We start from the raw sequence: 144,179 nt of genomic DNA on the forward strand, positions 1-144,179 counted from the left end.
TAGGTCTCATTGTTGCCACTCAAGGATCCATGAGTTGTATGTCATAGACCAGCAGATAATTTTTTAACACTGGGAACAGATATAGGTTTGCCAATTTTTTAACTTGTCAAGTTAAGACACTAAAGATTCAACTACTATTATTTAATTAAGGAAAGGAAATCTTAACAAAAATTAGGAAGGGCACAAATTTAAGAATAAAAGGTGAGTTCACTATGGTGTATTTATTTTTCTCATGCTTCTGTAGATCAGAGAAAACCACTACAGACTGATGCAAACTTAAGCACTGATGTGATCTGACTGCTGTCCATGCACATGGTCAGGGCTTTTCTTCGTGGGCAGCGTTAGGTACATTTGACTAGTTTTGTTCATTAGCTAACATTCTACACTGGCTACCCCTCTCTCGCCATGGCGTTTCTGAGGAGGTATTAACTGTAACGATGAAGTTATGGGTAGCTTCTGCTTCAAGGCTTGAAAATGTTCTGTTTCCTCCAATTACAGAATATGTTGATTTAATTAACTTAGCTCTGCCTAGACACCTTAGAGCTTCTGGAATGGGTACAGCACATGTACCCCCACATAACTGCTTACTGGGGACAGTTACGCAGTACCCCCTTGTTTTGCTAGTGGACAATGATGGCCGTTGCTCTAAATCCAGTGGAGAACTAATTGGGAAGCCAGAGAGTCGGTGATGAATTTTTATTCAGTTGTGTCACATTCCATGAAAAAGAATTAAACCTAATTTTGAGCACCTCTTTGGAATCTTGTGTTTGCCCTGTCCTGTGACCATGGTTTATGTGCCTGCCTCCTTCCCTGAAAGGACACTGGTATTCTTGAATTGGTCCTATGCCTAGCTGTCGATCTTCAACAAGACAGCCTCTGGCAATTACTAAAAATGGGTAGCTATGCTAAGAAGTCCAAAGTTCCCCTCAAAGTTCTATTAACCTAGAGACTCATTATGTCTCTAGGTGTAGAATCTTCATTGATTAATTTCTCCTAAGCTACCATGCTTAAACGTGGATTGAGAGACTATAAGCTAACATAAACAGATGTTTTTGACTAAGTGGGAAAATTCCATCTGCAGATGTCGGTGTTCCCCAAACACCTAAGACGTATAACAGATGATGGGCCACTCTACCCTGTTACTTCCAGCCCAACCCAACCCAACTGAAGAGCTGCTCATCTCTTCCAGGACAAGGGCTGGATCTGAATCCAGCTCCCCAACTCTCTTGGGCAAGTTGTCTGCCGATTCTGAGCCTCGGTTTCTTTATCTATGATGTGGGCATATCATTGTGATCTTCCTTGTCACTTTATGGGGTAATCATGAGAATTAGGTAATTTAGGTAAGACATTTGGCAAGGTATCAGACATACTACATTCTAACTGAAAGTTCACTTTGTAAGTTAAAGCCTAGCACACTAATGTGGCATAAATAGACATTCATTAAACACACACGCACACACATAAATGCATACTGTGTCTGTTTGCAGAAATAGGAATCTCACTGGAAATGCAGAGTTAAAAATCTGTCCCTGAATTCTGAACTTTAGTTTTCAGATCTTGACAATTTAACCAAAGTCACTTTGTGACTTAATCTTGCTCAACCCTTTGCCTCTTGTCTCCCTGACCAATTACCTCTGCTGGGACCTTTGCTTTTCAGTGATGAATTCTCAGTGCCTTCCATCTGACCACAGTCTATTATTTCCACAACAATGCCTCTGTCTTCTTTCAGATTCTGATATTTCCAGAACCACTGTAGATGCAGAACTACACTCCCTTGTCAACTTCTTAAAGGAAAACACTTAGAAATCTAGACATTTGCATCTGCATCTCCGTATTTCTGTGTGCCAGGAAAAAAAAATTCTCCGTCAACACACTGGTTCTAAATAATTGATCCAGGAGAAAAGGAGTTAGGAGTCCCAGTGGTCTGTCTATGGTGCTTTAGATCCAAGCAGAAACCAATTCAGTACAATATTTTATTCTGCTACAAAGAACATTTTTCAAAATCAATTAAGTGCCAGTATATTTGTGTGTGTACATATATATATTTATATGTATATATACATACATATGTATAAAAATGTGTGTGTGTATTTATATATTCTTCATACCTCTAATGAAACTCCTCTTCTACTCCCACCTAAAACAAAAACAAAGATAAATGAACTTCTTAAGTAGCTGATCATTTACCAAGGGAGCCAAGCCTGTTTCTGAAAGTTTCAACTCACCCAATCAGACAGTAAGCAGAGAAAAGGCGAGGCATTTATCAGGTTACACAGAGGACTCCATCTGATACCTTAGACCTCTGTTACCAGGGGATAGAAGAGCAGATATTTGCAGGCACTTTGAAAGAGTTTTATTCTCTAGGTTCTTAGTCCTAAGATTTCAAACTAGAAGCAGCAGAGAAAAGCAGGAAGACAGTCAAGCAAGCACGATGAAGCCGCCTCCACCCTGGGATTCTGACATTTAACCTGGCGAGAGATGCCGTCCGTGGTGAAGTTGCCGCTCCAGTTGGGATCTGTCTGTTCGGCTTCTCTAATAAACACAGTCCAAGAGGCAGTCATTTCTCCTTGGTCACACAGGTCTGGGTTCTGAACCTCACCCTCATAAGACCGTTTCACATCATGCCAAACCAGCAGAAGAAAGTCATTTTCTGCACGGCCGGGACGTTAAGCTTTGTGTGTGCCCTCGGAGCTGTTGCGGCCCTGGGGACGCCTTTGTGGATCGAAGCCACCTTTCTCTGCAAAACTGGGGCCCAGCTCGTCAACGCGTCGGGGCCGGAGCTGGGCAAGTTCACGGGGGAGATTCAGTACGGGCTCTTCCATGGAGAGGGCGTGAGGCAGTGTGGCCTGGGGAAGAGGCCCTTTCGCTTCTCATGTAAGTAACTGTTCCATTTGAATTCTTTAACAGTGTAGGCACGCTCTTCCAAGTGTTGCAAGAAATTATTTTTAAGAACCTTGCCCTGTTTATTTCAGGACTTGTTGAAGAGGTATGAACCATCTGAAATGCAGAGATCTCTTCTGAGCAGCTGCTTCTTTCTAGTTTTTGTTATTTCACTCTTTCTATTTTTCTTATGACAACTTACAGTTAATGAGTTACCAGGGAATTGAACTTTTGGTAAAGATAAGCATTCTTAAATATTAATATTTATGTAAGAAATTATGGGCTCCTTTTTAAAAGAGGGGAGCTTGGAGAAATAGGAGAGCTGCAAGAGAAGATCTTTGTTTTGTTCTTTAAAAAAGAACCCATGTCATGTACACGTGTGGCTGAGTCCCTTCACTGTTCAGCGGAAACTATCACAACATTGTTAATTGGCTATTTCCCAATACAAAATAAAAAGTTTAAAGGAAAAAAAAAAAAAAAAGAACCAGGGTCATGGACTCCTTAGCCAACTCTAGCTGTTTTTACTCCTTGCAAACATAACTTTGTTTTCTGTCTATACCCCTATTTTCCCTGCTAGGAACTTTACTGTTGATAAATATTCTTTCTTTTTTCCTTACCTAGTTTGGATCACCTGACTATAGAAATTTAAAATAATGTGCCATGCTACCTGAGAAAGAATTAGATGCCTATTTAGGATAGAAAACTTGCTGCTGACTGACCTTTGAATTACATAGAGCATAAGAGACAGATTTTCCTATTGCGATATTTGTGAAATGGAAGTGTTACCCACAATATTTACTACCTGTGTGTCTTAAGAAGAGAATTTTAAAAAAATTACCATGTGAATAGGCAACTCATTAAATGAAAATTAATAAGAAGTCATTTGTTATATCTCTCCCAGCACACATTCAGAAATTATTATTATTTCAAAAGGGCTGGTTTGGAACAATCTTATGAAGACACAGCCAGTAAATTACTGCATAAATCAGTCTTCAGGAAAGGAGGTTACCAATTGAGGCATTTAAAATGAATTATTATTTTGCCTGGGTATTTTTTTTTTTCCTAGCATAGGTGGAAAGCTAAATTAATTGAATTTATTATTAACATATGCAGTGTCTAATTAAATTTCAGTGCTGGCCTATTTATATTTCCACAACATTCCTTACCACTTCCTAGCACCATTGGACACCAACTTTCAACTCACATAGGCTATTAAGTGACAGGAGTTTTCACAGGGCTCCAGAAAATCCCCAAGAATTAGTCTTCAGCTTTTTAAGAAATCATCATTGACTAGATTGGATGAAGTGGATCCCCACCCTTTTTATTGAATGGCTTCATTTCATTAAGGTAAGGGGGCTGTTAGAGTTGCTTAGCTTCCCAAGGGGTGCGAGGTAAGAACAAAGCAGAATGTCACATGAATTGAAACTGCATTAAAAGACAAAAAAGGAAAAAAGATGAGTGAAATGATTTAACCATGAGTCACTGGCAAGCTAAAGTGTGAGTACAGCTTCTTATAAATGAATTTAGACAAAAGCAGAGATCCTACAGGGGTTTTCTGGAGTCTCTGCATTTTCCACGGTGAAATGAAGATAAACTTTACTCATAGCACAGGATATGTTCCAAAACGATAATATGTTTTCTAAATACGCACTTGACAGTAAGCCCTATGCATATTTTGTCTCATTTAATCCTCCCAGGGCCACATTCCTCTGTAGTTCAGTGAAGCAGTTTTTCATGGCTGTGTCCTCGGCCGGCTCTATCTGTGATGAAGTTGTTCTCATTGGGGGCCCCTTTGCTTTCTGTGAAGTTTCAGAGCTGGTGGGGTTTAAATAATACCCCCGCCTACCTCACACCATTGCATTAGTCCCTGTGATTATCTGAATGTTTTCCCCAGCCTAATGAAGACAATTTTGCATTGGACAAATTTAGTTGGAGATTTATTCTGAATGCATTGGACGTTGTCAGTGTCCATATTCTAAATGAGCTTTTGTTTGGTTCTGCTATACAAGTTCATGTGTACCATTTGTATGTGCAACGGATGTGTCACTTTTAAAACCCAGATATATAATATAACATGAGGATGAAGAATGAACCAGAAAAATAGTTAGGCAATGTTGTCATGTTTACTCCTATTAAATATTCCCTGTTGACCACTCTATCTCTTTTAATTATAACAAAAATCTCCCCTGGGAGCCTGTACAATTATGCTGGGAGAACTTCTGCCTCGTTTACTCTGGCTGATTCTCACCCACTTACGGGTCAGCGGTTCATCTTCTCGAGATCCCTAGCATTCATACGGAGCACACAATCTCATTCATTATAATGAAGGACTGTTTTCCTTTCAAGGCAGCACAACTGGTCGGCTTAATTTTTCCTGAAATGTCACCTGTGAAATTTTAATGATGGTGTTTAAACTTTAAAAGTAGCCATAAAGACAAAAAGTATCAGTTTTGAGCTCAGGGTGTGTGGGTGGTTTTGTTTTGGTTTGAAACACTGCAGAACATTATCAAAATATGATCCTCAAGAATCATATGGCATTAATCATTCCTAGATGTGCTGATCTCTTCATTGCCAAGACAGTTCAATGAGCTGGGGAAAACATATGGGATAATTTTTTTTTTTTAAATCAGAAAAACAAAATTTAACCAATCACAGAATTTCATAGCTTGCAACTTGAGTCATACTTTTTAAAGCATCTTAATTTGGACCTTATGATTGAAAATCTGTAAAAAGCTTAACAGAAGTTTAGCTTACTTCATATTTTAGAGAAGCAGAGCTTCTCGACCAATTGAGGCATATGACCCAGATTGCAGAGGGAGCGTTGAAACTACTTCTGTGAGCAAGAAGGTAGCTTCTCAAACATATTTTGGGGTAGAACAGTTGGGATTCTGGATTTCTGTGACCATCACTGAGGGTTGGCACTCTATCCTTGTGGTCTCCTGCTGATCCCAGCTGTTCCGGGTGATCTACTGGTCACCATTCTGTATGTCCTGCATCTTTCCCATCACTCTGCCTACACGTGGTGGGGCTGCAAACATGTTTGACGTTCCTCCTCCTGCTAACACTGCCTGTCCCTCCCCTCTTGCGTAGCGTACTGCCACGGGGAAGCAGGCCCAGTGGGGCTAGGAGGGACGCCTACTGTGTGCAGGGAAGACTACCTGGTGGGAGGGAGGTGGGTAGGATGCACTTGTACTGTTTCACTGAGCCTGCAGGGCCCCTCTGGCCTCTTAGCTTAGGTGCCCTATTGTGTAGCCTCACTCACCCATCAGAACAGTTCAGCCAACAGAGAGGTGGTTTTCCTCCCATTGAGGAAAAAAGTGATTAGAAGATAGTAATGTTCTATCTATCTTCACTAACGCAAAGAGGAGAGCCAACTTCTCACGGCCAAATAACTGCTTCTTCCTCTCTCCTTCGCAGACCTTGATGCTCGCTCTGTTATTTCTCATCGCCTGTATTAAAAGTTCTTGCAAAGTGTATTTCTCTGCAAGGGGATCCTGAGCCCTAAGAAGGCAGGGGCTATTATGCATCCTGGTGCTCCCTTATACCAGGACCTGGTATAATGCATGTCACAAAGGGATGCTTCATCAGTGTTTGGTAAACTGACGCTATCAAGAATAAGCAATTTGGGATGGGGGCAGCACTCTGCCACTCGCTGGAGATTAGACTTTAAGCAAATTATGTCACTTCATTGGCTTTCAGTGCTTGCATCTATCAAACGGGAGGTGAAACTAGGTGATTTCTAACATCTCTTCCAGTTCAAACACTCTATGATCTGTATAACAAGAGGCTGGCTGTTCTATACAAGGTCCCTTCAGCTTTAAATTTGCATGACCCTTCTAGTTTCAAATGCTCACAGCTTCCACTGGCAGATGTTAGCCACCATCATTAGAAGTGGCGAGTTTTGTGTGCCTTTGCTCTCTCATGCTTAAAGCACCTGATGTTTGAAGTATTCTGAAATACCTACCGTTTATTAGGACCCAGATGAATTTCATTATCAAAGTCAGTGCTTCTTTTTTAAATCCCTGTCATAACCTTTCACTTTTTGTGTAGAAAATTGCAGGTTAAAGAAGGAGAAAATGAAAAATGGGATGTTTTGGAATTCTAGGGAGAGGGGTTAGTGGGTTCCAAAGAGCAGGAGCAGCCATAAACCCTCAAGGAATTAAGAGAGAATCATTGAGAAAGCAAAAAATGGAGATCTAAAGGCAGGGAGAAGCTGTCCAACCTCCTTCTATTTTTTCTCTTCATTTCCCCTAGAAACTCCTCTTCCATCTTCACTGCAAAACTCCTCTTTCCTGAATCTGATTTTATTAACTGGTAATGTCAAGAAATGAAGAATGACTAGTATATTTAACACTCCAAGGATGTTCTTTACCCAAAGGCAGAACTTAAGAAGAAATCATCCTCAGATTAGTGAGAAATACAGGAAAGATGATTTTGAGAGAAGGAACTTCTGGTTCTCTTTGGCTAGTCCGGGACAAGAACATTTATCTCTGCCTCCTTCCTAACAACTCCATCTAATATCCTTATCGGAAAAAACAATCCACAAAATCAGCCTTGTTTGACAATTACAGTCTTGCTTATATGTATAAACAGGCTTCCATGTTGGCTCAGTGGTAAAGAATCCACTGCCAATGCAGAAAACACAGGTTTAATCCCTGGGTCAGGAAGATCCTCTGGAGGAAGAAATGGTAACCCACTCCAGTATTCTTGTCTAGAGAATCCCACTGACAGAGGAGCCTGGTGGGCTATAGTCCAAGGAGTCGCAAAATAATCAGACCCGACTTGGTGACTGATCAACAGCAGCAAAATATGTATAAACACACACACACACACACCCACCCCCACCCCACCCCCCCCACCCCCCGCCTTCCCTTTAAATTACCCTCCATCCTGACAGCGAGTAATGTCACTGACCTATGCTTTCTTGGGAGAGGAAGTCTAGGTGGATGGGGCTGTTTCTGAAACTGTGTGTGGCAGGTTCTCAGGGGAACTTTCGGAACTTAACCCTGGTGTGTGAACTTCACCTGTTGGAAGATGTCTCCTAAATTGTTCTTATAATTTTCTGCTCTGCTTTCTCGTTTATTTTTTTCATCCTTAGAAGAAAGCTTGTTTAAAAAACTGGAGTATAATTGCTTTACAATGTTGTGTTAGTTTATGCTGTGCAACAAATTGAATCAGCTGTAATTTTACGTACACCCCCTCCCTCTAGAGCCTCCCTCCCCCCCGACCCCATCCTGCTTTCTCTTCTCATCTCGGAGGGTGACTCATCTTCCCCAAGGACTTCCAGACAGCCCAGGAGAAAATAATACTAGCTTCAGCTGCCCATTTACTAGGTTGTCTCACGGGTGCCAGGCATTTTGCATATATGATCTCCAGTCTTTAGACGGAGGCGTTATGATCCTGCTTCTCTTGAACAGATACAAGTGGAAGAAGTGGAAACTCAGGGAGGTCACAGAAATTTCCCAAAGCCACAGACCTACTAAGTGCAGACCTAGGATTGAAATTCTCCATCTACTCATTCCTCTCCCACCTTCTGTCTCCACACATTACGCAAAGAGATGAGCAAAATGTACAAGCAGGACTTAGTTTCACCACTTACTTAAAAGACTATGCTAGGCTGCTGAGGATGTGGAAGGGACGGAAACACTATGGACTGTCGGTGGGAATGTAAGTTGGTAACCACTACGGAAAACTATACGGAGGTTCCTCAGAAAATTAAAAATAGAACGACCACACAACCTGGCAATTCCACACCTAGATACTTATCCAAAGAAAGCAAAAACACTAATTCAAAAAGATATATGTAAGCCTATGTTCTTAAGCAACATCATTTAGGATAGCCAAGATATAGAAACTGTGTCCGTCGACAGATGAATAGATAAAAAAAGATATGTTTTACATATACAATGGGATATTAGTCATAAAAAGAGTGAACTCTTGCCATTTGTGACAATGTGGATTGACCTGGAGGGTGTTATACTTAGTAAAATAAGTCACACAGAGAAAGACAAATACCATATGTTTTCAATTATATGTGGGATCTGAAATAAAAAGTGAACAAATAAAACAGAAAAAGGCTCACAGATACAGAAAACAAACTAGTGGTTATCAGAGGGGAGATAGGTGGTGGAGGCAAAGTAGGTGAAGAGGATTAAGAGTTACCCATTACCAGTAAGATACAACATAGGAAATGTAGTCAATATTTTATAATAACTTTGCATGAAGTATAACCTATACAAAGATAAAACTACTATGCTATACATTTAAAACTAATATAATATTGTAAGTTGACTTTACTTCAGTTTATTTTAAAAGAAAGAAAAAAACTCACAGATGAAAAACCATGTTAGTATTTCACAAGACCTAGTTCTCATATAATCAAGTGATGGTAGTTGGCCTTAAGATTTGAATTCATTCACTGCCTCTTTATTTCACATTTCAGTGGCCCTGATATTTCAGCCCCAATTTTGACCTTTAGAAAATAAAATAGTTAAGCTGAGCCTGTTTAAGAATCTAGGTTGAGCAGGTCACATGCTTGTGGCTAATCTTTGGGTTATGTAATTATATTACCTTGATGTTGATAGTTAACACTGAAGGCAGAGATACCTGATTTTAACTGTGGTTAGCTCATTTAAAAATCTCTGCCGATGAAAACCTTTATGGTAAGATCTTCAAAGTTAGTTACTTGTGTGAGTACATGTTCTCAGTCATGTATGACTTTTTGTCACTCCGTGGATTATAGCTCACCAGGCTCCTCTATCCATGGAATTTTCCAGGCAAAAATACTGGAGTGGGTTGACACTTCCTTCTCCAAGGGATCTTCCCGACCCAGGGGTCAAACCCATGCCACCTGGGAAGCCCTACTTAGCTACTTGCACTACAATAATTATTTAACCTCAGCAATGATGAAAATGGCAGGCTCCTTCCTGAGGTGACATGAACAGGTTTCAAAACAGAAGCAGGAATAAAAAAAAAAATGCAGGTACATTTGATTCACTACAAAAACTGATATGAGGAGTCAATGGGATAGAATTAGAGTATAAATCAAGATCTCTTTTCTCAAAAGACGAAAAATAAAAGCTCATTTTAATCTCTGAACTGTATTAGGGATTTCATAAAGCTAAAAGCGGTAGATTTTAAAAAAAACTGACTTAAATGAAACAATGTCAGATTTGCCTTTCATCCAGTCATGTAGCTAAACAGCCAGAGTGGCTGTGGTATGATCCCCTTTTATTACAGGTCTGATAGCACTGACTAATAGCTAATGGTACCTGGCAGACTAATTTATGCAGGATTCGTATTTCACTCCCTCTCAGCATGTTATAACTGTGGCAAAGCCATTCTTGGGAGTTATTACCCCAACATAATCATACCCTGTGGATTCGGAGCAGTTAAATAGGTTCTGTTATCGGAGACACATATGCACCAAAGCATCTGCCGTCCCTCAGCCGCTGTGGGTGATTAAGACTCACTGATGGGGCTGCTTCACATAGGCTGGAGTCAGATAGGTAGAGTTCAGCTGAGAGAAATTCAGGCGAGGTACTGAGAAAACTCCATTTTAAGTGGTTCTATCATATCATCAAGTCTCATCCTTTTAAGTGCTGGGGTCATGGATTTCATACTCCCTGACCATGGAGCCATCAGAAGCTTGGCTCGATACCTGGGTGTGAGATCTGGGGTGATATTAAAGGAGATGAATGCATTGAGTTTATGTCAGGGAATGTCTTTTACTGGATTTTCATAATGACAGGCTGCAGACGGGCTGAGGCGAAAAGTCATATAAAGAGCATTTCTGTAAGAAGAAAGAAATCTTCCCCCTTAGTCTCTTTCAAGAAAATGAATAGCTGAGCACCAAGGGGCCACATACAACTTCTTTTTGAAACATCCCTTTCATGTGAAGGACAAGTCAAGAAGAAAAACAGGACCTCTGAAGCTACCACCACGGCTTTAATCTAGGAAGAAGAGGCGGCACCATTGCTAACGTGATTGTCAGAGGCTGCCTTCGTTTTGAGAGCTTCACAGATGGTGTCACCTGCAATTTACATCTGGCCAGATGAAGACAGATAGGGTCGATGAGACCTAAACCATTAGATCAGTGGTCTGTAACCCTGCTGTGCTTTAGAATCACCCAGGGAGTCCTGAAAACTACCGATGCCAAGGCCCCATCCCCGAGCAGCTGGATCGGGAATTCCGGAGGTGGGGCCTGAGCACTGGGTGGCTTAGATGCTCCCAAAGTGAGTCTAATGTGTAGCCAAGGTTGAGAAGTAATGCGGCGGATGACAGCCGAGACTGGCGGAATCGGGTGAGGCGGAAGAGTCAGGAGCCCTCCGTGTTAGGGTGAGGTCACCAGAAGGAGGGCGGGCGGAGAAGTCATGTACAGTATTATTCCCAAACAGTTGGGAGGTTTTCTGCTCAAGTTCAAGCTGGAACGCTTGCCTCCCATTCCCTTAGCGGGCGTATTTCTAGGAAGGGTCTCACACTTCATCCACACCCATCTGGGCTCGGAGGGAACAACAGATCTGAGTGGTGGGCTTACAGTAAGAAACTGAGCAAGCTTGGCTCCCAGCCTCAGTGGCTTCAAAGGCATTTGGTCTTTCCAAATCTGCCCACCAGTTACAGGAGTCTGCTCTTCTCCTGGCCAGAGTCAGGGTGCCAGGTCTGCCCTGGGGAAGAAAGGCTTCTGCTGACAGGTGAGGGCAGAGGTTGGGGTGTGAGGCCAACCAATTCAATGGAACTGGGTGGACAATCTAAACCACCTTCTCCAGCACTTTATCAAGATAAAGCTAGTGTCTTGGCCTCCATCTCCCTGTCTCCTGAAGACTATCAGGGCCCCTCTTGAGAGGTGTGCCATCAGAGAATGTGCAAGGAATTCCACAAGGGACACAGAAGCAAGAATGGGACAGTAGATCGGGTCCTGAGGGGAGTGTGTGACAAGCAGCAAATAAGTGATCGCATTTGAAGTTCTTGGATTAGGTACAGCAGTAGTCACCTGTCAGGTCAGGGGGAAAAAACAAACAAACAAATCCGCTGAGCTGCAAGACAGATCGTCTGAATGCCATGAAATCTCTGGGCTGCTCGGGAGGATATTAGGTCCTCAAGGGCAGATATGGCTCCACCTATGGGCTGGATAACTCCCACCAGTCCCAGGAATCAATCCTCAGACTTGAAAACGCAGGTGTTCTCACATGGCACTGGGCTCTTGAATCTCCCACTCTTTTTCCAAAAAATACTTATTTATTGGCCGCACTGGATCTCAGTTGTGGCATACAGGATCTTCAATCTTTGCTGTGGCATTCAGGATCTTTTTTTTTTAGTTTCTACATGTGGGATCTGTTTTCTTGACCAGGGATCGAACCCGGGCCCCCTGCATTAGGAGAGCAGAGTCTTAGCTGCTGGACCATGAGGGAAGTCCCTTAAGTATCTCACTCTTGGTGAAAATACAACTCTTCTGCCATTTTCGTTATGTTAAAAAAATGCTTAAGTGGTTATGTAAAATTTATAGAACTTCCATATAAATGATCTCATTGTGTTGCTCAAAAGTTATGCAACTTATTTCTATTACCATCCACATTTACAGACAAGGAGCTGAAGCATCATGAGCGGTAAATGGCAAACCAGATTTAATCTCAAACTTGGGCTTCCCTAGTGCTTCAGATGGTAAAGAATCTGCCTGAAATGCAGGAAACCTGGGTTCAATCCCTGGGTTGGGAAGATCCCCTGCAGGAAGGCATGGCAACCCACTGCAATATTCTTGCCTGGAGAATTCCATGGCCAGAGAGAGGAGCCGGGCGGGCTACAGTCCGTGGGATCACAAAGAGTCAGACACGACTGAGCAACACTTTCACTTTTCTGATTGCAAAAGCTACTCTTGTCCCAGCCTGTCATCTTGTGATTAATGTCTAACTATTTTTCTCTCTTCCCATCAGCTCCCCGCTCTTCTTCCTTTGGTCATGTGTGATATTCTATCCACCTCATACCCTTGATTAGTGCCTAAACATAGGCTTAGACCAGGTTTACTGAGTCCTGTTTTAAGAATTGCAGGATGAAAGATGTGACTGTTAGACTAGAATCAGTAAGAGATAAACAGAGAACAAGGTTTCAGGATAAAATACAGCAGAAGAACCCAGGAGACAGAAATGAAATAAATTTTAAGGCAACTGAAATGAAAGCCATACATTTAGAGACATCAAATAAAACATGGATTAATGGCAAGTAATAAAAGAATATACTTAGCAGTTAGTAAAAACAAACAGCTTTTTAAAAAATCTTATTCTTATTACTTTCCAATGGTCTATTGAAAACAATGTCACTTCATATGTAAAATACAAATTCTTTGTAAGTTAGAGTATGCATGCCCTAACCACCCCCTAAAAAGATCATCCTTGCTTATGTGCTCCAGAGCACTTCTAGACCCTGAGGACACAAGGGGAATGAGAGAGTACTTGTTCCTAAACACCTAAGAATCCAGCAGAAGTATTTTTAAATAACTGACCACTTGTAAGAGCTATATGTACAGTTTTCTCAGTCAAGACGGGCGAGGCTATGTTTTAATAATAAAGCCCACATATTATAGGTTTAAATCAACAAAAGACTTAGAATTCCATGATGGCCTAGGATTCTGGGTCTTCACTGCTGTGGACCAGTTTCAATTTCTGGTTGAGAGATCCTGCAAGCCATTCAGGGCAGCCAAAAAAAAAAAAAAAAAATTAACATAGATTGATTTCTTGCTCACAGTACATATTCATCGGAGATTAGCTGTAGTTCCATTCCAGGATTCAGTCACCATCTGTAATATTACCAGTTATTGTAACAAAGAGCGCTCACCCAGGCAACTAAATTCTCTGACCTGGAACTGACGCACACCAAGGATGTTACATGACGGGGCCCTCAAAGGAGCCAGAATAGGAAATCCAGCCCAGAATGGGGAAGAGCCAGAACTATGGACGGTGTAATCGTGCCCATGATCATTATCATCAACACGATCAGTTTTGTTTATAAAGTTCCAGGAAACCGAACTACTGTCTGTCAGGGCAAGGCGCAGAGAGATGAGAGGAAAGTAAGGATGAGAGTGGGATGTCACTAGATGGCATTGAGCAAGCCATTCTGAGCAAATGAACAGCATGAACCGAGGCGGGAAGAGCCTACTGTGGCCACAGCGCAGAGGATGCGTGAGAGGCAAGAGGAGGAGGAGGGCAGGCTGGAGAGGAAGAAGAGAAGAGAATGTGAGCGGCCTCACTGGCTCACTTTATCTTGTAGGCATCACGATACCATTTAAGGATGCTGAGCAGGTTTGTGTCAGGACAGAAGACAGGCGAGAAGACTGAAAGAGAGGCAGGGAGATAAGCAGAAGGTTTCTCCAAGATGTGGAGGCCCAAACTGAAGCGTTGTCAGAAGGCTGGAAAGGGAGGCAAATATTCCCAAAATAATCAGAAGCAAATATCAGCAGAACTTGGTGATAGAGGGTGAACCCCAGACTTCCACTGGCTAGATGGTTGGGATCACTTGCCAGGATAAATAGAGAAGGGGCCAGTTTAGAGTGGAGGTGAAACGGCTTTTGGCCACGTTTAATGAGTTCACAATGGGTTAGCAACAGGAGACGTCCATCAGTTATACAGATGTGGAGGTCACGAGCGAGGCTGGGCGAAGGCAGAGAGGTGGGATCCTGCAGACTGGAGGTGGTAATTGGAGCTACAACTCCAAGAAGAGGAGGCTTCTCAGGGGGAATCAAATGAGAAGGCGAAAGATGTGTTCTAGAAAGCACTGATATTTCCAGGTAGAAGAGGAGGGACATGATAAAGGAGAGGAGAGGAGATGGTCAGTGACCTGGGAGGGAGCCGGCTGGGGAGGCCACGGGAGCAGCAATGGTCAACCGGGGGGCGGCGGTCCTGACCACCACAGAGGAGTCAGTGAGAGACGGTGAAAACAGTGCTTTGAACCTTATACCAGAAGGTCATGGGGACCTTTGCTAGAGCAGTCTTGATGGAGTGGTGCTCCTGTAGGAAGGGGGGAAGGGGGAGGTAAGGACTCTGTGGGAGCTGAGGAGGGAAGGAGAGGTAAGGACCCAGAGAAGACTGAGGGAGAGTCCTAAGGCCAGGCTAGGGCGTGTGTGTGTGTGTTTGTGTGTGTGTGTAGGTGTCCACGTGGGGGTGTGTGTGCATTTGTGTGTGTGTGTGTGGGTGGGTGTCCACGTGTGTGTGTGTGTGTGCATTTGTGTGTGTGTGTGTGTGTAGGCGTCCACGTGTGTGTGTGTGTGCATTTGTGTGTGTGTAGGCGTCCACGTGTGTGTGTGTGTGCATTTGTGTGTGTGTGTGTAGGCGTCCACGTGTGTGTGTGTGTGTTTGTGTGTGTGTGTAGGTGTCCACGTGGGGGTGTGTGTGCATTTGTGTGTGTGTGTGTGTGTAGGCGTCCACGTGTGTGTGGGTGTGTGTGCATTTGTGTGTGTGTGTAGGTGTCCACGTGTGGGTGTGTGTGCATTTGTGTGTGGGTGTGTGTGCATTTGTGTGTGTGTGTGTGTGTAGGTTGTCCACGGGTGCGGTGTGTGTGCATTGTGTGTGTGTGTGTAGGTGTCCCATGTGTGTGTGTGTGTGTGCATTTGTGTGTGTGCGTAGGTGTCCACGTGGTGGGTGGTGTGTGTGCATTTGTGTGTGTTGTGTGCGTCTAGGGTGTCCAGTGTGGGTGTGTGTGCATTTGTGGTGTGTGTGTGTGGTATGGTGTCCACGGTGGGGGTCGGATTTGTGTGCATTTGTGTGTGGGTGTGTGTAGGTGTCACGTGGGGGGTGGTGTGCATTTGTTGTGGTGTTGTATCGAGTGTCCACGGTTGGAGGGTGTGTGGCTGTGGTAGGTGTCCGTGTGTGTGGGTGTGTGTGCATTTGTGTGTGTGTGTGTGTAGGTGTCCACGTGTGGGTGTGTGTGCATTTGTGTGTGTGTGTGTAGGTGTCCACGTGTGGGTGTGTGTGCATTTGTGTGTGTGTGTGTAGGTGTCCACGTGTGGGTGTGTGTGCATTTGTGTGTGTGTGTGTGTAGGTGTCCACGTGTGGGTGTGTGTGCATTTGTGTGTGTGTGTGTAGGTGTCCACGTGTGGGTGTGTGTGCATTTGTGTGTGTGTGTAGGTGTCCACGTGGGGGTGTGTGTGCATTTGTGTGTGTGTGTGTGTGTGTGTAGGTGTCCACGTGGGGGTGTGTGTGCATTTGTGTGTGTGTGTAGGTGTCCACGTGTGGGTGTGTGTGCATTTGTGTGTGTGTGTGTGTGTGTAGGTGTCCACGTGTGGGTGTGTGTGCATTTGTGTGTGTGTGTGTGTAGGTGTCCACGTGTGGGTGTGTGTGCATTTGTGTGTGTGTGTGTGTAGGTGTCCACGTGGGGGTGTGTGTGCATTTGTGTGTGTGTGTGTAGGTGTCCACGTGGGGGGGTGTGTGCATTTGTGTGTGTGTGTGTAGGTGTCCACGTGGGGGTGTGTGTGTGTAGGCGTCCACGTGTGTGTGGGTGTGTGTGCATTTGTGTGTGTGTAGGTGTCCACGTGGGGGTGTGTGTGTGTAGGCATCCACGTGTGTGTGGGTGTGTGTGCATTTGTGTGTGTGTGTGTAGGTGTCCACGTGTGGGTGTGTGTGCATTTGTGTGTGTGTGTGTAGGTGTCCACGTGTGTGTGTGTGTGTGTGCATTTGTGTGTGTGTGTGTGTGTGTGTGTGGGTGTGTAGGTGTCCACGTGTGGGTGTGTGTGCATTTGTGTGTGTGTGTGTGTAGGCATCCACGTGTGTGTGGGTGTGTGTGCATTTGTGTGTGTGTGTGTGTGTGGGTGTCCATGTGTGGGTGTGTGTGCATTTGTGTGTGTGTGTGTGTGTGTGGGTGTCCACGTGTGGGTGTGTGTGCATTTGTGTGTGTGTGTGTGTGGGTGTCCACGTGTGGGTGTGTGTGCATTTGTGTGTGTGTGTGTGTAGGTGTCCACGTGTGGGTGTGTGTGTGTGTGTAGGTGTCCACGTGTGTGTGTGTATAGGTGTCCACGTGTGGGTGTGTGTGCATTTGTGTGTGTGTGTGTGGGTGGGTGTCCACGTGTGGGTGTGTGTGCATTTGTGTGTGTGTGTGTGTGGGTGTACACATGTGGGTGTGTGTGCATTTGTGTGTCTGTGTGTGGGTGTACACGTGTGGGTGTGTGTGCATTTGTGTGTGTGTGTGTACATACGTACATATAGTGGGAGGGTATTGACTGCAAGTCTACGCCGAGGGGATACAGCGCAGGAGGAGAAGGCCGCAGACAGATGGGACAGGCAGATGATTAATGGATTCAGAAAGGACAGTGAGGAAAGTGTCTGAGAGCGCCGGGAGCAGGCCTAGACGTGGGACATCTTCTGAGGGCCTCTGTTTCCGCTCTGAAACAGAAGAGTTCAGTTCGTGAGATATCTTCGAGCCTTTTGTAAGCCAGATAAGACTGAGGGAAACGGAGTTGGAGTGGGGCAGGTGCTTAAGAGCTGGGGAATCTGGAATACCCAAAAAGGGACAGAAGGGGGAGAGGCTGGGAAAGGCTTTGCAGAGATGGGGGGACCACAGTTCAGGGGCTCAAGGAGAGGGGGGGTCCAGAGACAAGACAGACAACTTGAGGAACAGAGCCTCCCACCGAAAGACGGCAGGACAGTAAACTTCCTCCAGAGAGCATCACCTGTGACTGTGTTTTCACTCCCAGCCATTAACGGAGGAGTGACTCGGCTGTTTCATGAGCGCAGACTGTAGTCACGAGGGTCCCACAGGCTTTCTGTGTGCTCAGCCATGCGGGTTCCCTTCCCCTCCTGTGACTTGTATGTGCAGGGATGCATGTGTTAGCTGCTCAGTCATGTCTGACTCTGTGCAACCCCACAGACTGTAGTCTGCCAGGCTTCTCTGTTCATCTAATTCTCCAGGTAAGAATACTGGAGTGGTTGAAGCCATTCCCTTCTCCAGGGGATCTTCCCAACCCAGAGATCAAACGCTGGTCTCCCCGCATTACAGGCAGATTCTTTACCGCCTGAGCCACCAGGGAAGCCCTCCTACAACCTGGACGCCTTCTACTCTATTAGGAGAGACAACCCAACATCTAGTTCCTTCCAGCACTGTTTCTAACTTGATATCTTGTCTGAAATCTCTGCTTTCCAGACTTCCCAAAGAGGAACTGAGCTTTGAACCAGGAGTTTAACATGAGTGTTACAGAACATAACTCACCGTCTTTAGATTCCCTTGTATCTACATATCTAGATGGTGTTCTCTTAGTAGTCTGGCCCAAGTCATTCTGTTCCTGGGAATGCCTCCAAAAAGGTTAATCCTGAATATCACCCACCCTTATAATGAGAAAGAAAAAGGTATATACTTGAAAATGTTCATGGGAAGCAGTGACCATAATGCTGAAATAATGGAAGTCAGCCTAATGGACATCAGGGCATCAGTTTGATGGAAAATCCATGCAGTTCTCTCAATGGTCGTTATAAAGACAATCTGCGTGACATGGGGAGTGCTTATATCCTGAATAAAAAGAACAGAATGTGACCTCAGAACTTCATTATGATTACAGTAATATATTTGAAAGGAACAAAAAACAAAGGAAAGGCTTGCTTTTTATGTTGATGGGATTGCAGGTGAAATTCACATCTTAATTTCCATTTCAATGTCACAACATTTTTCAGTTATAAGGTCCCTCCATAAAGAGCAGGAATGTTAGACAACTAATAGAAACGCAGCGAGAGCAAGTCCGTTTTCCCCCGTTCTCCCACCCTGGCAACAAAAAAGAGCTGTGTCATATTCACATTTGAGGTGGATTCTTTCACAGATTCCAAACTTTAAACTTTATTATTAAACAGCAGTCAGTTTCCATCTAACATGTTGACAATCCCCCAAGTATGTTGGATTAAAATTTTTCTTTTAATAAAGAGATTTCAAATTCCATTCCAGTTGCCAGCCAGGTCTTTCAACTTCTTAAAAAAAAAAACAAACCCACACTAGCTCCTCTCACCCCTTTGGCAACTATTCTATTTCCACATTGTCCCAGATTCTCTCCAAAAGCTCTTTCAACTCAGCTTCGATTACCACCTACCCCAGAAACAGCTTCTATTAAGGTCACCAGTAACTGCCTGACTCAAAGGACAAATTCTGGTTCTCAACCAGAAACTCCCAACACACTTAAAACTGCCAATCTGCTTCTTCATCTCCTTTGCCCTGGGGTCTCTGGATGGACTGACTTCTTCCCCTCCTCACACATGCTGCACTAACGCCCTCCCATCAGAATCACTGGTTTCCACCTAGAAACCCCAGACCTGCTAACCAGGCTCTGCCCCTACATCCTCCTTGGAGCGAGACATATCCATCCAACACACGTGTGTCCAGCAGCTGCATCGGGCATTCTCCACAGCAGCAGAAACCCCCTAAGGAGGTGAAAATTAGTTCTTCAGGGCAAGCAAAAACCCCTACTCCTTCAAAAAGTGTATATTATATGGTAGACAGTACACATACAAATATAATACAGAAACTAATATATAGTATATCTGTGGTATTAAAATTTCATGAGTGGAGGGCGATTAGGAGAAATGTCTAAAAAGACTCCTGGGGTGAGAAGCAATAGTGAAAAAAAATGTTGGGAAATACTGTTCGGCCAGCATCCTTAGGTGCCAGGAAGACAGCAGTGGATAAAACAGACCCAGGCACGTGTCCTCATGTTATGGGGGAAACATACAAAGAAGTGAAAATACAGAATTTATCAGACGGTGATCACCGCCGTGGAGAAAAATAAAAGGAAAGAAAGGCGTTGGCAGTTCGGGGGGTGGGTAGCTGGGCAGGGGGCTGCGACTTTAAGATTCACGTTGACGTATGGCAGGGACCAACACAATATAGCAAGGCAGCTATTCTTCAATTAAACATAAATGAAGTTTAAAAAAGAAGGTGCCCCTGAGAAAGTGGCATCTAAGTGCAGACCTGGAGCTGAAGGGACAGGCTGTGAGGATATCGAGGGGACATACAGGCAGAAGGGACAGGGCAAGGAAAGGCGCGGGGGTGCGAGTGTTTGGGGCACGTCTGAAGCACAGGCGTGAGACCAGGGGCGCGGCGCACCAAGCCAGGGAACCGGGGGCAGATGGAGTCAGAGGTTTGACAAGAAGTCCAGTCTCGTGCGCGTGCGACCTAGGAGGCCATCGTAATGATCTGGCTTATGCTCAGTGAGATAATCCACCACAAGGGCTTCAGTGGGGAACTGAAACAACCCAACTCACTTTTGAAAGATCCCACCGGCCACGGGGTTGAGCGCGCAGTGCGGGATGGAGGGGGGCGGCAGGGAGAGTGGTGAGGAATCCCTTGGCTGTCCTCCAGGTGAGAGATGCTGGCGGCTCAGACCAGCAGGAGCGGTGGGGACAGGGAGACGCCGCCAGGCTCTGAAGGCAGAACCAGCAGGTTTTCCTGATGGGTTCACCGTGGAGCGTGAGAGTCAGAGAGGAATTGAGGACGAGGCCAAGGACGAATGGGACTGCCGGCAACCGAAAGGAAGAAAGCTAAAGGAAGCGAGAGTGAGAAGAGGAGATTCTGAGCTCACTTTGGGACGCACGGACATGCCTGCTCAACATCCCAGTCAAGATGCTCAGTAGGTAATTGGAGGACATACAAGTGTGGGTTCAGGAAGAAGTCTGGGCTGGAAACATCTGTTTGAGGGGATTTCTGGCCAAAGCTATGATGCCGTATAGAGCACCAGGGGAGAGAGTGAAGGAGAGGAGGGCAGGTCACAGGACTGAGCTGTCCTCTGGCTGACTCAGGAGGTGAATTAACAAAGAAGATCAAGATGGTGGCCAGGGAGGAAACAAACCCAGGAGACGGCAGTGTCTGGAAGCCAGGAGAAGAAAGTGTTTCCAGGAGTGGGGCGGATGGAGCCGCTGTGCCAGACGTAGCCGGCTAAGATGAGGAGAAAGACGGACCCCTGGGTTTGACGGCCTGGAGCTCTTTGGTGCCCTGGGAAATGTGTTAATAACATTCGTGCAGTAGGTTCGAGAGAGAAGGTGGAGAGGAGATGCTGAGAATGTAGGCAACTCCCTGAGAGCTTTTGCTGTGAGGGAAACGGAGGAAGGGGGCACGAGCTGGAGGAGGACTTACGTGAGATTTTCTTTTTAAGATGAGAAAAATGAGAGCATGTTTGTGTGCTCATGGGACTGATCCAACAGACGGGGAAGCTGATTCTGTGGCAGAGAGAGGAGACCAGTGTCTTTGAGGTGGTGGGGAGGGATGGATGGTGGGGAAATTGGCCTAAGACAGGGGTGCACCATAGCAGACCTCTCCCGAGCACTGCTCACACACTAGGGTCTCCTTCCATGATGTCATCAAATCCTCACAGATGTGAGCGGAAGATGGGATTGGTCTTATTATTATTACTGTTTTTAATTGGCTGTGCCATGCAGCCTGTGGGATCCTAGTTCCCCGAACAGGCATCAAATAAAGGTCCCCACAGTGGAAGTGCCAAGTCCTAACCACTGGACCACCAGGGAATCCCCTTAGTCTTATTTTTTCCCCAAAGAAATCAAGGTTTAGGGAGTTCAGAGAGTTAGAAAAGAAGCTGAAACTGAATTTCTTTTGTCTAATTTCAAATGCCTGGTCCATCCCCGGGCTGCTCCATGGAGACCCTTATTTTACAGAGAGAAAGAGGACCCATTAACCTGCTCACAGTCCCAGAGTGGACCCGAACCTGAGTGCCCGACTCCTGGCCCAGTGCTGCTTTTCTCATCTCTAACCAAGCCCTTCCTCCCTCCATGCCAAAAGGTCACCTTTGCCGAGGCTGTCACTCACATCTGGAAGGCAGCACTCACTTTACACCTTGTTCCTCCTGCTTTTCTTTGTTTTTGGTGAGGTTCACTGCCATTGTTACTCAGATGCTCAGTCGTGGCTGACTCTGAGCCCCATGGACTGCAGCACGCCACGCTTGCCTGTCCTTCACTTTCTCCTGGAGTTTGCTCAAACTCAGGTCCACTGAGTCAGTGACGTTATCCAACCATCTCAGCTATAACTACACACTGTACATTTCATCCTTTTCATTTCATGTACAGATCTATGAATTCTGACTGATGCATAGAGGCATGTTAATACCACCACAATCAAGATCTAGAACATTTCCATTACCCGCCACGTTTCCCTTATGCCCCTTTGTGGTCAGTCTCCTCCCCTACCCCTAACCCTGGGTAACCAATGATCCTTATAATTTCTGTCCTTCTCATTTTGCTTTTTCCAGAATGTCATCTATATGGAATCATACAATATGCAGCCTTTCGAATTCACTTACTTTCTGTTAGCATAACGCATTCATCAGATCCACACATGCCATCATGTACAACAATATTCCGTTCCTTTGTATTACTACGGAGAAATAAATGGCACCCACTCCAGTATTCTTGCCTGGGAAATCCCATGGACAGAGGAGCCTGGCAGGCTGTAGTCCATGGGGTCGCTTATTTATGGACAGGCCACAGCTTGTTTGTCCATTCACCAGCTGATGAATATTAAAATGTTCCCAGTTTTTAGCAAATATAAATAAAGCCATTGTAAACATTTAGGAATAGGATTGCTGGGTCATATGTTAAGTCTATGGTCAGCTTTTAAAGTCTTGAAACACTAGGTACTCATATGTAAAAAAATTTAACCTTGGCCTTACACAAAAAATAATTCAAAATGAATCATAGACTTAACTGTAAACCTAAAACTAAAAAATTTCTAGAAGGAAAACATAGGGGAAATTATTTGTGACCTTGCATTGGGTAAAGACTTCTTAGATCTGACATCTTAAACATGATACATAAAAGAAAAAAAATGATAACTTGGAATTCTTAAAAATAAGGACTGCTCTTCAAAAGACACCGATAAGAGAATGAAAAGACAAACCACAAACTCAGAGAAAATATTTGTGAATTACTTATCTGATAAACGCCTTGTATCCAGCACGCAGAAAGAATTCTTGAAACTCAATAATAATAGTAATAAACAATTCAGTAAAAAATGCACCAAAGATATGAACAGACACTTCAACAACAAAAAAGATATATGGAAGGCAAATAAACTCACAAAAGGATGCTCAACCTCATCAGTCATTTGGCAAACGCTAATTAAAGCTACAAGATAAACTACGCTTCTATTAAATGACTACCATTTTAAAAAACCTGCCAAGTGTCAGCAAGAAAGGAGAACAACTGGGACTCTCATACATGGCAGGCAGGGAAGAAATGGTACAGCCACTCCAGAAAACACTGGGCCGTTTCTTATAAAGTCACACATTCAGGAGATTTGTACGGAGGATGGGTTGACTACAAAGGGGAAACAGGAAGTTTGGGGAAATGTGGAATAGTTCTGTTAAGATAAATTGATTGTGGAGGTGGTTACATGATTGCAAGCATTTGTCAAAATGCACAAAACTACATTAAAAAGAGAGAATTTTTTTTTGCTGTATTAATTTTACTTTAATCTTGACAATAGAGGGCAAAGTAAAAGCAAAGGCAGTGAGACCACTGTGTGACTTTATACAACTTACTTAACTTCTCTGTGCCTTCTTTATTTTTAATCTATACACGGAGCATATAATAGCACTTTCTTTATATTGCTGTATTAAGTGTGCTGATTTATGCAATATACCTAAAGCATGTGGCACACAGCAAATGCCATATAATTATTTAACTGTTATTTTTATTTGTATTTTTATTACTCATATATTTCTCTTTGAAGAAGTCTGGGGAAAACAAGAAGGGTAATTAGGGGTTTGGGTGGTTGAAGGATGAGGAGACCCAGACACACGGGGTCACAGACAGATGGAGGAAATCAGTGATGAGGGAATGAAAGAGAGGGAGCGTGATGCTGAACCCACAGACCAAGCCTGTGCCATTAATACGGCATCGGCTGCCGTTTTCATAAATAACTCCCTTTCACGTGTCAACAGCTAATCAAGTAATTTCTCGAGGCCAGAAGTGACTCGCTGGATTAATGACAGACCCTCCGGAGATCAACATGTTCTAATCCTTCTTCTGTGTTGTAATCCTACACCTCAAAGAATGGAAAGAGGAACAAATCTACCTCCTAGACACAAAATATCCAATATCATTAAAGCGACAACTTCCAATTTTTATTGGAACGGTCTGCTCTCATCTTCAGCAAAGGAAAAGTCAGATTAGTGTTGGTTGGAAAATGGAGGGTTGTTATCAGAGTTCTGATTGGTCATTATAGACCTCAGGGAATTTTTATCAAAGAAAGAAACTTGATAAGATGTAAGCATAATAAGCAGGGATTAGTGCCCTCCTGGGTAACTTTCTCACAACTGTAGGAATTTTAAGAGACTCCGTAAGAATTAACTTGCTCCCCGTGATATTGACTTTAGCTTCTGGCTTTTCTTTCCAGGAGGCTAATCAGTACAATTTCTTCTGCCTTTGTTTCGATTTGGTAACAACCCTCCATTTTCAGACAGGTTTCTGCCCCATCAGATGTGAAGAGGTTGCCGCCTATTCTTCAGGTGCAGAGATAGAAGGAACCAAGGTTTTTGATAACTGCTAGTCAAAACCAAAGCAACCGCTGACCAAAGTGTAAGAATAGCAGGTCAGATTGATTGAGATGTCTCAGAAGCTGGAATCTTTGGAGGGCAGGTGATCACAGACCTGCTGGTTCACTCTGTACCCTCAGAACGCAGGGCATAAGGGACCAATACAATCACTAACAACCCAGGCTCAGCATTTCAACACCCCATGTGCCTCCATCTTCCAAAAAAGCAGAGGCACTTTCTTATTTTATTTTTATCTATCCATCCATCCATCCAATTTCTAATTAATAAGGACTTTTCAAAACACAATCACAACACCTTTAACATAACCAACAACATCAATAACAGTTATGTAATATCTAAAACTCAGTCCGCGGTCAATTTTCCTTGGTTATTTCAAAAATGTCTTTTATAAAGTGTTGTTCAAATCACAAACAATACCGACACATTGCATTTGGTCAGCATATCTCCTAAAGCCTCTTTTAATCTAGAACAGTCATGGGAACTTTCTGTCTTCATTTATCCTTTTGTGTTGTTTTTAATATTCATGTATTTATTGAATAGATAATGCATGCAGCGTGGTAATTTTTTCCCTCAAACTGTACTAAAAGGAATAGAATGGGGACTTCGCAGGTGGTGCAGTGGTGAAGAATCCACCTGCCAATTCAGGAGACGTGGGTCTGACCCCTGAACTGGGCAGATCCCACATGCCTTGGAGCAAGTAAGCTGGTGTGATGCAAGCCCAGAGCTTGTGCTCCAGAGCCAGGAACCACGACTGCTGAGCTTTGAGCCACAGCTGCTGAAGCTGGCAGGCCCTGCAGCCGCCGCTCCCAAGCCAGAGGAGCCCCGGCGGCCCCCCGCTCCCCAGCCAGGGGAGCCCCTGCGGCCCCACTCCCCAGAGAGGAGCCCCTGCGGCCCCACTCCCCAGCCAGAGGAGCCCCAGCACCCCCGCTCCCCAGCCAGGGGAGCCCCGGCGGCCCCCGCTCCCCAGCCGGAGGAGCCCCGGCGCCCCCCCGCTCCCCAGCCAGGGGAGCCCCTGCGGCCCCGCTCCCCAGCCAGAGGAGCCCCAGCACCCCCGCTCCCCAGCCAGAGGAGCCCCTGCGGCCCGCTCCCCAGCCGGAGGAGCCCCGGCGCCCCCTGCTCCCCAGCCAGGGGAGCCCCTGCGGCCCCACTCCCCAGCCAGGGGAGCCCCTGCAGCCCCCGCTCCCCAGAGAGGAGCCCCAGCACCCCCGCTCCCCAGCCAGAGGAGCCCCTGCGGCCCCGCTCCCCAGCCAGAGGAGCCCCAGCACCCCCGCTCCCCAGCCAGGGGAGCCCCTGCGGCCCCACTCCCCAGCCAGAGGAGCCCCAGCACCCCCGCCCCCCAGCCAGGGGAGCCCCTGCAGCGAGAAGCCCACACACCGCAACCACAGAGTAGCCCCCACCCTCCGCAACCAGAGAAAAGCCCTCAGAGCAGCGAAGACCCTCCCCAGCCAAAAATAAATAAGTAAAGAGAAGTTATGTTTTTAAAAGGTACACAATGAAAAGTCCCTCAGTCTTCTTCCCCAGAAGCAATGTTACCACTTTCATGTGTTATCTTTTAGAAATAGTCTCTGCCTAGACAAGCATGCCTGTGCCCACGGCTCTAGCCTGGTGAATAAGAGGGGACATGAGTTCAAGTCTCTGCAATTCACTAAATAAAAACCTTGGGCACGTTATATCTGAGTCCCAGATGTTTCCTCTGGTAAAGAAAGGAAACTATTTGCCAGAGGAAAAAAAAAACTAATAATGGTACCTATATCATGGCATTGTTGAGAGAATTAAATCAGACATGTGAAATACTTAAATTATTATTTGTTTCTATATACATCCTCCTTTGGCTTTTCCCCAAATGATAGAATCAGGCACTTTCTCCTCTGGTGTGTTTTTTTCATCAAACATCACATTTTAATGATAAGTCCATACCTGTTCTTAAAGATTCGCTTCATTGTTTGAAATCATTGACTTACATTCCATTGTGTGGATGTCTGTGGATAGACATGTAAATAATTTCCCACCTTTTGCTTTTACAAAAAAATGCTGCCATGATATGTATACCTATGGCTGATTCATGTTGATGTTTGAAAGAAAACAACAAAATTCTGTAAAGCAATTATCCTTCAATTAAAAATAAACAAATTTTTTTAAATGCTGCCATGAATATCCTTGTGATATTCTATTGAATTCATGCGCAAAGCACCCATAGGATAAACTCCTGAGCGAAGGATACATGCATTTTAATGCTTTAGTCACGTAAAGCCCCAGAGGAAGCCGTACCAATTTATACTCCTAAGAAAAGTACAGGAAGGTCTCCATTTCCCTACGCCTTAACTAACACAGGCTATTGCTATATGTTTTCATCTTTGTAAATATGATTCGTGGAAAGTGGTATCTCACAGGTTTAATGTGCGTTTCTCTTATTATGGGGCTTCCTGGGTGGCTCAGATGGTAAAGAATCTGCCTGTGATACAGGAGACACAGGTTGGATCCCTTGATCAGGAAGATACTTGGGAGAAGGGAATGGCTATCCACTCCAGTGGTCTTGCCTGGGAAATCCCGTGAACAGTGGAGCCTGGCGGGCTTATAGTCCATGGGGTTGCAAAGAGTCAGACATGACTAAGCAACTAACATTTTCACTTTTTTTCCTCTTATTATGAGACTGTAAAGGAAATATGGAGTAAGAAAACCTCTGTTCAAATGACCTGCCTATGTCTGCTGAGTGAGGACTCTGAGAACCCTGGGAGTGTACAATTTTGGACGAATAGGAAGTAGCAGGGATGATATAGAGAGTACTATCACTTCAGGTTTCCTTCACCTACTTTCCCCAGATACATTTATTCTTACTGATACACTGAGGAGTCGGTTCACAGTGACTGAATTTCCAAAGATACTTAAAAACGAACTTTTTTTGTTTCGAGTGACAAATGAACATGAGCATCTTTCAGGATAAGTACTCTCTCCTTTGTGTGTGAGTGTTTTTCAGTTACAGAGCAATTACTTAAATTCTATGGTAAAGCAATGTTTACAGGCCAGTCTATTCTTGGGGTTTTACATTATGGCATTTCAGAATCTGCTTCATTTTTACATAAAAGGCAGTAGAAGTGTTAAATCACTCAGTCATGTCTGACTGTGACCCTATGGACCACAGCCCTCCAGGCTTCTCTGTCCACGGAATTTTCCAGGCAAGGCTACTAGAGCGGGTTGCTACTTCCTTCTTTAGGGGATCTTTCCAACCCAGGGATCAAACCCAGGTCTCCTGCACTGCAGGCAGATTCTTTACCTCCTGAACAACCAAGGAAGCCCGTAAGTAAAAGGTAGATTTTTATACTTAAAAGAATGACCTTGTCTGTGCTCGTGAAGAGGATGCTCCCTCTCCAATAGCACTAAGCGTGTTTCATGCATGTCCGTATGTTGTGAGTTGTATCTTACAAGTGCTGAGGGGGTTGTTCTGAAATAGTGCACCTCCTTCCCTGGTCGCTTTTGGACACACGGCCAGGAGCACAGCGCTGTGGCCGCAGGACATGTATTTGCTCAGCTGACCACTTCCCCCTTGAGACAGCTTCTTCCCTTGGCTTCCCTGCTGTTCAATCTGTGAATTTGCTCCTAACTCACAAGCACTCTTCCTCTCCTGAGCCCATCTTTCCTCTAGCTATAGCTTCTGCACAAGTGATAGCCATTCCCCTGGCTTTAGTGACCAGGGCCAGGACTAGGGTGAGGCCGCTGAGACACCTCGGTCGCAGAAGTTAAGGAGACATCTATCCTTGGCTTCTGCAAATGCAGGGTTGGCCCCAGAGTGTCACTGGCTCCTTCAGCTTCCCTTTTTGCTCTAGACACCTTGCTTTCCTCATCCTAGTTTCACCTCCTTCAATATTTCTGCCTGCTTCCTAGACCTCCAGATACATACGACCTATTTGTCTTCTCTACTGAGGATAGCTTAAATGCAACTCAAACTTCAAATATCTAAAATAGAACTCTTGCATCACTGCCCACCCCCATGGCCAAACCTGCTCCTTCTACTTGTCTATCCCACTTAATAGCATCACCATTTATTCAGTTACTCTAGGAGTGATCCTCAGTTTCTTTCTTTCAACAAGTTCTATCTTCCATCTCCAAAATACAATACAAATCTGACAACCTCTCACGGCCTCTGCCACTATGCCTTGGGCCAGGCCTCCATCTCTTATCACTGTAAACACCCATCCCCCTAAATCCATCCTCAGGGTCCCAGCTTCCACATGTACCCTCCCCCCTTCCCTCTCTCCCTGAGACTCATGACTCTGCAAGCCAGAGAAATCTTCTTTTTTAAGAAATTTGTTTTTCCGGTTTGGGCTGTGCTGGGTCTTCCTTGCTGCAGGCAGCCTTCTCTCTAACTGCGGCAAGCAGGGGCTTTTTTCCAGTGGCACTGCTTGGGCTTCTCATTGCAGTGGCTTCTCACGTTGCAGAGCGTGGGCCCTAGGCGCCCGGGTTTCATTACTGGCGGCCCCCAGGCCCTAGAGCTCAGACTCGCTTTGTGGCACATGGGCTTAATTGCTCCGCAGCATGTGGGGTCACCCTATGCCAGGGATTGAACTGGTGTCCCCTCTATTGCAGTGGACCACCAGGGAAGCCCCAGAGCTATCGTCTTACATCCAGGAGTATATTATGTCATTCTCCTACTTAAAACCCTCCAATGGCTTCCAAATGAATTTAGCATAAAGGACAGACCACCCCCCAACCCCCTGCTCCCTTACCATGGTCAACAGATGAGGATCTAGCAGGTGTAACAATCTGATCCCAGCCTAGCAACCCCACTTCTGCCTCCACCTCATTTACCAGAAGCCTGGACTGGCTCCCTCCCGCTTCAGCTGTGTTCCTTTCCCCTGGAATGCTCTTCCCCAGATCTCTATATAGCCACCTGCCTCTCAGCATTCAGGTGTCAGCTCTGATGTCACTTTCCTGACCACCCCCACCCACTCATCCATTACTCAAAGTCCCATCGCCCCCTTTTATTTCTCCGTGGCATTATCACCATCTGAAAGTGTCTTGTTAGTGAATAATAGCTGCTCAAAGCTCAGGGGCCCAAAACAGAAATGTACAAGTCCAGCTGGGACAGGTCTTGATCGGGTCTCCACCTGCTGCGGTTGGTCAGCAGCTGAGGTTGGAGTCGCCTGGAGGCTTTTCTGGGCTGGATGCATAAGACACCTCCTGTGTCTGCTGCCCCGGTGCTCCTCTGGGTGGCCTCTTTTCCCAGCAGAGAACTGGACTTCCTGCCCAGCAGCTCAAGCCTCCAAAAGAAAAGAAGTAGAAATGGCTGGTCCTCTTATATAGACCAGGCCTGAAAGTGGCATGATGTACTTCTGGGTGTGTGCTAAGTCGCTTTAGTTGTGTCTGACTGTTGGCGACCCCATGGACTGTAGCCCACCAGGCTCTTCTGTCCATGGAATCCTCCAGGCGAGAATACTGGAGTGGGTTGCCGTTTCCTTCTGCAGGAAATCTTCCTGACCCAGAGATTGAACCCATGTCTCTATGTCCCCCGCATGGGCAGGCGAGTTCTTTACCACTAGTGCTACCTGGGAAGCTCTGCCATATTCAAATGGTCATAGAGCAGTCATCAGTTCAGTTCAGTTCAGTTCAGTCGCTCAGTCGTGTCCGACTCTTTGCGACCCCATGAATCACAGCACGCCAGGCCTCCCTGTCCATCACCAACTCCCGGAGTTTACTAAAACTCATGCCCATCGAGTCGGTGATGCCATCCAGCCATCTCATCCTCTGTCGTCCTCTTCTCCTCCTGCCTCCAATCTCTCCCAGCATCAGGGTCCATTCCAATGAGTCAACTCTTCACATGAGGTGGCCAAAGTATTGGAGTTTCAGCTTCAGCATCAGTCCTTCCAATGAACACCCAGGACTGATCTCCTTTAGGATGGACTGGTTGGATCTCCTTGCAGTCCAAGGACTCTCAAGAGTCTTCTCCAACACCACAATTCAAAAGCATCAATTTTTCGGCACTCAGCTTTCTTTATAGTCCAACTCTCACATCCATACATGACCACTGGAAAAACCATAGCCTTGACCAGACAGACCTTTGTTGGCAAAGTAATGTCTCTGCTTTTTATTATGCTATCTAGACCAGCCCAGGTTCAAGGGGACTGAGGAATAAATTCTACCTCTAATAGGGGAAGTAACATATATGTAAAAAGAGGCAAGGAATTGATGGGGGCCTTCTTTGGCAATAAACTTTCACATTCATTTATTTATCTGTTATTTAGCTATCAACTCCTGTTAGGTTATAAACTCCACAAGACAACAGGGACCTTGTCTTATTTTATGGCCCTATTTCCAGCACCTAGAACAACGTTTGGCACACAGTAGGTGTTCAATAAATCAAATTTGTAGACCAAACTAAACTTATCCAGATTGGTTTTGCCTGGTTTGCTGATGCTAAGCAATCTGATGCCTTACCAGATAAGACAAATGCTACATTTATAAAGTATTTCATTTCCTCTGCAAACAAGAAAAACTTGCCCTGAACACAAAATCTAGAAATAGATTTGGCATGTTTTCTAAATGGAAAATATTTCTTGTATCACCAGAAATTATTTTCCCACAGTTTGTGCTACATCAAAATATTGAAGTCGACTGAAAATACCCCATTCTTTAATCTTGGTGTGGACTAGATTTTCTTTTTTTTTGTAGCAAAGGAAGTATAAAAATCTCCTGATGGTTGAACTCTCCCAGTTCTGAAAATGTCATTACAAGTTTAGATTGATTTAAAAAAAAAAAAGGCTACTGAGAAATGTCCTTAAAAGTTTGGTCATCAAAATGTATAGCTTTTGGTTATGAGACTAGCATTTGTTTATTTAAGTCATTACATATGACCAAGGGCAAAAAAAATCCCTCAAATTTTCCCCATTGCTAGTTTTTACTGGTGAGTTCTATAAAATAATACCATGTTTAAGCCTTTTTGTAAATCCCTTGTAAATGAGTAAGTGAGGATGTATTCATCTGAAGGATTTTAGTGATTGTTGTAGTGAAAAAAGAGGGATTTAATCTTTTAAACTACACTTGCGGATGACCACTGATGAAATTTCTCCCAATCTCTGTTTTGTCTTCAGTTTTCCCAGATTTGCTCAAAGCTATCCCAGTCAGTATTCACGTCAATGTCATTCTCTTCTCCACGATCCTTATCGTTTTAACCCTGGTGGGGACAGCCTTCTTCATGTACAATGCCTTTGGTAAGCCCTTTGAAACTCTGCATGGTCCACTGGGGTTGTATCTCTTGAGCTTCATTTCAGGTGAGTACAAAATTCTACCTCTGAAGACAAATGGGCTTGTCAGTGTACAAAACATATACCTACCCAAATGTAAATGACAGTACATATATGTGGACATTCACTGTGGCAGTATTTATGAGAGCAAAAGGTGGAGAAAAGTATAATTATCCAACAAGAGGGGAGACAACAAATTCCTTACGGTAGTCTATCCTACTAGCTGGCATCAAATTGTTTTGAAGAAGACGTAATCAAAAGAACAAATGCTCATATCAAAAAGTGGAAAAAGCAGTATATAAGATTTTATAAAGATAAACTTAATTTGATTTCCTATATAAATATAGAGAATGTATACATATATTATATATAGACTCTCCATATATATAGCCCCGCCCCCTACATATATATATAGAGAAAGAGACAGTCTATTCTGTTGGTGGTAATCTCTGAGCAGTAAAATTATGAGTGGTTTTCATTTTTCTCATACTTTTTAATATTTCCAAATGTTCGGTAATGTGCATGTATCTATTCATAACCAGAAAAATAAATACAAGCCATAAAAAAAGAGTAAAGAGCCAGTGTACCCCCCACACGAGTTGCCTATTCAGGCCTATAGGGACTTTGTGTAGCCTAAGTAGGTGCATCTGAACAAGTAAAACTCTAAACTCAGAAATTAGTTCATCAATAAACATCCTACTCAATAACCAAGGCTGATGGGAGACAATATAAAACCAGTTCATGCCTCAGGGTGCTTCCAATATATTTACAAGGAAGAGAAAGATAGAGATGAGAAAATCAAAAGAGTCTAGCTCATATGCACCGCTCTTCTATGGGAGGTCTCTGACTTCACTCCACTCCGAAGTCGCAGAAACTCAGTGTTTGTCCCGTCTCCAGGAAGCGAGTAATTTTATTAGTAATTTTATTAGTGACTTCACAGAGAGACAAGAGAGAAGACAGCTCACACTAGCGAGCGCAGTACTGAAGATCCATATTAGACTCGTTCCTTCTCTGCAGCCTGCCCTTTGGCTGCCAGCTCCCCCTCCCAGCCCCCAGCCCCAGGCCCCCGGGCCCCTTCTCTCTCCTGACACCACCCCCTTCTCCCCGCACAATTCAACTCTGGTCACCCACTTGCACAGCTCCTTCTCGATCAGACAAGCCCGTGCAGTTAACCGACGCGCACTCCCCTTAGAAAGCAGGACCCCAGCCTCTGTCCATGATAAGCTGAGCATAGTTTGCCACTGCCCTGGACCCTTGGGCTTTTTAATCAATAGAAATTGCTCAGAGGCCAGAGGAGGTATCCAGGCAAGGCTTTATGGGGACTTGTGCTGAAGCATGCGGGAGTAAAGAGATGTAACAGATGCCCTGGCTTTCTCCCTGAGTTTACGGGGCGCTGGCTCCTTAAATGGGATGAGGATTGGGCGGGGGTGGGGGGGGGTGGGGGCGCGGATCTGTGGGTCAGGCTGGAGAGGTGGTCTCAGTGCTCTTCCCACCCCCTCGGGGGGCTGTGTGCAGCAGGAGTGCCCTGCTTTTGTTCCCGGCAACTCAGAAGCGGCAGCTGAGCTTTGGCCTTTTTGTACCTTACTGTTCATAATTTGCCGCAACTGCCCATGCATGCAGTGATTTTTAGTCCCTTAGAGTTTCTCCACATCCTGTCTCTCAAAGAGGTATTTGTCCCGGTGCAAACACTCTAATAAAATGTCCTAGGTCTCACCTGTCTCAACTTCTTGGGGTCTTAACCCCTTTCAACATGAGTGCGTGTCTATTCCTCAGGTAAGAACACCAGAGTGGGTTGCCAGGGGATCTTCTCAATCCAGGGATCAAGCTCAGGTCCCTTGCACTCCAGGCAGATTCTTTACCACTGAGCCACGTGGGAAGTCCTTTACCCCCTCTACCTCTTGCTAATCAGATTATTTACCCAACGGAAGTAGTTCTCTCTCTAGTGAGGGTTCCACTAAGATAGCTCCCATTTTTTTCACAAGTAAACAATACAGTTTCAATTGGGCAGCAATGATTACCCTACGACAGCGATGTCTAAGTCCTTCCCACCTTTAGTACCCTCATGAAAGCCTCCAGCATGGGACTCTGCACACAGTAAGCAATTCAGTACATATCCACAGACTTGGCAAAAGCAAGTCCAGAACGAGATGTGAAGCTGGTCAAGTACACAGCACAGGTCAGAGACATCAGAATTCGAATGGGACAGAGTTAGCGGAGGAGGCCCATAGAGGTGGCGGGACAGGCTCTGGAGAGAGAGGACAGGACCATGCAAAGGGAAGCCAAGGCCTCTGCAATCAGGGCTGGGGAGCAATCAGGGCGGGGGAGCACAAGGTCAAGGTGCAGACAGACAGACAAAGACAGTGATTCATCCCAAGGGAAGGCCAGGTTAAAGGCGGATATTGCGGTTACTTCACCCCCGCCCAACACAGCAAACCAAACTGGCAGATCTGGATGGTGAGCTATTTTAGTGGAACTTCTTGCATCAGACAAGGGCCAACTAGACCACAGGATATATACTACCTCATCGGAGGGAATATAACGTTCGGCAGTGGTTCTTCAAGTGGAGGCCCTAGGCTAGCACCAGCTGCATCACCTGGGAACTTGATAGAAGAGCAAACTGTCTGACTTCACCCCAGACCTCCTGAATCAGACACTCTGGAGTGGAGCCCAGCAATCTGTGTTTTAGCAAGCCCTCCAGGTGACTCGCAACTTCCCAGGTGGCACAGTGGTAAAGAATCTGCCTGCCCTTGCAGGAGACACAAAAGACTGGGTTTGATCCCTGAGTCGGGAAGATCCCCTGGATTGTAGAGATGGCAACCTGCGCCAGTATTCTTGCTATGGACAGAGGAGCCTGGCGGGCTACAGTCCATGGAGTGCCAAAGAGTTGGACATGACTGAGCATGCATGCCAGATGAGTCTGCTGAAAGCTCAGGTTTGAGAACCAGGGCTATAGGGAGTTGATTACGCAGACGTTGCAGGCCTAACAAAAGGGGGGCCCAGAGGTAACTCAGAGGCGGCGATGTCAGAAAGCAGCGGCCATCCCGCGGGCACAGAGAGCCCAGGGAAGAGTTGAGGGTCACCATAACCTTGAGGCTGGAGGAGAGGCCCCAGGGCGCTGGGTCTCAGCCCTCTGAGGAGGTGGCACTGTCCCTTGAGGAGACGGCACTCTCATGCAACACCAGGGTGCGGCTCTGGGAGTGTGGAAAGAGCTGGGGAACTCCCCAGTTGCTGCCTGGAAAAGCGCTAGCCCATGACAAGAGCAGCCAGAGCTCACTTCCCTGCCTGCTGGCCTCCGCTGTGGGCAGGACAGGAGGCAGTCAACAAGGCAGAGCCCGAGTGTGGGGAGTCTGGACCCAGCATCACAGCGGAGGGGAAAGAACAGTCGGTCTGATGCCGAGACACAACAGCTTATTAGGTGGCGCGGCTATCTCACACCCCAGCTTCTGAATGAAACCTGAGAACAGCCCATTCGGAAGACAACTTATTTGACAGTTCTAACAGGCAACCGAACTAACGGTATTTGAAAAGCAGGATGAGTCAGAAGGATGCAGAATTTAATCCGAGTCCCAGTTCTTATCTCGGCTTTTGGCCAAGTCCAACCCAAAGAAAGCCTAAGCACAGAAATATATGCGGGAACACAGGCCCTGTGCTTATACTGTATCGGGTTTATCCTTGAGCTTATTGCAAAAGCAGGTGCTCAATGAAGTTTTGTGGATGAGGGAAGGAAGAAGGGGAGAAAGGAATGAACCAGCCACAGACCGGCCTCTGGCAGGGGATAAAGGCCCTGTGTTGCCAGATTATCTGTTTTCTTAAAGTCACAAATTCTTATTTTTCAATGGGATTTATTTTTTTATTTACATTTTGGCCCAACCATGAGGCATGTGGGATCTTAGTTCCCAGAACAGGGATTGAAGCCATGCCCCCTGCATTGGAAATGCAGAGTCTTATTAATCATTGGACCACCAGGGAAGTCCCCAATTTCTTATTCTGAAATGCGAAAATTTTCAACAATTTTTAAAAAACTGTGCATGACAACAAAACATGTGTGACGGTCAGATGGACTGACACTGTGACCTCTAGAGGTAACAGGCCATTCTTGAATCACAGACTAACTATTCTATTCTGTTTGGTCTACCTAGAGTACCCGGAAGTCCCGGGAGGCTTGGAAAAGTTTCTCTAAAGCGATAACAGTCTCAGCGACTCCCAGGCTTAACCCCCACTTGTGGACAGATGGGGATTTCACAGCCCTAATCACACTCAGAATGTGAGCCAATGGATACACTCAGAGGCGGGAGCCTGTCCTGGGGGAGGGATCCCTGATGCCTAGGGTGCAGGGGTGGGGGTGGGGTGGTGGGGGTCACACATCAATAGAGACCCCTCCCCCGGGAGCTCCCTTTTGCTGAGTGTCTGCTGAGTCTCTGCCCAAGTGGCATCCCTCACAGCGAGCAGAGAAAAGCTCCTTCCTCCCCTTTTTTCTTCTCCTCTCGCTCACCCTGGCTTCCCCAGGATCCCCCCCTTCCCTGCGCTATGTCACGCCAGGGCTGTTTCTTCAGCTGTCCACCTCCCTGCTGGGTGGGAACCCCAGACTTGGCATCCTGAGGTGTGAAGACAGGAGAAGGGGAGGCGAAAGAGCTCTTCCTGCCTGTCTGTCTGGGACCTTGCATGCTGCCTGGAGTAACAACGCTCTGAGCATCTCCTGGTGTGTCCCGAGGTGCTGCATGCAGACGCTCTGGGGAGAGAAGGAGAGGGAGCCCAGCTCTGGGAGAGGCCAGCAATGGTGCAGTCACCACAGCTTGCTTGTCTTTACGGCCCAGTATCCCGTTGCCATCCTGGACCAGAAGCGCCTCCCACTGCTCACGGCCTCGTGTGGCTCACGATCCTCGGTCTCCTATTATCATTCTCTCACGAAGCCACCCAAGTCAGTTAATCTGCTTTTTCTCATCTTGTCAATTATAACCTGGATCTGAGATATAACACCAGGTCTCCTAATGGTCTCCCATGGTGCATTTTGGGGCTTCCCAGGAAGGGCCAGTGGTAAAGAACCAACCTGCCAATGCAGGAGATGGAAGAGACACAGGTTAGATCCCTGGGTCGGGAAGATCCCCTGGAGGAGGGCACGGCAACCCACTCCAGTATCCTTGCCTGGAGATTCTCATGGACAGAGGGGCCTGGCAGGCTACAGTCCATAGGGTCGCAAAGGGTCAGACATGACTGAAGCGATTTAACACACATGCATAGTGCATTTGGGACAGTGATTCGCTTCCTGAATGGTGTATTAGAATCGCCAGAAGAAAGTTCTAAACATACTGGGACTTCCCTGGTGGTCCAGTGGTTAAGACTCCACCTTCCAATAAAGCAGATGCAGGTTTGATCTCTGGTTGGCAACTAAGAACCCACATGCCTCAGGGCCAACAAGAGAAGCCCACATCCTGCAACTACTGAACCTGTGAACCCATGCTCCGCAACGAGAGGAGCCCACACATGGCTGTGAGAAGCCCTTTCACCACAACCTGAGAAAGTCTGCGTGCCACAATGAAGGCTCAGAGCAACCAAAATTAAAAAAAAGAAAAGTTCTAAATAAACGGATGCTGGATCCAACACCACACTAATTAAATTGGAATCTCTAGGGGTGGAGCCTGGGCACTGGTCTTTTTAAAGGTTTCTAAAGCAAAGACATTACTTTACAACAAAGGTCCATCTAGTCAAAGCTATGGTTTTTCCAGGTGTCATGTATGGATGTGAGAACTGGACTGTAAAGAAAGCTGAGCACCAAAGAATTGATGCTTTTGAGCTGTGGTGTTGGCGAAGACTCTTGAGAGTCCCTTGGACTGCAAGGAGATCAAACCAGTCAATCGTAAAAGAAATCAGTCCTGAATACTGGGATGCTGAAGCTGAAAGTCCAATACTTTGGCCACCTAATGCAAAGAACTGATTCACTGGAAAAGACCCTGATGCTGGGGAAGATTGAAGGTGGGAGGAGAAGGGGATGACAGAGGATGGGATGGTTGGATGGCATCACTGACTTGATGGACATGAGTTTGAGCAAGCTCCAGGAGTTGGTGATGGACAGGGAAGCCTGGTACACCGCAGTCCACGGGGTCGCAAAGAGTTGGACATGACTGAGTGACGGAACTGAACTGAACAGGTGATTCTAATGTGTGACCAGTGTCAAGAACCACTGATACAGGTGCACATGTTTCATTTATTCAACAAACCCTGACTGGGTGCTGCCATGAACCAGCCATTATGAGTGGGTGCTGGTGTTACCACAATTCACAGGCATACCGTCCTGCCCTCGTGGAGCCAACCATCTAGAGGGAGGTTCAACAGAAGTGTACACAGGGAATTAAAGGTCACAATAATCACCATAGAGGTGATAAACAGACTGCCATGATGGAGAATGAAGGGGAGGGGAGATGAACTCTTTACATGGTGGCTGGCAAAGGCTTCTCCAGGTAGCTGAGTTCTAAAGATACAAAGCTGAGAACCCTCAGAGAATTTCCTAAGGAGAGGGGAAAACACACAGGAGGAGACGCGAGCGAAAGAGGCCAGCTTGCTCTAGGCACCGAAAGAAGGCCCATGCGGCTGGAGGGTAGGCAGTGAGGGGAAAATGGCCAAAAAAAAGAGAAAGAAAATTAGAGAGATCAGCTAACATCAGTTAATGTCAGACCTCAAAAGCCACCGTACGTCTTTTAGAATTGATTCTAATTGCACAGAGAAGCTTTTTTGAAAGGCCTTAAGAAGCAATCTGATAGCTGATTTACCGTTTAAGAAATGTCTGGTGAAAGACTAGGCTATTGCATTAGAGATGGAGAGAGATGAATGGATTCTAAAAACATTTTGAAAGTAGATCCAAAATGTTTTGCAGGCAGCTTAAGCAATTAGTAGACAGTGGTGGCATTAACGAAGATGAATAAGTTGGGGGAGGAACAGGCTTAGAGTTCAGGGCAAAAAGGTGGTGGGGAGAGGAACTTAGCATTAGAAATCAAGAGTTCTATTTAGGTCCCATCAAGTTGGAGATCCTATGAGATGCTCAAGAGGACACGTCAAGTAGACCATCAGATATATGAGTCTGAAACTCAGAAAAGAGGTCTAGACAAAAGACATAAATTTAGGAGTTGTCAGGATATACATATGATTCAAAGCAATGAAAATGGATGAGATCATCTAGAAAGAGAATGTAGATACAGAAAACTTGGCCTAGGGCCAATCCCATCAGTAAATTTTGGGGCTGAGAAGAAGGAGGAGCCAGGAAAGGACACTGACCAGGTGTGTCTGGAGAGGAAGGAAAACCAGGAGATGTGGCATCCTGGAGGCTACGAGATGGGAAAGTTTCAAGGGTACAGGTCAACAACAGAAAACCAACACACAGTCACCAAATCAGGAAGGTAGGAGGGGGGAGGGATAGATAAGGAGTCATGATGAGCAGATACTAAGCATGTATAAAATAGACAAACTATTAAATATAAAACTATATATATAAAACCATATATAAAATAGATAAACAGCAAGGTCCTACTGTATAGTACAGGGAACTATAGTCAAAATCCTGTAATAATCATAATGGGGAAGAATATGAAAAAGACTATATATGAATACACACACACACACACACACACACACACGCATAACTGAATTACTTTGCTATACACTAGGAACTGACACTGGCTCAGACAGTAAGGAATTGGCCTGCGATGTGGGAGACCCGGGTTGGGAAGACTCCCTGGAGGAGAACACGGCAACCCACTCCGGTATTCTTGCCTGGAGAATCCCCGTGGACAAAGGAGCATGGTGGGCTGCAGTCCACGGGTCACAAAGAGTTGGACACGACCGAGTGACTAAGCACAGACAGGAACTAACACAACGTTGTAAATCAACTATACTTTAATTAAAAGTTAAAAAAAGAAAACAATACAGGTCACCAGTGAGCTTTGTGAAAAGGAGGCCACCTACAAGAGTCGATGAGAGGGAGGTGAGTGTGGCCAGGGAAGGCAGAATGGGGAAAACAAGGTGCAAAAAAGCTTCCCGCAAGGTTCATAATATAGTAGGAAAGAGAGAAATGTACTCAAATAAAGGAGATAGAGAAATAGAGGGAACCCAAACAGAAGCAGTGGCATGTGGAAGCAACTAGACCCATAGCTTCACACTGGAGAACTGACTATATGAGTCTGTATGCCTTTTCTACATTCCATTCAAGAAATTTTCCAACTGATGATAGAGAGTCTCATTCCCATGTGCATGTGAGAAAGCAGGTTACATGGAAGACTTTCCAAGGACCCACGGTAGAATATCCTAGGCAGTTCAGTGAATATTCTCTGAGGATGGTATAAAATGCATTGATTCGTGCCTTTAAGAGGTGATGAAAACCACCAAAATGTGGATTTACCGCAAATTGTACTTATTGTATCTTCTCTTATATGCAGCGTCATGTTTGAGTTACACCAAGCAAGGTAAACAACGAAAATACTGCTTTCAGTATAGGGGATGCTCCTAATATGGGGGTAATTAATTAGGATAATTGTAACCATGGCATGGAACATTAATAAGCACAGTCATATATAAAATATGAAGACAGGAAAATAAAGAACAGTACAGAAATAGAAAGATGCTTATGTCATAGATCAGTTTCAGGATTAATAATATCCGGGCCTCTCTGACAAATCTGTGTGTGCACATGTGTGTGTGTGTGTGTGTGTGTGTTTGGGTGTGTGCATGCCAACTCAGTTGCTCAGTTGTGTCTGACTCTTTGTGACCCTATGAACTGTAGCCTGCCAGGCCCCTCTGTTCATGAATTTTCCAGGCAAGAATATTGGAGTGGGTTGCCATTTCCCACTCCGGGGGATCTTCCCAACTCAGGGATTGAACCCAAATCTCCTGCAACTCCTGCATTGGCAGGCGGATTCTTTACCACTAACGCCACATGGGAAGCCCTGTAATAAGTCTAGGGCATATTATTCTGCAACTGTTAGTTCAAAAACCAACTGCAACTTATTTCCACATCAATCCTTATGGAGGAGCTGTTGTTCAGGGTCTGAGAAATAAATCAAGGATGTCCACGCATCAGAGCTACAGAGCCTGAGGAAGGAAAGGATTGGTTGTAAGAAAAGTCAGCAACAAAAATACTCCACTAGTTTCTCAGCATAAACTTTGGAAGGAGACCACAGGAGGGAGAGAAGTAATATTAGCCAGCCTGTCATGGCAATGGGCAAGGAGTTTTGTTTAGATGTGCAGGGTACCATCTGAAGGGCCAGAATCATAGTGAAGGGACTGCATTCTAGGTCATTCATGGAAAGGATGCAGTAGAAAGACTGTTTAGATCACTTAGCACAGGGCCTGGCTATGTGTGATCTCCCGCAAGGAGACCCTCAATCTTGTCCTATCACAATTACTAAAAGACTCCTGTCTGTTCAGAATGGTCACTTGTGTCTTCCCCCTGTTTCATTTGTGTTTAAGTGTTTTATTTTGGCTGCACTGGATCTTCGTTGCAGTGTGTGGGCTCTTCACCGCAGTACAGAGGTTGCGGCATATGGACTTAGTTGTCCCAAGGCAGGTGAGATCTTAGTTCCCCGACTGGGGATCGAACCCGTGTCCACTGCACTGGAAGGCAGATTCTTAACCACTGGACCACCAGGGAAGCCCCACCCTCTCTTTCATTTAGAGCCAAAACCTAAGTCCTTCCTACGACGTTCAAAGCAGCGCTTGCTCTGCCCACCGCAGAAACCCCACACATGCCTCATGTCTTACTCCTCTCTGCCTGGTCCTCTTCCAAAGCCACCTGGTTCCTCTGCGCTCACTGCTCCTTCTGTTTGAAATGCTCCTCCCCTCAAATACCTGTCTTCTCACTCCCCAGCTTCATCAAGAGGCACTGACATGTCATCTTCTCTCTGAGACCTCCCCTGGCCATCTCTCTTCCCTGCTTTATTTTATTTTCCTTGGTACACACCACACTCAGAAACTATAGGATGGACTTACTTATTTTGTCATTGCCTCTCTCTCCATTCTCACCACCACTAAGACACATATTCCATCAAGATAGGAATTTTCATCTGCTTTTGTGGGAGTCGGGATACTAAGATATAGAAGACAGTATCTTATTTATTTTTTGGCCATGCCACGTGACATGTGGGATCTCCGTTCTGTGACCAAGGACCAAACCCAGGTCCCCTGCATTGGAAGTGCAGAGTCTTAACCATTGGACCACCAGGGAAGTTCCTCATCTGCTTTTTCAGTGTTGTATCCCCAGTACCTAGAATAGTTCAGTAAGCATCCAGTAAGTATTTGTTGAATAAATGAATAAAACAGAAGCAGATCTAAGCATCTTTTAGTAACAAATGACCATCTCCTGTTCTGAAAATCGATTTAGATTAGACAAACATGGTGTTTTAAGATGATTTCTTCTTTGCATGAATCATTCTCATTCACGTGACATTTGCAAAACTTCAGCTAGATATGGGCTCTGCAACTCTCTATGACAGAAAACATACATTACAGAAGAAGGGGGAAAGCTGAAATGCACTGGTATTATGAGCACTGAAGAACTGATGCTTTTGAACTGTGGAGCTGGGGAAGACTCTAGAGAGTCTCTTGGACTTCAAGGAGATCAAACCAGTCAATCCTAAAGGAAATCAACTCTGAATATTCATTGGAAGGACTGATGCTGAGGCTGAAGCCCCAATACTTTGGCCACCTATTGCAAAGAGCCAAGTCATTGGAAAAGACTCTGATGCTGGGGAACATTGAAGGCAGGAGGAGAAGGGGGTGACAGAGGATGAGATGGTTGCATGGCCTCACCGACTCAATGGATGTGAGTTTGAGCAACCCTTGGGAGATAGTGAAGGACAGAGAAGCCTGGTGGGCTTCAGTCCATGGGGTTGCAAAGAGTCGGACATGACTGAGCAACGGAACAGCAGCAACTGGTATTATAACTTCATCCACACCTGCTATTTGGAAACACATGACCAAATGGTAACCTCAATCTATTCTTAGGGATTAGCTTGCCTTACTAGTCTAGATGGCAGCCATTGGTCTCTAAAGTGGTCTGGAACTGGAGCAGTTTCCTTTTGGGGAAGAAATCATGGCCAGAGATCTCACCAATAACACTGATTTTCTAGTGAAATCACATAATTTCACGGAAAATTATCACTGACACCTGAAAAGTTGTGGTTTTCCTACCACCACGTATCATCTCTTAAGTCTCCTTAAAGAAGGAAATTTTCAATTTATCATGCTGTAGAGGAAATGGAATGCCTCTAAGAGTTGCCATTCCTGGGACGGAAAACTTTTCTCCCTTCCCTTCCAGGTTCTTTGCCTGGCCTCATAATTAAATTGATAAAGGCAGATTAACAAGAAGAGACCAAATTTAATTTCATACTGGAGCTCATAAAACATGAGACTCGAAGAACTGACCCAAGCAGGCAGCCTTCACACCTTTCAGACAAAGAAACAATAAGTTTGTGAAAAATTAACAAGACCAAGTGGCTGGGGCTTGGGGTAGTAAATTGGTGAAGGACTTACAAGTTTGGTTCAGACAGCCATCTTGGCCCTGAATTCTCTATCTCTGGTGATAAGGGTGCCTTCTACCCTCCAGGTACAGAGGGGGTACCCTTCAAGTGCGCAATTTATTTCCTGATTTCAGGGAGACAGAGGAGGGTCAGAGTGTCTTTCTTGTACTAGCTGTTTCTTATGTAACTTAGATTCAAAATAGTCAATATGTCTCTTGAAGTGGGATAATTTAGGGTGGCAAATCCTGACCCCAATTATCATCTCTAAAAGCATTTAAAGATGACGTGTTAGTTTTTTGGAAATCTTGGTCGTTGCTTTAAATGAATTGAAATTCTAATTTACTATTTCCCAAACGCAATCTTAGTGATAATAGAATGTTTCAGAATTGGGGTTTTGTTTTATTTTTTCACCTTTGAGGGAACATTTCCACCAGACTCCCATGGATCCTGGCAGGATGTTCCCACCCCTGAGAGCACAGTCAACCTTAGGGGTCACCAAGGGATGAAGAAGCAGTGTTCCTGTGGGCTGTGACCTTCATTCCCTACATTGCAAGGACTGGAGGAGAGAGAGATGTCCAATCCTGCAGCCCCAGACAGCTGCCAGAGGGGAGCCCTGAGTGTGCAGTGTCTAGTACATGACACATGTTTGTTAATTGACTGATAATTCATGGTGTGACGGCCTTATAACTCGGCTATCCTATTCAGTCAGAAATTAACCGAGTAATCAAAGTTATTAAAAGGAGAAGGGGGGAAAAAACCCCACTATGGTACCAGCCAGATGGTGGGGAAATAAAACATGTGAAAGGAAGATGGCTTGTCTTTGAGTAAGACCCTGGCAGAAAAACCTCAGTCCTACGCCTGGTTATAGTCTAAATCCTAGCTTGGGCAAGGCATGTCGGATTTTCCTATATCTGTTGTACTCTAATCTTGTGAGCAGGGGCAGTGTTGGTCAGATAGACAGAGAGACAGCAGTGTTGGGGTGGGAACTGAAATGGCCCCAGCTGGGTCTGGGCTCTTGGGGGGGACACACAAGTAACTGGGCAAAGAAAGAAGGAAGCGTGCAGGCATGATCCTAACCTCTGCGAGGCTGTGGGCAAGAGCATGAATGAAAGTCCACACACCACATGTCTAAACAGTTCAAAGTTGTAAGCTAAACTATTCAGTCAAACATTGTATCCTTCTCCCTTGACAAATAAGGTCCTGGAAGCAAGATTCAAATTAGAATACTCTTTTAAAAAAAATAATATTCTCTCATAATTTAAAAAAAAAATTTATTTATTTATTTATTTGGCTGTGCCTGGTCTTAGCTGCAGCATGTCGGGTCTAGTTCCCTGACCAGGGATTGAACCCAGGCTCCCCGCATTGGGAGTGTGGAGTCTTAGCTACTGGATCACCAGGGAAGTCCCAAATTTAGATTTCTTGAGCTCTGGAAATTCTGCACCTGAATGTGGCGAGGGGAGGCGTGCCATCCCGTCTCTTCGCTTCTCTTCCCGTGACTGATTCCATCCACATTGTAAAGGGCTTCAAGCCAGCACATGTGAACACTCTGCCATGTATCCAACCTCTGACCATGCCTGCCAAACAGCTGTTCCTTTTCTTGGCCACTCTCAGGCCTCGGAGCTGTACAGTACCTGCCACAAAATCCACCCCTGGGGAGATGGACCCTGGGAAGACACTCATGCCAGCTCAGGAAGCGTGCTCAGGGCTGTATGCGGAGAAAATTCTTGAGTCCCAGGAGTACCGTCTTCAAGGCAAGTAGATGGGGAAACAATGGAAAGTGACAGACTTTATTTTCTTGGGCTCCAAAATCACTGAAGATGGTGACTGCAGCCATGAAATTAAAAGACGCTTGTTCCTTGGAAGGAAAGTTATGACAAACCTAGACAGCATATTAAAAAGCAGAGACATCACTTTGCCAACAAAGATCTGTATAGTCAAAGCTATGCTTTTTCCAGCAGTCATGTACGGATGTGAGAGTTGGACCATAAAGAAGGCTGAGCACCGAAGAATTGATGCTTCTGAACTGTGGAGTTGGAGAAGATTCTTGAGAGTCCCTTGGACTGCGAGGAGATCAAACCAGTCAATCCTAAAGGAAACTAGCCTTGAATATTCATTGGAAGGACTGATGCTGAAGCTCCAATACTTGGGCCACCTGATGCAAAGAGTCAGCTCATTAGAAAAGATCCTGAAGCTAGGAAAGATTGGAGGCAGGAAGAGAAGGGCCTGACAGATGATGAGATGGTTGGATGACATCATCAACTCAATGGACGTGAGTTTGAGCAAACTCTGAGAGATAGTGAAGGACGGGAAAGCCTGGCACGCTGCAGTCCATGGGGTCACAAAGAGTCGGACATGACTTAATGACTGAACAACAGCAGGAGTATAGTCTAGAATGCAGGCAAGGACTCTAGACGGACCCATTCCATTGACATCAAGGATTCCTCCCCTTATGGGAGAGAGATATCAACAGGAGAGAGAGAGCAGGACCCTCTAAATATGGCGCCCATAGCAGGAACCCCCTTATTGGAGTGTAAGGGCCAAACTGGAAACATGCTGAACCCTATTCTTGTCATCACTCACACCTATTCTTGTCCCTTACACTCCTCTCTCCATGTCCCCAGCAGCCACGCCAAAAAGAGAAACACTTCTTGGGTATCTTCTGTTCCATAAGCCATAAATAGGTATCAGTGGCCCCATATTTCTTTTAGAGCCGGGGAAAGAGAAGCAAAAATGTCCCAAGTTCACACTGAGTGGTTTCCCTCCGTGTGTCTTAGCATCACTGAGGTGTTGGCAGAGACTCAGGCTGGGTTTCCATGCTCTGACTCTGAAATGACCAAGTCTACTTCACGGATAACTCCTGAATCCAGAGCGAAATCATAGACCATCCTTTTAACCACTACAACATGTTCTCGGAGCTTGCAGGCTTGAAGTACTAGCTCCAGCAAAGGGCTATTGGTTTTAAGATACCCCAGCAACTTTGACTTTAAGAATTTGAAATGTGGTCTCACTATGATGCACCTTTAAAATATTTAACAACTTGAAAAAGGAAACCGAGCTTGAATTTTTCTTTCAAGCACTAAGGATATACAGTGTTTCACTTCTATCTGAAATTCACCATCTCCTCACACAAAGAAGGTTCTCATGGTAAAAGCAATGGCATTTTCTCCACAATTTTCAAATAAAAGATAAAGAGAAAACAGCATCGCAGCCTCTTTGTTAGCTTGAACAATAAAGGAATAATACAGTTTTGCCAGTGGGGAGCTCTGGTTTTAAGCTCAGAATACAAAAGTAGGCTGACGATTTTTACAAAGGAATATTCCCCGAGGCTCGTGGGAAGTGAAGTTTCTAGAAAATTATATCATTTGGTTATTTGGGGGTGTATGATGACGAGGACCAAGCTGGTGGGGCCAGTCCTCAGTGAAATTCTAACAGAAGAAATGGAATTTCACTTTTCCGGTTCACTCCTGCCCCCACCCCCACTCTACTAACCCAAACCCAGCCTTTGGAAAAGGAATGGGGGCAACATTTGCATGTTAGCACCTCATGTCTGGAACGTTCTCCCCACACAGTCCAGCTCCCTTTGCTAACTTTTCCTACAGCTACTTCCAAAGAACCTTCTAGGAAGCTGCCCACCTTCTCAGGTATAGACACCCTCACCTCCCTTACTATAACGCTCACTGCGATAGGTTTAGAATTGTTTTATCTGAGTTCCCTGCCCAATTATACTCTCTGTTAGAGCAGAAACCACCATATGCCTTTTCTTTAATGTTGAAAGCTCCACCACTATTCCCATGCTTGGCCCATCAATAAGTCTCACTGAATAATGGATTGAGTGAATTAATGAATGGGAATTTAAGCCACTATGTTGCTGCTACTGGGACATCTGAATTAACTGTCATTGAAGGCAAAAGCACTTACTCCTCTTCAAGGAGTCACCAATCTAATTCGATAGCGTGTGGAAGAACCAGGCACTATAATACACTCTCCAGGGTAGCCTAACTGATGGAGTCAGGGGGTTTTGGTGTGTGGTAGAGCGCAGTACAGAGAAGGAACTGGCATCACTCCAGCACTCTTGCCTGGAGAATCCCATGGACGGAGGAGCCTGGTAGGCTGCAGTCCGTGAGGTCGCTAGGAGTCGGACACGACTGAGCGACTTCCCTTTCACTTTTCACTTTCATGCACTGGAGAAGGAAGTGGTAACCTACTCCAGTGTTCTTGCCTAGAGAACCCCAGGGACAGGGGAGCCTGGTGGGCTGCCATCTATGGGGTTGCACAGAGTCGGACACGACTGACGCGACTTAGCAGCAGTAGAGTGCAGTAAGGGATGATGGTTAAGACTTGCAAGACAAAAAGAATACATAAACACCGGAGGAATAGCGACCAGTTAGCAAGTATTTCTCTGTGACAAGTCTAAGATCAAACGTTAATCTTGAGTCACCTATCTTACCCACATCTTACAGACAAGGAGGTGGAGACTGGGAGGTTAAAACTGACTTTGGGACTTCTCTGGTGGCCCAGTGGTTAAGACTCTGAACTTCCGCTGCAGGGGTGCAGGTTTAGTCCCTGATCAGGGAACTAAGATCCCACATGCAGCACAGAGTGACCAGATAAATAAAATGTAAAATGGACTACTTCCATATAACAAAAGGGAGATTCAGAGTGTGAAACCAAATTGTTTTAATCAAAGTCAGAAAACCATTTCAGCAAGTCTGCTCTTACCTAGCAACCTGTCATGACAACCTGGGGTCATACGGGGGGCATCTGTAGCTGTGGCTCTCCATGGTGTCCCTGACTTTGCCCCCCTGTGCCACCCACCCCTCTGGGGGGCTCCCTTCCTCCATCCTCAGGCGAGAGGGCCTGAGTCTTCAGGCACCACTCAATATGATGTGCCCCTGTCCTGTAGAGAGCTCCAGGCCATAGTCACACCGTTTAAAAGGAGATTAGGCTACCAATGAGTAATAAATGAGAGGAAAATAACAATAATGGATTAAACAAAATAAATACCTATTATTCTCTCCTGTAAAAACCTAGAAGTTGAAGTCCAGGGCTGGTCTGGTGACTCCCGGTATCTGATATCCAAGATTTCTCCTTTCCTATTTTTCCATAACACATGGCTTCCATTTCTAAGGCCACATTGCCCAAAATGGTGCTCCAGCCATTGCATACCTATTTCAGCTACAGGAAGGACAACCGGGAAAGAAAGAGCAGGCCTCTAATGCTGCACACTTCAAGGAAACTTTTCTAGCCCCACATTCCAGCCTCCCTCAACCAATGCAGTCTTTGTTCAAGGCAGCCACGTGCCTAGGTAAGAATCCTGAGTTCCGTTACCAACAAGGAGAATAGACAGTGTCCACCTCAACATGTTAGACAAGGCTGCCTTTGTGCGGGGACACCTCTGGGCAGCTGTGGCCAGGTGGGAGCCGGAGGAGGGGAAGGAGAAAGCTTTTAGCCCTTTCACAAGGGGGCTAGATGACAACTATTTCTCGTATGTGGCCTGTGAATTACAGAGAAATGTGTCCTCTTCAAGTCACACCATCGCAGTGGTTGCGGTGCAGCCTGATCCCACCGCTGTGCTTTTACGGTGCCCAGCGACTCAGCCTCTCCTCATGCAAAGTGGAACGTCTCCTAGTTTTTCTAAGACTGGCTCGGTTCTACCCTGCAACAAGTCTCCTCACTCAGAGCCATAACCCAGGTGCTACCACCCGTTGTTGGAGAATCAGGCTCATGATTACAAATTTGAAGTATGTTTTTTCAGAAGGCAAATGAGATGGTGGGAAAGGCTTTCTTTAGTTTGCATGTAAACCCTCTTCCTTGTCCCTTACAATCAGGAAATATTTGTCCCAGCACGTTGTTTGTTCTTTCTCTTGCAGGCTCCTGTGGCTGTCTTGTCATGATATTGTTTGCTTCTGAAGTGAAAATCCACCACCTCTCAGAAAAAATTGCAAATTATAAGGAAGGGACGTACGCCTACAAAACACAAAGTGAAAAATATACCACCTCCTTCTGGGTGGTTTTCATTTGCTTTTTTGTTCATTTTCTGAATGGGCTTCTAATACGACTTGCTGGATTTCAGTTCCCTTTTGCGAAATCTAAAGACACGGAAACAACTAATGTAGCCTCAGACCTAATGTACTGATAGGCAAACATGTCTGTCATGCTCACAGTGAGAGAGCGGGCTAGCTCTGGTCACTTGGCTGTGGTTAATTTTGCTCAACCTTTTAGATGCACAGATTAAAGCACCAAAGCCTATGTGATAATATATACAAACCGGGTGCTAAGGACACAGGCCAGAAATGAAGAGGAAGAAAAGCTTCAGAAGGTTGTTTAACCTGGTGGAAATTGCTTCCCCTGGCTAGTTGTGACAGTTGACTAGAATGAACAAACCATTATTCCACATCCACACCAGAGTGCAAAATGCCTGCTCTGTCAGGAAGAAATCAAGAGGCATGAGGAATTTTAAAACAAACAAATACTATTTCTGATGATATCCACACATTTGTTGCCACAGATACCAGAAGACAGAGCTGGAATCGCTTTCCTAAAATGATACTGCATTAATTGAGCAATGCTAAGTATAGCGGGCACTTTTTAAAAAGTCATTCAAAGCACTGTCTTATTTTCATGCCTGTTAATCAAAATGTGTAAAAGTCTAAAAGGGAAAAAGAAGAAACACAGTACTTTCAACAGACATAATTGCTGGGACCACTGGGGAATCATGAAAAATTATTCTTCCTAGTAAATTCATTGCAAAATGGCTCATTGGAGCTGTTGCTTCCAACTTTTTAGTGTCTTAAGCCCTAAGTCCCACTTAACGAAAATCATATTACGTTCAGAATTATGACGGGGTGACTGTCATCTCGGGCTGCGGTCTGTCACAAAGCATGACCCAAGCTGACTTTTCCCCTTAGTTACCCATGAAGTTGGTCTGTTGCTGACCAGAGGCCACGGCTGAACCTAGAACTGACCGTTCGCCTGTCTTCCGACAGCTGCCCTGGAGAAGGCCCTCGGGAAGAAGCAGGGGATGGCAGAGGGCAGACCACCCGGCCCTCGGCCACAACTGCTCAGGACTCAGCCCCCACACAAGACGGTCTGAAAGGGCTCGTTCTTAAAAGTCCTTTTATTCGGGGGGAACAATTTACAAGAAACAATGACTGACTGTGCACCTGACTATATACTTGCTCTGATGGTGATCCGCAGCCCACAGGCTAACGTCAGAACACTCACTTCGTGTACACAGGTTAGTCTCTCTACCTTCATTCAGGAAAGATAACCTGGAGAGTTTCTAGAAGACCATGAGTCCATCTAGTGAGAAAGAGGCTGCTTATTTCAGTAATGGGCCGGGGGCACCCAGTTCTGGAAGCCTTCAGGAAACACTTACATCCCGAAGCATCTCGTGGTCCCATCTGCTCCTTCAAAGCAGCTGCCCCAGGCGTGGGCAGGACAGCTCAAGGGACTCCACAGACCAGGCAGCTGGCCTGCGGTCCCGAGAGGCCCCACAGTCCCGTCTGATCCTTTTTCTTCCTCGCTTTTGAAACACGTCTGACACCAAGCTTTCTTCTTTAGAACCTCCCTGACTGTTCTCTGTTCCATAAGCAGTGAAAACTCAGAGCAGCTGCTGAAGATCCAGGGGCAGCCTTCACAGGCAAACGGATGGTCTTCCCGGATGAGAACGATCACTCCCCGAGGAAGGGAGGCAGGGCTGCTGGTCCCTGCAGAGTGGGTTGCACCCCAAAATACAACAAGATACCAACCAGGCCCTCAGAGGACACCCCGTAGGCTGGCTCCCTCTCTTCTCTCAGAGGAAACCTCTGTGCCATGTGGCCGGTGAGGAAAGCTTTCCAAGGCGACTGTGGCCGGGTCGATCTCTGAGGGGCCCTCTGGGAGAATCCGAGCCCAGGGATGACAGTCCTCGCGCTGTGTCTGACCTCCCGCCCCCGGGGGCAGCCTCGGTCTCACACTCACGGGGATGCGGGGCCCCCCGCGGGCCCCGGGGCAGCAAACAGGGGCACAGCAGGGCGCCCCTTTCCCGATGTCCACGCACCATCGGCATCCGTGCCCATTACCCTGTAGGAAGCAAGGAGTGGAAAACCGGGGCAGAGCCGGCAGGGACGTCCGCAATAAGCTCCCTGGAGCAGCGGGAGGCTGCAGAAGCGAACTCAGGCGTATGGGGCCGGGGAGGCGGCGGCGGCGGAGGGCGCCTTCCCTCCGCGCGCGCGGTGCCCATTACAAAGGTCCTTTGCTCTGGAGGCTCCTTCAGAGCAGCGGCGGTCACAGCTCTTGACACGCCCTCACGGCCAGTGCAAAATGAGGACGGTGCCCGCACACGCGGAGGGGCCCCGTCTGACCCGTATCCTTGCCGCCAGAGGCTGCATAGACTCGCGCGCGCTGCCACACAGGCGCCCCCTCCCCCGACTGGCCCTCTGTAGTGGGTGATGTTTGGCATTCCCCATCAGCTTCCTCTCGGGCCCACAGCTAAGCCACGGGTCCCAGCTCCTTTGCAGCTGGGGCCGCGGGAGTGAGTCTGTGTCGATGAGATGGATGTAGGCTGGAGGTGACCTGAGCTACTCTCAGGCTTGGCCCTGAAGACCCCCACTTGCGATCCTCCACCTCTGCCCTCCCTGGCACTACAGCCTGGGAAGTCATGGGATCCAGGAGGTGAGGTAAGGAGACAGAGGCGGGCTTTGTGACCTGCCTCAGAGTGTGACAAGAGTGGTAAATAAACTTTCCGAAAAGCCGCTGAGTCGGGGAGGTTATTTTTCAGTACCCAAGCCTCGCCAACAAAGCCTTGCTCTCCAGGAAAGCTCTGCTTCATGCCAAGGAGACACTCTCCAAGCCCCTCGAGCCTCAGGCCAGGGGCACCCTCCAACACACCCACTGAGTGACTGTCTGTACCACTGACTTTCTTGCAGCCCTAGCCTTCTAGCCATATTACTCATCCCCTTATCCCAAAAATGAAGGCCAGAGAGTGAATTTTCTGCATAAATATCTCAAGAGTAAATGAATACTATAACTTATGCTGGTATCCTTCAGCATGCTTTCCAAATGCTGGCTAGTAAATCCCTTTTCATTCATTCAAATCTTTCATCTACAGTGGATCTAGCTGTGTGTAAGGCATTGAAGATGGGGGAGGAAATGTACAGTCAGGAAAATGTTTTTTCAGTTTTTAACAAACATTTTTTCTTGATCTTTGGTTGAGAGCCAAGGAAAATATCTTTCAATTGCCTTGGAGAAAAGTGAGTGTTAGTCGCTCAGTCGTGTCTTAACTCTTTGCGACCCCATGGACTGTAGCCTGCCAGGCTCCTCTGTCCATGGAATTCTCCTGGCAAGAATACTGGAGAGTGTTGCCATTCCCTTCTCCAGGGGATCTTACCAACCCAGGCATCAAACCCAGGTTTCCTACATTGCAGGCAGATTCCTTACCATCTGAGCCACTAGGGAAGTCCTTTCAATATCCTTATTTCTTTTTAAAGCTTCAATTTATTATTAAAGACAGAGCTTATTTGCAGTAAAAACTCCAACTAAGCAGTTGAGACTCCTTAACTACATAAATTCTGCACCCCCCAATCAACAAGTATCCTAGAGTTCCGATTTTCACAAGATGTTGTAAGAACTCTACACTTAATAAGACCAAGTAAAGGGTTTTTTTTTTTTTTTAATGTGTCTGAAAGAGTCAGGAGAGAGGGGGAGGGAGCCTTCCACAACCACCCAGGTTCGTGGTGTCAGCGGGGTGACACCCAGCGGCCTCAGGCGGCCACTGTGACTCCCAGAGCCCCACTTGCCCTCACTTCCCCTTCTGAGGCGTCATGGCATTGAGAGGAGGAATCTTCCAGACACGTCCTAAGCCCAGTCTCGGGGCCATGAGTGGCGTCCTTCCCACAAGGCCACCGACAAGACCCTCATTCTCTGCCGTCAACTGGGGCTTCACCTGGACGGCAGCAGCGATGACCCCTGGGCGCTGCCTCAGTTTCCCCCGTGTTCTCTGGTGCTGGAGAAGGCGACCCTCACTCCAGCAGAGATTTCACGTATAATCTAGTGCACCTCCTCCCCTTTTCCTGCCCCTCCTGGCCCTGGGGACTTTTTAGCTAGTTTGGAGAAAAAGGGGCTTCCCTGGTGGCTCAGATGGTAAAGAATCTGCCTGCAATGCAGGGGACCTGGGTTCGATCCCTGGGTTGGGAGACTCCCCTGGAGAAGTGCATTGCAGCCCACCCCAGTACTCTTGCCTGGAGAATCCCACGGACAGAGGAGCCTGGTGGGCTACAGTCCACGGGGTCGCAAAGTGGCGGACATGACTGAGCGAATCACACTATCACTTCTTGGAGAAAAAAGCAAGCTTCTTCTGCAAGAATGTATCTGACTCGGTTTCACTCCTAAATTAGTGACCATTGAACTCGATATCACTTTTTACGTTCACCACAGTCACACCCCTTCTGTCCAAATTGCTTATGTAGCTACCTGGACTGCGCAGAGGTGTTTGGGGTACAGGAGCGGGAGTGAGCAGGCACAGAGGAGCGGAAAAGCAAACAGAACCAGTGAAACATCGCCCCACCCTGCAAACACACATTAACATCGAACTGGCAACAAGGACACGCTATACAGCACCGGAAACTATGCACAATAGTTTGTAACAACCTATAATGGAAAAGAATCTGTAAAAGAGTATGTATACACACATACATATGTGTATATACACACACACACATATATATAATGTACAGCTGAATCCTTGTGCTGCATGCCTGAAACCAATACAACATTGTAAATCAATGACAAAGAAACGTGACACTGGGAACTCTGCTTCACTTTTTTTTCAGTTTTTAGCAAATTTCACAGCCGCCCTTCCACCCGCACAAATACACTATTTCCTTTTTTAAAGTTCATAAATATACAAAAACATAGAATATATTTATGCCATATCCATTAATCCTCTATTGCTCACCTCAAAAGAAAGAAAACGTCCTATTTTACTTAGTATATTGGTCAGGAAACATTTAACTTAGAAACAAAGACCCACTTAGAACATCTTAAGCAAGAAAGGAGTGAGAGAAAGAGTGCGTGGGAGAGGGATTCACTCGAAAGACACAAGGCGTCTTCATCTCACGGGTACCCAGGGTGCTGTGTGCGCTCAGCCCATGGACAGGCAAGTTTGTCGGCAAGTCCAGGACAGGCAAGTTTGTCGGCAAGTCCAGTGAGAGCAAGGTTGCCCTCCCCTTCCTTTCTTGTCTCTCCTACCCCTCCTCTGAGTGTGTGGATCTAAGGCCACAGGCCTCTAGCCCCTGTTTTCTCCCTAAGCCTTTAATTCACTTTCCTCTCTCTCTCTGCCCACCAGCTTTCTTTGTTTTTTCAAAGCATGAGAGGAGAAACTCCATCTCTACATTGTCTACAGGATCTCACTATCCGCTAAGATCCAGGACCATTGAGTGAGAGGCAGTGGGGGGGGTGGGGGAGGGAGTGGGAGAGAGAGAGTGACCATCAGAATGAAGCAGCCGGCCTCTGGACCAGATGCCCTTGGGCAGGTGCCCACCCTTGTCCCACAGAAGCAAAGAGGGATGAGTCACAGCTGCAGGGAGGGGCTGGGGGCAGAGAGAGAGAGAGAGTGTGTGCGTGCGTGTGTGCATGCGTGGGTGTGCACGCATGTGCGTGCTTGCGTGTGCCTGTGCGTGTGCTCATCCCAGAAAAGGATGTCAGTTGGGCAAGCTCCCCAAAACTACCCTTCATGGTTGGTTATGTGAGTCTGTATCCTGCACATTAATCTTTCCTACTCATTGTCTTTTAGTGTCATTTCTTGCCTTCTAATGATGGACCAAACTTCCTTCACCATTTCTTACCCATTCTATTGTTTTCTAAAATCGGAGAGAAGAGACACGGAGTTACATTGAGAGAAAGACATAGAGATGCAGCTTCACCTTTTCTGTGCATCGCATTCACAGATATCCTGGCCGACTGAACACTGGGTACTTCCTTTTAAAAGGGCAGGAGAGCACTCTGGATGATTCCTATAGAACAGGCAAAGCAGTTTCACTCCAGCTTTATTCTTTCTATTCTAACAAAACGTGACGGCCTGTTTCCATCCTTTCTCTGGCCTTCCTCACCCATCGGAGAGCACACCTATGGGCCAAACCCACTTGTCCATAACAAGCTGGGTGAGTGAAACGGCCCGAGTGGAGATGGTTCTGATCGTGTTTACAAGCACACATCTCTCTGCAGGAAGCTCACTTCTAGCCTTCTTATCTCCCTCTTGCCTTGCTTCTAGCGATTCTGCGAATCACATTAAAGTTCTTTATCTCATGAAACACATGCAGGATCAATAGCCATGCTTTCCCGTGTTGTTAATGTCTGCCAAAGAATGCTGCAGGGACTGACTCACTAGAAGCATGCCTCCCCTCTGTTGGGGAAGATGCCACGTGAACCCACGGAGACCCAGCCACTGGATTCAAGGTGAGAGCTCCCCCCGCCTCATCCGAGTGGTGTTTGGTTTCTGATATAGGCCTTTAGCATATTCACAGAGTGTCCTGCTCTTTGGAGGATTCCTAAATTTCCTCCTCCTCTTGGTATTAGGATTTGTTCTTCTTCTTCCAAAGACCATGATTGGTTGGCTGTTTCAGTGGTGGTATCATCTCCCCCCACCCCCACCATTGTTTAGTCACTGAAATGCCTATAGCCCCATCTGTGGCTCACCTGTGGTGTCTAGCATTTCAAGGATACATGTGTCTTAGTAACAAGCCTCACTCTGGGCTGGGTCTGGATTCCAACGATTTTTAAATTTTTGAAATGTATTTACCTATTGCTTCTACTGGAGAAGGCAATGGCACCCCACTCCAGTACTCTTGCCTGGAAAACCCCATGGACGGAGGAGCCTGGTAGGCTGCAGTCCATGGGGTCGCCAGGAGTCGGACACGACAGAGCAACGTCACTTTCATTTTCACTTTCATGCATTGGAGAAGGAACTGGCAACCCACTCCAGTGTTCTTGCCTGGAGAATCCCAGGGATGGGGGAGCCTGGTGGGCTGCCGTCTGTGGGGTCGCACAGAGGCGGACACGACTGAAGTGACTTAGCAGCAGTAGCATTGCTTCTCCTTCTATTTTATAATCTCATCATTAATTGCACACTACTTTAGAAGTTGCTTTAAGTTTTTTTGAACAAGGAGGATATAAATTTTACAAATCCAAGTCTTTCCATCATCTTTGGATGACAAGAGCATAAGGAGAGATGTAAATAAAATATAACCCAATTCTCCAAATGCTTTCACTGTAAATCAATTCTGTTTTGTCCACTCAGCAGTGGTCCCCAGAATCCCCGATCCCTAGAACAATACCTGACACGTGCTAAGCCCTTGGTAAATCTCTGTTGAATGATGATGGTCAACTTTCAACTGTTCTTTCTGTTCCAGAGATCTGACTGCTTCTAATATTTACTGAAGTCTCTATACTCAGGCTCCTTCCTACCATCTTGCATGTACCCTTCCCCTTGGTTTCTGTCTAACCATGAAGCTACCAGAGCTTTCACTTCTTCATTTTGGAGGGGGTGGCAATGTTAGATATAAGGTCTATTGCTTAGCTACATCTTCCCAATCCTTTGCCAGTGAACATCCTGCAACATTCAAGAGAGGATACTGATGCTGGTTCTAGTGAATAAAATGACTCACGAGACATTGATTGAACTTCAAACACACACCCTACAGGAAAGATGTACAAGGCATTGGCCCCTTCTCTTAGAACTTAAATCAGTTTCCTAAAATCACTGAAACTATGCTGCCACTAAAACATAGACTATTTTATCAGTAAGTGAACTCCAATGAATCAGCTTGCTAAAGTGGGAAAGCGACTTGGTTTAAGCCCAAACTCTTGCTCTCACCAGTTCTGTAATGTTGGGGCAAAAGTTAACTTTTCCTGACTTTTCTTTACCCATCTGAAACCAATCTAAATATCCTCAGACTTCCCCAGTAGATGAACATAGATAACAGTCATACTAGACTTAATTTCCAAATTTCATGGCTCTTAATAGCCTCCAGCCATAAAGAGAACCAAGGCATTGATCCCTACCCCTGCCCTTTCACCCATGTCCCTCTTCAGTTCAGTTCAGTTGCTCAGTCGTGTCTGACTCTTTGCAACCCCATGGACTGCAGCATACCAGGCTTCCCTGCCCATCACCAACTCCCGGAGCCTGCTCAAACTCATGTCCATCGAGTCAGTGACACCATCCAGCCATTTCATCCTCTGTCGTCCCCTTCTCCTCCCACCTTCAATCTTTCCCAGCATCAGGGTCTTTTCAAAGGAGTCAGCTCTTCGCATCAGGTGGCCAAAGTATTGGGGTTTCAGCTTCAGCATCAGTCCTTCCAATGAATATTCAGGACTGATTTCCTTTAGGATTGACGGTGGATCTCCTTGCCATCCAAGAGACTCTCAAGAGTCTTCTCCAATACCGCAGTTCAAAAGCATCAATACTTTGGTGCTCAGCTTTCTTTATAGTCCAACTGTCACATCCATACATGAATACTAGAAAAACCACAGCTTTGCCTAGATGGATCTTCGTTAGCAAAGTAATGTCTCTGCTTTTTAATATGCTGTCTAGGTTGGTCATAGCTTTTCTTCCAAGGAGCAAGTGTCTTTAAATTTCATGGCTGCAGTCACCATCTGCAGTGATTTTGGAGCCCCCAGAAATAAAGTCTGTCACTGTTTTCATTGTATCCCCATCTATTTGCCATGAAGTGATGGGACCAGATGCCATGATCTTAGTTTTTTGAATGTTGAGCTTTAAGCCAACTTCTTCACTCTCCTCTTTCACTTTGATCAAGAGGCTTTTTAGTTCCTCTTCACTTTCTGCCACAAGGGTGGTGTCATCTGCATATCTGAGGTTATTGATATTTCTCCCGGCAATCTTGATTCCAGCTTGTGCTTCTTCCAGCCCATTGTTTCTTATGATGTACTCTACATATAAGTTAAATAAGCAGGGTGACAATATACAGCCTTGATGTACTCCTTTTCCTATTTGGAACCAGTCTGTTGCTCCATGTCCAGTTCTAACTGTTGCTTCCTGACTTGCATACCGGTTTCTCAGGAGGCAGGTCAGGTGGTCTGGTATTCCCATCTCTTTAAGACTTTTCCACACTTTATTGTGATCCACACAGTCAAAGGCTTTGGTGCAGTCAATAAAGCAGAAGTAGATATTTCTCTGGAACTCTCTTGCTTTTCCCATGATCCAGTGGAGGTTGGCAATTTGATCTCTGGTTCCTCTGCCTTTTCTAAATCCAGCTTGAACATCTGGAAGTTCACGGGTCATGTACTGTTGAAGCCTGCCTTGGGAATTTTGAGCATTACTTTGCTAGCATGTGAGTTGAGTGCATTTGTGCGGTAGTTTGAATATTCTTTGGCATTGCCTTTCTTTGGGATTGGAATGAAAATAGACCTTTTCCAGTCCTGTGGCCACTGCTGAGTTTTCCACATTTGCTGGCATGTTGAGGGCAGCGTGTTCACAGCATCATCTTCCAGGGTTTGAAGCAGCCCCTTTCCTTCGTTCTGAAAGTCTCTAAGTCTCCTGTTTCCTCAGGGTCACGTCTGCCGCCTCAGCCGACACCGTGGCAGCTCACAGCCCGCCTGACTCTGAGGCTTCTGTGGGAAGATCGCTTTCCCAAGGCCAAAGAAGAGTGCCCCAGGGATGCTTTGCACCCCTAGGGTTCGAGAATGCATGGAGTCTGTGATAGGGTGAGGGTGTGGCGGAGAAGAGCAGACCCTGTCATCCGTGCGTAGTGCTTCAGTGTTACATGGAGGTGGAGAAAGCTGAAAGCTCTTCCTTTTCTTCAGAAAGTCTACCTTGTCATTTCTGTCTTAACACAGAAAATTCTTTCATTGTAAGTGGAATTAAGCCTCATTTGATCACCCTGGGAGAGGTATGTGTATATGTGTGTTTACATGCACTGTGTTCAGTCATGCCTGACTCTTTGTGACCCCATGGACTATAGCCTGCCAGGCTCCTCTGTCCACAGAATTTTCCAGGGAAGAATACTGGAACAGGTTGTCATTTCCTTCTCCAGGCATATATATACACATATATATATGTACATACATACAGACACACACACATAAATCCACATTTTTTACAGCATTAATAATTGTTGTCAGAGCCTCTTCTAATGCCCAGTTTTGATTGGGAAAGATCATGAAAACACAAAAAACCACCATTTACCTTTCACTTTGAGAGGGTGAAAAGCCACAGATTTATCAGATGAGAGCACCAAATGTTACACTCTGCCAAATTTGCCAATAATAAGAGTTTCTTAGTTGAGGTTCTTGTAAGGAAAAGGAACCACTCTAACAAAGCAAAGAACAGAAATGGAATATGTTGAAGGAATAAGGCATCTCAGAATACAAAGACTTGCTGAACTCCAAGGATCCCAGGGTTTGTAATTGGTTCCTACAGACCTCAACCACTAACAGGATTCTCTAACCATCATATGACTCTCCAGTCCAAATGCATATTCCCCAAATAAACAGCCAAGCCTGTTGGGGCCAAGATTCTATGTCTGAACCAGCTATGATTGGGATAAGGTCACATGCAGATGCATGGCTCCCAGCAGCTCATTCCGTGAGAAGAGCAGGATGATCAGATTTCAGGAAGGTACAGCATACCTGGGCTCCGTCCATGCATTACTTCCCAGGCATGTGGCTCTTCACCCTCTATAAAGTCCCACCCTCTATAAAGTCCAAGCAGTTCCCTCCGGCTATTCTCATCCTCACAGGTATCTCACGAGTAGGCTAAGCAGGGACTCTTTCAGATGCAATGATGCCTTCTTCCAGGTGAGGAAAACAAGGCTTACAAAGCTTAGTGGATTTAACCCAAGATCACAGACAGACTAGGAGAGGAAGTAGGACTTAAACCTATGTCTCTCAAGCTGCAAAACCAAACTTTGCGTGTGAGTGTTGGGGAGACAAATGACTACACGGGTAGAAATGCATGAATAATAGGTGAGTGGCCGTCTGGATCGGAGCCACGAAAACTGAAGGAGCGTAATCACTTGCACTCTCAAACTAAGCTATTTAACAAGACGGCAAGGAAAGGGGAGGAGGGACCGGAAGACAGATGGAGGAAAGAGAAAAGCAAGAAATAGATTCAGATCAAGAGGGAGACTTCTGGAATCTGTACATCTATCTATTAATATAAGGTATCAGTGGAAGAGGCTATTCATTGTCCCCCCCAGCAGCCTCTCTCCCCTTACAACACAGTAAAAACATTCTTAGTAGAATGAATGGTTGCCCAGCTAGGGGTTTCATTTCCAATCTCCTTTCCTAGGCGTGGCCAGATGATTCTAGCCTTTAGGACATGAGCAAAAGTGACATGTGTAATGCCACATCATGCTCTTGAAGGGCCTGTCCTTTCTTCCTTCCCCTTTCTACACTCTGGAACACAGAGGTGATGGCAGTAGGTGAAGCAGCCATATTGGACCATGAGGTACAAGCTAAATATGAGGATGACAGAGACACCAATGGATAAAGCCTGGGTTCCCAATGATGAAGAAGCCACTATACCAATCACTGCCAACCCAGACTTGTTTTCAAGCCCAAGAAATAATTTTATTACAGCTATATTGTAAAAAATAATATAAGACCATCCATCATCCAGTAGGCACTGGTAAATGCTAAATATTTATATGATTAATATGCAAGCTTAATAAAAGTTGGTACATTTGGCTAGGGCATTAGTAGCAAGTTCTATGCTTTCTTTTTCCATTTACTGTAAGATTTTAAATAATTATATATCAATAGCAAAATTATTAATAAACTATATTTCAGCAATTGAAATTTTTTAATGCTTGCAGGTTTAAAACAGTTATTCCTCTTCAAGAAACTTTTTTTTCTCATAGAGAATTTTTTTTACCAGAAACTTCTATCAAAGACACAATAACTAAAATTATATACTTTTGGCTCTTCTATAAGGTTTTTTGGACTATAAATTCCTTTAAAAATATAAATTTTAAATTACTGGTTATGAACACAGATATTTTTAACTTTTTATTATGGAAAATTTCAAATATACACATGATTAAAGAAAGTAATATAATGAAGCCCTGTTTACCTATTACCTGTCTTCAACTGCTAACTCTGGACCAACTTTGTTTCATCTATATGGACTCCTCCACTTCAGATCCTGCTCAAGTGGATTATTTTGAGGCATATCCCAGACATCACATCATTTCACCCATAAATATTTTAGTATATGTCTTAGAATAAGGACTCTTCTTAAAAAACATGATCATATCATTCTTTGTTATTATGATCAAACATACAGGATTTATTCATTTTTTAAAACATATAGTATTTAATTTCCTCCATAAACTTTTTTGTAGGCGCCAAATAAATTCCTGAAATTGCAATCAGTTGATATATCTCTTTTAGTATATAGGTTACCTGGAGTTTTATGGGAAAGACCAACGATCTTCTGGCTTGTTTAAGCCACATACTTGGAGTCTATCAAGGCAAGGACATCCTAACACCTTTATCTCTCCTCTAGACCTCCAGGGGCTTTGCCCAGAATCACTGCAGGTCACAGCTGCCAGAGCAGGCATGTGACTCTACTCTGGTCCCCAGGCCTGGGCCAACCCAGACAAGGGCAGGACCAGAGTCCAGCACCCGATCCTGTCCTGGGTTGAGATATTTCTAGTCCTTATCAGCCCATTCATCAGCCAGAGCTGTAGTTAGGACTTGTTGAAAGCACTAGACAGCCCAGGTCTGTTTCACCTAAAGCCTGAAATTCTTTCCCAGGTAAGTAAGGTTCTGTGCTAAGACTTAGTAAATTTGTATAGTGACTAAGACACAGCAGTCCCCCACCTTTTTGGCACCAGGGACCAGTTTTGTGGAAGACAATTTTTCCATGGCCAGGGGGATGGTGGTGGGGAAGGTTTCAGGATGATTCAAGAGCATTACATTTATTATGCACTTAGTTTCTATTATTATTACATAAACTCAGATCACCAGGCATTAGATCCCAGAGGTTCGGGACCCCTGGTAAAAGACCACCTAGGTCAGGGATCGGTGAACTTTTTCCTTAAAGGGCCAAATAGTAATTATTTTAAGCTTGGAAGGCCATACGATCTCTGTCACAACTATTCAACTATGCTGCTGAGTCTGAAAGCAGACATAGCAGCAAAAAAAAAACCAAAACCAAAAACAAATAAGGGTGGCTGTATTCCAAATAAACTTTATTTCTGGACACAAACTGGGATTTCATCTAATTTTCACAAATACTATTGTGTACATTACACATTATAATTGTGCACTATTAAATAGTAAAATATTTTCTGTCATGAAATATTATTCTTTTAATTCACTTTCAATCATTTTAAAACATAAAAACCCTTCTAAGCTTGCTGGCCACACATAAACATATGGCAAACCAGATTTGTTGGTCTGCGGGCTGTCATTTGTGAAGCCCTGATCTAGCCGAACCTTCTCATCTCTTTTACTGAGAATTTAACTGAGGATCAGAGATGTGAATTAATTCAGCCAAAGTCACACAGCAAGTTTGATGACAGAGGCCACATTAGAACCCCCAAGGTACCAAAGAGTAGAATAATATGCAAGAACAGTGCACTCAAGAACCACTTGAAAGACCCAGGACAGAGAACCAGAGCTTATACTGGATGCCATATGGATACATAATGACAATAGACAGCCTGACTACAGTGCCCGTTTCCTAGTAACCACAGCTTCTCTGATGAAAGATTGCTCCCACTTGTTATTTATAACTTATTTCCCAATAGGGAGGGTGAGTGATTTGTTTATATTTAGTTATAAGAGCCAGGGAAACCCTGATCTACCATCTCAGGATAGACACAAACCTTCTAGCCACAGCTGCCAGGAGATGGGAGAAAGCAAAGAAAGCCGCAGTGTACGTGTGGTCTCTGTCCCCAGCAACAAGGGTCACATAGAGCAGTTACCAACTGCCTGACACAAAGAACAGATGGCGGGAGGGGGGCGGGAGGGGACGGGTGCGTCCCTGTTTACGCTCTACGGAGCCAGTCGTTACCAAAAACCTTCCTACACCTTGTTCATTACTGGGAGCAGCTGTTCATTTTGCCTGCCTTTTGACTTTGTTAGCTTTACTTTGCTTCTGGCTCCTAGCATTATGCTCCTGAGAATGAATCCTTCTGTCTTTGAGGGGGTTTTCTTGATTCCATAGAAAATTGGATGACCTGAAATCCAAGAAGAGCTCACCAAGCATTAGAGAACTGTGAACAGCCTATTAAATATAAGAGAGTTAATAGGCCTGAGTCAAGAGTTTCCAGGTGGAGTTGGGTAGAATTGACAAATGAAGCCAAAATCAGAGAAGGGATGCACTGAAAGGGTTATCTGGAGATGACCTAGTGTTGTCCAGCATCTTATTTTACTTCTGCAGGCTCAGAGAGGGTAGGTGACTTTTGTAAGATCACACAGCAATTTGAGTATGCTCATATCTCATTACTTGCTGCCCCATGACCTGTCTGCTGCCTGAACAGCCTCTAAAACAAGGGAGAAAGTATCTCAAAGCAAGCAGAGGTGGAGTGGCAACATGATGAATAGGTACAGAACCGATTCATCTACAGATGTAAACAGGCAATTACGTGTCGCTGCACAGTCACAGGAAAGTCGCCAAAAAGCAACTTTCTCTACAAGACTGAGAAGGACAAGCCCCGAAACAACAACCCACAACCATCTGTGTGGTGCTTTCAGCTAACAGAGATCCACATTCCCCTGAGTTTTGTGAAAACTCTAAGAGGTCAACAGAGCAGGAATTGTATCTGTTTTGAAGAATCTGCTAAAAGTCATAGACACCTGCTATGTCCCAATGTTCTAAATGCTTCTTAGGTGTGAATAAATCCTCATAGTGATCCACTAATGCATTTAAAATTATTATCCCCATTTTTCCAGGTTAGAAAGTAAGGCACAGAGAGGCGAAATGATTGCTCCAAGATCTCTGCCAGAATCTAGATAGGGCAGACACACCCTAAGGTGACCTCCGCACCCCAGCAAGTCACCATTCTGTATGATACCCTCCCTTTGAGGGTCAGCAGGCCTTGTGAATTGCTTCTTATCAACAGAATATGGGATGTAGAAGGATATTACATAATGATAAAATGGTCAATTCTCCAAGAACACATAATAATTCTTAATATGTACGTGCCTAACATGTTGTAGCGTGAAACCTCAAGAGGCAAAAATCGATAGAGCTGCAAGGAGAAACAGATGAATCCACTATCATAGCTGGAGACTTCAATACCCCCTCCCAGAAACGGACAGATCCAATAGGTGGAAAATCAGTTAGGACATAGTTTAACCCAACAATTCTATCCATCAACTGGATATAATTGACACATAAAATACTGTGTCCAACCAGAAGCAGAATATATGTTCTTCTCTAGCTCACATGGAATGTTCACCAAGATAGACCACATTCTGGCTATAAAACACACCTAACATACTATAAGGTTATCAGGTTGGTGCCCGCATTCTATTAGGTATTAGAGAGGCCATGAAATAAATTTAACTGTTCCACCAGTTGAAATCTTACAGTTGTTACAAAAGCTAACAAATTTAAAAGAATAAAAAATATACAGTGTCTACTCAGACTACAATGTAATAAAATGAGAAATCTATAATAGATAATTGGGAAATCCCAAAATATGTTGAGATTAAACATACTTCTACATAGGACATAGGTCAAAGAAGAAATCTCAAGATAACTAGATAAAAATAAAATACAACTTATCAAAATTTGTGGAATGCAGCAGAATCCGTGCTTAGAGGGAAATGTATAGCATTGAAAGAAAATGAAATTTATAGCATATATTAGTAAAAAAAAAATCTTAAATCAATCATCTAAGTTTCCACTTTAGGAAACTGGAAAAAGAGTAAATTCAATCCAAAGCAAGGTAAAGAAAACAGATAATATGTAAAACTAGAGCAGATATCAATAAAATTAAGGACAGGAACTCAATAGAGAAAATCTATGAAACCAAAATCTGGTTCTTTGAAAAGATCAATAAAAATCAATGAAGCCTCTACCCAGGCTAAGATAAAAAAGAGAGAGGATACAAATAACTAGTATCAGAAATTAAGAAGGGACATCACTGCAAATCTCATGGACATTAAAGGGTAATAAAGGAATATATAAACAACTCTATGCTCACAAATTTGATAACTTAAATAATAAAACTGACCAGTTCCTTGAAAGACACAATCTGCCAAAACTCACGCAAGAAAGAGACCACCTGAAAAAGCCAACAAACTGTGGCAATGGTGGTAGGCTATCACTCTCATAATTACGTCACCTTATACGGCAAAGGTGAAGGAAATCTGCAGACGTAATTAAAGTCCCTAATCAGTTTGACTTTCAGCTAATCAAAAGGGAGAATACTCTGGGTGGGCCTGGTCTAATCAAGTTAGTTCAACTGTAAGACAGCGTAGCTTTCCCCAAGATCAGAAACTTGAAGCAGCAGAACCTCCCTTTTTCCTTCTGGTCTTGAAGAAATAACTTCTACAGTCACAGGGAGATGAATTCTTCCAGCAACATGTGAGTTTAGAAGAGAAGGTGAGCTAGATGAGAGTAGAAGGCCTGGCCGAAAGGCTTGTGAGACCCTAGGCAGAGGATGATAAACCATGTCCAGACTCCCGACCCAGGGAAACTGAGATAATGAGTGCTGCTGAAATCATCTAAGTTTGTGGTAATTTCTTATGCAGCGTTAGGTAACGAAAACAGCATAGGAGCTCCCTAGACGGCTCAGCAGGTAAGAATCCACCCGTAATGCAGGAGACACAGGTTCAATCCCTGGGTCAGGAAGATTCCCCTGGAGAAGGAAAATGGCAACCCACTCCAGCATTCCTGCCTGAAAAATCCCAGGGACAGGGGAGCCTGGTAGGCTACAGTCTGTGGGGTCACAAACAGTTGAAGACAACTGATGCATGCATAGAAGAGGAGCAAAAATTCCCACCAACTCTGACTCCAGGATATTTGCTCTAAATACTGGTTCTCAGATTCCTTCTGACACCAAGTGGGAGACATTTTCCCCCAAAACAAACTAATTCTCCATTTCTTCAACACCACCTAGGTGTGTTCTACAGTTGAAATACCAAGGTTTTTAGGAATTCTATGGATAAAGACCAAATATATTTCCTATTGTACCACACTGGTCTTTAAGACCTTTCAGAGCAGGACTATGACCCCACACCAGTGTCTAAGCGACCCACCAAAGATCACATGGCCACTGATGGAGGAACCAATGCCCCAGTCTTCGTGTTTGAGCGCTTCTGACTTCTCACTGTATCCCTAGCCCGTGCTACCACCCGTAAAATGCATAAAGGTAGGAAAAAGTAAAACTTTTAAAGGAGAATTTTTAATATATAAGAGGAAAGAAAACATTGGTTAAAGGTTAAGAATTTTCACATGTCTTATTCATTATAATTCTGTGAGGTAAGTCAAAGGAGACTCAGAAAGTGAAGCTCATAGAAATGAAGTAACTTCTCCAAGGTTAAGGTCACGACGGAGGCTCTGGGATTTGACCTTGGGCCTGATACTCTCTTTCTCTTCCTTACCACACCACCAAGGAACAAAAGAGGAATATATCAGCTATCTTCTCGTTCCCAGGCCTTAAGGAAGGACTTAATCAAGAAATTTCCATCTCCACAGAAAGAAGAACTAAAGAAAATGAATGATTAAAGCGCAAAGGATTTAACTTAATCCTAAGGAAGAGCTTTCCATGGGTAAGGTTAATTAAAGCACTTAACAAGATTTTATTTAAGAAAAAACACCAAAAGGCTCTCAAATTCTCCTTCCAGATTTCTCTATATAAAGCCTCCTATGAAAACAGCAAGAAGAAAGGTTGGGGATCATTTTGCAAGCTGGTCAAAACACTTGCAAGCACAAGGTTTTTCAAATTTGACCATGAGGATGAACTGAGTAACACTATAAAGGTCAATCATAGTTTGCCTAGAAACTATAGCAAATGGTAATAACATTAAGTGTTCATAGGTTAATTTACAAGTTTGGAATAAAAACTAGGTTTTCTCATGAAATCATTGGAATTATTTTTCAAAATTATCAACAAATAAAGCAAATGGATTCAGGCACAAGTTTCTGTACTTCGTGTATTTCCTTTATAGGCAAATGATTTCAGACCCTCCACCATCCTCCCTAACCCCCTGCCTCACTTCTGTGTGAGACCCTGTGTTCAGGCTGGATGCTGCGGTACACTGCAGGCAGTCTAGGGAGATTTAGGTGACTTCACATGCCATGTGGTGGGAACAAAGGTATTAAAAAGTGAGGGGGACAACCCTAAATTCTACATATTCCTATACCCCCACCTTATCTCTCCAGATCTGGCTCAAGATCCCCCAATTCCATCTTTTCCTTTCACCCTACTTCTTACACCCAGACTCCTGCTCTAAGTTCTTTGACAAGATGCCCAAGAGAGACTGCCTTCCTCTGAATATAACTAAATCACATTCTGACAACTCCTGATGTCATTTATAGACCAGTCCTTTCCATTCCAGAACCTTTATCAACATCTAACTGCAAAGAAATAGAGGAAAACAACAGAATGGGAAAGACTAGAGATCTCTTCAAGAAAATTAGAGATGCCAAGGGAACATTTCATGCAAAGATGGGCTCAATAAAGGACAGAAATGGCATGGACCTAACAGAAGCAGAAGATATTAAGAAGAGGTGGCAAGAATACACAGAAGAACTGTACAAAAAACATCTTCATGACCCAGATAATCACAGTGGTGTGATCACTCACCTAGAGCCAGACATCCTGGGATGTGAAGTCAAGTGGGCCTTAGAAAGCATCACTATGAACAAAGCTAGTGGAAGTGATGGAATTCCAGTTAAGCTATTTCAAATCCTAAAAGACGATGCTGTGAAAGTACTGCACTCAATATGCCAGCAAATTTGGAAAACTCAGCAGTGGCCACAGGACTGGAAAAGGTCAGTTTTCATTCCAATCCCAAAGAAAGGCAATCCCAAAGAATGCTCAAACTACCATACAATTGCACTCATCTCACACACTAGTAAAGTAATGCTCAAAATTCTCCAAGCCAGGCTTCAGCAATATGTGAATCATGAACTTCCAGATGTTCAAGCTGGTTTTAGAAAAGGCAGAGGAACCAGAGATCAAATTGCCAACCTCTGCTGGATCATCGAAAAAGCAAGAGAGTTCCAGAAAAACATCTATTTCTGCTTTATTGACTATGCCAAAGCCTTTGACTGTGTGGATCACAATAAAGTGTGGAAAATTCTGAAAGAGATGGGAATACCAGACCACCTGACCTGCCTCTTGAGAAACCTGTATGCAGGTCAGGAAGCAACAGTTAGAACTGGACATGGAACAACAGACTGGTTCCAAATAGGGAAAGGAGTATGTCAAGGCTGTATATTGACACCCTGCTTATTTAAATTATATGCAGAGTACATCATGTGAAATGCTGGGCTGGATGAAGTACAAGCTGGAATCAAGATTGCCAGGAGAAATATCAATAACCTCAAGATAAGCAGATGATACCACTGTTATGGCAGAAAGCGAAGAAGAACTAAAAAGCCTCTTGATGAAAGTGAAAAAAGAGAGTGAAAAAGTTGGCTTAAAACTCAACATTCAAAAAACTAAGATCATGGCATCCGGTCCCATCACTTCATGGCAAATATATGGGGATACAATGGAAACAGTGACAGACTTTATTTCTGGGGGCTTCAAAATCACTGCAGATGGTGATCGCAGCCATGAAATTAAGATGTTTACTCCTTGGAAGGAGAGATATGTCCAACCTAGATAGCATATTAAAAAGCAGAGACATTACTTTGTCAACAAAGGTCCGTCTAGTCAAGGATATGGTTTTTCCAGTGGTCATGTATGGATGTGAGTGTTGGACTATAAAGAAAGCTGAGCACTGAAGAATTGATGCTTTTGAACTGTGGTGTTGGAGAAGACTCTTGAGAGTCCCTTGGACTGCAAGGAGATCTCAGCAGTCCATCCTAAAGGAGATAAGTCCCGGGTGATCACTGATCACCCATGACTGATGCTGAAGCTGAAACTCCAATACTTTGGCCACCTCATGTGAAGAGTTGACTCATTGGAGAAGACCCTGATGCTGGGAGGGAATGGGGGCAGGAGAAGGGGACAACAGAGGATGAGATGGCTGGATGGCATCACCGATGGACATGAGTTTGAGTAGACTCCGGGAGTTGGTGATGGACAGGGAGGCCTGGCGTGCTGCGATTCATGGGGTTGCAGAGAGTCAGACACGACTAAGCGACTGAACTGAACTGCACTGCAAAGAAGGATAAGAGAAGTAAAGACAGCACTTTCTTGATTGAAAAGAATGGGACCACAAGTTCCAATTTAGGAATACAAGGAACAAGAGGGACTGGGGAAGGGATGCCCACAAATGATGGTAACACTTGACAATACGTGGCAAGAGTCTTCAAATGACCGTATCACTAGGTTCAGGCACTCTGCTTTTCAGGGTAAAACCAAACAAGATAGATGAGACCTGTGTAAGTAAGTGATATACCTTTTTCATAGATATGCAAATATTCCCATTTCACAGATGAATAAACTGGCCACGGAGAGGTTAAATAACTAGTTCAAGGCCATACAGCTAGCAAGAGGTGAAAACATGATTCAAAACAATTGGGGTCCAGAGGCCATGCTCTTTACCACTCTGCTCTCCTACCTGTCCCCTGCATTTCCATAGTTCCAAGCCACTATTAAAACTGTAAAGGAGGAAATGAAAAAGAATTTCTTTATGCCTCTTATGTTTACAACAAAAACACTGAACCCAAAGGAAGTTGATGAGACGTCTGAATATTAAATTGTTAAACATTCACTAAAAGTCAGTTTAAGCAAACTGGAGGTAGAACGTCCTCAAGCAGCAGTGGTTGATGTGGTGTCTGTGGTTGATGTGGTGTCTGGCTGCATTTCCATGTGCAATCAGCCCCCTCAGCTCTGACCCTCACTCTAGCATAATAAATCCACGCAGCCTCTTTGCTTTGACCTCTTAGTCTTCCCAAAGATTTTACAAACCGTATAGTCAGAAATGTCACAGAGAAAGTGACCTCCTGCTTAAGAGGTTCAATTTCAAACAGAAAAGATAGGAATCCTTTTCTGATAACCAGTATTTGTTTTTGATTAAAAAAAAAAAAAACCCACTGTATTTCTCAGCATTCTCCAGAGAAACAGAACCAACAGGATATAAGAATCTCTCTCTCTTTCAATCTATACACATATATATTGGCCAGGGCTTCTCTGGTGGCTCAGACGGTAAAGAATCTGCCTACAATGACCTAGGTTCTATCCCTGGGTTGGGAAGATTCCCCTGGAAAGGAAATAGCAACCCACTCCAGTATTCTTAACTGGAGAATTCCATGAACAGAAGAGCCTGGCAGGCTACAAAGAGTTGGACATAACTGAGTGACTAACACTTTCATGTATATTGGCTGCACAACTGTCTAAAATATGCTGGGCAGGCTGGCAGACTGGGGATCCAGGAAGAGGCTGACACTGCAGCTTCAAGTCTGAAGGCTGTTTCCAGGCTGACTTCCCTTCTTCTGCTGCAGATCTTGGTCTTTTCTCTTAAGGTCTTCGACTGATAGGAAAAGGCTCACCCACATTATGAAAGATAATTTCCTTTACTCCAAATCTACTATTTAAATGTTCAGTTCAGTTCAGCCGCCCAGTGATGTCCAACCCTTTGAGACCCCATGGAGGGCAGCATGCCAGGCTCCCCTGTCCATCACCAACTTCTGGAGATTGCTTAAACTCATGTCCATCAAGTCTGCGATGCCATCCAACCATCTCATCCTCTGTTGTCCCCTTCTCCTCCCACCTTCAACATTTCCCATCATCAGGTGGCCAAAGTATTGGAGTTTCAGCTTCAGCATCAGTCCTTCCAATGAATATTCAGGACTGATTTCCTTTAGGATGGACTGGTTGGATCTCCTTGCAGTCCAAGGGATTCTCAAGAGTATTCTCCAACACCACAGTTCAAAAGCATTAATTCTTCTGCGCTCAGCTTTCTTTATAATCCAACTCTCATATCCATACATGACTACTGGAAAAACTGTAACTTTGACTAGATGACAAACCATAGTTTTATCTGCAAGGTAATGTCTCTGCTTTTTAATATGCTGTGTAGGTTGGTCATAACTTTTCTTCCAAGGAGCAAGCGTCTTTTAATTTCATGGCTGCAGTCACCATCTGCAGTGATTTTTGGAGCCCAAGAAAATAAAGTCTCTCACTGTTTCCATTGTTTCTCCATCTATTTGCCATGAAGTGATGGGACCAGATGCCATGATCTTAGTTTTTTGAATGTTGAGTTTTAAGCCACCTTTTTCACTCTTCTCTTTCATTTTTATCAAGAGGTTCTTCAGTTCCTCTTTGCTTTCTGCCATAAGGGTGGTGTCATCTGCATATCTGAGGTTATTGATATTTCTCCCAATAATCTTGATTCCAGTTTGTGCTTCCTCCAACCTGGCATTTTGCAGGGTGACAATATACAGCCTTGATGTACCCTTTTCCCAATTTGGAAACAGTCTGTTGTTCCAATCTGGTTCTAACTGTTGCTTCTTGACATGCATACAGATTTCTCAGGAGGCAGGTCAGGTGGTCTGGTATTCCCATCTCTTGAAGAATTTCCCACACTTTGTTGTGATCCACACAGTCAAAGGCTTTGGCATAGTCAATAAAGCTGGGTACCATGGCCTAACAAGTTGGGTACATAAAATTAACCATCACAACCATCAACATTCTTTATTATGCCAGTCATTAAAGCTATGATTCATTCAGCTAGTAGGAAGAGACATACTTTTAAATTTCTCCCAGAAAGAAATCAAGCCAGTCCTTCTTCACATTGTGTAAGACTTCTGTGTGCTAAAATCCATATCAAGTTGGCCTTGATATGGCCAGTTTCTTCCTACACTTTACCCAATAGTACTTGATACTGTTTTTCAATATCATCATGATGGCTTTTAGTCTCTTTGACTACACATTTCCAAGGAGGCAACACAGCGTAAGGTGCTATCACATTCCATGAACATGATATCTCTCATCAATTAAATTATCCCAGTTGCTTTGATACAGATAAGTAATTGCAGTCCTTTTGTTTATAAATCTGCGTCTTGGATTAAACATTCATGGTATCCATACAGTGAAGAAAAACAGAGAAGTATTTCACCCCTAATGAAAGTTTAATCATGATCTGATAGCAAGGTCTTACAAAAAGCCCAGAGTTGCAACTGTGTGGCGTGATCTCCTCATTGGTCAAAAGGTAGGGACCGCACACACGTCACCTGGGCATCTTTGCCAGCCAACTCATTTCACGGCCAACCTGCTCTCTCTCCCATTTGAACAACTTCCTTCTTCCAATTCTCTACATTATCTAATAGTTATGGAGCTCTCAGATGAGGCACAAAACTCCCAAGGGCTGGATTTAGAGGAGATAACCAGAAAGATTTTATTTCTTGACAAATGGAGGGAAATCTTTAGTTGTCACCGGTAAGATGCTCTCATTTTCTCAATCCTCTAGAACCAAAGGGATTTCTTGTTTTAAATTCTGTATATTTATTTTCGGTCTTTGGGGGGGGGTCTTCCTTGTAGGCTGCTCTCTCGTTGTGGTGCGCAGGCTTCTCATTGCAGAGACTTCACTGGTTGCAGGGCAGGGCCTGTATGGCTCCTGGGCTTCAGAGCACAGGCTCAACAGTTTGGGCGCACAGCTCCAAGGCAGGGGGAATCTTCCTGGAGGCGGGGACGGAACCCCTGTCTCCTGCACTGGCAGGCGGATTCTTTACCACTGAGCCACCAGGGAAGCCCCCCTAGAACCAGGGCGATTTTACGTGGCTAAACAGCCACTTTTACGCTTGCTATGTGAGAAGTCTCCGTTACAGATTTACATTTAAAATGCTTCAGGTATAACTGTTTGCAGAAAAAGCATCCCAAGCAAAGTGGAGGCTGAGGAGGTTTGAGGGAATAAGGGTTGAATAGAATGAGTAATTTTCTTGATGTTTTCTCTTTCATTTATAGGTTGGGAACCAATAATACAACTTCTCAGGTAATTACTTTTCTCAAAGTCAGAGTGTTTTCCTCTAGTTGCTTCTTCAAACAATCACATTAACAGCATAATCTGCATTTATTCTGTGCATATAATGTCACTCGGGCGCTCGGCATTTAATGTGTGAAAACAAAAAACTGGAAACGCTGTTGGAGATCTTTTCTTGTGTTTTCTTTCCTCATAAAAATCTCTTCTTACTTTTAAGAGCTACCTTGCATCATTAAAAGCACCATATGGTTATTATTTTCAAAAATAAAAATCACATGAGAATCTAGAGTTCCTACACTTGAGAAATAGCACTAGATTCTGACATCCAAGTGCTTCAGTGATCCTGAAGAAAAGTAGCTCTGAAAATAGTAATCATATTGATTCAGCTCCTGAAAAATTGTTTTCCTTCACTATCTTCAAATAAGGAAAAGATGACTGAATTCAGATGTTAAAAGGTATTTTAAAATCTGTTATACAATATAAGATGAAAGATGTTTTCCTCTCCTGCCACCTGAAAAGGTTAGAAGGTAACGGGCTTTGTATTTCAGATATTAATTCAATCACTGAACAAACACTGCACAAAATATTAAGGTGATTTTCCTGGCACTAGTGTATAATACAATCAAACAATTGAATTATTAATATTTTAACTATAACAGTAAAGCACCTCGCTCCAAGTAACATATGATCAAAAACCTTATTATTTCTGCTGAAACTCTCTTAGCCAGTCTACATTACAGTCAGAGAGACAATACTTCTATTTCAGTCCTAGAAGTATTAAATGGAGCTAGCTATCATTTGGGGAAATAGAATAGTCAAAAGATAAAACAATCTTTGCAGGGAAAAAAATAAATAAATTGTGAGTTAAGCTTTCCACAAAGTGGGGGAAACCCCCTGCTACAAATGTAAAGATTTTCCATGTGATTTACAAAATGCATCTTATCCCATTTGTATTCTATGACTTGCATGCTGTGTTTCTGAGATAAAGTATTTTAGCCTCTAGGAATCCAGAAAACAAGGAAGGCAGTTTCCTTCACGTTTCAGCTACCAATTGGTCAGACATGTTTCATGACATTAGGATAGAAGTTTAAACCAAGTGGAAGAAGAACTGATGCTACCTTATATTTAAATGCTGTAAGAATCAGTTAAGAAAAGTTTTTTCTTAAAGATAGGGAGTAGTTTTTTAAGGAAGAAAATCATTGCACTCACTTGCTAGGGATCAGGAATGTGAGAGAATTAAAAGAAGGTAACCTGACTTTTTTTATTGGCCAGTTAACAATATAATGAGAAATACTCCGTATAGACTAGAAAGATTCACTCATTGTTTATAAAATGTTGTCTCCTCAAAACAAGAGACAGTAACATTTACAATTGTCTATAAACATAACTTCAAGTCAAGGTCTTGATAGCATTAATTATGTTTCCATAGTTACACTTAACCTCATCGAGTCACATAAAACTTGGGAGAACCCCTTTGACACAGACACTGGGATTTCTGCCTCTTTTATATCTATTTATGACCATTTTCAGACATCTCTAAAAGGGAGACAACATTTTATGAACACGGATATTTCAGGGAGAAAGAGAAAAGAAGGAAAGCAAAGTAAAAGGTCATCAGCAGCTGTTTGCTCTGTTTTTTGGTGGTGGCGGCATTTCACACAGAATCATGAAGGTGACCACACATCTGCAGGTGAAACTGAAGATGGAACAGGAAGGCCTCAGCCAAAAGGACAAGGACATTTGCCATCAAATAGCCTTTGTTCTGTTCCCAAACCCTCTATCATCTCTTCAAAATCGGGCGGCTTTCCTGTCTCCCTAGCAATGGCCATGGTAAGTATAGCTTGTCAATTAAACATGAAACGAAACGTAATCTTCCCCAAACAACAAGGCTGGGGGAATCTAATCGGCTGTCATGTGAGAGTATTATGGAAGATAAGACTACGGACAGCTGTTATTGCTAAAGGAGAATATAGTGAAACTGACTTATGCGTGGTATTTTTCAAGGACACTGGTGATGTTACAGTCTTTCCTTCCCAAACTCTGAGAGTCTCTCTTTATCGACTTCCTCAATTTGACAGCTAAATGTGAAGGCGTAGGGTGTTAAATTCAAATAATTGACCATATAAGGTAGGATGGGGTAGATGATAAAGACGGCAAAGGTGGAAAAACGGAGTAGATGTGGGAGACAGGACCCCTGTGCTGTGTGGACAGGAGGAAGATGGGGAACCTTCCCCAGCGCAGTCCTGCAGCAAACACACGATCCCAAGGAGGAAACACTGTCTGGGGTGCCAACTAATAGTCAGATTTGAAGAGAACCTAAAAGTTTGAGAATCCAAGTGGATCTGGAAGCTGCTATTTCCAGGGACCACTTGCTCCATTCAAACCGTGACCAAGGTGGGGGCGAGGGGCTAAGGCAGAGACCCAGCCACATCTCCTTGTGTGGGCTGGGGGCAATGCCTTGGCAAGCGGCCAAAGGACCAGCTGTCATGGTCAATGAGGCATGGTTGGGACCTGGGGAAGCACAGCCAGCGATCGAGGAAAGGAAAAAAAGCACCAGTGAGGCTGAGCGATCTTTCCGACAGGATGGTCCTCCAGTATCGCCCTTTCAATCACAGTGAACATCAGGGGTAATTTCTCCGCATTCAGCCCATCCTCTCAGACTGTATTCTAGAGATATAGGCAGAGACCTCTCCTTGGGGCCCTAAGAACAAAAGTAGGAAGAGGTACTTTCTTTCTGAGGACACGCTGCACCTGGGTATACTCTGAGAACACACCCAGGACCAGCCTGACGATCCGGGCAAAGACCAGCAAGGCTGCAGTCAGGCCACCATGGACAGAAAGTTCCGCAGTCCGTGCCCTATAGGCAGGATCCCCGGTGGGAGGGAGGGATGGGAGCTGGACCCCTTTCTGGGGGAACCTCACAGTCTCCACCTGCTTTGTGAGCCCAGAGGCCAGGCTGGCCCTGGCTGCAGTATTTCCAACCTCAACATAACCCATAACCATTCCTCAGGCTCCCAGATGGGACAGCATCACACACAGACTATAGCCTCCGTGTTCTTCATCTTCACGCACATCCTCATGGACTTCACGGAGCAACTCTATCCACTGCCGGAGTTGTGGTGCAGACATGCTGGGAGGCACATGGGCTCTTTCTCATCATCACAGATCTTTCTGCCTCAACCCACCTTCCCCCTTGTGCTCGAATGCCGGATGTCCCAGGCAGACAGGCCAGCAGGGCTCTCAGAGATGCAGCACTTGGCTCATTGGTGGCCCAGCCCCTGGATGGTGCTTTAACTTGTTTCTCAGGCATCTAGTTTATCACTCTCCTTTTGAATAATTAAGACAAGTAAAGTGTCATCCTGTTAGAGTCTCTAGCCTCCGTGGTTATTCTGCCTACGATGTGCTATAGGAACAGTAGTTAGGGCAACTGAAGTCACACCTCAGTATCCTGGGGGTTGGTTTCAGGCACCCCCAGAGGAAACCAACCCCTACCACACTCAAGTCCCTTATATAAAACTGCCTAGTATCATTGGTCCCCCAATATCCTCAGAGACAGAGAGCTAAGTGTCTCTGTATTTTACTGTACAAGGTTTTTAATAAACAATCCTGTCGTTGTTCAGCCATTCAGTCATGTCCAACTCTTTGTGACCCCATGAACTGCAGCACACCAGGCTTCCCTGTCCTTCACCATCTCCCGGACCTTGCTCAAACTCATGTCCATTGAGTCGGTGATGCCATCCAACCATCTTGTTGTCTGTGGTCCCCTTCTCCTCCTGATTTCAATCTTTCCCAGCATCACGGTCTTTTCCAATGAGTCAGTTCTTCGCATCGGGTGGCCAAAGTATTGGAGCTTCAGCTTCTGCATCAGTCCTTCCAATGGATATTCAGGGTTGATTTCCTTTAGGATTGACTGATTTGATCTTGCTGTCCAAGGGACTCACAAGAGTCTTCTCCAACACCACAGTTCAAAAGCATCAATTCTTTGGCGCTCAGCCTTCTTCTCACATCCATACATGACCACTGGAAAAACCATAGCTTTGACTAGATGGACCTTTGTTGGCAAAGTAACATCTCTGCTTTTTTTTTCTGTCTAGGTTTGTCATAGTTTTTCTTCCAAGGAGCAAGCACCTTTTAATTTCAATCTTTAATAAATAAGTCTTACTGGGCACTAATGAATTTCTATGGAGAAGGTCATTTTAAAACTTACACATTAGGAAACAGGAAATACACTACCTTTTATATGCAAAACAGAGAAAACTGTGATTCTATACTAGTTCTGTATTTGCCTGCAAATGCACACAGAATTTTCGAGAAGATTTCCGAAAATGTGACAATAGTGGGGGGTAGGGGAGAGAGGGACAAAAGACTTAGGGCAGGGGGAAGTCTTCTCAGCATAGCTTTTGGTGCTCTCTGGATTTCGAACCATGTACATGGACAATCTATTTTTTTTTTTTTAAACACCATTATAGGACTTCTCTGGCAGTCCAGCGGTTAGGACTCTGCACTTCCAAGGTGGGGCATGTGTGTTCGATCCCTGGTCAGGGAACTGGGATCCCACATGCCATGTGGCACAGTGACCCCCCCGAAAAAAAACAAAAACTACATTTTTAAAATGCATTTGCATTTTAAAAATGGTGGTGGGGGGGGGGGAGAGGCAGTCACCGATGTTTCCAAAGTCTTCTAGTTTCTCTCTCTACTGTGGAGGCCAGTGAGTCCGGGTCTGAATTCTCCCACTTGTCTGCAAGCACAGACATGATGCAATTGGAGACCTCCTCAGTGACTTTTCCAAGATAATTCTCTCCCTTTGGAAGAGGCTTGGAGACAAAAGAATCAGACTTGATGAAGTGTTAAAGAAGTCCCAGGAGAAGAGAGAATTGATTTTTCTTCAAAAAAGCTGAATTTGGACGAATTCCAATTATCAGGAGCAGATGATAGAGTGTCCTTTAAACAGCAGCAGCATTAATTAAACACACGCTGGGATTTCAAGATGATGAGCCTTGGGACTCTGAATATGCATGTCCAGGAGTCAATCTAGAAGCTTGACCAGACCAGTTCTAATGGAATATTTCAGCACTGTAGCTGCCTGGCAAATTTGCAGAGTGATTGGATCTTCATTCTCCCATGAGAGCTCCGTTTGTCATCATCCAGCTACTCTCGCTGTCCCCGTCCATTTGGAATTGGGATGCATGGGACTTCCTAACATTTGCACATGCTTTTTGCTGGGAATCTGCTGAGAAAGTAGGGTGGGCAACGCACACAAGTCCCCTTCACTGTCTAACTCTCCAGTTTCTCGCTTTTTGCTGCCCTACTTCCAGTTCCACAGCCTTCTCCCTTCCCCAGCCTCACATCTCACAGTGTGTGTGGTGTAATGAATGGCCGGCCAGGCTGCTGACTCAGGCGAGGTCCTCGGAGAAGGTGAGAGTCCTCCTCAGGGCTCTTCCGCTCCCCCATCTCACCCCGTCCTCCCCTTCGCCCCCACAGCTGCTGATCTTCCCACCAGCAGCAGCTTCCATCCTCCTCCAGAGCCAGCCCTTCTGTAGACTCAGCCTGGAACACATTCTTGTTGCCTCTTTTATCAGCAGCCAATAAACAAACCCCTAGTTGCATTTGGGCTGCCACCCAGCAGGATCAGCTAAAAAATGTAATATGGGAGATCAAAATATTCTGGGGGAGACCCAGAAGAATGAAGCTCTAACAGAGGATAACAGGCAGTGGGTTGGCCTTGAGATACCAGAGCCTGGTAACTCCAGCATGCTGTTATTATGCAGTCGCCCAGTCATGTCAGACTCTCTGCGACCCCATGGACCACAGTACACTAGGCCTCCCTGCTCCTCACCATCTCCCAAAGTTTGCCCAAGGTCACGTCCATTGCATCGGTGATGCCATCCAGCCATCTCATCCTCTGACACCCTCTTCTTCTACCCTCAATCCTTTCCAGCATCAGGGACTTTTCCAATGTGTCTGTTCACATCAGATGGCCAAAATACTGGAGCGTCAGCCTCGGCATCAGTCCTTCCAATGAGTATTCAGGGCTGATTTCCCTTAAGATTGACTGGTTTGATCTCCTTTCTGTCCAAGTGACTTTCAAGAGTCTTCTCTAGCACCACCGTTCGAGGGCATCAATTCTTCATTGCCCTGCCTTCTTCATGGTCCAGCTCTTACAACTGTACGGGACCACGGGGAAGACCATAGCCTTGACTATACAGACCTTTATCGACAGAGGTCTGGCTGACCTTTGTCAGCACAGATCTAATAGATGGTCTTGCTGCTGCTGCTGCTAAGTCATTTCAGTTGTGTCCAACTCTGTACAACCCCATAGATGGCAGCCCACCAGGCTCCCCCGTCCCTGGGATTCTCCAGGCAAGAATACTGGAGTGGGTTGCTCTTTCCTTCTCCAATGCGTGAAAGTGGAGTCGCTTAGTCGCGTCCAGCTCTTGGTGACCCCATGGACTGTAGCCGACCAGGCTCCTCTGTCCATGGGATTTTCCAGGCAATAGATGGTCTTGAGTAGATGTTTATTTAACTAATTAATTCACTGTGTCTGCACAATCTCCAAGAGAAGCATCTCAGTACAGGAGAGTGGATATCATCCGTGTGCCCCTTCAGACGCCTGTTCTACCCCTCGCCACTCTGCTTACTGCCCTGGAGACTGAGCTGTACTCGCTTCATCAACAGGGCTCCCTCCTCTGACTTCCTGCTGAGTTTGAACAAGGGGAGCCCTGGAGGGAGGGATGGGGATGGAGTCAGGTTGAGCGAGCTGGCAGAATCCCTTCCCTCTGAAGGCAGTGCCCCCAGGCCTCCTTTCTGCCTTCCCCACCTCCCGGTCCAGGAGACATAACAACTTCTCACTCCTGGTAGCTCCGGCACTCTGCACTAGCCCTCGTGGCTTCCCCACATGCAGCCATCATCTTTATAAACAGTCCCTGAATTAAACTTTCCTCAAGTCGGTTATCCTGACTTGAGTGCCATCTGTTTCCTGCTGGGACCCTGGCTGGTGCCAGCTGAAAGGTTTGCATTTGAGTCCTCCAGCACCATTTACGAGCTATGTGACCTTGGGCACACCACTTCACTGCTCTGGGCCCCAAGTTCTTTAACTGTAAAACGAAAGGGCCAAATTAGATTTTTATTCAACAAATACTTCTTGTGAGCCTACTGTGTACCAGGTACTGCACCAGATGATGAGAAACTGACCGTGAGCATGACCAGGTCTAGAGATTACCACTCTACTTGGCGGGCTGGTTTAGAAATGTCTTAGGGCTCACTAGTTCTAAATTCTCTGATTCTACAATGGTTCAGCAATTTCTAAAGCAGGAAAGGATTCAGGGAAGGAGCTTCAAAGAGAATTATTCTACTTCAAGTTGTGAAGTACGGTGATGTGGCTGAGCGATGGATGGAGACAGGGGGTCACAGGGAAACTCTAAGCCCAGGGACAAGGGACAAGGCAGTCAGGGTAAGGAAATGAATCTGTTGGGGAAAATGATCTGTGGGTGCGTGCGTGTGTGTGTGTGTGTGAGAGAGAGAAATAATGATCATCATCCTTAGCATCATCACAGCCATCAGGAAAGAGAGGTAAGTATTCCTGGAAAACTAACAAAGTAAAGAGAAAAACTACAAACCCCACTTGACTGTGTTAAATAATAACACTCATTACAGTCATTTATTAGGACCATTTACCATTTGTGTCTAGTTACCAGGCAGCACAAAATATATGTATCGTTTACCGTGTGTCAGGTTAATCTTGTTATAAATTATATTGATATGAAAGTCAGTGTTGGGGGGATAAACTGGGAAATTGACATATACACACTACTATATATAAAATATATATAATATAAAGATACTCTGGGTCGGGAAGATCTCCTGGAGAACCTTCTCCAGTATTTTTTGGAAAAATATCTCCAGTATTTTTGCCTGGAAAATTCTGCAGACAGGGGCGCCTGGTGGTGTCCAGTCCATGGGGTTGCAAAGAGTCAGACACAATGGAGCGACTATCACTCATATATAAAATAAATATCTAATAAGGGTCTATTGTGGGTTTCCCCTGGTGGCTCAGATGGGAAAAGAATTTGTCTGCAAAGCAAGAGACCTGGGTTCGATCCGGGTTGGGAGGATCCCCTGGAGGAGGGAATGGCAACCCCTTCCAGTATTCTTGCCTGGGAAATCCCAAGGACAGAGAAGCCTGGCGGGCTACAGTCCACAGTATCGCAAAGAGTCAGACATGACTGAATGACCAACACACACACAGACACACACACAGGGGCCTATTGTGTAGCACAGGGAACTCTGTAATCACTTACATGGGAAAAGAATCTAAAAAAAGAGTAGATATACGCATATGGATAACTGATTCACTTTCTTGTACACCCGGAGCTAACACAACGTTGCAAATCAACTACACCCCAATAAACATTTTTTTAAAAGTCAGTGTTACGTAAGTAGGGTGGGTCATCTCCACTGCCACGCTGGCCAGTGGGGGCTACCCCGAGGGGCCTGCAGCCCCTCTGCTCTAGGCCTCCCCAAGATGCATCAGATGGCAATGCTCCCTAAGTTGGAAGGGGCAGCTGGCAACATAAACAGGAGTCTGATTTGGCTCACTGAGTTTTTCAGTTGAATTTGAATTCTAAGCTTCCTTAGTTCTGACGGTCTTAGTCTGTCACATTATCCACGGTTTCTCCTCCCTTACTCCTGCCTGTCTCTGGTCTTTTTCCATCTGGGCTGGAACTTTCTTCCACACAGCATAAGACGTTCCAGCGCAGACAGACTGTGTTTTCACAGAGGTAATAACAGCACTTATGCTTCCCAGAGTTCTTTCCATACATCTTCTCTTGCAGTGGGATAGCCTTCCATTTCAGGGATAGGGGCTGAGCCAGGGGTTATCCCCATTTCAGAAGAAGCAAAGAAAGTCTTAGGTTTGGCAATCGGTCAGCAAGGAGCAGAGCAGGGGCTTCTCAGCCCTGGAGTCAGGGGGGAGCCCTTTTCCTTCCGCACTGTGCAGTCTTGACGTCAGGGAAACACTTTCCATCCATGTCCAGTCCCCTGCCCAGGAGCTGGTGACCCTTGTTGGTTAGAGTGCACACCGATTCTGTCTTCCAAGAGCAGCCTTTGTGTCTTCTGCTCCCTCCCCTTGACAGACACGGGACACATCATTTTCCCTCAAGTGCAGTTTCGGGCTCTTTCTCACTCTGAAACGTATCTGCCTCTTTTTCTCTGTCGCTAAGTTCAGTCGCTAAGGCATGTCTGACCCTTTGTGACACCATAGACAGCAGCACGCCAGGCTTCCTTATCCCTCACTGTCTCCTGGAGTTTGCCCAATTCATGTCCATTGTACTGGTGATGCCATCCAACCATCTCATTCTCTGTGGTCCCCTTCTTCTCCTGCATTCAATCTTTCCCAGCATCAGGGTCTTTTCCAATGGGTTAGCTCTTCACATCAGGTGGCCACAGTACTGGAGCTTCAGCTTCAGCATCAGTCCTTCCAATGAATATTCAGGGTTGATTTCCTTTAGGATGGACTGGTTTGACCTCCTCTCTGTCCAAGGGACTCTCTTGATATACAGCCTTTGATGGCCTTGCTATACTCCTTTTTTCTCTGTCGAGAGAATATTTTCTTTCAAAGGTTGGAGCGGGGCGGCCAGGAAAGGTGGCACTAGTGGTAAAGAATCCACCTGCCAATGCAGGAGATGCAAGAGACATGGGTTCGATCCTTGCATCTGGAAGATCCCCTGGAGAGGGAAATGGCAATCCACTCCAGTATTCTTGCCTGGAGAATCCCTTGGACAGAGGAACCTGGTGGGCTACAGTCCATGGGATCACAAGGAGTTGGACACAAATAAAGCGACTTAACACGCATGGACGCCTGGAAGCAGCCCCTGGTCGGACATTGAGAAGACTGTTCCAGACGCATGCTTCTCCTGTGTGTGTCCTTCTTGGAAACCAGGGTTTGCTCAGGGCACTGCTGAGAAGAGGTGCTCTGGCTCTGGGTCAGTTGTGCTCAAGGTTCCATTCGTCCACACTCTTCAACTAGCTCCAAACGCCTGAGCGTGCGAACAGCTCAGAACACTCCAGAATCAGATTCAAGGTACTTTCCAGTCTGAGATTCCGCTGACTTTCTGCCCCATGACCCTGGAACACACACATACACACACACACACACACACACACATACAATGTTCTAGCCTCACTGAACTGCTCACTGTCCCTAGATACCCTGGTACCAGGTGTGTGCATTTGCAGGTCTTCCTCTCTGCCCAGCCTCCCCTCCTTCACAAGTGACAGGCCGTTGTGTGGTTGTTGCAGTGTGGGATGTGTCCCTGGGCTGGAGTATGGGGTGTCTGGGGCTGCGGCATAAGAGACATTGACTAACAAGGAGTTGCATCATGGAAATTCAGTCCCCTCTCCACTCTGGCAGGCCAGGGAGAAGACCAGTTAAGGCGCAGGACATGTTCATATCTTCCTTTGTAGCTCAGCTGGTAAAGAATCCACCTGCAATGGAGGAGACTGGGTTTGATTCCTGGGTCAGGAAGATCCCCTGGAGAAGGAAGTGGCAACACACTCCGTATTCTTGCCTGGGAAATCCCATGGACAGAAGAGCCTGGTGGGCTACAGTCCGAGAGGTACAAGAGTCGGACATGACTTAGCTACTAAACCACCAGCACCATCTCCCTTTTTAATTAAAAAGAGTGCAGGGTTCAGTCAGAGACATAATGGAAAATGGTTTCTAGCATGATTCAATAAGATCATTTTATTCCGATTACATGTGTGTGCATTTACTTTTGGTCACTATTCTGTACAGTTTTTATCTTTACCTGGATTATAATTGCTTTATACGGTTGTGTTGGTTTCTGCTGTGACACAGCATGAATCAGCTACATGCATGTGTATATATCTATCCCTATCTGGAGCCTTCCTCCAAACCTCCCCCCATCCCACGCCTCTAGGTCATCACAGAGCACGGGGCTGAGTGCCCGGTGCTATATAGCAGCTTGCCGTTAGCTATTTTACCCATGGTAGTATATATATGTCAAGGCTACTCTCTCAATTCGTCCCTCCCTCTCCTTCCACTACTGTGTCCCCGAGTCCATTCTCTGCATCTGCGCTTCTGTTCCTGCCCTGCAAATAGGATCATCAGCACCATTTTTCTAGGTTTCATATATATATATATATATATATATATATATATATATATGCATTAACATATGGTGTTTGCTTTTCTCTATTTTTTATTATGGCAAGTGATTTTGATTCCCAATTAAGGACATGGTGTAAAGGGTCCTTTTAAATATTTAAATAAACACTTCAAATGTTTTCTAAATTATCAAAGAGTGGCCCAAGCTAATGAGCAATATTAAGTCAATAATGACCAGCACATAAAGATGACAACAGTCATAAGGATGGCGCATACAGGAGTTAAGCTGGGAGGTAGATCAACGCTGTTACACTGGTGTGAATCCCAGCTCTGCTTCTTCTGGCTGGGTGATCTTATGCAAATACTTTCCCGTAAGTGGAGGATAATAATGGTACCTTTCTCAAAGAATTAAATTAACATAATGAACTCAAAGCACTTAGCTCAGTCCTGGTGCATAGAAAATGCTCAATAAATATTAGATGCCATTTGCCAGCCTAGTTCAAATGCCACCTCTTCCACGAAGCTTTCACTGACTGCTTCAGTCAGAAGTTTTTTCACTCCTGGCACTTTGCCTGATAGAATATCACACATTCTTTATTGCACACGGTTGCAAGGTTAGACTCTTTACGTATCTATACCCCACATCGGACCTAACACATACTAAAAGATTCTTGTGTCTCTGATTATAAAGGCATTCCCTTTTTGTCATGTGTTTGGTTTACAAAGGCTTGTACCAAGCTTTCTGGGATTTTCTAAAAGACCCTCTCTAATCTCAACATGCTGCTGAGTATCCAGAAAAAAAAACATAAAGATTCTAGGGCAAGAACAGAGGCTGCTTGTTGAATACCATTTACACCACTATCACACTCAGGTTACAGTCATAGAAGCCTGCCCATTCCCTTCTTCCGGAGCAAGAGAGAAAGATCCAAAGGCAGGAGAGGTAGAGGTTTCAGAGTCACGGATGGAGGGACACGAGGCATGAGAACAGAACTGCAGCCTTATCACGGATGGTAAGAGCGAACAGGGAAGATGCCGGCAGTGGACACGGGGACAGAACTCAGATGGGGACAACAGGTGCAGAGTTGACCCCCTGGGCCTTCAGGATAAAGTGTCCTAAGTGAACCTGATGCAAACCTTTTGCGGAGGGCTGGACAATCACACTCAGAGGAAAACAGCAATATGCTAACCTGATTCTAGGAAAGGGACAGGCCCACCTCCGTGATTTCACCACCTGGCTTAGGGCTGTTTGCTAAGGGCTGTGTCTAGGAAGAATACCCTTTGAACCATTTGTTCCCCCTTTTTCAGAAACTGCGCCAGACCCTCTTTGGAAATACCACCCAGGTCTTCAGCTCTGACTGGACAAAGGCCTATTTCCAGTTTCATGAGCCTTTTTCTGACCTGGCTTTTGCGTTGCAAGTGGGAAAGGTAAGCACGGGTGATCTCTTTTTTAATCCTATGCTCCCCATGTTTCCTTCCAACCTCCTCCGTATACATGCATGTTTTCATTATAATCAAATGTAGAACATGTTTATAATTTAAAATGTAACCTTAAATGATAATGGACTTAGTGTGTTGAAAATTCTAACACACTATCAAGGATGTAATAAAGTCTCAAACTCCTCCCTACCCTCTTCCAAATTCTAGTTTTCCTAGCTCTTTTTTCAAAGTCCTAAGCATCGCTAAGAATTTAGAGGTAGAGAGAGATCTAGGAATTTCTGACTTGTTTTAAAACCTCAATAATTCATATCATTGATTACTAGCCACACAGAATTTCAAGAGCTAGCTGACTAGTTCCTTCCTTCCTGCAAATCTCAAAGTTGAATGTGAGACAGGAGCACAGTGAAGGTAGGACAGAGGAAGACAGACAGCCCGGGTGCTGGTCTGTAACGCTCCACAGAGAAGCAAGTCACTGCAGATTCTAGTCTGGCCATGGCATCCAGCCACAGTCCATGGAGAGGTGTGCATTGTAGAGAGCAGCGGCGCTTTGCTAAGCCTAGGGATGCTGTGTGCCGGAGGGAAAAGGCTGCCAAGGAGAATAAATGATGACATCCATTTCCAAGAGTTCATTTTTATAAAGTGGGCCCTGAGGGTTCCAGCACCATTGTAAAGCCCTGCTCCTCACTATGCATCCACTCCCATTTCAGGGAGGTGTCCGAAGCATTCAGATGGCTGTACAAGGATCCATCATTAAATACCTGCTGTTTACAAGGAAGGGAAAAGACTGTAACTTCCTCAGGTAAGAGGCCTATGAGGAGGACTCGAAAAGAATTAACCATTTTATGAAAAACTTTATGGACTAAATAATCACCAGGGAAAAGCCCCTGGGTTGCCTCAGGAAGGAGACTTGACTCAGAAGGCAAAAAGTGGGGACTTGCCTGGCAGTGCAGTGGTTAAGACTTTGCCTTCCAATGCAGGGGATCCGGGTTTGATCCCTGGAGAGACAGCTAAGATCTCACATGCCTCACAGTCAGAAAACCATAACATAAAACAGGGGCAATATTGTAACAAATTCAATAAAGACTTTTTAAAAACAGTCCATATTAAAAAAAAAAAAAAGTAAAAAAAGACAGAAATGGCCCTGGTTCTCCCAGAGGGGCTGGATTTCACAACTGGGGAGGGATCTCCCAGAGTCCCCCTCAATGTTCAGCTGCAGGAATGATGCTGAGAGTTTTTATGCTCCACCGCAGACCACCCTGACAGGTAAAATGAAGTGCCAGGTCTCCAGGTGGGCTCAACTGACAACATTTGATGGGAAGCCCCAACCTAACAATTCCAGAGAGAGGACAAAAGGGGCGATGAAAAGCCTCATAAATGGAGAATTCACCCTCCCATTTAATCAGGCTGACAATGCACAGTGTGGTGGCTGCCTGTTTCTGTTAAAAATTCAGTTCCAATGATTTTGTTCTTAGATGTTAACAAGCCTCTATCATGCGCAAGGCTATATGATTGCTATTAGGAGAAATCGAAATAATTAAAAGCACCTACCTACCCTCGAGCAGGATAAGTTATCACCCAAAGCAGGAACTGAATATCTCATCTATGCTAAGAACATGAATTGCCAGATTCCTTAGAAGCAGAGCCAAAGGTGGGAATTCTTTATGCAGGTGCTTTATTAAGGGAACGAATGTCCTCAGAAGAAACCCGTAAGAGAGCAGAGTAAAACCGGCTCAGGAAAGAAGTGGAGGAAGCAGGTGGTCGCCGGCGATGGCGAGGCTCCCCTGAACCATCGGCGCTCTCGGCGGTGGGGGGCGAGGGGGGGCGGTGGGGGGGCACTGCTCCATCTTCAGATAAGGGGGCGGGGCCTTTTCACCTCTCACCTCCCCTTAGGCATCTACTATGTACCCTCCTAGGGGAAGGTGGCACAACTCCTAGTCACTTCCAGGGAAGGTGGCTCCAGGTCTTCAGAAAGTTTAGAACTACGAGCCACTAGCAGCAGTACCCAAAGCAATGGCAGGATGTATCCACCAGCTGAGTAAAAGAGATCCCAAGCAGTCTAGGTGAAACACATACATTTGCTGCACCAACAGAAAGCATTCAGCACAGTACCTGGTATTAAGCCAATGGTAATGAATAACTGCTATTATCCACCATCCCCATGAAGCCTTCTTGAATGTTCCCAGGCACAAGTTCTTTCTCCGTCCTCTGCAGTTTCCCAGCACTTTGTTTTATTCTCATTCTACCTTGCACTGGGGTTTTGGAGTATGAGGCTCTTGTTACTCATTTCTCTATCATCATAGAGCTAGGTGGGTTTTATAAATCATGGCTGAGTTCATTCACTAACCTCTAGCATGTGTTTCTTCACTAGGACCACAGCTGTCAATGTTAAATATTTAGAAAGTGAGCATAGCACAGGCCTCTGATGTAAAGCGTGGCTCTCATTTCCAGGGAAGTCGGACCCGCTGGGATTACTTGACAGGGCTCGTGGTTAAGGATAATCTGACGGTTAAGTCAGGAGGCACACTGCCTGCATTCAAGTCACTGCTGTATGGCTGTGAAGGCGGAAGACGAGGGGCAGACTGCTCAAGCTCCCCGTCTTCCTTTCCTCACCTCTAAAACAGGAGAAATAACAGCGCCCGACTCACAGCTCGTTGAAAGGATTAAATGTGTTAGGTGCTTAGGACAATGCTGGACCCAGTGAGTGCCAGATGAGAGTAAATTACACGTCACTAAGGGCAACCTGCTGCTGCTAAGTCGCTTCAGTTGTGTCCGACTCTTCGCAACCCCATAGAGGCGGCCTCAAGTGACACGTAGGATGCGATCAGGCAGAAAGCACAGACAGGACATGCATATGAAAGGCAGATGAGTGCATGAGAAAAAGCATAGAGGTGGAACATGGAAACAACATCCAGGGGACCGGTCCATCTGGGGCAGAGGGTTTGCAAAATGGAAGTCTGGGAGATAAACCTGGGAGGACTGTTCGGGGTTGCGCTTGGGAAGGGCCTGGGTCACGGGGTTAGAGAGTTTGGATGGAGACTGACTAGAGTTCAGGAGGGAGGACAGTGCGGGGGTTCGGTGGGGACCACAATGCACAGGGTGGAGAACCAAGAGGAATAGTGTGCTGGGATGACGATGCCCGTCCCATGGGGGCAGAGAGGACGAGACCCCCCACCCCCCCACCCCATGACATTCTCAGAGTGCAGGCTGACGAGGAGCCAAACAGAGCCGTCCTGTACTCAGAAGGGCTCCTGAAAGCAGAGGCCCGGGCCCTCAGCTAGCTGATGCTCTTTGCCATGTGCTCCTCCCCTCCTCCTGCACTGAAGCTTGTGCAGGATAAGCAAGCACCATCAGGACCGCACGCTGGCGGCGGCGCTCGCGGGCATCCTGTGGGCCGCAGGAGCAGCTCAGAAGGTCACCCTCTGCCTCATTACCGAGGACACTTACTTCGTCCCGACGCCTAGCTACTCTGGGGACGGCTTCTCTGAACGGGTGAGTGCCCTCCTGCCCATCCCGCCAGGTAAGGGTGACAGAGCCTGGGTGAGGACCAGACTCCCCACCGCAATGGAGTTGGAAGCCCGCGGCTGCTCTGGGGCGGACCTCCACAATGTAAGCATCTGATGTGGCCAAAGAGGCAAGGATCAAGGCCATGCAGAGCCCAAGCAGCCAAGACAGAGGTGCCTGCTGTGAGTTTCTCCTTCCAAAATGTACCATGATCAAGAATATTCCAGGGCCTTCCCGGGTGGTCCAGTGGTTAAGACTTGCCCTTCCAATGCAGGTGTAGGAGCTAAGATTCCCACATGCCTCATGGCCAAAGAACCAAAACATAAACCGTATTACAACAAATTCAATAAAGACTTTAAAACAGTCCACATCAAAAATAAAAAAAACTACATTCCCTACCTAACAGAAAAGCAGCAGATTCACAGAACACAGAGAGCAAAGCAGTGGTTATCAGTGGAAAGGGAAGCACGGAGGGGCAACGTAGGGTTTGGGAGTTAAGAGGTGAAGACTATTATGTGTAAAATAAGCTATGTTGTATATTCTCCATACAACATGGGGACTATAGTCAATATTTTATAATAACTATAAATGAAATATTACCATTAAAAATTGTGAATCACTAGATAGTACACTTGTAATTTATATAATACCATATATTAACTACAACAAAAACATTTTTAAAAAGAAAATCTCATGCCTGAAATGATCATAAACTATACTTTCATAACTAATCTTCTAAACTTGGCTAAATTCTACCTGTTAGGGAAAAAAAAAGATGTGTTTATGGTTTTCCAGCTCAAGATACCGTATTAGTTTAAAACAGAAGAATGCAAACATGAGGCCGGTGGCCATCCGATTTTACCATGTATGCTTTACATGACCTTAGGTGAGATAACACGTCAGTTCTTAGAACTGTGACTTTGCAATGAAACAAAGAACTCCCTTGAGGTAATAACAGTGCGTTGACATCTTCTAGATGTGACTTTCATCTTCCTTTTCATTTTTATCTTCTATTTCTGACTTATAGCTCCAGCTGTTTGAACTTTCAGACAAAGAAGCCACTGAGAAATTCATCTATGATCATTTACAATGTGTAAGTGCTTAAGCATCGTAATTCCTTTATGTTGAACTGATCTTACAGGAATTTTCTTCCTTTTATAAAGTATATTTCTAATGATGCTTGTTAAGAAAACCAGGTCATTTTGAGGACTAAGAGAGGGCGGAATGAGAGAAAGAGAAGCCCGTCTCTCCCTCCCCGCAATCTAGAGAGAGGCCAGATCACACACAGGCCTGCTCACAAATGCCTCTTTCTCCTTGACTAATCAAACCCAGAGAATAATACTATAGAGGGCATATACAGCAAGATGGCTTTTATGGGAAGAGAAAATTTTACAGCAGTCTTGCCTCCTCTGAGGGATAAAACATAAAAATGGTAGCCTAAATTGCCAAAATGACCATTCACATTGGCTCAAAAAAATGACTTTCCGTCTGCAAAAGGTGCTCCCCCCCCCCCTCTTCTAACAGCCCCTTCTACACAATGCCCTCCCCTGCAATGAATCTTCCCCACCCCCTGGGTAGGCAGGACACAAAGCAGGAGAGCGATGGGTGAAAATGGAAGGTGCTTTTGCAAGATTCCTCTGCAGAGAAAGAAAGGAAAGCTGGTTTTCCAAAGAATCAGAACCCTACAATGTAGCAGGATAACTATAAATCCATGTGTATGTGGCTTGTATGGAAAGAGGAAATGTGATTCACGAAGCTCAGAGCTCCATGCCTTTCAAAGGTCACAGGGATGGAAAACTTGAGCATGAGTTCTCACAAACACACTAGCAATAAATAAACTAGTTTAGGATAAACTAGTTACCCCAGACCTACCTCCTGCATCAGCTCTTGGGTCTATGTGGTAGGCAGAAGAATCGTCTCCTGAAAGATGTCTATACCCTACCACCTGGAACCCCTGACCGCTTCATTACATGGTAAAGGGGAGTTAAGGTTGCTCATCAGCTGACTTTAAAATAGGGAGATTATCCTGGATTACATGGGTGGGTCCAGTGTAATTACAAGGGCCCTTATATGTGGATGAGGAAGGCAGAAGAGAGGGGAAGCGTGGTGTGATATGAAACTTGCTGCTTTGAAACTGGAGGCCATGAACCAAGGAATGTGGACAGGCTGCTGCAAGAAAGGGCAAGGAAACAGATTCTCCTCTAGAGGCTCCAGAAGGAATACAGGGCTGATGACATTTTTTTTTTTTTTCTTCACTTGGGTATAGTTGTTTTGGGCTTCCCAGGCGGTGCAGTAGAAAAGAACCTTCCTGCCAATGCAGATGTGGGTGCTATCCTTGGGTCAGAAGACTCACTGGAGGAGGAAAGGGCAACCCACTCCAGTATTCTTCCCTGGGAAATCCCATGGACATGTAGCCTGGACGGGTCGCAAAGAGTCAGACACGACAGAGGACACACGCGCACACACATAGTTTCTTTACAATGTCGTGTTAGTTTCTACTAGAGCTGCTGCTATCTCAATTTTAGACCAGTAAGGCCCATTTCAGACTTCTGACCTCCAGAACTATAAGATAATAAAATAAATCTGTATTGTTGAAGCTACAAATTTATGGTAATTTGTTCCAACAGCAATATGAAAGCAATCAAAACTGTGCGATAGATTTTAAACTCTCTGACATGAAATGTTAGGCTAGAAGCCTGCTTAGGGACCCTCTGTTGCAGAGGGAGATGTTTAAGGGGGCTACACAGAGAGGAACGTGTACGAAATTACTCTCCTGGCCAAGAGAGGCAACCCTTCCCTCTCTACCTTCCATCTCCTCAACTCAGCCCTGAGAGAGTCTGACTCAATAAGGTCTTCCACATCTGCAAGGGTTTCTTAAGCGAGGCCAGCGCTGACAGCTAGGAAATCAGAGCGAGAGCTATATAGAGGCTTTCCCCTCAAAGGCTAGGGGCTGAGCTGGAATAAGTAATAAACAAGTGGAATCAGACCGCACGGCACGGGTGGGTTCCGCACAAGAGTTACCTGTGTCAAGCAGACTCAAGCTGACCACGACCGTAGCCACGCTAGGGAAGGGCCAGCGCCATTTCCTGGATCATGCGGGATCTTGCTGCATAGACACTGCTCTCAAGGGCACTCCCAGACCAGGGGCTCCCTCTGTGATCAGCCTCCATCCAGACCTCCACCCAATGTCATTACTACCAAAGAACAACAGCTCTGGAGGGGGCGAGGAGTGGGAGATTGGGATGACACATAAACACTCTGCTATGATGGACTGAATAGACGACCAATAAGGATGTGCAGTGGGGCCCAGGGACCTCTGCTCAGCGCTCTTTGGTGAGCTGAGCGGGGAGGATATCCAAAAGGGAGAGCATATACGTATATGTACAGCCGATTCCTCTTGCTGCACGCTAGAAACTTAGTGCAACCTTGTAAAGCAACTACACACCAACAAAAATTAATTTTAAAAAACATTTTAAAAAAAGCATCTCTGTGCCTATCTTGAGGCAGGGAACACAGCTGGAGAATTAAGGGCTCCATGTAGGAGCAGGCCTACTGTTATTATGGGCGGCATCACCTCCCCACACCCCCACCACCGCCAAAAAGTGTGTATGCCCCAGCAGCTGCGAATGTGTTCTTACTTGGATAGAGGGTCTTTGCAGATGTCACCAAGTTAACATCAGGTCATGCTGGATGAGGGTGGGCCTCAATCCAATGACTCCTATCTTTATAAGAAAAGAGAAATTTGGTCATAAACCCTGACACATGCAGGGAAAACATCATGCAATAATGGAGACTGGAGTGATACATCTCCCAAACCAAGGATGCCAGGACTGCCAGCAGCCACAAGAAGCTAGGAAGATCCCAGGAAGGTTCCTCCTCTGGGGCCTTCAGAGAGAGCATGGCCCTCCTCTGACACCTTGATTTCAGACTTACAGCTTCCGGAACTGTGAAAGTACAAACTTCTGGTGTTTCAAGCCTTTCGAATTTCTGGCCACTTGTAGGGCAGTTCTAGGAAACTCATACATCTACCACATGAGATGGGCAGTGTCAATTCACCTGGTGTTGTGTTTTTAAAAATTTGAGTCAGTAAACTTCAAAAAGAATCAGAAAATTCCAAGTCAAAACCTAACGGTTTAGATCCTTCTGGCCAAATCAGAAAATCTGGCTGCACTAGACCTACATTCTATCTAGCAGGCCCTCCATTAGCTGATATAGGGAGCAATGACTCCCATTAAACAAGTCGTGATAGACTGAATGATGCCACCTAACTGGTCAAAAGGAACTGCAGATGAGATTAAGGTCTCAGATGGGAAAATTATTCTGAATTTCTCTGGTGGATCTGATTAATCACAATGGTTTTAAAACAGAAAGAGCATGGCAGGAGAGTCAGAAATTAAGGATGTAATGAGAGAGGCAGAAGAGAAGAAGCTATGCAATGTGGGGTCACAAGCCAAGGGATTAAGACTGCTACTAGAAGCTGCAAAACGCTAGGAGACACCATTTCCCGTAAAGACTCCAGAAGGAACGTGGGCTGACCAGCAGTCAGGGTCGAGTCCAGAGATACCAGGGCTGGACAGCTAGCCTCGAGAGCCCTGAGATGATGGATTCCCATTATTTTAAGCCGGTCATCTGTTAAGACAGCAGCAGGAAACTGACCCAAGGGTGCTGTCCTGTGCCTCAGGCTCCACCTCTCCCCTTTTCTCCCACGCCCTGCGGTACAGCGTTTGGGTTCCCATCCAGCTCCGCTGGCACTGAAATTGGTTCTCCTGCATGAGATGCCAGCCCTTGTTAGCACACAGACAGTGAAGCACAGATTAACTCACAAAAGGGAAAGCATATGCACTTTCGCAGACACCTTCCCGACACTATGCCTTTAAAGAAAAGGCTTTTACCCTGGGCACTTTGAAAGCCAGCCAAGGAGCTTCTTCTCCTCAGCAGGTAGAGTACTGACACAAGGCCAAGAGAAGGCCAGCCAGCAGAAGGCCCTGAATGTGGGTGGGTCACATCCTGGAGCTCACAGGGCACCTTCGGAAAGTTCAGAGCAGAAAAGTACCCTGGCCAAGAAGAGGGACAGGGAGGAGTCCCTTAGAGAGCGGCAGACAGTAATTTTTCTGTGGTCCTATTAATAGCATGTTCTAAGAACCAAGGTGAGCAATGCAAAAAAATAGAGGGAAACAACAGAATGGGAAAGACTAGAGATCTCTTCAAGAGAATTAGATACACCAAGGGAATACTTCATGCAAGGATGGGCTCAATAAAGGACAGAAATGGTATGGACCTAACAGAAGCAGAAGATATTAAGAAGAGGTGGCAAGAATACACAGAAGAACTATCCAAACAAAATCTTAATGACGCAGATAATCACAATGGTGTGATATCTCACCTAGAGTCAGATATCCTAGAGTGCAAAGTCAACTGGGCCTTAGGAAGCATCACTACAAACAAAGCTAGTGGAGGTGATTGAATTCCAGCTGGGCTATTTCAAATCCTAAAAGAAGATGCTGTTAAAGTGCTACACTCAATATGCCAGCAAATTTGGAAAACTCGGCAGTGACCAAAGGGCTGGGAAAGGTCAGTTTTCATTCCAATCCCAAAGAAGGACAATGCCAAAGAATGCTCAAACTGCCGCACAGTTGCATTCATCTCACACGTTAGCAAGGTAGTGCTCAACATCCTCCAAGCTAGCCTTCAACCGTACATGAACTGAGAACTTCCAGATGTTCAAGCTGGATTTAGAAAAGGCAGAGGAACCAGAGATCAAATTGTCAACATCTGTTGGATCATAGAAAAACCATGAGAAATGTAGAAAAACATCTACTTGTGCTTCATTAGCTATGCTAAAACCTTTGACTGTGTGGATTGCCACAAGCTGTGGAAAATTCTTAGGGAGATAGGAATACCAGACCACCTTACCTGCCTCCTGAGAAATCTGTATGCAGGTCAAGAAGCTACAGTTAGAACTGGACATGGAACAGTGGACTAGTTCAAAACTGAGAAAGGAGTACGTCAGGGCTGTATATTGTCACCCTGCTAATTTAACTTATACACAGAGTATATCATGCGAAATGCCAGGCTGGATGAAGCACAAGCTGGAATCAGGATTATCAGGAGAAATATCAATAACCTCAGATATGCAGGTGACACTACCCTTATGGCAGAAAGCAACAAAGAACTAAAGAGACTCTTGATGAAGATGAAAGAGAAGAGTGAAAAAACTGGCTTTAAACTCAACATTCAAAAAACAAATATCATGGCATCCAGTCTTATCACTTCATGGCAAATAGATGGGGAAACAATGGAAACAGTGAGAGACTTTATTTTCTTGGTCTCCAAAATCACTGCAGATGGTGACTGCAGCCATGAAATCAAAAGACACTTGCTCCTTGGAAGAAAAACTATAATCAACCTAGACAGCATATTAAAAAGCAGAGACATTCCGTCTCTGGTGTTAAAAAGCAGAAACAGTCCATCTAGTCCAAGCTACAGTTTTTCCAGTGGTCATGTATGGATGTGACAGTTGGGACTATAATCAAAGCTGAGCACCAAAGAATTGATACTTTTGAACTGTGGTGTTGGAAAAGACTCTTGAGAGTCCCTTGGACTGTACGGAGACCCAAACAGTCAATCCTAAAGGAAATCAGTCCTGAATATTCATTGGAAGGACTGATGCTGAAGTTGAAGCTCCAAAGTTTGGCCACCTGATGCCACCTGATTCATTGGAAAAGACTCTAATGCTGGGCAAGATTGAAGGCAGGAGAAGGGGACAACAGAGGATGAGATGGTTGGATAGCATCACTGACTCATTGGACATGAGTTTGAGCAAACTCTGGGAGATAGTGAAGGATAGGGAATCCTGGCATGCCACAGTCCATGGGGTCACAAAGAGCAGGATGTGACTGAGTGACTAAACAATGACCAAAAAAAGAAAAAAAGAAAAACCAAGTTAGGCACTATACATTATTTCCTTTGCAACAATCCTAGGGAAAATGTATTTATATCTGCAATTACAGATGATACTGAAATGCAAAGAAATGAGCTGGAGTTAGTATAATAGAACTGGTTTTGAACTCGGGTTTCTGTGACTCCAAAACTATTTCTAGCAAACGTCTCTGCTCTCCCTGAGTTTAACAGGGTAATGAGGAGGAATGCAGTGACTGAGGGAGGCTAGGTAAAGGCCATCCAGAGCCACTCTGAAGGGCTTGGCTAGGATGGATGCTGGAAAAATGGAGAGGGACAATACACCACGTCTTAGCCATGAGTCAAAGAGAGTCACGTGATACAAGTGGAGGAAAGAAAGATGGGTTGAAAACTAAGAGAATGCCGGTGCCACTGGCAGGCCTGAAGCAAGGCGAGAGGATGCATTTCAGAGCGGAGATGACCTAGGGAAGCAGAGTGAGCTTCCACTGTCCTTTCATCAGCTAGAAAAAAATCCCTCATGCTGTAAATCCTGGAATTTGTGCCCACAGGCACACAGAGACGCACTGCATTTAGGCAAACCTGTTTTTCCTTTTTTTTCCAAACAGTTCAAAGGAGAAGGAAGCCATGGCGTCATCTTGTTCCTTTACAGCCTGATCTTCTCCAGAACATTTGAAAGGTAAATGCTACAAATATTTGCATAGGTATTCCCTATAGCTCTGGGGTCACACGAACAACGTTCTCCTGTGTTGCAAAGTATTTTTGCGCCTTATGGAAACATGAGAGTGATTTTTTTTTCTAGTAGACACTCTTCTGTTGCTGCATCCTTTTCTGTAGTGGGTTTGGTCACATTCATGGGAGAGTGGATGTCATCAGAAAAGTGCAAATCTCCTTTTCTAACACTGTGGGAGGTTCCTTCTTGTGGTTATAAATATTGGCAGATATCACTCAGGCTTATTTGTACAACTTTCATAAATGAAAGTAATTCATGATTTCTATATACAATAAAATATATACCCACAAATATTTATTTTGTCCCCATTAAATGCAAAGCACTGTTTGGCACTGTGGGATATATACAAATAAAACAGGATATGGCCCTGATCCCCTCACAGGCTCTAGTTTGGCAAAAACCAGATATGCCCATACAGAGACTGGGAAAGTCCCAGATGGTACTTGGTACGTCAGATGACATGCAAAGACAATGCCTCTTAAGTGATGCCAGAGGAGGAAGCGGCCCCAACAGATAGCGCAGTCAAGGAAGGCGTCTTGCAAGAAGCAGACCTTCTTCTGGACCCTGAAAAAAGCATAAGCTTTTGCAAATCAAAGAGAGAAATACAGGGCTTCCAGAAATGAAAAATTTCAAACCTTGAAGCAGTGTTCCTGAAACTTGTCATTTGCATATCATACTTTTATGATATATTATTATTTGCTTAACAATTTCCTTAAATCAACACACATTTGGGATTTCCCTGGCAGTCCAGTGGTTAAGACTGTGATTCCACTGCATGGGGCATGTGTTCTATCTCTGATGAGAGAACTAAGATCCCACATGCTCATGGCACAGACAAAAAAATAAAAGAAGAAAAATTCAAAATCAATACACATTTAAATATTCTCTTCTTAAATTTAATATCCTTTAAATATTAATATATTAACATATATGATCTAAATCATTTATTTGCTGTGCTAAACAAAAAATGTATTAAACACATAAATGTGGAACTCTTTAAATGCTCACATCTATATCAACTAACATCAAGCCATACTTCAGGAAACACTGCCCTGAATTATATCTGATGCTTCACCCATGTCTTTAGGTCTGATTCACAAAAGCGCCTGACCTTCCAACCCTGTGACTAGGTTCATCCAAGAACACATACAGCTCACATACTCAGCATCTCCCTCTGGGTTACAGCTGAAGCCACTTTCCACCGTGGTATTACATTGCCCCGGATAGAATCCTGAACCCTGGTCCCTGATGAAGCAGTGGAAACTGCAACCAAGAAATGGGCTTAATGCCAAGCTGGTGTTTTCCCTTTAAACAGTCTGCTCAGCTCTGCCTTGGGCCAGCACTCTCTGGAGTGGTCAAAAGTCACCACCCTAAGCCAAGCATCCCCTGGGACTCAGAGCAAACAGTTTCTCTGCTGAGTCCAGCATCCCTACAGAGCCCACACTGAAGGACTGTCACCTGTGAGGTCCATCACTTCTTCCTTCTCCCTCATCGCTTCTCACTGGCTGCCCCCAGTGGCATCAGAACGTCCCCAATCATCTCCACGGCCCCAGTCCTAGAAGCGTTCCAGGGGACAGATGGAGACACAGCGGGCACATGGGAAGGACAGTGACCAGACGAGCTCATGTTAGAGCTGCCCGGTGCTGGGGGTGAAGGCGGGGAAGGCTGTGGGTCCCGGAAGCAGTGACGGTCCCTGAGTGCTGATGGTTCCTCCCGTTCCGCAGGCTCCAGAAGGAACTGGACGTGTCCACCCCTTACCTGCTGCAACCAAACGCTGGAGGTTTCCTGTGCAGGCAGGTGGGTTGCGGGACTACCTTTTTACTGTAGACTCTGAATAAGGCTTTTATTTTTTCAATTAAGTATATTTTCTCCATAAGTGAAGGGTGATAAAATTATCTTTGAAATACTAAGATGTCCCCCCCTTTTTATTTTTAACTTTTCCACTTTCCATTACTGTCCTTTCTAATTTACCTCTGAGAGTCTGCCACTCCTGAGAGTCTAGAAATGTTAGAAAATATCTTGACAAGACCGTGCCCCCCAGGAATCCCTCATAACTGAAAGGAAGGCACTATAAAAATATCTTAGTTTCATGCATCTTAAATCACAATTATAGAAACCAAAGTTTAAGAAAATATTAAGGGCCCATGGGGAGTTATGGGGCGTGGCTCAAGAAAAAAATTAATAAAGTCCTATTTTAACTCTACCGAACATTTATACCATATGTTTTTCCAGAATTATATACTGTGGGATTTCATTCTTTTCACTAAAAGTGGTCATCTTTGTGACTATTAAAATAAAAAAAAATTAAGTCCCTGTATCAAGGTTATCTTTACACACATTTGTAAAACATGTCACCTAGGCTGTTCTGAACCTGATTCTAACTGGAAGAGCAAGTCCACACGTCTTTAACGGCTGTCAGAAAGGAAAGTCTCAGGAAATATTACACGGGGTCCTGACCCGCAGTGATGTCGGCTATCTGCAGTGGGGTAAGGACGCTTCAGAGGGCGACAGGCTTTCACAGGTGAGCGTGTCCCAGTTCTCAGCCACACTGCCAGTGTCACTATTTGGACATTTTATTACATCTCTAGATCGCATGTGTCTGTACTCGGTTGAGTCCAATTCTTTGAAACCCCAGGGGCTGTACCCTGTCAAGCTCCTCTGTCCATGGGATTCTCCAGGCAAGAATACTGGAGTGGGCTGCCATCTTCTCCTCCAGGGGATCTTCCCGACCCAGGGATCGAACCACATCTCCATCTCCTGCACCAGCAGGTGGATTCTTTACCACGAGCTCCATCTGGGAAGTCCTAATTCAAATCTGAGCTTACTTTTTCCTCTACTACTTTACTGCACGCTTGTAAATTTTTCAGGGTCTAGCTGGAAATATAGAAGTCTTGCTTTATATTTTGCTTTATCAATTTTTATGTATATAGAGTATAGGTGATACAAGTCATATGCAAATCATTTTTTAAAACAATACTTGAGGTATACAAATAAAGTCCCCTAGCATCCCCACTCAACAGAAATCGATACTGTCAGCTGACAATGAGTATCTTCCCAACCCTTTATTTATGCAAATATGAATGCGTATATTGTTATCTAATACTCAGAGCTTTAAAAATCACTGGAAAAAAGGGAACCTCGCTTATGAAATGCCTCTCAAAGCATTTTCCAGCTCCGAGGATTTATAACCTCTGACAACCAGAATGTAGACTGTGCTGTTGAAAAGCACAACCAGAGAATTAAGTAAGATGTGACTCTGCAAAAACAACCAGCAGAGAGAGTGAGGAAGCTAGTATACCCAGCCAAACCACAAATCAAAGATGCTTCTGTGACGTTTTCACAAAAAGTTCATCCTAAAACCTAAGGAAGGCAAGGCGGTCCTGTGAGAAGCAACGCTTCTCTGGAGCAGTCCTGAAACCAGCTGGGATGGAATTCAGTGTGATGGTGACAAAGCCTCCCAGGTTCACTGTCTATCAGCACCAAAGAGCCCCACTGCTCAGAGCCTGTGCTATCCTTCGCTCTGCTGGTTCAGGCTCAAAGTCCCTTTCCCTCACACAGGGCCTTACACTCTATAAGGTCCTCTTATATCTATCGCTTCATCTGCCTTTCCTCCTACTGTTGGGTCCAGCTACAGCGTGTTATTCCTGAAATTGGCACATCACAACACACACAAATCATGTCTGATGGTGTTGGGAACGTGGCATCTGACTATCACAGAATGACTGTATCTTTTGCATAAGCATGTCTTCAAAGTTTACTAAGTATTCCTTGAGTTTGAAATTTAGTCCATCATAGAAAAATGGCAACAGAAACTAACATAACATTGTAAATCAACTACACTTCAGTTTGAAAAAAGAAAAAATGAGAAGTGACAGATAAGCTAAAAGTAAAACAAATGAACCCAATCCATCACCCAGGGTCAATTCTCTCAGAAATGTTTCCTTCTCTTTTGCATATAAATAAGTCCTATTCTACTTCTTCAGAACCCTGTCTTTCTCATGTAATACAAATGTCCTTATATGTCAATGAATATGTGTCCTTCATCATATTTAATGGATGCAAACATTTCCACTATATGAAGCTGAAAAACTGTACTTTGAATATGTCCTAAGCAGAGAATGGATCTGTTATCACTATAAAATTCCTAATTGCTTGTCCCTGATAATTTGGGAATTCATCTTAGAATTTGATGTATATAATAACAAGGAAAACTAAGCCAAAAATAGGGACTTACAGATTTCATTATACATAGTTTTCTTTCAACTGCACAGGGTCACTTAATGTCCTTGGTTAAGCACCTTGTATCTATTAGAACCCAGTAACAGGCCAAGACTCAGTCTGGTAGGCTACAGTAGTGGCAACTTTCAAGGAGTGAGGTACAAAAACCACAGCTTTAGTGCTTTGTCTATTATTACAAAGTCCTTTCACAATATTTCACCATATCCTCATTACAAACTACAAAGATTTAAGCCAGTGTTTCTCATAGTACTGTCATCTGAGTAGGTAATCCACAAGCTTTGTCATATCTTCACACCACCTCTGTTATTATTTGCTTAATATTTTCCTTTAAATGAACTCACTCTTAAAATTTGAATCTAACCTTTGCTATAGGGGGCTTCCCTGGTAGCTCAGCTGGTAAAGAATTTTCCTGCAATGAGGGAGACCTGGGTTTGATCCCTGGGTTGGAAAGATCCCCTGGAGAAGGGAAAGGCTACCCACTCCAGTATTCTGGCCTGGAGTCCATGGGGTGGCAAAGAGTCAGACACGACTGAGTGACTTTCACATACATACATCCATTTTCTATAACAGTAATATAAGCAATGAACTTAATACACTATTTCTTTCTAACACATATTAAATAAACAGGTAACCAGTTTTAGGTCAGTTAAAGCAGTTGTTGGAGAAGACTCTTGAGAGTCCCTTAGACTGCAAGAAGATCAAACCAGTCCATCCTAAAGGAAGTCCTGAATATTCATTGGAAGGATTGATATTGAAGCTGAAACTCAACTACTTTGGCCACCTGATGTGAAGAGATGACTCATTTGAAAAGACCCTGATGCTGGTAAAGATTGAAGGCTGGAGGAGAAGGGGATGACAGAGGATGAGATGGTTGGATGGCATCACCAACTCAATGGGCATGAGTTTGAGTAAACTCTGGGAGTTGGTGATCGACAGGGAGGCCTGGTGCGCTGCAGTCCATGGGGTCGCAGAGTCAGACACAACTGAGTGACTGAACTAAACTGAAAGCAGTTTTAGGTTTACAGCAAAATTGAGTGGAAAGCACAAAGGTTTTCACATATTCCCTGTCCTTACATGCGCATGGCTTCCACTTTATCAGAATCCTCCACCAGAGCGGTACATTTGTCACAGTTGATGAACCTACACTGACATAAACTAAGTCCACAGTTTATGTTATGGTTCACTCTTGGTGTTTGCACTCTATGGGTTTGGACAAATGCATAATGACATGTATTCACCATTATAGCATCATACAGAGTAGCTTCACTGCCCTAAAAATCCTCTGTGCTCTGCCAAGTCAACCCTGCATTCTCCCTCAATGATGGATCTTTTTACTGTCTTCATAGTTCTGCCTTTTCCAGAGTGTTATTAATATACAGTTGGAATCACAGTATGTAGCCTTTTTGGATTGGCTTCTTTCACTTAATAATATGCCTTTACATTTTCTCCATATATTATCACAGCTTGATATCTCATTTCTTTATAGCACTGGATAATATTCCATTGGAATATTGTGAATAATATTTCTGTGAACAAATATTATTCCACTGAAATATCGTGATTTATTTAGCCACTTACTTGTAAAAGATACCTTGGTCGCGTCCACATTTTGGCGATCGCGAATAACGTCGCAATAAACATCCCTGTGCAGGTTTCTCTGTGGACATGAGTTTTCAGCTCCTTTGGGTAAATATCGGGGGGGGGGGGGGCGGCAATTGCTGGATCACATGGTAAGAGTATGTTTAGTTTTATAAGCAGCTGCCAAACTGCCTTCCACAGTGGCTGTTCCCTTTTACATTCCCACCAGCAACGGATGAGAGGTCCTGCTGCTCTGCACCCTCGTCCGCATTTAGCGTTGTCCGTGTTCTGGATTTCAGCCACTCTAATAGGTATCACACTGTTTGTTTACTTGCATTGCCCTGGTAAGAAACATATGCGTATTTGCCATCTGTCTATTGTCTTTGGTGAGGGGTCTGTTACTCTTAGGGAGCATCTAAAGTTATCAGTGCTCAGGTCACCCTCCGGAACAGGGTCAGCTATATGTGCAGGACCCGTGTGAACACACAGCCCCACACTTAAAGAGTTATCAGCGCTCAGGTCACCCCCCGGAACAGGGTCAGCTATATGTGCAGGACCTGTGTGAACACACAAGTTATACGTGTGCAGGACCCGTGTGAACACACAAGTTATACGTGTGTAGGACCTGCGTGAACACAGCCCCACACTGAGAAGGCTCTGCTGTCTCTGCCTTAAAATTCTTCACATTTTTTGAACAACGGCCGCCAGTCTTTCATTTTGTGCTGGACCCCACAAATGGTACAGCTGGTCCTACCCAATGACTGGTTTACCTGGCCTGGAGACCATCTGGTAACCGAGGTTTTTAATCCCTCAGGTGCATCCAGAGTTAGAAATCTCTGTTCTAGAGAAAGGCTGCTTAACCTCAACACGACTAATACTTTGGAATGAACGATTCTTTGTGGTGGGGGCTGTCCTGTGCATTATGGGCTATTCAGCAGCATCCTGGCTTTCACCCACTAAATCCCAGTAGTACTGCCCCACCCCATGTGATAACCAAAAATGTCTCCAGATGTTGCCAAAAGCCCAGAGGACAAAACTGTCCCAACTGAACCACTGCTCTAAAACAGGTGTGTTGGGGGGGAGAATTTCATCAGGTTTAACAGATTATATCCATAGTATACAGAATTAGAGAACTATTATTTCAAATGAAATTACAAGAAAGAGTATCTTCTTTCAATACTGATATTTCCTTCAAGTATGAGAAATGTTAACAGCTTTCCATTCCTTTTCACCAAGGTGTTAGGGGCAAGTTTCAAACCTTAAAATTAAACAGGCATTTGCTAATAGCGACTAAGCTGCTCTGAGAAAAGGGACTATACCAAAGGCTACGCACCCCGGCCCCAAAGAAAGTGAGATTGAGAGAAAAGGAAAGAGAGCTTCAGAGAAGCAAGAATTCACAGCAATCCACTGCTACCATTTGTCCTGGATCGCATATCTCTCAATACAAGTCAGCTCTGACCAACAGCACTGCTAAGTCATACTCTAAAGAAAATTACCTGCAGAGCCTAAAATATCCTCCAGTAATAAAGTAGATGTTTGTGGGGACCTTAAATTCCATCAAGAGGCCAAGGTCTAAGGTTAAAAAAAAAAAAACAAAAAACATAAACACTTTCTTGCTGGGAAGAGGGCAAAATGTACCAACCTCAGGACCACCATCCAAATGCCTGCTCACAAACTGGAAGTAGGCAAAGGATGGTGAGACACCGGGCTAGCTTTAAAATCTACATAGAAATCGCATCTACAAAGCTTCCATCTTTTCAAAAAGTGACTAATGTGGCTTTTCATCTTTCCTTCTTAGAGTCAGTGTTCTCCCCCCAGGGAGATGCCTATGAATCCTGCCCTCGGTGAAAATTGCCTGAAATTGTACACTAATGGCTTGAAACCCAGAGGATGTTTATTATGTTGTCTCCGACACGCACTTGAAGTTTGGTTTCAGAACAAATGTATTAAAGAGCAAATACAGGCTGGCAGGTAGTTTTACTTGAACTGCTGAGATATACGACTCTGTTAGGCATCTACATGTGTACATATAAAGTTTATTTAACCTGAAGGTGCTTTTTTATTCTCTCTATAACAGCTTATTATATTCTGGGGGAAAAGCAATCTATAACTCACCAAATATTATCAAAATAATTTTTGTATATAATGATTTTATATCCATAAGAATTTTTTACTTTCCCATCACTCCTGAAGATGGGAATTAAAGTATTTTTTAAAGCTCATTTAGTCATCACAGTCTAACAGCCGCTTGTGCAGAGCACATGCCGTGTGCTGGGCTCTCTCCAAGTCACCGGTAATGATCTCCTCTCACTTAACCCTCATTTCCACGCAGAGTTACAATCGGTGTTAGAGCGAGTACAGGCACTGTTGTGTGATCAGTTTATTTGTTTTTATTGGGAGCATAGCTGCTTTACAGTGCTGTTCAATGAAGTGAAACAGCCGTATGTGTACACGTATCCCCCAGCCCTTGACCTTCCCTCCCCTCCCCACGTCCAACCCCTCTAGGTCATCACAGAGCCCCACGCTGAGCTCCCTGACTATACAGCAGCTTCCCACTAGCTGTGTGTTTCAGAGATGAGAAAGCCCAGACTGAGAAAGGGCTAAGAGGGCCACCAACTAAGGAGGTGTCAGGGCCAGGACGCTGAGCCCAGACCTATATATGTTCCAAGGCACTTTCAGCCCACTGCCTGTCATGATCATCTCTACCTGTTTCTGATAAAGTGGTAAATACAAAACGCTTGTTCTGGGTAGGATATCTTTCAGAGGGGCTTCTGTAATCAATCACATCAATGTATTGACTTAGACATGTATATTTGTATTATATAAGGTCTATTACAGATCCTGCCCTCAATCTCTCCCGGCATCAGGGTCTTTTCCAATGAGTTGGCTCTCTGCATCAGGGGAGAAGGGGGAGACAGAGGATGAGATGGTTGGATGGCATCATTGACTCAATGAGTTTGAGAAAACTCTGGGAGATAGTGAAGGACAGGGAAGTCTGACGTGCTGCAGTCCATGGGGTCGCAAAGAGTCGGACATGACTAAGCGACTGAACAATCAATTACAGATCCTCTGATGCTGGACTACAAATGGTTAGATGGTGGCAAAATCATGGCTGGTCTTAGAATGCATGGTGGTTGTGCTCCATATCTAAAACTTTATCCGCTGACTTCTAGGTTAAAGCAGTGGTGAGTTTGAGTTGATTGTGAACCGCAGGTACTGGTGGCACACACCCTTTCCAGTATCTGTCACCCTTCACCTGTGGTTTGGCGGACTGTGCCTGTCACTGTACGCTACGAGGACAAGCTCAGTGGCGCTCAGAGATGTGCTAACCAGAAGACTCATCTGAGGGTAGTGCATCCAGATATCTAACATTTCATAACCTTCTATCACAGAACCTCTCGCAGCACAGCAGTTTGCTCAAAAAAGAACCAGATGTGGTTCGAGGGCAGTGCTTTAAGCATCATTGGATTGAGGACCTCACAGTCACTCCCTTCCCCTTCTGCTCTGAGGCATGGTGACTCTGCACATGGAGATGCCAAATGCATGTAGGTATTGGCACTAAGTGGTAAGAACGCCCTTGCTAATGCAGGAGACATAAGAGACGCAGGTTCAATCCCTGGGTCGGGAAGATCCTCTGAAGAAGGGCATGGCAACCCACACCAGTATTCTTGCCTGGAGAATCCCATGGACAGAGGAGCATGATAGGCTAAAGTCCACATGGTCACAAAGAGTCGGATATGACTGAAGCGACTTAGTTCGCACATAAGCATTTTTTGGGTATTTAGGGACTCCTGCCTCTGGTGGGCATTCTAAATAGGAAGATTATATGTAAGCACTGGTAAGAGAAACCTAATATAGGAAGTTTTCTAAGTTCAAAAGAAAATCAGTGTGCTGCTTGGCAGAACCTGCTGTCGCGGTGAAACCCCCTCATCCGCCACTGCATCTGTCTTCCGTAAGTGAATCTCTTCTAACTCGGTGATAAAATTGCAGAGATTGCGAAAACGCATGTCTTTCAGTCCCAATGTCACAGCCCAGTAGGTGAGGTTAAAAAAAACAAAACACAAAAAAGGAGCTCTCATTAGATGACATGCAAGCCCCCCAGAACCCTCCAGACTGGCAGTTCCTGCAGCACACAGCCAGCTCCCCGCAAGAAGAGGCACTATTTTGAAGCCTGCCATCACTTTTCTATTTGAAGGGACAGGTTTGAGTGTGAAGTTCCAATACCTAAGTGAGAGCATAAAGCAGTTTGAGTCTAACACCATCTGGAAAACCTTAGGAGGTTCACATTATCTTCGCACCTGCCACCGAGAAGAAATATCAACTCTGAATTTTAGAAGGCACTGAAGCCATTTAGGTCTTGCTGGAATTATTCCCCCGACAGCCTTGGCAGAGCACATCACCGTCTGAGTCCTACCTTCTTCCCTCTTTACATTTTTCCCTTTAAAGAGATGGACAGGAAGAAATCCAACACTGAAAGTCCCAGATGAAACTCCACCCACTGTTCTCTACCCCTGAGTCGCTGGGGTAGCGCCCGGAAAACATGACAAAACCCCTGCAAGCTCGCTGAGAGAAGTTCCATCAACTCGTGTTCCGGGTGGCAGAGATGAGAGCCAGACTGTGAAGAGCCACGCATGCGAAGCGTCACCAGGAATCCGCGAAGAAAGCCCAGCATTTGCACACCTTTCTCCCAATCAGATCCCCGGATGGGCCCTGGGATGTCAACGCCTTACGCAGAGGCGTGTTCTAAGAGCTACTGTTCTAGAACCAGAACCGGCCTATGCTAGCGCTGAGTCACTGGCATGTCCGACTCTTTGCGTCCCCACGGACTGCAGCTCACCAGGGTCCTCTGTGTATGGGATTTTCCAGGCAAGAATACTGGAGTGGTTTGCCGTTTCCTCCTCTAAGGGGTCTTCCCTGACTCAAGGATCGAATCAGGTCTCCTGCCTTGGCAGGCGGATTCTTTACCACTTAAGCCACCACGTGGACGGATGGATCCTCACTCTCTGGTGCTTAGAATTTGTCCCTTCTTCCTATCTTTGTAACTTTACCTTCAATGACACCTGCTATGGAAGGTTTGATTGCCGCATGGGAGGCTGAACTGGCTGGGCTTATTACACAATGAGTGAATTTAAGGAGAAAGGTATTTTATTTATAGCACCACTCTATCACAATCTAATTTCCTTTTTACCATGGCAACATGAGGCAACATGCACAAATTCTGCATTGATGACATCTCACCAGTAAAACATACTTAGAATTCTCTTTTGTGGGGAGGTTAGCTGATCAGTTGTGTCTATCCCAAAGCAATACATATTCTTAACTGAAGATGCCAGTCAAACCGATTCCACTATTTGAGGAAAGGGCTTTGATATTTGACTGGGTTCAGTTGGGAGGTGCTCAGTTTTGGATCTGCAGGACTCCCTTCAAACCAAGCACGTTCTAAGCTGTAACCTGAGGCTCACTTCTTGGAGTTAAAACCTAAAGTGCTGTGACAGACATATTTCTCTTGACCAGAATCTCTCAGGGCAAGTGGGACTCTGCCTGCTCAATGCAGTGTCTCTGAATGGTCACTTTGAGTGCTAGAGATTGTTATATTTATGACTCCTTCGTTTTCCTCCTACTTTAATAAGATCATGAGTAGCTTTGAGTTCAGGAGAGAAAACTGTTGCATTGTTGCATAAAATCACAACAGCGCAGTGGCCACACCTTACCGAGTGTGAATCTGAGCTCTAGTTGAATTTTGCCTACGTCACAAAGATTTTGTGAAACAATATCATGTATGCCTACAGTCGATTACATCCACCCATACATCATTTGCAGTTACCATCACGGATTTAAAATCAGCCAGAATATGCATCTGGAGTCAAATGGAATGGCATCTTATTACAAGCAGCCCTCAGGTTCCTAGTTAGTTTATCCATATTTTTCAAACTTAATAATTCCAAGTCCTGCAGATCATATTTACACATAACCTTAGTACTATTTCAAGAAGGCCTAAGAAAGAGCTTCTTTTATAACTAATGAATGGTGATGGCATTCTTTGGAATTGGGGGGTGGATTCTGGGGTGTAAATACATGGGGTTGCTTTCAATGGCACATCCTGTGTGTTTTATTTCCAATGTAGCCAGTGGGCGAATTGCCCAAGTTTGGTGTGTTGTACTCAGTCCAGGGAGGGCTGGTGTTGATGTGAGCAGATGAGCATGCCCCCTGTGAGCATGTCCAGACTGGGGTGCTGGGCTTACACCCCTTTTTTCGACTATCAACTAAAACTGAGGTCATTTCTTTTAAACACAGTAGTATAATTTTTCTCCAGGAGCTAAAGAGTAAAGTTTAAAGACAAAAGCACCTCTGATTCACCCACTCACCCACAATTGAAGAATTTCAACTCTAGAAGAAGGAAGGGATTTGAATAGAACGATTGAGAAATCAAAATGTCAAGTTACTAGCCTTTAATACTTGGGTTGACAAAACACGCAGTCATTTTTTCAAAGCTGGATTTTCCATGCAACAGAATTTGTTCCTGAACACACAGCACAACTCTTAGGACCAAGAAGAAAAGAAACAGAATTGAATCCTTTTGTTACGGGAAGATACGCCACAGCTGAGGGTCCAGAGCTCTCCCTGGCATTGAGGGAAATGATTGGGGTTTCCATGTAGCTCACATTAATCTCTATGTGTTTTTAAAAAACAAAACAAAAAAAAGTGTTTCTTAAAAAACATTAATAAGTTTCAATGGCATTAAAAAAAAATGTGCTTCCCTGCCTCTTTAAACAAAATGGGAGATATCATTAAGAAAAACACACTATAATCCTGATACCCTCACATGTTTGGACTGCAAAGAGATCAAACCAGTCAACCCCAAAGGAAATCAACCCTGAATATTCATTGGAAGAACTGATCCTGAAGCTCCAATACTTTGGCTACGCAAAGAGCTGACTCATTGGAAAAGACCCTGATGCTGAGAAAGATTGAGGGCAAGAGGAGAAGCTGGCAACAGAGGATAATATGTTTAGGTAGTATCACTGATTCAACAGACATGAGTTTGAGCAAATTGGAAGACAATGAAGGACAGGGAAGTCTGGCATGCTGCAGTCCATGGGGTCGCAAAGAACTGGACATGGCTTAGAGACTGAACAGCTACAACGATTCTTAGGGGTTACCGGAGGATGCAGGACCCTTCACTAGTGAGCCTCCCAGAGTGGCGCTTTGGCGAATCGAATTCACTAGCCTGAGAATTCAAGGCTGAATTGACAGTTGCCTGGAAAAACCAGAAAGCAAGCTGAGTAAAACACTGCACTTAGGCTTCCTGGTGACTCAGTGGAAAGAATCCACCTGCCTATGCAGGACACAGGTTCAATCCTTGATCTAGAAAGATCCCACATGCCACAGAACAGCTAAGCCTGTGCTCTGGAGTCCAGGGGCTGCAACTACTGAAGCTCGTGCCCCTTATAGCCTGTGCTCCTTGAGAACCACTGCAAAGAGAGGCGCTTGGACCTCAACTTGAGAGTAGCCCCCACGTGCCGCAACTAGAGAAAAGCCCATGAGCAGCAAAAATCCAGCACAACCAAAAACAAATAAATATGACTTAATATTATACGTAATATTGAACCAGTACACTCAGCTCTAAGTACATCTTCACGACTGATCTACATGTTAACACGCAGATACGTGTATATCTGTGAGACTGTTTGTGTGCGCTCCACTCATTTCCCAGAAGCTTTTTTCTGTATTCAAAATAGTCTCTCTTCCCATATTCTAGGCTCTTTTTCCTATGATCTAAATGGTTAGTGCTGCCAGAATGACCACCTGCTGAATGAAATACTGTCCTATCTTGGGAACAAGAATAAGTACACTAGTCAACAAAAAGACCAGTTCAAGTTCTCATATTCCATTCCTACACTTCTATTTCAGTCTATTTATTCTCCACCTCACTAACAAACGAAACTGAGATGGTTCCACCAGCTCCATAAGCCCACCCTCAACATGTTTTAAAATAAAATCCATGAAGAGAAAAACTGGAGCATTACCACCACACCATTCATAAACGCAAATTCATTCACGAGAAAGCCTTTGTTTGAAATCTCCCTCCATGCATGGGGCCTTGCCCAGCTACAAGCGCAATGCCAAGTCTCTGAACTGCCTTTAAAAAAAAAAAATTTTTTTTTAAGCCTTTATTGAATTTGTCACAGTACTACTTCTGGCTTTTTGTGTTTTGGTTTTTTAGCTGTGAAGCACGTGGGATCTCAGCTCCCCCTTACCGGGGATCAGACCCATGCCCCCTGCACTGGAAGGCGACGTCTTAACCACTGGTCCACCAGAGAAGTCCCCGAGCCACTCTTTGATCCTGGTGACGTGTTCTGTCGTAGGCGGCCAGATCTAACGTCCACCTGCGTTCCTCTCTCCTCCTGCAGGTGGGCAGCATGCTGAAGACTCCCAAGTTACCCGTCTGGCTGTGCAACATCAACGGAACTTACAGCGTCCTGTTTAGCACAAACAGGCAGCTCTTATCAGACTGGAGAGTGGAGCGCCTCTTTGATCTGTACTTCTACAACGGCCAGCCTGCACAGAACAAGCCTGCGCGCCTTACCGTGGGTGAGCACGCCAGACCCCGGTGCCCTCAGCTTAAGGTGCTCAGAGAGCCGAGGCTGGGCTGGGTTACAGCTGTGTGGATGCTTGGGCTAGCTCTGCAGGAAGATGTGGAGGCTTGACCTCTGAAATTAAACCTAGGCTTCAACGTTACGGGTCGAACCTAAGCATTGTAACCTCGGGGTTCCAACTGATGAGTTCTAATCCCAAGACAGAGTATCAGATTATCGATCATCCCAGAACACAGTAACTACACTGAGAGTGCGTGTGTATTCAGATCAGTTCAAAAAGTATTTGTGAGGCCTACTAAGCACCAGGTATGTGCCAGACACTAGGAAAGCAACAAGGCACAGTGTGATCATACAAGCCATTTCATTCCAATCCCCACCATGTTTCTTTAAAAAACATGAGGAAAAAAGATTAACCCTAAGATGTTTTTAAACACTAGCCTTTTGGACAAGGGAATAAACATCATGAAACCAGAAGCCCATATTTGCTACCAAGGCACCACGCATGGAAACTTGCTGATTTATGTCTGACAAGAGTCAGTTGCATTTAGTATCACAGGTCTGGCTTTAGGCAACTTTTCATTATTATGACTACATTTAGAAGAGTATTTTAGTGACTGTTTTGTCTGTGTAGTTCCTAATTCTTTTTCTTTAATTATGAGAAATTTATGTTTGTGTATATGTGTATACACAGACATGTGCTTAGTCGTTCAGTCACGTCCAACTCTTTGCGACCTCAAAGACTGTAGCCCGCCAGGCTCCTCCGCCCATGGGATTCTCCAGGCAAGAGTACTGGAGTGGGTTGCCATGCCCTCCTCCAGGGGATCTTCCCGACCCAGGGATTGATCCCAGGTCTCCCTCATTACAGGTAGATTCTTTACCGTCTGAGCCGCCAGGGAAGCCCAATACATACATATATATATGTGCGTGTGTGTGTGTAGAGATATATATATATATGAACCCAGAAAAATGTATATTATATATACACACACCTATTTCATTTAGTGGGACATTGCCAATACACTCCTTAAGATACATTATTGTTTCTACTTTTCTACTAGCATTGCTTCTACTGTACTCTTGTCTTTGAGGAAAGCACTGGGATTTTTTTTTGCTTTGTTTTTGTTTTTTATTAGCTCCCACACATAGCAAGCACTGTGTTCCAGGCAATGTGTTGAAAGCCTTACATACGTTATTCCTTTAAATCCTCCTAACAGTCATCTAAAGTAGACACTATGATACTTATTTTACATAGAGGAAACTGAAGTGGCCAAAAAATGATTTCTAATGGATGAGGTTGAGAGATACTAAGTACCTTCCCAAAGGTCATTTGTGACAAACTTGGGCCTTGAACTCAGTTCTAGACTACCTCACGAGAATACTTGCACTTCACCCCAAAATTCAAATGTACTCTTAGTACTGAGAAACTCTCTTTTCTTACTTTTCCTGGCAACACTCTGATTTATTGATACACCCTAACTCTATGTGTCCCATCACGGTACGGGACCACACCATAGCATGACATAAATACTGAATTTTCAAAATCTACAACAACCCAGGCTATCATGGACATGTCTTGCATGAGGCATATCCACACACCGTCTATGGGAATCCCCATCCGCTCACTCACTTCTAGGGACACAGCTTGCTGGGCCCAACTCCTGCCCACTCATCCTATTTTCCTTCTTTCCTGGCTTCTTCTGAAATGGTATACATAGGCTGGGGTCTAAATGTTGGCTATTCCTTCCTCAGACACTCACTCCCACCACTGGGAAAGAGTCCAACACGAAGATGAACACAGCCCAGGAAGACGGTTTTCCCCACTGGAGATGGTGATCAGAAGCAAGTGGAGAGATGCCACCATCAACTGGAATGGATCTGTTCCCTTTTTCTAAAGAGGAAGCCCAGATGTACAATTAAGTCTGAAGCAGCAGCAGTATGGAGACACAAAAGCCTAACTTGGGGAAGACCGTTTCAGTTTATGTTCCTTATTCAGAAGCCCCACCCAAAACACTCCCACAAGCGGTATGCTTTTTCTTTTGTCTCTATGAACTCTCTGCAGTTACTACTGGTATTGTTGGAGACACACAGAACCCTTACTTCAGGGTCTGGAAGGTGTATCCTTTATGCTCATATAGACTGGTTCCTCATTTTTATTCAAAAGAAAAACTGAAGTCTCTTTCCTTCTTGTTGTTTCCAAATTCCTCTCTCCTCAGTGTGATTCTCCCTGGGGATTACGGAAGGGGGGAGCTAGCTTTCATTTGGGGATGAAGTCATCGGTAATACATCATTAGATTTTCAGTTATGGCAAGAACTCAAGCCTTCTCAAAGATTTCCTGGTATGAAGAGCATTCCTTTCCAAGGTTACATTTCAAAGTGCCCACATTAGCAAGTTCTTGTCATTAAATAGTAAATGGGCTTAAAGCGGGGGCTATTCCTGGTAGGCTGGCTATTGTAGTTGGCTGTGGGTTCAAACCATCCTGTGAGCACACAGGAGACATTCTTTCCATCAGTGCTATGTTTCCTTCATTTCTTTATAAGTTGAATGTAAATAATGGGTGTGTGCTCAGTCAGGTCCAACTCTTTATGACCCCATGGACTGTAGATGACGAGGCTCCTCTACCATGGGATTTTCCAGGGAAGAATACTGGACTGGGTTGCCATTTCCTTCTCCAGAGAATCCTCCTGACCCAAGGATCAAACCCACGTCTCCTGCATTGGCAGGTGGATTCTTTTCCCTGAGTCATCTGGGAAGCCCCTGGATATAAATATACAGATGGACAAACATACTGTGAGAAGCCTGATTCCTAACCAAAATAAAATTATATACAAAAGTAAAATCTTTTCTTCCGTCAATGTTCAAAGGGGAAAACAATTCTTTTTAGAACTTGATCTTTCCCTGTTCTGTTGAATGCCTGCACTTTTTCTGAAGAAATACACAGAGCAAGATACATATTCTTTCTAAAAGAAGCCCATGGGAACCATTTAGACCTTTCTCCTACCCACCGCACTGGTCTACCGACTCACAGATGTAGGGTTTCTTATTCACAAGCCAAACTTTAGTTTGCAAAGAACAACTTTTCTGCATCCATTGTCCAAATTAATTTGTTAAATGCATTTTCTTTTGGCCCCAAGAATAATGTTTTAACTTAAGAAGCATGTAGAAAATGAAACTTCAAGGTGAATCATAAATTATGTCAAAAGAGAAAGCCAATTTGGCTTCGATTGCTGATTTCAGTATCCTTATCATTGATGCTTCTATTTGGGATTTAAAATACATCGGACAAATGAGCGGATCCTGACAGATCCTCAGCCTATTTCTTAGTCTTAGCAATATTGTGCTTTTCCTGAGGTGCAGGCCTGTTTCGGTTTTATGAACACTGACTTATTTCTAATTAAATCCCTTTCGGTGTGGACTGCTGGAAAACTTAGAGCCTAATGAGAACCCTAGCGAGTATATCGGTCAGAAAGCTCCCAGCCACAAGTGAGGGACCTCACTAAAAGTGTCTCTCACAGTGAGGACGTTCCTCTCTAACAAGCGTGAGCCAGTTAGGGATCCATGTGGCTCTCCTGGGTCCACCGTGGTTCTCCTCCAGGCCCGAGCACAGAAGTCTCGGTACCAGGACATGATGAGAGCTCTGTGGAAGGAAAAAAGGCAGGATGACTGTGGTGGAGACTGTGGTGTGGCAGCGTGGCCTGGCCGCACATTCGTCCTTACGAAAGGTGCTTTTTCAATCGGCCTCATATCAAATCTATTTTCTATTTCTACCCTATTTGTCTTTGGACTTCGTAATTGATCTACATGTGCATGCTCAGTTTTATCTGACTCTTTAGGACTCCATGGGCTGTAGCCTGCCAGGTTCCTCTGTCCATGGGATTTTCAGGCAGGAATAGTCGAGTGGGTTGCCACTTCCTCCTCCAGCGTATCCTCCTGACCCAGGGATCGAACTCGTGTCTCCTGTGTCTCCTGCATTGGCAGGCAGATTCTTTACCACTGAGTCATTGGAAAACTAATTTATAATTTACGCATTTTGCCATATTTTATATGCTGTTTTAATGTCTCATTATTCCTGGAACAAACTTATTAACAAGCAAAATAATAAAGATTAAGAACATGTTTTATATATAGGTGTATAATCATTTTGACACAGAAAGGTATTAATCACTTTGTATGTCAATGTTCAGTGAAATGAGTGTTTATTTCATCTTATAAACAATATTTTTATTTTTTTGGTAAGGTGGAAACATGTTTTCTTTAAGTAGCTAGAAATTTCCTAGGACCATCAGTTCACCTTTGAACTCTCTGTATTTTGAGATAAATGACTTTAATTGTCTTGTCAGCTTCTAAAACATGAAGCAGGAAAACGTATTTGCTTGAAGACAGAGATGATAATTTTTCTGAATAGTTACTAAACTGAGCATCTCTTTAGTGAGACCATGTCCCTGAGGAGATGGCAAATCCTTTTGGTTTGTCCCTCAAAATTAATGCTTGTTCTTAGCAAAGATGCATGTATCATTTTGTCAAGTGTACATTCACCAATGTCACAAGACCAGGTGGGACCAAGCCAGGTCACAGGCAGGCCTGAAATTCCCTGGCTGAAATACCCTTGCCTTCTCCAGGCTATGTGCAACCTTTAGCCACACCTGAGCCTCATTTTATCTATGAGTGAATAACACAGACTATCCACTTCATTGATCACAGCTTTGACAGGGCAAAGAGACTGTGTAACTCAATGAAGCTATGAGCCATGCAGTGCTGGGCCATCCGAGACAGGTGGGTCACAGTGAAGAGTTCTGAGAAACTGCGGCCCGCTGGAGGAGGGAGCGGCAACCCATCCGGTACGCTCACCTGGAGGACCTCCCAGACAGTACGAAAAGGCAGAAAGATATGACACCGGAAGACGAGCTCCCGCAGGTCGGCAGTTGTCCAATATGCTACTGGGAGAGGGCGGAGGGCAATTACTAACAGCTCCAGAAGGAATGAAGTGACTGGGCCCAAGCAGGAATGATGCTCAGCTGTGGATGTGTCTGGTGGGGAAAGTAAAGTCTGATGCTGTAATGAACGATTTTGCAGAGGAACCTGGAATGTCAGGTCCATGACTCAAGGTGAACTGGGCATAGTCAAGCAGGAGATGGCAAGAGTGAAAATCAACGTGGGAAAGACTGAAGGCAAAAGGGGACAGCGGTGGCAGAGTACAAAACGTTTAGATGGCATCACTGACCCAATGGACATGATTCTGAGCCAAACTCCGGGAGACGGTGGAGGACAGATGAGCCTGGTGTGCTATAGTCCATGAGGGCGCAGAGTCAGACAAGACTTAGCGACTGAAAAATAACACAGACTGTGGATATACGTGGTGGACTGTGGTGATGGCCTTGTCAGGGCCTTAGAGACACAACTGTTCACTCACTCAGGGAACTTGTTAAACATCCCCCATGTCACCCACTCGCCTGGGTGCTAGACACACACAGCGAGCAACCCCAGCCACAGGCCCTCTTCTCTCTGGAGCTCTTCTGAGGTGAAGGCATTCATCAAGAAACCACTGTGATGAGTAAAAACTTGAAAACTGAGATAAGTGCTCAGAGGGAGGGGATCCATGGCATGCAATAGCTCGTAAGAAAGGCCTGAAAGTTCGGAGAAAGACATCTCTGAGAAGCAGACGGTTAAACGGAGGTGGGGAGGCTGAGTGGTGAGAGGCAGGGGCGGGGCAGAGGGATGAGCAGGTGCCAATCCCTGCGGCGAACGAGTCCAGGAATCAGAGCCAGTGGGACCGCCGCGCAGAAGGCGAGGTGCAGCGCGGCTGGGAAGCAGCTGGAGGGGCAGGGGAGGGCGCAGCCCAGGCGTTGTGGATGAGGAGGCGCGGGCAGCCTTGCAAGGTTCCGTGGCCTGCCCAAGGGTGGGAAGATGTGCGTTCTGAGAAGATGTCTCAGTGTGGAGAGTGGGGAGAGCCCACAGTGGACTCGTGAGAAGACTCCAGCGGGGATCTAGACGAGACATGCCAGGGCAAAGCGGGAGCAGTTCAGGCAGACCCAGGGGGCCACTCGAGAGAATCTACCGGGTGGGTAAAGCAGACAAGGCCTGAGACTGATGCTGGGGGCACGTGGGGGCAGAACACGGCGGGGAAGGAGGCAGCAGGACTGGTTTCTGAGTTCCAGGTTTGAAAGTTGGATGGATGTGTGTGCCTTCGTCGAATTGAAAAACACACTAAAAGAATAGCAGGTTAGGAGGGGACGAAATCCCAAGTTAAGTCCTGGCTGTGAAACCATGATTCACGTGCAGAGGTAGAATAGCAGGTTGGAAATCAGGTTATGGGTCTCACAGGAGAGGTTTGACCACAGAAACACACTCGGGAGGCCCTGATGGTGAGGAACGCGGTGGTAGGGAGTGAATTTCCCTGAGGAGACTGTTTAGAGAGATGGCCTGGATCTGAGCCCGGAGGAATCCCACTGTTAGTGGTCAAGTAAGTTCCAATGAGCCCGGAAAAGAAAAAAAGCAGCCGCAGCCAGAGATAGAGGAGGTGACCCTCAACTCGTATCTAAATAAAAGGCCTTTCCAGGGACTCTGTGTCAAAACTCAACCAGAAAGAAGGGGGGTCAGGAAGATCCCTGGAGAAGGAAATGGCTACCATTCCATATTCTCGCTTGGAGAATCCCATGGACAGAGGAGCCTGGCGGGCTATAGTCCGTGGGATCGCAAAGAGTCAGACATGATTGAACTTTTCTGTGAGGTTCAGAGCTGAAATTAATTCTGTTGAATGCGTTCATATCCCATCCCTTTCCAAGTAGGACACAGGGTGGCTGATAACTAGGAAGGTTTCAGGAGAACTTGGTATGTCTTTTTTAATTTTTTTTTCAGCTATTTTTATTTCAGCTATTAAACCCAATTTTAAAACTTCTCACCACTGTCCACAAGGTGGTGCTATGAGAGTGACTTTTTCCATCTCCTCATCAAAAACAATTATCAAAGGAAATGTGGTCAATTCAGGTACCACGTAAAAAAAAGCAAATAATGATAAACTTGATGTAATGGACATTTAATCCTTGTGATTCCCAGAAGTGCTATCACTAAGCATGGTGTGTAGTAGTTCTGCTCTTGTAGATGTCTTCCTGTCTCTTCCACTCCAACGGGGGCAGAGATGGGGTGGGCAAGGTACAGAAAGAGCTGCAAATGGTAGCTCTAAAATACCCCCATTTGCATCACCACCTTCTTGGTGCAGACACCACTGGACTATTAAATAGCTGCCCAGGTGTTACCTCCACCTTCTTTTTTGTCCCCTTCTATTAATAATTGTTTTTCAACACAACAGTCAGTTATCTTTTTAAAATTTGACTTTGATCATTTTTATTGACCTTGGACAAAAATGCCAAAAATCTTAACATGATCTCCAAGAGCCTGTGGGATTTAGCTTCTGATTCATCTCACGCCCAACTCCTGAGCGTCACCATGTTTTCACCCAAGCCAAGCTCACCCCCAGCTGAAGGGCTCTGAAAAGCACATGCTTTTCCCTGTGCCAACAATGATCTTCACCCTGATCTCTCTTCAGATGTCTACTTAAAATCCACTTTCTCAGACAGGCCTTCTCTGACACTCTTCCCATCTAATATCCTCCAGTTTGCCTCTCTTATCACCTTGTTCTACTTTTTATCACTCACTGTAGGGGTTTATAATTACAACGTTATTTGTATGATTATGTGTTAAATGCCTGACTACCCCATAGCACAGTGGTCCTCAAACTTTTTGGTCTCAGGACCCTTTTATGTTTTGAAAAATTATCAACAACCCTGTTTCTCAGGGTTATTCTATTAATATTTATCCTGTTAGAAATTAAAGCTGAACATTTGTTTAAATATCTATTCATTCATTTTAAATAACAATAATAAAGCTATTATATGTTAATCTAAAATAATATCTTATGAAAGTGAAGTGAAAGTCGCTCAGTCGAGTCCCACTCTTTGCAAGCCCATGGACTATACAGTCCATGGAATTCTCCAGGCCAGAATACTGGAGTGGGTAGCCTTTCCCTTCTCCAGGCGATCTTCCCAACCCAGGGACTGAACCCAGGTCTCCTGCATTGCAGGCAGATTCTTTACCAGCTGAGCCACAAGGGAAGCCATCTTATGAAAAACAACTATATTTTCCAAAGGAAACAGTGGCATTACTTTACATTTCCATAAATCTAGTCAATGGCCCGCTTAATGTGAGATGGCTATATATTCTCATAACTACCTCTTACTTCAATTTGTTGTGATTTGCTTTTAGGCTGAAACACATGAAAAAAATCTGGTCTCACATATTTAGCTGGAAAACAAAGGAAAAATGTAATAGCCTTGGGGTTATCTTTCTTTGATACTACACCAAAACTCCACAAGTAGTTATTTCTTTAAAGGTTAGTTGCAATGTGGAAAAGGAAACTGTATTAATGAGCTTTTCAAACTCTCTTATATTAGAATCCATTGGTGTATCTTGCACTCCCAATCCATCTTTCCCAGGCATTAGTCATTTGGAAAATACTGGCTTGTTGAACTATGAAGATAATTAAATGTGGTCATATTTTATAATACCGTATCAAAAACTCATATTAGTTACTAATGAACTATTGCTACATGAAACAACATGGATGGAGCTCATAAACATAATGTTAAAGGAAAGAAGCCAGACAGGAAATACATGCTATATGGTTACACTTACATATAGTTCAAAAATAGACAAAAAAAATTAGTCTGTGCTAATAAAGGTCAGGAGGGTGGTTACCTTTGGGAGCAGCAATCAGGAGGGGTCCAGAGAGTTGTGGGGTGCTAGTAATATTAAATTAACAAGTCTAGGTACTGGCTACACAACTGTGTTCACTTGCAAAAATTAATCAAAATTATACATTTAAATTTATGCTCTTTTCTATATGTATATAGTAATTAATAAAAAATAGTTTTCTGAACTAGGACATTTGAGGATAGACAAATATATCAATGGAAGGGAATTATGAGTCCAGAAACAAACCCTAAATTTCATAGATTTTTGACAAAGAGGACAAAACCATTAAATGGAAGAAAGAATAGTCTTTTCAATAAATAGTGGTAGGAAAACTAGATATTCACATGGAATAGATGAAGTTGAACACCTGTCTCATATCTCACACAAGATTTAACTCCAAGCAGGTCACTGATTTAAAGTAAAAGCTAAAACTATAATTCTCTTAGAGGAAAACATAGGAATAAATCTGTGATTTCATACTAGGCAATGGTATCTCAGAAGAAAATGGCTTAAAATTCAACATTCAAAAAGCAAAGATCATGGCATCTGGTCCCATCACTTCATGGCAAATAGATGGGGAAACAATGGAAGCAGTGGCAGACTTTATTTTCTTGGGCTCAAAATCACTGCAGATGGCTACTGAAGCCATGAAATTAAAAGATGCTTGCTCCTTGGAAGAAAAGTTATGACCAACCTAGACAGCATATTAAAAAGCAGAGACATTACCTGGCCAACAAAGGTCTGTCTCGTCAAGGCTATGGTTTTTCCAGTGGTCATGTATGGATGTGAGAGTTGGGCTATAAAGAAAGCTGAGCACCTGAAGAATTGATGCTTTTGAACTGTGGTGTTGGAGAAGACTCTTGAGAGTCCCTTGGACTGCAAGGAGATCCAACCAGTCCATCCTAAAGGAAATCAGTCCTGAATATTCATTGGAAGGACTGAAGCTGAAACTCCAATACTTTGGCCACCTGATGTGAAGAAGTAACTCACTTGAAAAGACTCTGATGCTGGGAAAGATTGAAGGCGGGAGGAGAAGGGGATGACAGAGGATGAGATGGTTGGATGGTATTACCAACTCAATGAATATGAGTTTGAGCAAGAGATGGTGCTAGAGATGGTGAAGGACAGGGAAGTCTAGTGTGCTGCAGTCCATGGGGTCGCAAAGAGTTGGACATGACTGAGTGACTAAACAACGTCTTAGATATAATACCAAAAGCACAAGCAATAAAAGAAAAGATTGATAAGTTGGGCCTCTCAAAATTATAAACATTTGTTCTTCAAAGAACACCATCAAGAAAAGACAACCACAGACTGGGAGAAAATATTTGCAAATCATGCATCTAATAAGAGACTTGTACCCAGAATATATAAAGAACTTGTACTGTAAAACTCAATAATAAGAAGACAATTCAATTTTAAATGTGAAGAGATTTGAATAGAGATTTATCCAAAGAAGATGTACAAATGGATAAATAAGCACACAAAAAAGATCTTCAACATCATTATCCTCTAGGGAAATGCAAATCAACACCATAAGAGACACTACTTCATACCCAGTAGAATGGCTGTAATCAAAAAGACACATGTTGGTGAGCATGTTGATTGCTTCATGCTGGTGGAAATGTAAAATGGTGCAGCCACTTTGGAAAACAGTTTGCTAAGTCCTCAGAACGTTAAGCACACAGTTATCGTGCGTTTGTGTGTGTGTCTGTCTATGCTCAGTCGTGTCCAACTCTTTGACCCCCATGGACTGCAGCCCACCAGGCACCTCTGTTCATGGAGTTTTCCAGGCAAGAATACTAGTGTAGGTTGCCATTTCCTCCTCCAGGGGATCTTCTCAACCCAGGGATTGAACTCACATCTCTTACGTCTCCTACATTGCGAGGTGGATTCTTTACCACTGAGCCTCCTGGGAAGATCCCAAATTACAGTATTAGTTAGCAATTTCACCCCTAGATATGTGCCCCAGGAAAACAACAGCCCATGTCCACACAAAACCTTGCACACAAATGTTTATTTATATCAGCATTATTTATTACAGTCACAAAGTAGAAACAACTCAAAGGCCCATCAACTGACAAACACATCAGTAAACTATTGTGTTGACAGATCATACCACGCAGTATTATTCAGCCATGAAAAGGAATGGCATCCACAGCTAACCTCATAACAGTTGACTATCACATAGATGAACGTCAAATATTTATGCAAAGTGAAAGCAGTCACAGAAGACCACACCCTGTATGATTCCATTGATATAAAATGGTCAGAACAGGCAAATCTATAGGGGCAGGAAGTAGATTAGTGGCTTCCCAGGACTGGGGGGGGCTTCTCGGTGGCTCAGACGGTAAAGAACCAGCCGGCAGTGCAGGAGACCCGGGTTTGATCCCTGGGTGGGGAAGATCCCCTGGAGGAGGGCATGGCAACCCACTCCAGTACTCTCGCCTGGAGAATCCCCATGGACAGAGGAGCCTGGCGGGATACAGTCCACGGGGTCGCAAAGAGTCGGACACGACTGAGCGACTAACACTGCCACACACTAGGGCTGGGAGAAGGAGAAGGTGGGCTAGGATGGGGGGAGGGTGACTGCTAAAGGGAACAAGGTTTCATTTCAGGATGATGAACATGCTCTAAACTTCAGTCACAGTGTGAATAGATACTCTGAATATACACTGAAGAACAGGTAAACAGGTAGACTTTAAGGAATGTAAACTGTATCTCAATAAAGCTGTTTGTAAAAAAAAAAAAGAGCTATTTATAAAGGGTACTATTAATAACACCATTCGTCTGAAAGGGGCCATAGTAAAAGAATAAGGATCTGACAGATCTGCAGAGACAAAAAGCTTTTACCTCTGACCAAGATGTTTTGAGAGGCATGACTGTGTCTAGGGAGGAAAAGGGTGAAAATTTCACCATCACTCCCTCCCCAACATAACCACACAGTTCCCTAAAAACAAACTGGCATCTCACACCTGAAATCAGACCCTCCGCTACTTGATGAAGCCGCTTCATCTCTAATTAACTTTTATTTTGCATGAAATTATAAGCCCACGAGGAGGGGGCAACAATGCGAATGGTCCCTTCCCCTCCGAGGGCCCAGCTTCCCCGCACTCCTTCCCCTTCCTGCCCGCGGTGCTTGAATGGCCACTGACCACCACCCCGAGAGACAGGCTGCAGGGAACACACAGGCTACCCCTCCGCAGCAGCCCAAGAAGCCACAGGGCGCAGGAGCTAATCAGACTTGCCAGACAGAAAGACCGGGCAGCCTTGACGGGCAAAACCAAAGTGGCAGGTGAGCAACCTGCTCGACTGCTGCTTAGAGGCAAGAGAGAGTCACTAACTAAGCAAATTTAAATCACCAGGGAGGACAGAGATACGCAAAGGAGCTGGCTTAAGTGAACTCAACTGTCACCATAGAAAGTATAATAGCCTCTGGCTATTGGGCGCCTCCCAGGACAGTCTCGGAGCACACCCTGCCGCAGGTCGCGGGGAGGTAGGGTGTGAGCATGTGCGCATGAGTCATTTCTGAACGCTGAATGCAGCCAAGAGGAACATCAGAGATACTCCAGAGCCTGAATTCCCAGGGTAATAAAAAGGCAGAAAGTGGTTACGTGCACATAGCTGTAATTACCGCTTAAAGTCATCAGCAGCTGTCCCGGCTATTGGTGTGTAAAATGAAAAGCCAATTTGGAGTCTTTTCCATAGAATGAGATTTCCCATTTCAAAAAAGGAACCGTGCACCGCAGAAAGCACGTTGCTCCCTGTAATGATCTAGGTCACCTTGCCCGTGTGCTCGGGTTGTGGCTGCCAGCGTAATGGAGGAATGAAATCGGTATCCAAGAATTCAAGAGATGCAAGGATGTAAGGCGTGATGGGCCTCCTTGCCCTGCCCCTCACTGTGCTACTCCTTCCCAGGAACAATCAAAGAAATCTGTGCGAACAACTGCCAACCCAACGTACAGGCCATACTTGCCCTGGTTTTTTTCCACTTTGCATTAAAATAGATATTATTTTTCTGATTTTTTTCTACTGTAGGTTATTACAAGACATTGAATGTAGCTCCCTGTGCTATCCAAGACATCCTTGTTGCTTATCTCTTTTACACTTAGTAAAATGTTAATGTTAATCCTGAACTCCTAACTTACCTCCCCACACACCTGCTAGCCCCTCTGGTAACCGAACGCTTGTTTTCTGTTACTGTGAGTCAAGAACGCTTAAAGCCATCTATCCCCTCCCATTCTCTGAGCATCCTTTTCACACACTGCCTTATGAGTCATCTTTGGCCTAACAGACAGATACATTCAATCAGTCATTTGACGTTATAGAAAAGCATCTTGCAGTGGTCTGATCAAGACAGTTCACTTTTTGGATGAAAAGAATAGGGCATAAGGCAAGGGTGATGCTGATGGGTGCGTGTGTGAGAGACAAGACAGACAGACAGACAGAAAGAACCTCCAGGATATCTCAAGACAGACTGGTAAGGGGCAAGCTGCCCAGAGAGCTAAACTGAGAAGAAAGAAAGCAGCCCAGCCCAGCAATTGCACACATGTTTTATAGAAAAGATGCAGCAGATACCTGTTTAGTCAGAAAAGCTGACTTCTTGTAATTAGTCTGCCTTGATATTTTACACCAGAAGAAAATAGTATTCCCTCCTTGAGCTCCGGTTTTCTCATTTTTAAATAACTACAACCCACCTTCTATATCCAAAACCATTAGGATGACAGTAATTACAACAACTACTTTAGGCTCCTTCAGACAATAGTGAAACCACCACTAACGTGAAAGTCGCTCAGTCGTGTCCGACTCTTTGTGACCCCATATGGACTATATAGTCCGTGGAATTCTCTAGACCAGAATACTGCAGTGGGTAGCCTTTCCCTTCTCCAGGGGATCTTCCCAACCCAGGGATCAAACCCAGGTCTCCTGCACCGCAGGCAGATTCTCTACCAGCTGAGCCACAAGGGAATCCCCCAAGGAAAGAAAAAAAAAAAGACTCACACTTTAGTGCAAGTTTAATAGTTAAGAACCTGGCATACAGTCTTAGACACAACGTGTCTGCACTTTAGAGACAAGGTATTAAAGAGCACAGTGCTTCCCTGGTGGCTCAGTAAGACTCCGTCTGCCAAGGCAAGATGCTGCCGGAGAAGACAATGAGAGTCCCTTGGAAAGCAAGGAGATCAAACCAGTCATTCCTAAAGGAAATCAACACTTAACACTCATCGGAAGGACTGCTGCTGAAGCTGAAGCTCCAATACTTTTTGGCCACCTGATTCGAAAAGCCAACTCATTGGAAGATACCCTGATGCTGGGAAAGATTGACGATAGGAGAAGGGAGCAACAGAGGATGAGATGATTGGATGGCATCACTGACTCAATGGACATGAATTTGAGTAAACTCCGGAAAATAGTGAAGGACATGGGAGCCTAGCATGCAGCAGTCCATGGGGTCGCAAAGAGTTTGACACAACTCATTGACTGAACAACAAACAAATGCAGGAGATGTGGGTTCAGCCTCTGAGTCAGGAAGATCCCCTGGAGAAGGAAATGGCAACCCACTCCAGTGGTCTTGCCTGGAGAATCCCATGGCCAGAGTAGCCTGGCAGACTACAGTCCATGGGGTCACAAAACAGTCGGTCAAGACTCAGTGACTGAACAACAAATTACTAAAGACAATAGATAATGTTTCCTAACACTGACTCACGTCCACACTTGGCCAGTTGCTCTCTCTCTCCTCCCCACTCCTGCCTCGCCAGGTACAAAGAGTGTGTAACTACCAAATTTTAAAAGCAACCATTTTATTCATGCAAATGCCTGGACATAAATTGGATGTTTTTAGAGCATCAGTAAAGACTCCGAGCTGCCTGGGCGATGAGAGCAGCATTGTGGGAATGGGGAAATGATCCAAAATTAAGTTTGTTAGGAAGTTTCAACAAGGGGCACCTTGTGTGTGCAATACAACTGGAGGAAAGGGTTTTTCCCTTAAACTCCACAGAATGGAATTTAATGCAAGACAGCAGAAAGGTTGAGACTTATAAAAAGGCCACTGTCCACATAGACTGGGTATTTCCTCCAACACCCCTGCACCTGAATCTTCTGCAAACACACCCCACCTCCACCAGAGTCCCACACCCTGGGAACACCTCCCTTCCTTCCACCATCCAGGAACAAGGAAGCACCCGCTGCAACCTTCCTACTAGGTCAAATTTCAAGAGTCCGCTGCTACAACACAGGAGGTTCACACTCAATCGGAAGTCTCACACTCCCACTGGCTACCATATACATTTCTTTAATCTCTGCTTTAAATCCCCACTTGAAAAGAGCTTCAGAATTTAGTGTCATATTGGAAATGCTGTTTACAAGGCAAGGGAATCACAAGAAAGCACATGGTGAATTTCCAGACTAACTCACCTCAGCACTACATTTTTTAGCTCATAATCAAAATGATACCAAGTGGATGACATTTAAATTGTGTTAGGTTTTCAAAATGCTTTTCCATGTATCTGCTATTGTAAGCTTCACAATGATCTTGAAGTTAGATTTAATAACCTGTTTTCCACTTGAGGAAGTAGATTCAGAGAAAGTAAGCAAGCTGCCTGAAGTCCTAACATCTAGTGAACTGCAAGGCCAGGACTTAGAGCTTCTGGTTCCCTCCAGACCTCCTTCCTTCACCCCTCCCTCTGCCCTCTAATCTATGTGCTACATTAGCTCAAGGTACCTGACTCGCAGGGTAAGGCGTGGGGCGAGGGGCTAGCCCATCTTCTCTAAGGACCTTTAGACGAGGGGACCTGGCACTGCTCTCGAATCACTGAGTCTGAGTCTTGACGGTTGAGGCAAAAGGGGGGACTTCAGAGCTGAGTGCTGTTCTGCCATCTCCCTGACCTCGTAAACAGCAGGACAACTGGCTTTTGGGACTTCTCTGAAAGATGCCAGGACTCCTCTGATTCCTCCGCAACAAGTGAACGCTGCCGCAGCAGGCTGCCGGTCATTGTTTCCACAGACCTCACTCACTCACTCACTCACTCACTCACTCACTCACTGCCTGCCTCTCCTCACTAGGATGCTAACGCCACGAGATGGGAATCTTGTCTGTTTTCTTCAGAGATAAATCTCAGCGCTTAACAATAGTGTCTGGAACGTCACAATCTCTTCATAAAAACACGCTGAATCAATACACAGATTATAAAAGTTTTTTCTATTTTGACTAAGTTACATCTTACCACCATGACCATCAAGGCCATGAACGAACAAAATCTCCAGAAGGGAAATGTGGTGTAGGGAGCTGTCCCAGAAGGGGATGCTCTCTGTACTAGGGACCCCACTAAGGCGGGGGGAGAGAAGAGGGAAGAAAGGAGGTGCTTCAAGTGATGGGCAGTTTTTTAATTAATTAATTTCTTTTAATTGGAGGATAATTACTTTACAATATTGTGATGGCCTCTGTCATATATCAACATGAATCAGCCATAGGCTTACATCTAATAATTGAACACAAAATAATCAACCTTCTCTGAGATATTTGATAAGTACAAAAACAAAAACCCTGGATACCAAAAGCCTTATTTCACTAACATTTAGAGAATATATTTTGCTATGATCTCAGTTTTAAAGTATATAATGTGGTATACTTTAGATAGAGAAGGACAGGGAAGCCTGGTGTGCTGCAGTTCATGGGGTCTTGAAGAGTCGTCCATGACTGAGTGACTTCTAACAACATACTTTAGTTACTTATCTACTTACTCACTTAGAAAATGCTTCCAGCAGCTCCCTGTAGGCAAAGGTGCACGGTGGCCTCAGCACCCTTCCTGGAGGATGTGGCGTCCCGTAGCTGGCTGGGCTCCCAGGGCAGAGCATGCCAACTGTGTGCGTCAGCTCCCAACGCCAAGTCCAATAGCGTCACCTGGATAGGTTGAAAATGGTAAGAATATTTCTATCACAGAAATTGACAAGCAAAAAAAATCAGGGCTTTTTATCTTTTCAGAGATCTGTTGGTTAAATATTACCGACACACCACTGCCTGAGGGGTCCTGTTAATAGAAGTATAAGTGGTAGCCATCTATGACCCAGCGAAAAAGGGTGTAATTGGTTTCCCTGAACTCAGAAAAATCTCCCCCTCCCCCTATTAGGTGGGCCTGGAGGATTGTGGCAATGAACAGATCTATGAGCATAAATTGCCCAAGCTCCTTCTGGGTAAGAAGGTATAGCAATACCCCAGCCCTGCTTACTGAAATTCAATTTGGGGAAACTTGTTAGGAAATCATGGTGTGACCCTAAGCAAGATCCAGTACTATGGGCAAAGGGCAATGAGCTCATGATATAAAATTACCCTGAGAAAACGGGGATAGTTGATTTTTTTTAATTTTTATTGAAATATATTTGATTTACAATGTTGTATTCATTTCAGCCAACTGATTCAGTCACACATGTATACTTTTTTCTACTATATAAGGGATATTGAGTAAACTCCTCTATGCCATACGGTAGGTCCCTATTTATCTGTTTTACATTTAGCAGTGTGTATATTTTAATCCCAAACTCCTAATTTATCCTTCCCCCTACCTTTTGCCTTTGGCAACCATAGTTTTTCTATGTTTGTAAATATGTTTCTGTTTTGTAAGTAGGTTTCATTTGCATCATTTTTTAAGATTCCAAATAGAAGTGATACCATATGATACTTATCTTTGATTTACTTCACCTAGTGTGATAATTCCTAGGTTCATTCACATTGCTACAAACGGCATCATTTCATTCTTTTTTAATGGCTGAGTGATGTTCCATTGTGTGTATATATACCATAACTTCTTCAGCCACTCCTCTGTCAACGGACATTCAGGGTGCTGCCACGTCTAGACTATTGTAAACAGCACTGCTATGAACATTGTGGGGAGTTTAGAGCTGGTCCAGGCTCAACACAAAGGCCTTGGGATGGGCTACTTCTCAGCGGTGCCATTCCTCAGCTGTTTCATGCCTTGGGACTCCATGGCTGTGAACTTGAGGCTAACATGTGAAGTATCTCTGTAGGGCTTCAGAGAGCACCAAGGCCATCTGTCCAATAGCACAGAATCAGTCTTGAAGAGCAATTCTATGAGGCAGTGAGTGGCAGGGGAATGACCACATTTTCTGGTGGTACTCACACCTGGCCCCTGGAAACAAGACTCAGCCACTCTATGCCAAGTGAGCTCCTGGAGTTTTCCAGCAAGTAAGGGTGGGGAGTAGGGAATCCTATAGAAGAGAATTCCAGGGGAAATTCTGGTTTTCTTGCTAACAGGGCAGCATGGATGCTCAAGCAATCATGTGAGCAGCAGAGAACATTTTATACACACATATAGAATAAAATGGGCTTCCCCGGTGGCACAGCAGTAAAGAATCCGCCTGCCAATGCAGGAGACTCGGCTTCGATCCCTGGGTCAGGAAGATCCCCTGGAGGAGGAAATGGCAACCCACTCCAGTCTTCCTGCCTGGAGAATCCCATGGACAGAGCAGCCTGGTGGGCTACAGTCCATGGGGGTGGCGAAGAGTCGGATGTGACTGAAGCAAATGAGCGTGCATGGAAGGAAATACACTCAGAGAGGAAGAAGGAGCCTCCGCAGACGGCGGCATTGTGCATGACTTTCTTCACACTCCATTTTTTACAGTTCTATAAGAAAAGCAAATCGCAAACTCATGCGTGTTGCTGTTGTATCATAAACATTCAAGTTCCTCCTAACAGCAAGAAAATGCTCCCACACCAGGGGGCTGCCCCTTTAGGGCGAATAAGGGAACCACCGGGATTGGACCCCCCAGTCCAGACCTTTCCAGGATCTGCTCCGCTGCGGGCACAGGGGGGAATGGCAGTGTGTGGGTGGGTGAGTGGGGGGCTCTGCACGCTGTGGGCCTTGGGAAGGGATGAGCTGTCACTGGCCTCAACAGGACAGAGAAGAGAGGCATAGTCACAGTCAAGATCCACGGGCTCCTAGATGCAGGCGGCACCGCGAACGTCACCCGCCCTAGATGCCCCCGGGCACTGCATTCAGAGGGCGGGACTACGGCTGATCTTTGATATTTTACTTTAATTTCCTCAATGCCAAGTTCTCACAATTAAACGAACAAAAGGCAAAATCAAGATTGGTCAACAGGTTAACCTTAATAACATTTTCTCTGGGTGTTAGGAGGAAGTAGAGTCCAGGACAGAGGTAGGGACTCTAAGGACCCACTGTATAGCACAGGAAACTATGTTCAATATCTTATTATAACCTGTAATGGAAAAGAATCCGAAAAAGAATATACATACACATATATAACCAGATCACTGCTATACACCTGACACTCTAACAACACTGTAAGTTGACAATGCTTCAATTAAAAAAAAAAAAATTTAAAAACTGTTTTAAAAGTAGGGGGATTTCTCTGGCAGTCCAGTGGTTAAGACTCCACACTTCCATTGCAGAGGGGGCATGGGTTCGAACCCTGGTGCAGGAACTAAGATTCCACATGCCCTGGGGTGTGGCCAAAAAAAAAAAAAAAGCAGGAACTCCACAAGCTAGATGAGACTCTTGTGCTTTTCTGAGTCTCTACGGGAGACTTTTTTGTGGGTATGGGGTCAGGAGGAGGGACTTTCACCCTCACATTAACTTGACTCTAGAGAAATGTCTCCTCTTGCTGAAAGCCATGATGCTCCATCCCCCTGCCGCCTGCTCCCCGCCCCATCGCAGCGCTGCCGATGACAGGTCTACAGAGACAGAGGCCAGGGCGGGAACCACTCAACCGCAGACTTAATAACTTTCTCTCTCCCCACGCTAACATGGGATCAATGAGATCTAAATTGAAATGTGTGGCTGAATGGCGTTCTGAAAATGTCCCATGCCTCCAAGTCTTTGCAGAAGTTACAATCTCCTCTGGGAAAGGAGGCAGGTGGTGGGGTGGGGGTACTCATGTGGAGGGCTATTGTGCGCCTTTCAGAGGGATAGCACAGAGGACAGTGCATTTATGCTGTGGATGGAATGGCAAATGGGATTAGAGGAAACAAGGTATTCTCCAGAAAGCAGAGTCTGGCAGGCAAAGGCTTCTGAATTTCCCCTTTATCTAGGAGGGGCGACTCCATGGAACAGGAGTGAGGGACACGGGCTGGGGGCAGGGGGAGGAGGAGGGATACACCAGGGTGTGACACAGGCGGGGACGCCAGATGCTTGCCCTCCTGCCGCTCCTCTGAGAAGCCGTTCACCGGGCATCTCAGGACCGTTCACCTGGGCGAGAAAGGGACAAAGATGTGTCCACAGCCCTCATCTCAGGTTGCAGGTCCACCCCGGTGGGGAGCATTATCTGCCCTGCACTTCTGGCTGTGTATGTGTGGGGGCTTCATAACTTCTCAGGCCTCGTGGTCAGCAGGGAGGCAAGAGGAGCTGTGGGCGGAGGGGAAGGGCGGCACAGCTGGCCACCGCGGCAGCTGCCGCACCTGCAGACCAGGTTGGCTCCTCACCTGGCTCACTCCTACCAGTGTCTCAGATATCAGGCCAGACGCTCCTCCTCCAGGAAGCCTTCCCCGACAGGCCGCTCTTCCATGGTTCCACTGAACTGATTCGCTTAATAATACATGCTGCTAGGTCACTTCAGTCGTGTCTGACTCTGTGCGACCCCATAGACGGCAGCCCACCAGGCTCCCCCGTCCCTGGGATTCTCCAGGCAAGAACACTGGAGTGGGTTGCCATTTCCTTCTCCAATGGATGAAAGTGAAAAGTGAAAGTGAAGTCGCTCAGTCGTGTCCGACATAATACATACACTGACCAATGATTCCAACCAGAGAATTATTGAAGGTCTTAGAGTCCATATAGTCAAAGTTATGGTTTTTCTAGTAGTCATGCAGTGATGTGAGAATTGGACAATAAAGAAGGCTGAGCACCGAAGGATTGATGCTTTTGAATTGTGGTGTTTGAGAAGACTCTGAGAATCCTTTGGACTGCAAGGAGATCAAACCAGTCCATCCTAAAGGAGATCAGTCCTGAATATTCGTTGGAAGGACGGATGTGAAGTTGAAGCTCCAATACTTTAGCCACCTGATGCAAAAAGTTGACTCATTGGAAAAGATCCTGATGTTGGGAAAGATTGAGGGCAGAAGGAAAAGGGGGCAACAGAGGATGAGACGGTTGGATGGCATCACTGATTCAATGGACATAAGTTTGAGCAAACTCTTGGAGACAGTGATGAACGGGAAGCCTGGCATGATGCAGTCCGCAGGGTCACAAAGAATCGGGCATGACTTAGTGACTGTACAACAAACAACAAGAGTCTATATATTTAGTAAATAAAAATTCGACACTCCAAGCGTTGTTTTAACTTAACATGCCCACGACAGACTCTCTGGTGATTTTAAAATTCTTGTTCACTGTGGCAGAAATGATAGTTATCTCCAAATATTCATTCCCCTCTCTCTATGGTAGTACAGTTATACTAATAGCTTTTTTTTTTTCCAAATATTTACTTATTTGGCTCTGCCAGGTTGCAAGTATGGCATGTGGGACCTTTAGTTGCAGTACATGGGATCAAAACTGGGCCCCCTGCGTTGGGAACATGGGGTCTCAGCCACTGGACCACCAGGGAAGTCCCATGCTAATAGTTTTCATCTGGGCGGATGACCTCCCAGAATATATTTCCCAGGCTCTGCATCATTCAGTTCCAGTCAATGGTATGTGAGCCCAGGTCAGTAGTGCAAATACCAAATACCCTTAAAAGCAAAGAGTGAGGTCTCCCTTTACCCCCTTCTCCCTCCCCACAGGTTTGAATGCAGGTGAACATGGTGGAGACGGTCCATGTAGGCCACTTGGATGAGAGCAGGAGAGTGGATCAAAAAGATACACAGAGCCTGGGGCCCTTCACGCTGGTGCTGCTGCCCCAGCCCTGGATCCTTGTATCCAGACTGTTAGGTGAGAAAAAGGTATACATCATGCATTCATTGCCTAAAACAAAAAACAAAACTGTCTTACTGTATGCGTAGGACTTTCTAAGTTCTGGGAACTCTGCGTAGGGCTATGGAGATAAAAGACGTTGTTCTTACCTAAAATAAGCTGTTAGCCTAGTGACAAGGGAGACCATAAAAAATATCACACACACGTGCACACACACACACGCGTGTGACAAGTACATGACAAGTGCAGGTGCTAGGAGCGTGTGTGTGAGAGGGCTTCCTGAAGGAGGTGATGTCCACATGATTTCTAAACACGGAAAGGCAGCTATGAGGAATGAAGAGCAAATGGAACAGCATCCACAAAGACAGTGACGCGGCAGAGAGCGAGGTGCCTTCAGGTGAGAAGGTGATGGAGCCCAGACGTGACGGAGGTGGGTTCCGTGTTGAGTTCCAACCCTGGTCTGGCACTTAGGAGCGACGGGACCTTAGGTCACTGTAATCTCCGTGTGTCTACCTCCCAGAGTTGTCATCAGGACTAAATGAGAAAAGCCATGTAAAAATGCTCAGCCCCACGTTAGACTCTGCAGTTTAGAACAAGCTCAGTGAATATTAGCTTAAAAAAAAGAAAAAAGTAGTTAGGTACGACTGGCAGCCGAACTGCGGAGTGAGACGTCGTCAGAGAAGAGACTGGAGGGGTAGTCTGTGACCAGATCATCTAAGAGTTTGGGAATCTTCCGGAAGAGATTTTAAGCAGGAAGTTCACAGGGTCAGAAAGATTTCTGCCTGCCAAGAGCTCCATCTGAGCAGAGTGACACAGGGATCACAGGGGCCAGGCCTCCTTTCTCAGGGAATCTCTGCTTTGCACAGAGAAAAGCGTTACTCTACACATTGCACCCTGGGGCAGATCTGTGTGTGTGTGAACTGTAGATGGTGAAAATGAGTGGACCAAGGAATGCAAAGGACCAACCTGGTCATGACAGCTCACCGCACCTTCAGGCAGAGCCTGGCTGCCTTGTCTCTGTCCGAAAGGAAAACGTTCAGTGCTTCGGCCACATTACTAACAGCCTGAGTCCTCTTCCTGTCTTGCTAAGAAAAATCTCCCTGGTCAGATGACCAAGAATATACATTTTCCACCTGAACAGGTTTAAGTCATTACAGGGGGCTCCCTAATAGGTGGGGGTGAATCATTAAAGCTCTTCTCAAGATAGAACCTGACTTGCTTTCTTAGTCTGATTTTTCCATGCAAGCATATCCGAAAACTACTCAGGGTTTGGCCCAGTTGTTTATATCCTTTAGACAACCCAAGGGTATCTGAGCTCTCAACAGGGCTCTGGTCTGGTGGGGGCTTTCTCCGAAATTTCTCTACGTGATACTGGACGGCCCAGCCCCTGCCATGTGATGACTTTCCTCCCTGCAAAAACTGTGAATGCTGACTTCTCTGGCTGTTCAGTGGTTAAGACGGTGCTTCCAACACAGTGGGTATGAGTTGGATCCCTGGTCTGGGAACTAAGATCCCACATGCCATGTGGTGCAGCCAAAAAAAAAATTAATATTGGGAAATGGTAAATGCCAACAAAATTGTGGTTCTTTTCCTGAAATGTGTGTGTCAGTCACTCAGTTATGTCCGATTCTTTTCAACCCCATGGACTGTAGCCCATTAGGCTCTTCTGTTAATGGAATCCCCCAGGCAAGAATATTGGAGTGGGTTGCCATTCCCTTCTCTGGGGGATCTTCCTGACGCAGGGATTGAACCCAGGTCTCCTGAATTGCAAGCAGATTCTTTACCATCTGAGCCACCAGCGGAAGCCCTTTCCTTAAATAAATAATGCCAAATAAGGTCTGCACAGATTCTTATAAAATACCTGTGTATCTGTACTAAGGGGGAATAACATATGCAAATCTTTGTTGGAAGGTGAGGGGAAGGCTCTCTTTCCCAAATAAAATAACCCTGAACCAAGATTTAATGGGATTTTCCCATGACTAGTGAGTGTAAGCAAATTCACCAACATCTTACAACCTTTCCCAGAAAGACCATAAAAAGCACTAGAATATCACCTGCATTTTCTGGAAGGGCAGCCGGTTGGGTCTGCAGAGCCTCCACCACAAAGGCACAGGTGACCCCTTGTCTCCGGGTCGCATCTTTCATCGCTGATGGGGATGAGGCACAAGAGAAGAAAATTCATGAAACACACCAGGAGACACGCGAGGATCTCTTTGCTTCTGAGAAGGGTAGTCACCCATGAGAGGCTCACATGGGTTCTCCCAGGCCCCTCCTATCTGAGTCTCACTGTTTAGACGAGAATTCACTGTTCAGTCTCTGAACTGCTCAAAACTGGGTCTTTTCTCCCCATCAGCGGGGGCGATCTCCTGCTGCCTCACATGCATGGCTGGCGTCCCGTTACGGCTTCTCCATTACTTACTCTCAATTATTCTAAGCTAGTGTTTTCCCCTGGCACCGAGGAGGGAGAAGCAAAGTCTCTTCTCACTCTTTCAAAGTCTCGTCCACTCCTCACCCTCAGAACATTCCGGAGACAGGCGGCGGAGCTGCCCAGGACTCTGCCTGCCTCTGACCAAACAGCACTGGCAGAACCACCTTTCAGAGGTGGGGAACAATGAGGAGACGAATTCTGTTGATTTCAGCTTCCCTTTGTCACGAGCTCACCAAACTTTTCAATGATTTCTACGTCTGGAAAGCAAAAACTGTCCATTCACAGGGGAGGAGAAGCTAGGATTATTGCTAGAGCTCCTCAGTGTCAGCCACTAGAACAGAAAAATGCCCAGAATATGTAGATTCATCCCATCCCCAAGTTGTCTCTGAGGAATTCATGATTTATTATATGCTGCTACTATATTGAAGCTGATTACATATATGTATTATTTCTTCTACTAGATTGGAAAGTCTGGTAGGGCAGAGATATCTATTACCTCTTTACTTTTGGAAACAATCTGAATAATATAGTCGTCATATATAAGTTCACACACACACATACATATTGTACACCCTACAGCCTGCACAGTGCCTTTCCTAGTACATCCTTTAATTATTTTTTTAAAATTGTTTAGGGACTTCCCTGGTGGTCCAGTGGTTGACTTCATGCTCCCAGGGCAGAGGGTCTGGGTTCAATCACTGGTCAGGGAAATAGGTCCTGCATGCCACAACTAAGAGTGGGCACAGCTAAAAAATCAAATGAAATTTTAAAATAAAAAATTGTTTAAAGACTTAATAACAAAAGTGAGATGTAAAACTGTTAATACAGGTAATTCCTAACATTCCTAATGAATAGACTTACATAGAGGTCTACATGTGAAGAACAGATGATTAGAAAACTGCAAAATGTTAATACTCATTCTGCATGGTACAGTTTTTTTCTTATTCACAAAATCTCCAATTTTTTTTATGATGAACACATATATTTCCCATAATCAGGAAAATGTTATTCTAAAGATATTTCTGTAGCAAGCACTGTATATCCAAATTGTTAAAAGGATCTCTGTATAATTTTCAAGATGCTGAAACATCTGAGTTTGCAACGAGGGCATAAGAGTTTAAAGGAGAAAAGGGAGGATAAGATGAGGATAACTTTAGAGTCTGTGTTTCCTTAAGACTCCCAAGATTTGCTGTCCTCTGAACACTACTGAGTGGATGATACAAGAAAGATCCCTACTTACACAAAGTAAGTCAACACAAAGCCACTGAAACCTCAGAGTAGAGATGATTCAGAATTCCTACCAGCAGAAACCTAAAGATCTGATACTGAGAAGGTGATGGGACTGGAATAATGTCAGGGGTGAACCCCCAGGGCCTGGGTCTCCATTAGCACAGATGTCACCCCTGTGCAAGACAGAAAACTCTCCAGAGGATGAGTTACATGGAGGCCCTTCCTCGCCAGCCTGCAGGTTGGCAAGTACGGGGCTAGACTTCCTACCTACTCCAGCACTCTGGCACCTTTGCACAGGGCACAGACTTCTACACTATGCCAAGACCTGCCAGAGAAGCGGAATGTCAGGGGATGCTGAGGACCCACGCCAAACTGAGATGAGCCGTCTTCCCACGAGCGCGTGGACCTTTGTGGACAAACAAAGACCTCCCCAGAGAAACTAGCGCAGGGATTATTTTAAGGCACCTGATTCCTAAACCTTGTGCTTGCTTACATACTCTGCTAAAACCCACCCACCTAGGAGAAAGGCTGCATCAAAACTGCCTTTCTCCCACACTAAGCCATCACCCACTCCAAATCTTATGGCTGTGTTGTTCCCCAGGGTATAAAAACCTTTGAAGATATAAAAAGAGTGTATTCTGTTTACAATAGCCAAGACATCGAAGCAACCTAAATGTCCTTGACAGAGAAATGGATAAAGAAGATGTGGTACATACACACAATGGAATATCACCTAGCCATTAAAAAGAATGAAATAATGCCATTTGGGTGGATCTAGAGATTGTCATACTATGTGAAGTCAGACAGAGAAGTAGAAATATCATATGACATCCCTTATATGTGGAATCTAAAAAAAAAATACAAATGAACTTACAAAACAGAAAGAGACTTACAGACTTAGGGAATGAACTTAGGATTGTCAGGGGGAGGGATGGGGGAGATAACTAGGGAGTTTGGGATGGACATGTGCACACTGCTATATCTAAAACGGATAACCAACCAACAAGGAGCTACTGTATCGTACACGGAATTCTGCTCAATGTTATGTGGCAGCCTGGAAGGGAGGGGAATTTGGGCGAGAATGGATACATATACATGTATGGCTGAGTCCCTTCCTGTTCATGTCAAACTATTACAACAATGTTAATCAGCTATACTCTATATAAAACGAAAAGTTTTTTAAAAATAAATAAAAAGAATGTCTTTGCTAATTAATCAGGAACCGATAATCCTTCTACTTCTCTGTCCTGTATACCTCTAAAGCTAAAAGCAAAGCTCAACCTTTAAACAGGCCAGCTGCTGTTGGGGTCCATGAAATTCAGAACAGTGAAAGCCAATGGGTTAGGAACTCTGTTAAATAAAACTATCATTCTGAAATGCAACTGAGTATTTTGACTTGTGTTGGGACATTGTGTATTAAAGTATATGATCAAGTAGAGGGTGGGAAAAATAAATTTTATTTAGCAACGCTCTCTGTTCTTGAATTTGAAAATAGTTAACTTACTATGGAAATTTCCAAACATGTACAAAAATAGAATAGTGTGATAAGCCAAGTACCCATCATCCAGCTTCAACAATAATCAGCATTTTCCCACACTTGTTTCATGTGCTTCCCTACACACATACACACACACACACACACACACACACAACATTTTATTATTAGTGGGGAAGGAATATTTTAAAGCAAACTCTATACCTTACAGATCATATTACTGATAGCTATTTCTGTACATATCTCAGCAGATACATCTTTTGATACCTCTCCCTAAGTATAACCACAATGTCATTATCACATCTAACAAAAATGATCCTTTAATACCTATGCCATATTTAAAATTTTCCTAATTATCTTAAAAATGGATTTTTTCAGTTGATTTGTTGAAATTAGGATTCAAACAAAACATGAATCACATTAGACTGCGTCCAATCTATTTTAACCTATAACAGTTTCCATTTCTTTTTTATTCCTGACACTTACCGAAAGAAATGGGTTATTTGTCCTACAGAACTCACTTCCTTTTTATCCCTATCTAGTATTCCATTGTGTGTCTACCATAGTTATTCAACTCTCCCTCTATTTGTCAGCTTTTTCATTCTTTCCAGTTGCACTCAGAGTCTGGTGCTACAATGAGATGAGTCTTTGTATGTTTATCATTTTGTATTTTTGCCAGTCAATCTTTAAAATGGTTTTCTGGGATAGTAGGTAAGTGCATATGTAATATTGCCAGATTTTGTCAAATTCTCTTCATAGGGGTTGTACCATTTTACATTCCCCCCAGCAATATAAAAGGATTTCTGTTCCCATGGTTTTGTCAACAGAATTGTCAAACTCTTAAATTTTTTTGGTCCATTTTGCATCTTGGCAGTTTGGTTTTCATTTTTGATTTTTCTGTCCTCAGTTTTGTCTTTAGCCATCTCAAAATGTAGCTGCTTTCTTCCCCATATAGCTAACACCTAGCGGATGTGTCCTCTTTACACGCTGCTGCCACTTGAGGGCCCGTGTTCCTCCCTCTTCCCTGAATCTCCAGCTCAGAATCTCATCCATCAGTCTCCATCACCTGTTAACCCAACACTCATCCCAGGTCTCTGCTCCTCACATCTCCAAGAGTTCTGTTCCTCTTGGCGCACTTTGTATTTCTCTTATACCTAAGTATCTTTCCTTATGACTAGAAACAATTTGCAATTCTTCTGTGAACTGTTAGTTTATATCTCTTGTCCATTTTTTTCAGCCCATTTTCAAAGGATGAATCATCCAAGGAAGATTTTCATGACAGCAAAGAGAGCATCAATCAAATATCCTTAATACTAAAAAATAACTTCTTTTCATTTACTTAAACACAAGCAAATATTTCCTGCTGTTCTCAATACTCATGCCTAAAACTTGTCATTAGCTGGAAAGAAAAGCAACTTTAAGCAGCCAAAACAGTGAAGATTAGTGATGCTGATTCTTTTAAATGTAATAAGAATATTTTTCAGATTTGCTGGTGGCTCAGTTGGTAAAGAATCTGCTTGCAGTGCAGGAGAACTGGGTTCAATCCCTGGGTTGGGAAGATCCCCTGGAGAAGGGAATGGCTACCCGCTCCAGTATTCTGGCCTGGAGAATTCCATGAACTAGTCCATGGGGTCACAAAGAGTCAGACACGACATGACTTTCAAGACACAATAGAATGAACATATAGGTAACATTTTCTGAGACTCAGTGTGTATTGTTAACAGTCTACTTAAAACATTTTATTACACATCATGAAACATTTATTTTAGAGTAAAATCTCATTTATTTCGTTTTATAAAATGTTTACTATTATAAATCTCTTATTTAAAAAATAAAAACATTTATAAAATGTTTAGTATTCTAAATCTCTTATTTAAAAAAATAAAAATACTGGCTGTTGGACCAATTAGTATTTAGTGTTATTTATCTTCCTCTTTTACAAAATAAATTGAAAAAGTTTGATTAGGGTGTCAAAAAAATTAAGGTTTTTCAGATTCTTATGCTAACTTCCACTATAATTATTCTCCATGACAGAACACAAGGGTTTCTCTCTGCTCCCACGCTCAGTTACAGGAGAAATACTCCGCTTCTATCAAACTAGGTACTGGCTTCAACAGTAAAATAACTTACAATGTGAGCCACAAATTATATTGCCTTATTGCAAATTTTTTTTAATGGCATATTGGTTTTAATTCATTTTTATAACCCGCTACATCAGTCAGGGTTCTATCAAAGAAACAGAACCACTAAAATGGGGTTTGTTACAGGAATTGGACCCCATGCAATTTGGGGAGCTGGTTAAGTAGTCTATAAATGTATTCAAGATCTCCAGAGAAACAGAACCAATAGGATAGATGCAGACATATTATAGATAAAAGGAGATTTATTATAAGAATTGGCTCGTGCACTTCGGGAGGCTGAGAAATCACCCACAACTTCCATTTACAAACTGGAGAAACAGGAAGCCTGGCGGTGGTATCCAGCCTGAGTCCAAAGACCTGAGTATCAAGGGCTGATGGTATGAACTCTAGCCTAAATCCGAAAACCTGAGAACCAGGAGCACCAAATTCCCAGGGCAGAGGAAGGTGAACGGTTCAGCTCTGAGTAAAGAGAGTGACTTCGCCCTCCTGCCACATTTGTGTTTCATTCGGGCCCTCAGTGGAGTGGATGACACCAGTCCCCAGAGGGGAGGGCCGGCTGCTTTCCTCAGTTCAGTAATTCTAATCTCTTCCAGAAACCACAGACTCCCCACCCCCAACCCCCACTTCAGGGAAACCATAATTTCCCAGCTACCTGGGCATTACTTAGCTGAGCTAAACTGACTCAGAAAATTAACTATCACAGTGAGGGCTTGTCTTACCGACTGATGCTGGACAGGAAATCAGGAAGGGAAGATGGATGCAGACTTGGGGAGACCAAGAACAACCTAGGACCCACAAAGGCTGACCGAAACCGACATCAGCTCCTGTTGCCTCTGACAGCGGTGTCCTGCAGAAGCCTGGGTCTTTCTCCGTGGAGGTGAACCCACCTCCCTGCCCTGGAGTCAGAAGAGCTAAAGCAGACCCAGCTGCAGCCTCTTGCCAACAAGGTGAACCAGCAGATAATGACCGCTTGTATGAGCTGCAATATGGCAGCTGCTTCACCTTCACCCTCCAAGTCACCCCCCCACCCCCTGCCAGGATCCCCCCGGGCAGTGCACCCTAACGAGGAAATGTATATACAAAAGGGGATTCTAGGTGATGTTTTTCAGCCTGGCCAAACTGACATGCTTCAAAGCTATGCAATCTATGCCTCGTCAACTCTGCACCCACACATGCGTCCTTAAACCACACTCAATCTCTAAAGGCCAAAGCAAAGCCATACGTTTGCTTAACATCATACAACTATCCCACACACAACCAAAATCCCACTGATCCTTTATTCAAGAGAAGACACAAAGTCCTGTGTTTGTGGGTGATGTTCACTCTTCTATCTGATTCACACGCCCCTTTTGCTATCCTGTAACTCACATACTGAGATGTAAAGTTAAATATTAGTGACATGTTTTTAAATGTGACAAAAGGATAAAAAGGAAAGGAAATAAAAATACTTGGTTGACACTTATCAAAATAAGAAAGGAATTCCCATGTTACATTTTTTCAACTGAGCATGAGTTTTAGTTCTTTTGCAGTTGCCCTCTGCAAACACTTCAGCTAATTAATTGTGCTGCCTTGCCCAGGTGGGACGAATAAATCAGTTTTACCAAGTCCACCTGATCTAAACAACAGCATCCCTGCTTTTATAACATACCTTACAAGTTAATTCTCAGGGGTTGCTATAATACCCCTTAAAATACACAGAGTTCAAGGAATTAAATGTCCTTGCTAGAGGAAGAGTCTCTCCATTCCCAACTTTTTATATATGTGAATAAATGTTCTCATTCTTCATTATCAATAAAAATAAAAATAGAAATATATTTGATGCTAAATCTTGTCTCATTCTAGAAATAAACAGTATTCATCCAGATATATAAATTTTTAAAAATCATCTTATTAAGTTTATTTCTAATACAAGCTTATTTTTTCTTTGGCACAGGTTTATCAAAATGTATCATACATTTATGTCATTCTGATCAACTCCTCACAAAAAAAAATAACTGTGATGGTAACCCAAACTAAATATTTCTAACATTTGGAGACTTAAGGTAACAGGAAATAAAATGAATTATAAAACTTTTATTTACATACATACATTTGTTGCAGAAAACTCAACAGCCCAATCAGTAAGAGATTTTCAATATATTATGTTACAAGAAAATTTTGTAGGGTAAGTGAAATGTAAATGCAAGTTCAAGAAGAAAAAGTAAAGAAACAAAATGTCCTACTTTATCACAGGAGAGTTTTCACAGGAAAGAAAAGTTTGCTTATGTGCTTTTAAAATCAGGATAGCTGGCGCCTAAGCATTGTATTTAGATTCCATTGTATATATTTAAAAGATTGATATATCAGTTTTAATTTAAAATTATAATAATTGCTACATGTCAGAAATTAAATCCTTTGCTATTATGTATGTCTGTAATGAAAAGTTTTAGATGTCAACTTTGTAGTGTTCAATAGGGTACGTAATTTCTCAAAAAAGGTTGCTTGGGTATATCTAGGCAAGAAATAACAATATCAGCTGACACTTTCTGAGCCGCTAGTATTTCCCAGCCGATATACTAAGCTGTGGGCTTCCTTGGTGTCTTCCTTGGTGTCTCAGGTGCAACGCAGGAGACAGGGGTTCGATCCCTGGGTCAGGAAGACCCCCTGGAGGAGGAAACGGCAGCCCACTCCAGTATTCTTGCCTGGAGACTCCCATGGACACGGGGACCTGGAGGGATACAGTCCATGGGGCTGCGAGAGTTGGACACGATTGAATGCCTAAACCACACACTAAGCTTCCTCTTAGTTTAGTAGTCTGGGGCAACCGTGTGAGGCAGGTACTGTTACCCTCAGCTTACAGAAGAGGAAGCCAGGGTGTGAGAGGCCTCATGTCATCTGTAGCTTGCTTTAAAATATTTCAGCGTAAACAGTGTGCTATAAATACGTGTATTAGTTCGTTTGGCCTACACCCTTGTGACAGTCAAGCCCTAATCAGGAATACACACTCCAGGGGTGGTTTGCTGGCATTTAATCAGAAGGCCCCACTCCAGAGCGAGCTGCTATAAGCTCCTCAGCTGTTTTTATCTCTCACCAGCACTTGAAGTTTTTTCATTAGCCTAATGGATATTAAACATGAGTTTCCATTGGTCAAATTAATAGCTTGTTCAACATACATAGATGGAAAACATAATCTCAAGGGCCACTGACATCAGAGGTACATGAAAAACTTCACCCTTATCAATGACCCCCAAGGCTGATCAGCATTTGTAAAAGGTCCTGAGTGTACCTGCTGATTTCAGAGTTTTGCTGGTTGCCTGACTCCAACAAAACACTCACAGAAGCCTGCCACTGAAATATAACTGCACTGGCCTCAGACGTGACTTTTATGCAAGGGGTGCTATAGGGAATCAATAGCCGGGCGTCCACCAAGCTTATTGAACAGGGACTATGCATGTCCTGTACCTACTTGCTAATAAATGTCTATGTGTAGCAGAACTCAGCCTGAGACGTCTCTTCTTAAAACTCAATAGCAGAGCTGCAAAAGTTCACGTAATGGGCCCCCACCATTGCAAATACTGAAGAATGCCAAAAATCTACCAAGAAAGACTGTGTTTTGCTTATCTGGGTGACGGGTGTGTGCACACCTGTGCTCGGTCATGTCTGACTCTTTGCGACCCGCCCTCCAGGTTTCTCTATCCAGGGAATTTTCCAGGCAAGAATACTGGAGTTGGTCGCCATTTCCTTCTCCAGGAGATCTTCCCAACGCAGGGGTTGAAAGATCCACTGGAGAAAGAAATGGAAACCTACTCTGGGTTAGGTTCAGTTCAGTCGCTCAGTTGTGTCCAACTCTGCAACCCCATGAACCACAGCACGCCAGGCCTCCCTGTCCATCACCAACTCCCAGAGTCCACCCAAACCCATGTCCATTGAGCCGGTGATGCTGGGTTAGGTATGTTGGCATAAAAGATTGAGAAAC

The 144,179-nt window shown here is 44.6% G+C and overlaps 2 protein-coding genes across 2 annotated transcripts; both read left to right on the forward strand.

The window, feature by feature from the left end:
* Window positions 1-2,572: 2,572 nt before the first annotated feature.
* CLRN1 (clarin 1) lies at window positions 2,573-51,861 on the forward strand. Its single transcript, XM_020886556.2, has 3 exons — window positions 2,573-2,874; window positions 31,480-31,659; window positions 49,004-51,861. The coding sequence occupies exons 1-3, from the start codon at window positions 2,622-2,624 to the stop codon at window positions 49,267-49,269; spliced, it is 699 nt and encodes a 232-aa protein (XP_020742215.2). The 5' UTR covers window positions 2,573-2,621; the 3' UTR covers window positions 49,270-51,861.
* Window positions 51,862-59,769: 7,908 nt separating this feature from the next.
* On the forward strand, window positions 59,770-114,072 carry MINDY4B (MINDY family member 4B). Its single transcript, XM_070467090.1, has 13 exons — window positions 59,770-59,866; window positions 72,538-72,646; window positions 73,172-73,199; window positions 74,850-75,017; window positions 85,618-85,737; window positions 86,457-86,548; window positions 89,073-89,238; window positions 90,278-90,343; window positions 96,774-96,844; window positions 98,623-98,695; window positions 99,258-99,419; window positions 111,127-111,307; window positions 113,062-114,072. The coding sequence occupies exons 1-13, from the start codon at window positions 59,770-59,772 to the stop codon at window positions 113,202-113,204; spliced, it is 1,476 nt and encodes a 491-aa protein (XP_070323191.1). The 3' UTR covers window positions 113,205-114,072.
* Window positions 114,073-144,179: the final 30,107 nt, after the last annotated feature.

Source organism: Odocoileus virginianus, chromosome 4 (genome assembly GCF_023699985.2).
Source record: "Odocoileus virginianus isolate 20LAN1187 ecotype Illinois chromosome 4, Ovbor_1.2, whole genome shotgun sequence".
Taxonomy (NCBI): domain Eukaryota; kingdom Metazoa; phylum Chordata; class Mammalia; order Artiodactyla; family Cervidae; genus Odocoileus; species Odocoileus virginianus.

Excerpts from the sequence above, each read along its gene's own strand:
- CLRN1 (XM_020886556.2), top strand. The coding sequence starts at position 2,622 with ATGCCAAACCAGCAGAAGAAAGTCATTTTCTGCACGGCCGGGACGTTA. Across the intron at positions 2,875-31,479 it reads GAGGCCCTTTCGCTTCTCAT|TTTTCCCAGATTTGCTCAAA; the intron begins GTAAGTAACTGT and ends TTTTGTCTTCAG. Across the intron at positions 31,660-49,003 it reads TCTCTTGAGCTTCATTTCAG|GCTCCTGTGGCTGTCTTGTC; the intron begins GTGAGTACAAAA and ends TTTCTCTTGCAG.
- MINDY4B (XM_070467090.1), top strand. The coding sequence starts at position 59,770 with ATGCATTACTTCCCAGGCATGTGGCTCTTCACCCTCTATAAAGTCCCA. Across the intron at positions 89,239-90,277 it reads GGGACGGCTTCTCTGAACGG|CTCCAGCTGTTTGAACTTTC; the intron begins GTGAGTGCCCTC and ends TCTGACTTATAG. Across the intron at positions 90,344-96,773 it reads TCTATGATCATTTACAATGT|TTCAAAGGAGAAGGAAGCCA; the intron begins GTAAGTGCTTAA and ends TTTTCCAAACAG.